Source organism: Pelophylax lessonae, assembly GCF_965119305.1.
Source record: "Pelophylax lessonae genome assembly, chromosome: 4".
NCBI classification, from domain to species: domain Eukaryota; kingdom Metazoa; phylum Chordata; class Amphibia; order Anura; family Ranidae; genus Pelophylax; species Pelophylax lessonae.
In genome coordinates, this window is record NC_138771.1 from 362,449,546 (window position 1) to 362,593,724 (window position 144,179).

The following is a 144,179-nucleotide window of genomic DNA, read 5'->3' on the forward strand; positions in this document are numbered from 1 at the left end:
TACGGAGGGAAATACAGTGTATAGAGTGATATACAGTGTACAGAGGGAAATACAGTGTATAGAGTGATATGCAGTGGGCAGCCCAACACGCGCCTCGTAAAAGTTCAAGTCTCCAACAACCCTAAAGCTGGTCCAACACACACCAAAAATATAAAAATACTTGCCTCCAACCTCCCCTATAGCCAGTCCACAGCATGCCTAAGAAAAGTACCAGCCTCCAACCTCCACCTATAGCTGGTCCAACAAATGCCTGAAAACAAGTAGCAGCCTGAAAACCTCTTCTTTAGCTTATCCAACACTAACCTAAAAAGAAAGATACTGGCCTCCAACCTCCCCTATAGCCAGTCCAGCACACGCCCAATAAAAATTCAAGCCTCCAACCTCCATATACTGTAGCAGGTCCAACACAAACCTACAATATAAAAAAATACTGGCCTCCAACCTCCCCTATTGCAAGTCCAACACACACCTTAGAAAAGAATCAGCCTCCAACCTCTTCTTTTGGCCAATTTTACACTGACCTAAAATTAAAAATACTGGCCTCCAACCACCCCTATAGCCAGTCCAACACACGGCACCAACCTCTTCTTTTAGCCGATCCAACACACACCTAGAAAGAAAAATATTGGCCCCCAACCTCCCCTATAGCCAGTCAAACAAACGCCTAATAACACGCCTAAACACTAATATTGTAGTGGTCAGTGTAGTGGTTAGATAGGACAGTGTAGTGTAGAGGTCAGTGTAGTGGTTAGATAGGACAGTGTAGTGTAGAGGTCAGTGTAGTGGCTAAGTAGGTCAGTATAGAGGCCAGGTAGGTCAGTGTAGTGGTCAGGTAGGTCAGTGTAGCAGTTAGATTAGTGTAGTGGTGGGGGAGGTTAGTGTAGTGGTCAGTGTAATGATTAGGTAGGTCAGTGCAGTGGTCAGTGCACTGGTTAAGTAGGTCAGTGTAGTGGTTAGGTAAGTCAGTGCAGTGGTCAGTGTAGTGGTTAGGCCCCTTTCACACATACGGTCCCATTCAGTTCATCAGTTCAGTCACGTCAAAATGTATCAGTTTTTCATCCGTTTTTCGTCAGTTGTCATCCGTTTTTCGTCAGTTGTCATCAGTTTTTTGTCAGTTGTTATCCGTTTTTTACCACTTTTTCATCCATTTTTCGTCAGTCGTCATCCTTTTTTCATCCGTTTTCATCCATTGTCATCCATTTTTCATCAGTTGTCATCTGTTTTTCGTCAGTTGTCATCCGTCTTTCAATTATTTTTCGTCAGTTGTCATCTGTTGTCATCCGTTGTCATCAGTTGTTATCCGTTTTCATCCATTTTTCGTCAGTTGTCATCCGTTTTTCGTCAGTTGTCATCCATTTTTCATCCATTTTTCATCCGTTTTTCCTCAGTTGTCATCTGTTGTCATCCGTTTTTAGTCAGTTTTTCATCTGTTGTCATCCGTTTTCATCAGTTGTCATCTGTTTTCATCCGTTTTTCGTCAGTTGTCATCCGTCTTTCGTCAGTTGTCATCAGTTTTTTGTCAGTTGTCATCCGTTTTTTACCCATTTTTCATCCGTTTTTCGTCAGTCGTCATCCTTTTATCATCCGTTGTCATCCATTGTCATCCATTTTTCATCAGTTGTCATCTGTTTTTCGTCAGTTGTCATCCGTCTTTCAATTATTTTTCGTCAGTTGTCATCCGTTTTCATCCATTTTTCGTCAGTTGTCATCCGTTTTCCGTCAGTTGTCATCCGTTTTCATCCTTTTTTCATCCGTTTTTCCTCAGTTGTCATCTGTTGTCATCCGTTTTTAGTCAGTTTTTCATCTGTTGTCATCCGTTTTCATCAGTTGTCATCCGTTTTCATCCATTTTTCGTCAGTTGTCATGCGTTTTTCGTCAGTTGTCATCCGTTTTTCGTCAGTTGTCATCCGTTTTCATCCTTTTTTCATCCGTTTTTCCTCAGTTGTCATCTGTTGTCATCCGTTTTTCATCCGTTTATAGTCAGTTTTTCATCTGTTGTCATCCGTTTTCATCAGTTGTCATCCTTTTTCATTCACTTTTTGTCAGTTGTCATCCGTTTTTCATCCATTTTTCCTCAGTTGTCATCTGTTGTCATCCGTTTTTCATCCATTTTTAGTCAGTTTTTCATCCGTTGTCATCCGTTTTTCATCCGTTTTTATCCGTTTTTCGTCCGATCCATTTTTTTGACGGATGAAAAATAGGGTATTTATCCATTCAAAAAAATGGACATTGACGGAAGCGGATGAAAACGGATGTTAACTGATGATCATCCTTTGTCATCTATTTTTACATAGAGATACATTGATGTCCATTTTTCATCCGTCAACGGATGGATGAAAAACGGACAGCATGTGTGAAAGGGGCCTAAAGTAGGTCAGTGTAGTGGTTAGTGTAATGGTTGGGTAGATCAGTGTAGTGGTTAGGTAGGTCAGTGTAGTGGTTAGGCTGGTCAGTGTAGTGGTTAGTTAGGTCAGTGTAGTGGTTAGGTAGATTACTAAAGTGGTTAGAGTATTGGTTAGGTAGGTCAGTGTAAAGGTTAGTGTAGGGGCTAAGTAGGTCAGTATAATGGTTAGGGTGGTTAAGTAGGTAACTGTAGTGGTTAGATTATTTTCTTTTGGCTGACCCAACACACACCTAAAAAGAGAGAGTGTATGGAAGGATATGCAATGTATGGAGGGATATGCAGTGTACGGAGGGAAATACAGTGTATAGAGTGATATGCAGTGGGCAGCCCAACACGCGCCTCGTAAAAGTTCAAGTCTCCAACAACCCTAAAGCTGGTCCAACACACACCAAAAATATAAAAATACTTGCCTCCAACCTCCCCTATAGCCAGTCCACAGCATGCCTAAGCAAAGTACCAGCCTCCAACCTCCACCTATAGCTGGTCCAACAAATGCCTGAAAACAAGTAGCAGCCTCCAACCTCTTCTTTAGCTTATCCAACACTAACCTAAAAAGAAAGATACTGGCCTCCAACCTCCCCTATAGCCAGTCCAGCACACGCCCAATAAAAATTCAAGCCTCCAACATCTATATACTGTAGCAGGTCCAACACAAACCTACAATATAAAAAAATACTGGCCTCCAACCTCCCCTATAGCAAGTCCAACACACACCTTAGAAAAGTATCAGCCTCCAACCTCTTCTTTTGGCCAATTTTACACTGACCTAAAATTAAAAATACTGGCCTCCAACCTCCCCTATGGCCAGTCCAACACACGGCACCAACCTCTTCTTTTGGCCAATCCAACACACACCTAGAAAGAAAAATATTGGCCTCCGACCTCCCCTAGAGCCAGTCCAACAAACGCCTAATAACACGCCTAAACACTAATATTGTAGTGGTCAGTGTAGTGGTTAGTATGCTCAGTGTAGTGGTCAGGTAGGTTAGTGTAGTGGTTAGGTAGGTCAGTGTAGTGGTTAGGTAGGTCAGTGTAGTGGTTAGGTAGGTCAGTGTAGCAGTTAGATTAGTGTAGTGGTGGGGGAGGTTAATGTAGTGGTCAGTTTAATGATTAGGTAGGTCAGTGCAGTGGTCAGTGCACTGGTTAAGTAGGTCAGTGTAGTGGTTAGATAAGTCAGTGCAGTGGTTAGATAAGTCAGTGCAGTGGTAAGTGTAATGGTTAGGCCCCTTTCAAACATACGGTCCGTTCAGTTCATCAGTTCAGTCACGTCAAAATGTATCCGTTTTTCATTTGTTTTTCATCCATTTTTCATCTGTTTTTCATCAGTTGTCATCCATGTTTCGTCAGTTGTCATCCGTTTTCGTCAGTTGTCATCCGTTTTTCGTCAGTTGTCATCCGTTTTTTGTCAGTTGTCATCCGCTTTTCATCTGTTTTTTACCCATTTTTCATCATCTGTCATCCGTTTTTCATCCATTTACCATCCATTTTTCGTCAGTTGTCATCAGTTTTCGTCAGTTGTCATCCATTTTCATCAGTTGTCATCCATTTTCCATCCATTTTTCGTCAGTTGTCATCCGATTTTCATCCGTTTTTATCCGTTTTTTTGTCGGATGAAAAATAGGGTATTTATCCATTAAAAAAATGGACATTGACGGAAGCGGATGAAAACGGATGTTAACAGATGATCATCCTTTGTCATCCATTTTTACATAGAGATACATTGATGTCCATTTTTCATATGTCAACGGATGGATGAAAAACGGACAGCATGTGTGAAAGGGGCCTAAAGTAGGTCAGTGTAGTGGTCAGTGTAATGGTTGGGTAGATCAGTGTAGTGGTTAGGTAGGTCAGTGTAGTGGTTAGGCTGGTCAGTGTAGTGGTTAGGCTGGTCAGTGTAGTGGTTAAGTAGCTCAGTGTAGTGGTTAGTTAGGTCAGTGTAGTGGTTAGGTAGGTTACTATAGTGGTTAGTGTATTGGTTAGGTAGGTCAGTATAATGGTTAGGGTGGTTAAGTAGGTAACTGTAGTGGTTAGATTATTTTCTTTTGGCTGATCCAACACACACCTAAAAAAGAGAGAGTGTATGCAAGGATATGCAGTGTATGGAGGGATATTCAGTGTATGGAGGGATATTCAGTGTATGGAGGGATATTCAGTGTATGGAGGGATATGCAATGTATGGAGGGATATGAAATGTATGGATTGATATGCAGTGTACAGAGGGAAATACAGTGTATAGTGTGATATGCAGTGGGCAGCCCAACACGCACCTCGTAAAAGTTCAAGTCTCCAACAACCCTAAAGCTGGTCCAACACACACCAAAAATATAAAAATACTTGCCCCCAACCTCCCCTATAGCCATTCCACAGCATGCCTAAGCAAAGTACTAGCCTCCAACCTCCACCTATAGCTGGTCCAACAAATGCCTGAAAACAAGTAGCAGCCTCCAACCTCTTCTTTAGCTTATCCAACACTAACCTAAAAAGAAAGATACTGGCCTCCAACCTCCCCTATAGCCAGTCCAACACATGCCTAATAAAAATTCAAGCCTCCAACCTCCATATACTGTAGCATGTCCAACACACACCTAAAATATAATAAAATACTGGCCTCCAACCTCCCCTATAGCCAGTCCAACACACGGCACCAACCTCTTCTTTTGGCCAATCCAACACACACCTAGAAAGAAAAATATTGGCCTCCGACCTCCCCTATAGCCAGTCCAACAAACGCCTAATAACACGCCTAAACACTAATATTGTAGTGGTCAGTGTAGTGGTTAGTATGCTCAGTGTAGTGGTCAGGTAGGTCAGTGTAGTGGTTAGGTAGGTCAGTGTAGTGGTTAGGTAGGTCAGTGTAATGGTTTGATAGGTCAGTGTAGTGGAAAGTGTAGTGTAGAGGTTAGTGTAGTGGTTAGGTAGGTGAGTGTAGTTGTTTGGGTGGTTAGTGTAGTGGTTAGGCAAGTCAGCGTAGTGGTAAGATTGGACAGTGTAGTGGTCAGGTAGGTCCGTGTAGTGGTTTGATAGATCGGTATAGTGGTTAGATAGGACAGTGTAGTGTAGAGGTCAGTGTAGTGGCTAAGTAGGTCAGTATAGAGGCCAGGTAGGTCAGTGTAGTGGTCAGGTAGGTCAGTGTAGCAGTTAGATTAGTGTAGTGGTGGGGGAGGTTAGTGTAGTGGTCAGTGTAATGATTAGGTAGGTCAGTGCAGTGGTCAGTGCACTGGTTAAGTAGGTCAGTGTAGTGGTTAGGTAAGTCAGTGCAGTGGTCAGTGTAGTGGTTAGGCCCCTTTCACACATACGGTCCATTCAGTTCATCAGCTCAGTCACGTCAAAATGTATCAGTTTTTCATCCGTTTTTCGTCAGTTGTCATCCGTTTTTCGTCAGTTGTCATCAGTTTTTTGTCAGTTGTCATCCGTTTTTTTACCCATTTTTCATCCATTTTTCGTCAGTTGTCATCCGTTTTTCGTCAGTTGTCATCCGTCTTTCAATTATTTTTCGTCGGTTGTCATCTGTTGTCATCCGTTTTCATCAGTTGTCATCCGTTTTCATCCATTTTTCATTAGTTGTCATCCGTTTTTCATCAGTTGTCATCCGTGTTTCATCCTTTTTTCATCCTTTTTTCCTCAGTTGTCATCTGTTGTCATCCGTTTTTCATCCGTTTTTAGTCAGTTTTTCATCTGATGTCATCCGTTTTTCATCAGTTGTCATCCGTTTTCATCCATTTTTCATCAGTTGTCATCCGTTTTTCGTCAGTTGTCATCCATTTTTCATCCGTTTTTCCTCAGTTGTCATCTGTTGTCATCCGTTTTTCATACGTTTTTAGTCAGTTTTTCATCCGTTGTCATCCGTTTTTCATCCGTTTTTCGTCAGTTGTCATCCGTTTTTCATCCTTTTTTCATCCGTTTTTCCTCAGTTGTCATCTGTTGTCATCCGTTTTTCATCCGTTTTTAGTCAGTTTTTCATCTGTTGTCATCCGTTTTCATCAGTTGTCATCCGTTTTCATCCATTTTTCGTCAGTTGTCATCCGTTTTTCGTCAGTTGTCATCCGTTTTTCATGCATTTTTCCTCAGTTGTCATCTGTTGTCATCCGTTTTTCATCCGTTTTTAGTCAGTTTTTCATCCGTTGTCATCCGTTTTTCATCCGTTTTTATCCGTTTTTCGTCCGATCCATTTTTTTGACGGATGAAAAATAGGGTATTTATCCATTCAAAAAAATGGACATTGACGGAAGCGGATGAAAACGGATGTTAACTGATGATCATCCTTTGTCATCTATTCTTACATAGAGATACATTGATGTCCATTTTTCATCCGTCAACGGATGGATGAAAAACGGACAGCATGTGTGAAAGGGGCCTAAAGTAGGTCAGTGTAGTGGTTAGTGTAATGGTTGGGTAGATCAGTGTAGTGGTTAGGTAGGTCAGTGTAGTGGTTAGGCTGGTCAGTGTAGTGGTTAGTTAGGTCAGTGTAGTGGTTAGGTAGGTTACTAAAGTGGTTAGTGTATTGGTTAGGTAGGTCAGTGTAAAGGTTAGTGTAGTGGTTAAGTAGGTCAGTATAATGGTTAGGGTGGTTAAGTAGGTAAGTGTAGTGGTTAGATTATTTTCTTTTGGCTGACCCAACACACACCTAAAAAGAGAGAGTGTATGGAAGGATATGCAATGTATGGAGGGATATGCAGTGTACGGAGGGAAATACAGTGTATAGAGTGATATACAGTGTACAGAGGGAAATACAGTGTATAGAGTGATATGCAGTGGGCAGCCCAACACGCACCTCGTAAAAGTTCAAGTCTCCAACAACCCTAAAGCTGGTCCAACACACACCAAAAATATAAAAATACTTGCCTCCAACCTCCCCTATAGCCATTCCACAGCATGCCTAAGCAAAGTACCAGCCTCCAACCTCCACCTATAGCTGGTCCAACAAATGCCTGAAAACAAGTAGCAGCCTCCAACCTCTTCTTTAGCTTATCCAACACTAACCTAAAAAGAAAGATACTGGCCTCCAACCTCCCCTATAGCCAGTCCAACACATGCCTAATAAAAATTCAAGCCTCCAACCTCCATATACTGTAGCATGTCCAACACACACCTAAAATATAATAAAATACTGGCCTCCAACCTCCCCTATAGCCAGTCCAACACACGGCACCAACCTCTTCTTCTGGCCAATCCAACACACACCTAGAAAGAAAAATATTGGCCTCCGACCTCCCCTAGAGCCAGTCCAACAAACGCCTAATAACACGCCTAAACACTAATATTGTAGTGGTCAGTGTAGTGGTTAGTATGCTCAGTGTAGTGGTCAGGTAGGTCAGTGTAGTGGTTAGGTAGGTCAGTGTAGTGGTTAGGTAGGTCAGTGTAATGGTTTGATAGGTCAGTGTAGTGGAAAGTGTAGTGTAGAGGTTAGTGTAGTGGTTAGGTAGGTGAGTGTAGTTGTTTGGGTGGTTAGTGTAGTGGTTAGGCAAGTCAGCGTAGTGGTAAGATTGGACAGTGTAGTGGTCAGGTAGGTCCGTGTAGTGGTTTGATAGATCGGTATAGTGGTTAGATAGGACAGTGTAGTGTAGAGGTCAGTGTAGTGGCTAAGTAGGTCAGTATAGAGGCCAGGTAGGTCAGTGTAGTGGTCAGGTAGGTCAGTGTAGCAGTTAGATTAGTGTAGTGGTGGGGGAGGTTAGTGTAGTGGTCAGTGTAATGATTAGGTAGGTCAGTGCAGTGGTCAGTGCACTGGTTAAGTAGGTCAGTGTAGTGGTTAGGTAAGTCAGTGCAGTGGTCAGTGTAGTGGTTAGGCCCCTTTCACACATACGGTCCATTCAGTTCATCAGCTCAGTCACGTCAAAATGTATCAGTTTTTCATCCGTTTTTCGTCAGTTGTCATCCGTTTTTCGTCAGTTGTCATCAGTTTTTTGTCAGTTGTCATCCGTTTTTTTACCCATTTTTCATCCATTTTTCGTCAGTTGTCATCCGTTTTTCGTCAGTTGTCATCCGTCTTTCAATTATTTTTCGTCGGTTGTCATCTGTTGTCATCCGTTTTCATCAGTTGTCATCCGTTTTCATCCATTTTTCATTAGTTGTCATCCGTTTTTCATCAGTTGTCATCCGTGTTTCATCCTTTTTTCATCCGTTTTTCCTCAGTTGTCATCTGTTGTCATCCGTTTTTCATCCGTTTTTAGTCAGTTTTTCATCTGATGTCATCCGTTTTTCATCAGTTGTCATCCGTTTTCATCCATTTTTCATCAGTTGTCATCCGTTTTTCGTCAGTTGTCATCCATTTTTCATCCGTTTTTCCTCAGTTGTCATCTGTTGTCATCCGTTTTTCATACGTTTTTAGTCAGTTTTTCATCCGTTGTCATCCGTTTTTCATCCGTTTTTCGTCAGTTGTCATCCGTTTTTCATCCTTTTTTCATCCGTTTTTCCTCAGTTGTCATCTGTTGTCATCCGTTTTTCATCCGTTTTTAGTCAGTTTTTCATCTGTTGTCATCCGTTTTCATCAGTTGTCATCCGTTTTCATCCATTTTTCGTCAGTTGTCATCCGTTTTTCGTCAGTTGTCATCCGTTTTTCATGCATTTTTCCTCAGTTGTCATCTGTTGTCATCCGTTTTTCATCCGTTTTTAGTCAGTTTTTCATCCGTTGTCATCCGTTTTTCATCCGTTTTTATCCGTTTTTCGTCCGATCCATTTTTTTGACGGATGAAAAATAGGGTATTTATCCATTCAAAAAAATGGACATTGACGGAAGCGGATGAAAACGGATGTTAACTGATGATCATCCTTTGTCATCTATTCTTACATAGAGATACATTGATGTCCATTTTTCATCCGTCAACGGATGGATGAAAAACGGACAGCATGTGTGAAAGGGGCCTAAAGTAGGTCAGTGTAGTGGTTAGTGTAATGGTTGGGTAGATCAGTGTAGTGGTTAGGTAGGTCAGTGTAGTGGTTAGGCTGGTCAGTGTAGTGGTTAGTTAGGTCAGTGTAGTGGTTAGGTAGGTTACTAAAGTGGTTAGTGTATTGGTTAGGTAGGTCAGTGTAAAGGTTAGTGTAGTGGTTAAGTAGGTCAGTATAATGGTTAGGGTGGTTAAGTAGGTAAGTGTAGTGGTTAGATTATTTTCTTTTGGCTGACCCAACACACACCTAAAAAGAGAGAGTGTATGGAAGGATATGCAATGTATGGAGGGATATGCAGTGTACGGAGGGAAATACAGTGTATAGAGTGATATACAGTGTACAGAGGGAAATACAGTGTATAGAGTGATATGCAGTGGGCAGCCCAACACGCACCTCGTAAAAGTTCAAGTCTCCAACAACCCTAAAGCTGGTCCAACACACACCAAAAATATAAAAATACTTGCCTCCAACCTCCCCTATAGCCATTCCACAGCATGCCTAAGCAAAGTACCAGCCTCCAACCTCCACCTATAGCTGGTCCAACAAATGCCTGAAAACAAGTAGCAGCCTCCAACCTCTTCTTTAGCTTATCCAACACTAACCTAAAAAGAAAGATACTGGCCTCCAACCTCCCCTATAGCCAGTCCAACACATGCCTAATAAAAATTCAAGCCTCCAACCTCCATATACTGTAGCATGTCCAACACACACCTAAAATATAATAAAATACTGGCCTCCAACCTCCCCTATAGCCAGTCCAACACACGGCACCAACCTCTTCTTCTGGCCAATCCAACACACACCTAGAAAGAAAAATATTGGCCTCCGACCTCCCCTAGAGCCAGTCCAACAAACGCCTAATAACACGCCTAAACACTAATATTGTAGTGGTCAGTGTAGTGGTTAGTATGCTCAGTGTAGTGGTCAGGTAGGTCAGTGTAGTGGTTAGGTAGGTCAGTGTAGTGGTTAGGTAGGTCAGTGTAATGGTTTGATAGGTCAGTGTAGTGGAAAGTGTAGTGTAGAGGTTAGTGTAGTGGTTAGGTAGGTGAGTGTAGTTGTTTGGGTGGTTAGTGTAGTGGTTAGGCAAGTCAGCGTAGTGGTAAGATTGGACAGTGTAGTGGTCAGGTAGGTCCGTGTAGTGGTTTGATAGATCGGTATAGTGGTTAGATAGGACAGTGTAGTGTAGAGGTCAGTGTAGTGGCTAAGTAGGTCAGTATAGAGGCCAGGTAGGTCAGTGTAGTGGTCAGGTAGGTCAGTGTAGCAGTTAGATTAGTGTAGTGGTGGGGGAGGTTAGTGTAGTGGTCAGTGTAATGATTAGGTAGGTCAGTGCAGTGGTCAGTGCACTGGTTAAGTAGGTCAGTGTAGTGGTTAGGTAAGTCAGTGCAGTGGTCAGTGTAGTGGTTAGGCCCCTTTCACACATACGGTCCATTCAGTTCATCAGCTCAGTCACGTCAAAATGTATCAGTTTTTCATCCGTTTTTCGTCAGTTGTCATCCGTTTTTCGTCAGTTGTCATCAGTTTTTTGTCAGTTGTCATCCGTTTTTTTTACCCATTTTTCATCCATTTTTCGTCAGTTGTCATCCGTTTTTCGTCAGTTGTCATCCGTCTTTCAATTATTTTTCGTCGGTTGTCATCTGTTGTCATCCGTTTTCATCAGTTGTCATCCGTTTTCATCCATTTTTCATTAGTTGTCATCCGTTTTTCATCAGTTGTCATCCGTTTTTCATCCTTTTTTCATCCGTTTTTCCTCAGTTGTCATCTGTTGTCATCCGTTTTTCATCCGTTTTTAGTCAGTTTTTCATCTGATGTCATCCGTTTTCATCAGTTGTCATCCGTTTTCATCCATTTTTCGTCAGTTGTCATCCGTTTTTCATCAGTTGTCATCCATTTTTCATCCGTTTTTCCTCAGTTGTCATCTGTTGTCATCCGTTTTCATACGTTTTTAGTCAGTTTTTCATCCGTTGTCATCCGTTTTTCATCCGTTTTTCGTCAGTTGTCATCCGTTTTTCATCCTTTTTTCATCCGTTTTTCCTCAGTTGTCATCTGTTGTCATCCGTTTTTCATCCGTTTTTAGTCAGTTTTTCATCTGTTGTCATCCGTTTTCATCAGTTGTCATCCGTTTTCATCCATTTTTCGTCAGTTGTCATCCGTTTTTCGTCAGTTGTCATCCGTTTTTCATGCATTTTTCCTCAGTTGTCATCTGTTGTCATCCGTTTTTCATCCGTTTTTAGTCAGTTTTTCATCCGTTGTCATCCGTTTTTCATCCGTTTTTATCCGTTTTTCGTCCGATCCATTTTTTTGACGGATGAAAAATAGGGTATTTATCCATTCAAAAAAATGGACATTGACGGAAGCGGATGAAAACGGATGTTAACTGATGATCATCCTTTGTCATCTATTCTTACATAGAGATACATTGATGTCCATTTTTCATCCGTCAACGGATGGATGAAAAACGGACAGCATGTGTGAAAGGGGCCTAAAGTAGGTCAGTGTAGTGGTTAGTGTAATGGTTGGGTAGATCAGTGTAGTGGTTAGGTAGGTCAGTGTAGTGGTTAGGCTGGTCAGTGTAGTGGTTAGTTAGGTCAGTGTAGTGGTTAGGTAGGTTACTAAAGTGGTTAGTGTATTGGTTAGGTAGGTCAGTGTAAAGGTTAGTGTAGTGGTTAAGTAGGTCAGTATAATGGTTAGGGTGGTTAAGTAGGTAAGTGTAGTGGTTAGATTATTTTCTTTTGGCTGACCCAACACACACCTAAAAAGAGAGAGTGTATGGAAGGATATGCAATGTATGGAGGGATATGCAGTGTACGGAGGGAAATACAGTGTATAGAGTGATATACAGTGTACAGAGGGAAATACAGTGTATAGAGTGATATGCAGTGGGCAGCCCAACACGCGCCTCGTAAAAGTTCAAGTCTCCAACAACCCTAAAGCTGGTCCAACACACACCAAAAATATAAAAATACTTGCCTCCAACCTCCCCTATAGCCAGTCCACAGCATGCCTAAGAAAAGTACCAGCCTCCAACCTCCACCTATAGCTGGTCCAACAAATGCCTGAAAACAAGTAGCAGCCTGAAAACCTCTTCTTTAGCTTATCCAACACTAACCTAAAAAGAAAGATACTGGCCTCCAACCTCCCCTATAGCCAGTCCAGCACACGCCCAATAAAAATTCAAGCGTCCAACCTCCATATACTGTAGCAGGTCCAACACAAACCTACAATATAAAAAAATACTGGCCTCCAACCTCCCCTATTGCAAGTCCAACACACACCTTAGAAAAGAATCAGCCTCCAAACTCTTCTTTTGGCCAATTTTACACTGACCTAAAATTAAAAATACTGGCCTCCAACCACCCCTATAGCCAGTCCAACACACGGCACCAACCTCTTCTTTTAGCCGATCCAACACACACCTAGAAAGAAAAATATTGGCCCCCAACCTCCCCTATAGCCAGTCAAACAAACGCCTAATAACACGCCTAAACACTAATATTGTAGTGGTCAGTGTAGTGGTTAGATAGGACAGTGTAGTGTAGAGGTCAGTGTAGTGGTTAGATAGGACAGTGTAGTGTAGAGGTCAGTGTAGTGGCTAAGTAGGTCAGTATAGAGGCCAGGTAGGTCAGTGTAGTGGTCAGGTAGGTCAGTGTAGCAGTTAGATTAGTGTAGTGGTGGGGGAGGTTAGTGTAGTGGTCAGTGTAATGATTAGGTAGGTCAGTGCAGTGGTCAGTGCACTGGTTAAGTAGGTCAGTGTAGTGGTTAGGTAAGTCAGTGCAGTGGTCAGTGTAGTGGTTAGGCCCCTTTCACACATACGGTCCCATTCAGTTCATCAGTTCAGTCACGTCAAAATGTATCAGTTTTTCATCCGTTTTTCGTCAGTTGTCATCCGTTTTTCGTCAGTTGTCATCAGTTTTTTGTCAGTTGTCATCCGTTTTTTACCACTTTTTCATCCGTTTTTCGTCAGTCGTCATCCTTTTTTCATCCGTTTTCATCCGTTGTCATCCATTTTTCGTCAGTTGTCATCTGTTTTTCGTCAGTTGTCATCCGTCTTTCAATTATTTTTCGTCAGTTGTCATCTGTTGTCATCCGCTGTCATCCGCTGTCATCAGTTGTCATCCGTTTTCATCCATTTTTCGTCAGTTGTCATCCGTTTTTCGTCAGTTGTCATCCATTTTTCATCCATTTTTCATCCGTTTTTCCTCAGTTGTCATCTGTTGTCATCCGTTTTTAGTCAGTTGTTCATCTGTTGTCATCCGTTTTCATCAGTTGTCATCCGTTTTCATCCGTTTTCCGTCAGTTGTCATCCGTTTTTCGTCAGTTGTCATCAGTTTTTTGTCAGTTGTCATCCGTTTTTTACCCATTTTTCATCCGTTTTTCGTCAGTCGTCATCCTTTTTTCATCCGTTGTCATCCGTTTTCATCCGTTGTCATCCATTTTTCGTCAGTTGTCATTCGTTTTTCGTCAGTTGTCATCCGTCTTTCAATTATTTTTCGTCAGTTGTCATCCGTTTTCATCCATTTTTCGTCAGTTGTCATCCGTTTTCCGTCAGTTGTCATCCGTTTTTCATCCTTTTTTCATCCGTTTTTCCTCAGTTGTCATCTGTTGTCATCCGTTTTTAGTCAGTTTTTCATCTGTTGTCATCCGTTTTCATCAGTTGTCATCCGTTTTCATCCATTTTTCGTCAGTTGTCTTGCGTATTTCGTCAGTTGTCATCCGTTTTTCGTCAGTTGTCATCCGTTTTTCATCCTTTTTTCATCCGTTTTTCCTCAGTTGTCATCTGTTGTCATCCGTTTTTCATCCGTTTATAGTCAGTTTTTCATCTGTTGTCATCCGTTTTCATCAGTTGTCATCCTTTTTCATCCACTTTTCGTCAGTTGTCATCCGTTTTTCGTCAGTTGTCATCCGTTTTTCATCCATTTTTCATCCGTTTTTCCTCAGTTGTCATCTGTTGTCATCCGTTTTTCATCCATTTTTAGTCAGTTTTTCATCCGTTGTCATCCGTTTTTCATCCGTTTTTATCCGTTTTTCGTCCGATCCATTTTTTTGACGGATGAAAAATAGGGTATTTATCCATTCAAAAAAATGGACATTGACGGAAGTGGATGAAAACGGATGTTAACTGATGATCATCCTTTGTCATCTATTTTTACATAGAGATACATTGATGTCCATTTTTCATCCGTCAACGGATGGATGAAAAACGGACAGCATGTGTGAAAGGGGCCTAAAGTAGGTCAGTGTAGTGGTTAGTGTAATGGTTGGGTAGATCAGTGTAGTGGTTAGGTAGGTCAGTGTAGTGGTTAGGCTGGTCAGTGTAGTGGTTAGTTAGGTCAGTGTAGTGGTTAGGTAGATTACTTAAGTGGTTAGTGTATTGGTTAGGTAGGTCAGTGTAAAGGTTAGTGTAGGGGCTAAGTAGGTCAGTATAATGGTTAGGGTGGTTAAGTAGGTAACTGTAGTGGTTAGATTATTTTCTTTTGGCTGACCCAACACACACCTAAAAAGAGAGAGTGTATGGAAGGATATGCAATGTATGGAGGGATATGCAGTGTACGGAGGGAAATACAGTGTATGCAGTGGGCAGCCCAACACGCGCCTCGTAAAAGTTCAAGTCTCCAACAACCCTAAAGCTGGTCCAACACACACCAAAAATATAAAAATACTTGCCTCCAACCTCCCCTATAGCCAGTCCACAGCATGCCTAAGAAAAGTACCAGCCTCCAACCTCCACCTATAGCTGGTCCAACAAATGCCTGAAAACAAGTAGCAGCCTCCAACCTCTTCTTTAACTTATCCAACACTAACCTAAAAAGAAAGATACTGGCCTCCAACCTCCCCTATAGCCAGTCCAGCACACGCCCAATAAAAATTCAAGCCTCCAACCTCCATATACTGTAGCAGGTCCAACACAAACCTACAATATAAAAAAATACTGGCCTCCAACCTCCCCTATAGCAAGTCCAACACACACCTTAGAAAAGTATCAGCCTCCAACCTCTTCTTTTGGCCAATTTTACACTGACCTAAAATTAAAAATACTGGCCTCCAACCTCCCCTATAGCCAGTCCAACACATGGCACCAACCTCTTCTTTTGGCCAATCCAACACACACCTAGAAAGGAAAATATTGGCCTCCGACCTCCCCTAGAGCCAGTCCAACAAACGCCTAATAACACGCCTAAACACTAATATTGTAGTGGTCAGTGTAGTGGTTAGTATGCTCAGTGTAGTGGTCAGGTAGATTAGTGTAGTGGTTAGGTAGGTCAGTGTAGTGGTTAGGTAGGTCAGTGTAGTGGTTAGGTAGGTCAGTGTAGCAGTTAGATTAGTGTAGTGTTGGGGGAGGTTAATGTAGTGGTCAGTTTAATGATTAGGTAGGTCAGTGCAGTGGTTAAGTAGGTCAGTGTAGTGGTTAGATAAGTCAGTGCAGTGGTTAGATAAGTCAGTGCAGTGGTAAGTGTAATGGTTAGGCCCCTTTCAAACATACGGTCCGTTCAGTTCATCAGTTCAATCACGTCAAAATGTATCCGTTTTTCATTTGTTTTTCATCCATTTTTCATCTGTTTTTCGTCAGTTGTCATCCATGTTTCGTCAGTTGTCATCCGTTTTCGTCAGTTGTCATCCGTTTTTCGTCAGTTGTCATCCGTTTTTTGTCAAATGTCATCCGCTTTTCATCTGTTTTTTACCCATTTTTCATCATCTGTCATCCGTTTTTCATCCATTTACCATCCATTTTTCGTCAGTTGTCATCAGTTTTCGTCAGTTGTCATCCATTTTCCATCCATTTTTCGTCAGTTGTCATCCGATTTTCATCCGTTTTTATCCGATTTTTGGCGGATGAAAAAAAGGGTATTTATCCATTAAAAAAATGGACATTGACGGAAGCGGATGAAAACGGATGTTAACAGATGATCATCCTTTGTCATCCATTTTTACATAGAGATACATTGATGTCCATTTTTCATCTGTCAACGGATGGATGAAAAATGGACAGCATGTGTGAAAGGGGCCTAAAGTAGGTCAGTGTAGTGGTCAGTGTAATGGTTGGGTAGATCAGTGTAGTGGTTAGGTAGGTCAGGGTAGTGGTTAGGCTGGTCAGTGTAGTGGTTAAGTAGCTCAGTGTAGTGGTTAGTTAGGTCAGTGTAGTGGTTAGGTAGGTTACTATAGTGGTTAGTGTATTGGTTAGGTAGGTCAGTATAATGGTTAGGGTGGTTAAGTAGGTAACTGTAGTGGTTAGATTATTTTCTTTTGGCTGATCCAACACACACCTAAAAAAGAGAGAGTGTATGGAAGGATATGCAGTGTATGGAGGGATATTCAGTGTATGGAGGGATATTCAGTGTATGGAGGGATATGCAATGTATGGAGGGATATGAAATGTATGGAGGGATATGCAGTGTACAGAGGGAAATACAGTGTATAGAGTGATATGCAGTGGGCAGCCCAACACGCGCCTCGTAAAAGTTCAAGTCTCCAACAACCCTAAAGCTGGTCCAACACACACCAAAAATATAAAAATACTTGCCTCCAACCTCCCCTATAGCCAGTCCACAGCATGCCTAAGCAAAGTACCAGCCTCCAACCTCCACCTATAGCTGGTCCAACAAATGCCTGAAAACAAGTAGCAGCCTCCAACCTCTTCTTTAGCTTATCCAACACTAACCTAAAAAGGAAGATACTGGCCTCCAACCTCCCCTATAGCCAGTCCAACACACGCCTAATAAAAATTCAAGCCTCCAACCTCCATATACTGTAGCATGTCCAACACACACCTAAAATATAATAAAATACTGGCCTCCAACCTCCCCTATAGCCAGTCCAACACACGGCACCAACCTCTTCTTTTGGCCAATCCAACACACACCTAGAAAGAAAAATATTGGCCTCCGACCTCCCCTAGAGCCAGTCCAACAAACGCCTAATAACACGCCTAAACACTAATATTGTAGTGGTCAGTGTAGTGGTTAGTATGCTCAGTGTAGTGGTCAGGTAGGTCAGTGTAGTGGTTAGGTAGGTCAGTGTAGTGGTTAGGTAGGTCAGTGTAATGGTTTGATAGGTCAGTGTAGTGGAAAGTGTAGTGTAGAGGTTAGTGTAGTGGTTAGGTAGGTGAGTGTAGTTGTTTGGGTGGTTAGTGTAGTGGTTAGGCAAGTCAGCGTAGTGGTAAGATTGGACAGTGTAGTGGTCAGGTAGGTCCGTGTAGTGGTTTGATAGATCGGTATAGTGGTTCGATAGGACAGTGTAGTGTAGAGGTCAGTGTAGCGGTTAGATGGGACAGTGTAGTGTAGAGGTCAGTGTAGTGGCTAAGTAGGTCAGTATAGAGGCAAGGTAGGTCAGTGTAGTGGTCAGGTAGGTCAGTGTAGCAGTTAGATTAGTGTAGTGGTGGGGGAGGTTAGTGTAGTGGTCAGTGTAATGATTAGGTAGGTCAGTGCAGTGGTCAGTGCACTGGTTAAGTAGGTCAGTGTAGTGGTTAGGTAAGTCAGTGCAGTGGTCAGTGTAGTGGTTAGGCCCCTTTCACACATACGGTCCATTCAGTTCATCAGCTCAGTCACGTCAAAATGTATCAGTTTTTCATCAGTTTTTCGTCAGTTGTCATCCGTTTTTCGTCAGTTGTCATCAGTTTTTTGTCAGTTGTCATCCGTTTTTTTACCAATTTTTCATCCGTTTTTCGTCAGTCGTCATCCTTTTTTCATCCGTTGTCATCAGTTGTCATCCATTTTTCGTCCGTTGTCATCCGTTTTTCATCAGTTGTCATCCGTCTTTCAATTATTTTTCGTCAGTTGTCATCTGTTGTCATCCGTTTTCATCAGTTGTCATCCGTTTTCATCCATTTTTCGTTAGTTGTCATCCGTTTTTCGTCAGTTGTCATCCGTTTTTCATCCTTTTTTCATCCGTTTTTCCTCAGTTGTCATCTGTTGTCATCCGTTTCTCATCCGTTTTTAGTCAGTTTTTCATCTGTTGTCATCCGTTTTCATCAGTTGTCATCCGTTTTCATCCATTTTTCATCAGTTGTCATCCGTTTTTCGTCAGTTGTCATCCATTTTTCATCCGTTTTTCCTCAGTTGTCATCTGTTGTCATCCGTTTTTCATACGTTTTTAGTCAGTTTTTCATCCGTTGTCATCCGTTCTTCATCCGTTTTTCGTCAGTTGTCATCCATTTTTCATCCTTTTTTCATCCGTTTTTCCTCAGTTGTCATCTGTTGTCATCCGTTTTTCATCCGTTTTTAGTCAGTTTTTCATCTGTTGTCATCCGTTTTCATCCGTTTTTCGTCAGTTGTCATCCGTTTTTCGTCAGTTGTCATCCGTTTTTCATCCATTTTTCCTCAGTTGTCATCTGTTGTCATCCGTTTTTCATCCGTTTTTAGTCAGTTTTTCATCCGTTGTCATCCGTTTTTCATCCGTTTTTATCCGTTTTTCGTCCGATCCATTTTTTTGACGGATGAAAAATAGGGTATTTATCCATTCAAAAAAATGGACATTGACGGAAGCGGATGAAAACGGATGTTAACTGATGATCATCCTTTGTCATCTATTTTTACATAGAGATACATTGATGTCCATTTTTTATCCGTCAACGGATGGATGAAAAACGGACAGCATGTGTGAAAGGGGCCTAAATTAGGTCAGTGTAGTGGTTAGTGTAATGGTTGGGTAGATCAGTGTAGTGGTTAGGTAGGTCAGTGTAGTGGTTAGGCTGGTCAGTGTAGTGGTTAGTTAGGTCAGTGTAGTGGTTAGGTAGGTTACTAAAGTGGTTAGTGTATTGGTTAGGTAGGTCAGTGTAAAGGTTAGTGTAGTGGTTAAGTAGGTCAGTATAATGGTTAGGGTGGTTAAGTAGGTAACTGTAGTGGTTAGATTATTTTCTTTTGGCTGACCCAACACACACCTAAAAAGAGAGAGTGTATGGAAGGATATGCAATGTATGGAGGGATATGCAGTGTACGGAGGGAAATACAGTGTATAGAGTGATATACAGTGTACAGAGGGAAATACAGTGTATAGAGTGATATGCAGTGGGCAGCCCAACACGCGCCTCGTAAAAGTTCAAGTCTCCAACAACCCTAAAGCTGGTCCAACACACACCAAAAATATAAAAATACTTGCCTCCAACCTCCCCTATAGCCAGTCCACAGCATGCCTAAGAAAAGTACCAGCCTCCAACCTCCACCTATAGCTGGTCCAACAAATGCCTGAAAACAAGTAGCAGCCTGAAAACCTCTTCTTTAGCTTATCCAACACTAACCTAAAAAGAAAGATACTGGCCTCCAACCTCCCCTATAGCCAGTCCAGCACACGCCCAATAAAAATTCAAGCCTCCAACCTCCATATACTGTAGCAGGTCCAACACAAACCTACAATATAAAAAAATACTGGCCTCCAAACTCCCCTATTGCAAGTCCAACACACACCTTAGAAAAGAATCAGCCTCCAACCTCTTCTTTTGGCCAATTTTACACTGACCTAAAATTAAAAATACTGGCCTCCAACCACCCCTATAGCCAGTCCAACACACGGCACCAACCTCTTCTTTTAGCCGATCCAACACACACCTAGAAAGAAAAATATTGGCCCCCAACCTCCCCTATAGCCAGTCAAACAAACGCCTAATAACACGCCTAAACACTAATATTGTAGTGGTCAGTGTAGTGGTTAGATAGGACAGTGTAGTGTAGAGGTCAGTGTAGTGGTTAGATAGGACAGTGTAGTGTAGAGGTCAGTGTAGTGGCTAAGTAGGTCAGTATAGAGGCCAGGTAGGTCAGTGTAGTGGTCAGGTAGGTCAGTGTAGCAGTTAGATTAGTGTAGTGGTGGGGGAGGTTAGTGTAGTGGTCAGTGTAATGATTAGGTAGGTCAGTGCAGTGGTCAGTGCACTGGTTAAGTAGGTCAGTGTAGTGGTTAGGTAAGTCAGTGCAGTGGTCAGTGTAGTGGTTAGGCCCCTTTCACACATACGGTCCCATTCAGTTCATCAGTTCAGTCACGTCAAAATGTATCAGTTTTTCATCCGTTTTTCGTCAGTTGTCATCCGTTTTTCGTCAGTTGTCATCCGTTTTTTGTCAAATGTCATCCGCTTTTCATCTGTTTTTTACCCATTTTTCATCATCTGTCATCCGTTTTTCATCCATTTACCATCCATTTTTCGTCAGTTGTCATCAGTTTTCGTCAGTTGTCATCCATTTTCCATCCATTTTTCGTCAGTTGTCATCCGATTTTCATCCGTTTTTATCCGTTTTTTTGTCGGATGAAAAAAAGGGTATTTATCCATTAAAAAATGGACATTGACGGAAGCGGATGAAAACGGATGTTAACAGATGATCATCCTTTGTCATCCATTTTTACATAGAGATACATTGATGTCCATTTTTCATCTGTCAACGGATGGATGAAAAATGGACAGCATGTGTGAAAGGGGCCTAAAGTAGGTCAGTGTAGTGGTCAGTGTAATGGTTGGGTAGATCAGTGTAGTGGTTAGGTAGGTCAGTGTAGTGGTTAGGCTGGTCAGTGTAGTGGTTAAGTAGCTCAGTGTAGTGGTTAGTTAGGTCAGTGTAGTGGTTAGGTAGGTTACTATAGTGGTTAGTGTATTGGTTAGGTAGGTCAGTATAATGGTTAGGGTGGTTAAGTAGGTAACTGTAGTGGTTAGATTATTTTCTTTTGGCTGATCCAACACACACCTAAAAAAGAGAGAGTGTATGGAAGGATATGCAGTGTATGGAGGGATATTCAGTGTATGGAGGGATATTCAGTGTATGGAGGGATATGAAATGTATGGAGGGATATGCAGTGTACAGAGGGAAATACAGTGTATAGAGTGATATGCAGTGGGCAGCCCAACATGCACCTCGTAAAAGTTCAAGTCTCCAACAACCCTAAAGCTGGTCCAACACACACCAAAAATATAAAAATACTTGCCTCCAACCTCCCCTATAGCCAGTCCACAGCATGCCTAAGCAAAGTACCAGCCTCCAACCTCCACCTATAGCTGGTCCAACAAATGCCTGAAAACAAGTAGCAGCCTCCAACCTCTTCTTTAGCTTATCCAACACTAACCTAAAAAGAAAGATACTGGCCTCCAACCTCCCCTATAGCCAGTCCAACACACGCCTAATAAAAATTCAAGCCTCCAACCTCCATATACTGTAGCATGTCCAACACACACCTAAAATATAATAAAATACTGGCCTCCAACCTCCCCTATAGCCAGTCCAACACACGGCACCAACCTCTTCTTTTGGCCAATCCAACACACACCTAGAAAGAAAAATATTGGCCTCCGACCTCCCCTAGAGCCAGTCCAACAAACGCCTAATAACACGCCTAAACACTAATATTGTAGTGGTCAGTGTAGTGGTTAGTATGCTCAGTGTAGTGGTCAGTTAGGTCAGTGTAGTGGTTAGGTAGGTCAGTGTAGTGGTTAGGTAGGTCAGTGTAATGGTTTGATAGGTCAGTGTAGTGGAAAGTGTAGTGTAGAGGTTAGTGTAGTGGTTAGGTAGGTGAGTGTAGTTGTTTGGGTGGATAGTGTAGTGGTTAGGCAAGTCAGCGTAGTGGTAAGATTGGACAGTGTAGTGGTCAGGTAGGTCCGTGTAGTGGTTTGATAGATCGGTATAGTGGTTAGATAGGACAGTGTAGTGTAGAGGTCAGTGTATCGGTTAGATAGGACAGTGTAGTGTAGAGGTCAGTGTAGTGGCTAAGTAGGTCAGTATAGAGGCCAGGTAGGTCAGTGTAGTGGTCAGGTAGGTCAGTGTAGCAGTTAGATTAGTGTAGTGGTGGGGGAGGTTAGTGTAGTGGTCAGTGTAATGATTAGGTAGGTCAGTGCAGTGGTCAGTGCACTGGTTAAGTAGGTCAGTGTAGTGGTTAGGTAAGTCAGTGCAGTGGTCAGTGTAGTGGTTAGGCCCCTTTCACACATACGGTCCATTCAGTTCATCAGCTCAGTCACGTCAAAATGTATCAGTTTTTCATCCGTTTTTCGTCAGTTGTCATCCGTTTTTCGTCAGTTGTCATCAGTTTTTTGTCAGTTGTCATCCGTTTTTTTACCAATTTTTCATCCGTTTTTCGTCAGTCGTCATCCTTTTTTCATCCGTTGTCATCAGTTGTCATCCATTTTTCGTCCGTTGTCATCCGTTTTTCATCAGTTGTCATCCGTCTTTCAATTATTTTTCGTCAGTTGTCATCTGTTGTCATCCGTTTTCATCAGTTGTCATCCGTTTTCATCCATTTTTCGTTAGTTGTCATCCGTTTTTCGTCAGTTGTCATCCGTTTTTCATCCTTTTTTCATCCGTTTTTCCTCAGTTGTCATCTGTTGTCATCCGTTTTTCATCCGTTTTTAGTCAGTTTTTCATCTGTTGTCATCCGTTTTCATCAGTTGTCATCCGTTTTCATCCATTTTTCGTCAGTTGTCATCCGTTTTTCGTCAGTTGTCATCCATTTTTCATCCGTTTTCCCTCAGTTGTCATCTGTTGTCATCCGTTTTTCATACGTTTTTAGTCAGTTTTTCATCCGTTGTCATCCGTTTTTCATCCGTTTTTCGTCAGTTGTCATCCGTTTTTCATCCTTTTTTCATCCGTTTTTCCTCAGTTGTCATCTGTTGTCATCCGTTTTTCATCCGTTTTTAGTCAGTTTTTCATCTGTTGTCATCCGTTTTCATCCGTTTTCATCCGTTTTTCATCAGTTGTCATCCGTTTTTCGTCAGTTGTCATCCGTTTTTCATCCATTTTTCCTCAGTTGTCATCTGTTGTCATCCGTTTTTCATCCGTTTTTATCCGTTTTTCTTCCGATCCATTTTTTTGACGGATGAAAAATAGGGTATTTATCCATTCAAAAAAATGGACATTGACGGAAGCGGATGAAAACGGATGTTAACTGATGATCATCCTTTGTCATCTATTTTTACATAGAGATACATTGATGTCAATTTTTCATCCGTCAACGGATGGATGAAAAACGGACAGCATGTGTGAAAGGGGCCTAAAGTAGGTCAGTGTAGTGGTTAGTGTAATGGTTGGGTAGATCAGTGTAGTGGTTAGGTAGGTCAGTGTAGTGGTTAGGCTGGTCAGTGTAGTGGTTAGTTAGGTCAGTGTAGTGGTTAGGTAGGTTACTAAAGTGGTTAGTGTATTGGTTAGGTAGGTCAGTGTAAAGGTTAGTGTAGTGGTTAAGTAGGTCAGTATAATGGTTAGGGTGGTTAAGTAGGTAACTGTAGTGGTTAGATTATTTTCTTTTGGCTGACCCAACACACACCTAAAAAGAGAGAGTGTATGGAAGGATATGCAATGTATGGAGGGATATGCAGTGTACGGAGGGAAATACAGTGTATAGAGTGATATACAGTGTACAGAGGGAAATACAGTGTATAGAGTGATATGCAGTGGGCAGCCCAACACGCGCCTCATAAAAGTTCAAGTCTCCAACAACCCTAAAGCTGGTCCAACACACACCAAAAATATAAAAATACTTGCCTCCAACCTCCCCTATAGCCAGTCCACAGCATGCCTAAGAAAAGTACCAGCCTCCAACCTCCACCTATAGCTGGTCCAACAAATGCCTGAAAACAAGTAGCAGCCTGAAAACCTCTTCTTTAGCTTATCCAACACTAACCTAAAAAGAAAGATACTGGCCTCCAACCTCCCCTATAGCCAGTCCAGCACACGCCCAATAAAAATTCAAGCCTCCAACCTCCATATACTGTAGCAGGTCCAACACAAACCTACAATATAAAAAAATACTGGCCTCCAACCTCCCCTATTGCAAGTCCAACACACACCTTAGAAAAGTATCAGCCTCCAACCTCTTCTTTTGGCCAATTTTACACTGACCTAAAATTAAAAATACTGGCCTCCAACCACCCCTATAGCCAGTCCAACACACGGCACCAACCTCTTCTTTTAGCCGATCCAACACACACCTAGAAAGAAAAATATTGGCCCCCAACAAACCCTATAGCCAGTCAAACAAACGCCTAATAACACGCCTAAACACTAATATTGTAGTGGTCAGTGTAGTGGTTAGATAGGACAGTGCAGTGTAGAGGTCAGTGTAGCGGTTAGATAGGACAGTGTAGTGTAGAGGTCAGTGTAGTGGCTAAGTAGGTCAGTATAGAGGCCAGGTAGGTCAGTGTAGTGGTCAGGTAGGTCAGTGTAGCAGTTAGATTAGTGTAGTGGTGGGGGAGGTTAGTGTAGTGGTCAGTGTAATGATTAGGTAGGTCAGTGCAGTGGTCAGTGCACTGGTTAAGTAGGTCAGTGTAGTGGTTAGGTAAGTCAGTGCAGTGGTCAGTGTAGTGGTTAGGCCCCTTTCACACATACGGTCCATTCAGTTCATCAGTTCAGTCACGTCAAAATGTATCAGTTTTTCATCCGTTTTTCGTCAGTTGTCATCCGTTTTTCGTCAGTTGTCATCAGTTTTTTGTCCGTTGTCATCCGTTTTTTTACCCATTTTTCATCCGTTTTTCGTCAGTCGTCATCCGTTTTTCATCCATTTTTCATCCGTTTTTCCTCAGTTGTCATCTGTTGTCATCCGTTTTTAGTCAGTTTTTCATCTGTTGTCATCCGTTTTCATCAGTTGTCATCCGTTTTCATCCATTTTGCGTCAGTTGTCATGCGTTTTTCGTCAGTTGTCATGCGTTTTTCGTCAGTTGTCATCCGTTTTTCATCCTTTTTTCACCCGTTTTTCCTCAGTTGTCATCTGTTGTCATCCGTTTTTAGTCAGTTTTGCATCTGTCGTCATCCGTTTTCATCAGTTGTCATCCGTTTTCATCCATTTTTCGTCAGTTGTCATCCGTTTTTCGTCAGTTGTCATCCGTTTTTCATCCATTTTTCATCCGTTTTTCCTCAGTTGTCATCTGTTGTCATCCGTTTTTCATCCATTTTTAGTCAGTTTTTCATCCGTTTTTATCCGTTTTTCGTCCGATCCATTTTTTTGACGGATGAAAAATAGGGTATTTATCCATTCAAAAAAATGGACATTGACGGAAGCGGATGAAAACAGATGTTAACTGATGATCATCCTTTGTCATCTATTTTTACATAGAGATACATTGATGTCCATTTTTCATCCGTCAACGGATGGATGAAAAACGGACAGCATGTGTGAAAGGGGCCTAAAGTAGGTCAGTGTAGTGGTTAGTGTAATGGTTGGGTAGATCAGTGTAGTGGTTAGGTAGGTCAGTGTAGTGGTTAGGCTGGTCAGTGTAGTGGTTAGTTAGGTCAGTGTAGTGGTTAGGTAGGTTACTAAAGTGGTTAGTGTATTGGTTAGGTAGGTCAGTGTAAAGGTTAGTGTAGGGGTTAAGTAGGTCAGTATAATGGTTAGGGTGGTTAAGTAGGTAACTGTAGTGGTTAGATTATTTTCTTTTGGCTGACCCAACACACACCTAAAAAGAGAGAGTGTATGGAAGGATATGCAATGTATGGAGGGATATGCAGTGTACGGAGGGAAATACAGTGTATAGAGTGATATGCAGTGGGCAGCCCAACACGCGCCTCGTAAAAGTTCAAGTCTCCAACAACCCTAAAGCTGGTCCAACACACACCAAAAATATAAAAATACTTGCCTCCAACCTCCCCTATAGCCAGTCCACAGCATGCCTAAGAAAAGTACCAGCCTCCAACCTCCACCTATAGCTGGTCCAACAAATGCCTGAAAACAAGTAGCAGCCTCCAACCTCTTCTTTAGCTTATCCAACACTAACCTAAAAAGAAAGATACTGGCCTCCAACCTCCCCTATAGCCAGTCCAGCACACGCCCAATAAAAATTCAAGCCTCCAACCTCCATATACTGTAGCAGGTCCAACACAAACCTACAATATAAAAAAATACTGGCCTCCAACCTCCCCTATAGCAAGTCCAACACACACCTTAGAAAAGTATCAGCCTCCAACCTCTTCTTTTGGCCAATTTTACACTGACCTAAAATTAAAAATACTGGCCTCCAACCTCCCCTATAGCCAGTCCAACACACGGCACCAACCTCTTCTTTTGGCCAATCCAACACACACCTAGAAAGAAAAATATTGGCCTCCGACCTCCCCTAGAGCCAGTCCAACAAACGCCTAATAACACGCCTAAACACTAATATTGTAGTGTGTAGTGGTCAGTGTAGTGGTTAGTATGCTCAGTGTAGTGGTCAGGTAGGTTAGTGTAGTGGTTAGGTAGGTCAGTGTAGTGGTTAGGTAGGTCAGTGTAGTGGTTAGGTAGGTCATTGTAGTGGTTAGGTAGGTCAGTGTAGCAGTTAGATTAGTGTAGTGGTGGGGGAGGTTAATGTAGTGGTCAGTTTAATGATTAGGTAGGTCAGTGCAGTGGTCAGTGCACTGGTTAAGTAGGTCAGTGTAGTGGTTAGATAAGTCAGTGCAGTGGTTAGATAAGTCAGTGCAGTGGTAAGTGTAATGGTTAGGCCCCTTTCAAACATACGGTCCGTTCAGTTCATCAGTTCAGTCATGTCAAAATGTATCCGTTTTTCATTTGTTTTTCATCCATTTTTCATCTGTTTTTCGTCAGTTGTCATCCATGTTTCGTCAGTTGTCATCCGTTTTCGTCAGTTGTCATCCGTTTTTCGTCAGTTGTCATCCGTTTTTTGTCAGTTGTCATCCGCTTTTCATCTGTTTTTTACCCATTTTTCATCATCTGTCATCCGTTTTTCATCCATTTACCATCCATTTTTCGTCAGTTGTCATCAGTTTTCGTCAGTTGTCATCCATTTTCATCAGTTGTCATCCATTTTCCATCCATTTTTCGTCAGTTGTCATCCGATTTTCATCCGTTTTTATCCGTTTTTTTGTCGGATGAAAAATAGGGTATTTATCCATTAAAAAAATGGACATTGACGGAAGCGGATGAAAACGGATGTTAACAGATGATCATCCTTTGTCATTCATTTTTACATAGAGATACATTGATGTCCATTTTTCATCTGTCAATGGATGGATGAAAAACGGACAGCATGTGTGAAAGGGGCCTAAAGTAGGTCAGTGTAGTGGTCAGTGTAATGGTTGGGTAGATCAGTGTAGTGGTTAGGTAGGTCAGTGTAGTGGTTAGGCTGGTCAGTGTAGTGGTTAAGTAGCTCAGTGTAGTGGTTAGTTAGGTCAGTGTAGTGGTTAGGTAGGTTACTATAGTGGTTAGTGTATTGGTTAGGTAGGTCAGTATAATGGTTAGGGTGGTTAAGTAGGTAACTGTAGTGGTTAGATTATTTTCTTTTGGCTGATCCAACACACACCTAAAAAAGAGAGAGTGTATGGAAGGATATGCAGTGTATGGAGGGATATTCAGTGTATGGAGGGATATTCAGTGTATGGAGGGATATTCAGTGTATGGAGGGATATGCAATGTATGGAGGGATATGAAATGTATGGAGGGATATGCAGTGTACAGAGGGAAATACAGTGTATAGAGTGATATGCAGTGGGCAGCCCAACACGCACCTCGTAAAAGTTCAAGTCTCCAACAACCCTAAAGCTGGTCCAACACACACCAAAAATATAAAAATACTTGCCTCCAACCTCCCCTATAGCCATTCCACAGCATGCCTAAGCAAAGTACCAGCCTCCAACCTCCACCTATAGCTGGTCCAACAAATGCCTGAAAACAAGTAGCAGCCTCCAACCTCTTCTTTAGCTTATCCAACACTAACCTAAAAAGAAAGATACTGGCCTCCAACCTCCCCTATAGCCAGTCCAACACACGCCTAATAAAAATTCAAGCCTCCAACCTCCATATACTGTAGCATGTCCAACACACACCTAAAATATAATAAAATACTGGCCTCCAACCTCCCCTATAGCCAGTCCAACACACGGCACCAACCTCTTCTTTTGGCCAATCCAACACACACCTAGAAAGAAAAATATTGGCCTCCGACCTCCCCTAGAGCCAGTCCAACAAACGCCTAATAACACGCCTAAACACTAATATTGTAGTGGTCAGTGTAGTGGTTAGTATGCTCAGTGTAGTGGTCAGGTAGGTCAGTGTAGTGGTTAGGTAGGTCAGTGTAGTGGTTAGGTAGGTCAGTGTAATGGTTTGATAGGTCAGTGTAGTGGAAAGTGTAGTGTAGAGGTTAGTGTAGTGGTTAGGTAGGTGAGTGTAGTTGTTTGGGTGGTTAGTGTAGTGGTTAGGCAAGTCAGCGTAGTGGTAAGATTGGACAGTGTAGTGGTCAGGTAGGTCCGTGTAGTGGTTTGATAGATCGGTATAGTGGTTAGATAGGACAGTGTAGTGTAGAGGTCAGTGTAGTGGTTAGATAGGACAGTGTAGTGTAGAGGTCAGTGTAGTGGCTAAGTAGGTCAGTATAGAGGCCAGGTAGGTCAGTGTAGTGGTCAGGTAGGTCAGTGTAGCAGTTAGATTAGTGTAGTGGTGGGGGAGGTTAGTGTAGTGGTCAGTGTAATGATTAGGTAGGTCAGTGCAGTGGTCAGTGCACTGGTTAAGTAGGTCAGTGTAGTGGTTAGGTAAGTCAGTGCAGTGGTCAGTGTAGTGGTTAGGCCCCTTTCACACATACGGTCCATTCAGTTCATCAGCTCAGTCACGTCAAAATGTATCAGTTTTTCATCCGTTTTTCGTCAGTTGTCATCCGTTTTTCGTCAGTTGTCATCAGTTTTTTGTCAGTTGTCATCCGTTTTTTTACCCATTTTTCATCCGTTTTTCGTCAGTCGTCATCCTTTTTCATCCGTTGTCATCAATTTTTCGTCAGTTGTCATCCGTTTTTCGTCAGTTGTCATCCGTCTTTCAATTATTTTTCGTCAGTTGTCATCCGTTTTCATCCATTTTTCGTCAGTTGTCATCCGTTTTCCGTCAGTTGTCATCCGTTTTCATCCTTTTTTCATCCGTTTTTCCTCAGTTGTCATCTGTTGTCATCCGTTTTTAGTCAGTTTTTCATCTGTTGTCATCCGTTTTCATCAGTTGTCATCCGTTTTCATCCATTTTTCGTCAGTTGTCATGCGTTTTTCGTCAGTTGTCATCCGTTTTTCGTCAGTTGTCATCCGTTTTTCATCCTTTTTTCATCCGTTTTTCCTCAGTTGTCATCTGTTGTCATCCGTTTTTCATCCGTTTATAGTCAGTTTTTCATCTGTTGTCATCCGTTTTCATCAGTTGTCATCCTTTTTCATCCACTTTTTGTCAGTTGTCATCCGTTTTTCATCCGTTTTTCCTCAGTTGTCATCTGTTGTCATCCGTTTTTCATCCATTTTTAGTCAGTTTTTCATCCGTTGTCATCCGTTTTTCATCCGTTTATATCCGTTTTTCGTCCGATCCATTTTTTTGACGGATGAAAAATAGGGTATTTATCCATTCAAAAAAATGGACATTGACGGAAGCGGATGAAAACGGATGTTAACTGATGATCATCCTTTGTCATCTATTTTTACATAGAGATACATTTATGTCCATTTTTCATCCGTCAACGGATGGATGAAAAACGGACAGCATGTGTGAAAGGGGCCTAAAGTAGGTCAGTGTAGTGGTTAGTGTAATGGTTGGGTAGATCAGTGTAGTGGTTAGGTAGGTCAGTGTAGTGGTTAGGCTGGTCAGTGTAGTGGTTAGTTAGGTCAGTGTAGTGGTTAGGTAGATTACTAAAGTGGTTAGAGTATTGGTTAGGTAGGTCAGTGTAAAGGTTAGTGTAGGGGCTAAGTAGATCAGTATAATGGTTAGGGTGGTTAAGTAGGTAACTGTAGTGGTTAGATTATTTTCTTTTGGCTGACCCAACACACACCTAAAAAGAGAGAGTGTATGGAAGGATATGCAATGTATGGAGGGATATGCAGTGTACGGAGGGAAATACAGTGTATAGAGTGATATGCAGTGGGCAGCCCAACACGCGCCTCGTAAAAGTTCAAGTCTCCAACAACCCTAAAGCTGGTCCAACACACACCAAAAATATAAAAATACTTGCCTCCAACCTCCCCTATAGCCAGTCCACAGCATGCCTAAGAAAAGTACCAGCCTCCAACCTCCACCTATAGCTGGTCCAACAAATGCCTGAAAACAAGTAGCAGCCTCCAACCTCTTCTTTAACTTATCCAACACTAACCTAAAAAGAAAGATACTGGCCTCCAACCTCCCCTATAGCCAGTCCAGCACACGCCCAATAAAAATTCAAGCCTCCAACCTCCATATACTGTAGCAGGTCCAACACAAACCTACAATATAAAAAAATACTGGCCTCCAACCTCCCCTATAGCAAGTCCAACACACACCTTAGAAAAGTATCAGCCTCCAACCTCTTCTTTTGGCCAATTTTACACTGACCTAAAATTAAAAATACTGGCCTCCAACCTCCCCTATGGCCAGTCCAACACACGGCACCAACCTCTTCTTTTGGCCAATCCAACACACACCTAGAAAGAAAAATATTGGCCTCCGACCTCCCCTAGAGCCAGTCCAACAAACGCCAAATAACACGCGTAAACACTAATAATGTAGTGGTCAGTGTAGTGGTTAGTATGCTCAGTGTAGTGGTCAGGTAGGTTAGTGTAGTGGTTAGGTAGGTCAGTGTAGTGGTTAGGTAGGTCAGTGTAGTGGTTAGGTAGGTCATTGTAGTGGTTAGGTAGGTCAGTGTAGCAGTTAGATTAGTGTAGTGGTGGGGGAGGTTAATGTAGTGGTCAGTTTAATGATTAGGTAGGTCAGTGCAGTGGTCAGTGCACTGGTTAAGTAGGTCAGTGTAGTGGTTAGATAAGTCAGTGCAGTGGTTAGATAAGTCAGTGCAGTGGTAAGTGTAATGGTTAGGCCCCTTTCAAACATACGGTCCGTTCAGTTCATCAGTTCAGTCACGTCAAAATGTATCCGTTTTTCATTTGTTTTTCATCCATTTTTCATCTGTTTTTCATCAGTTGTCATCCATGTTTCGTCAGTTGTCATCAGTTTTCGTCAGTTGTCATCCATTTTCATCAGTTGTCATCCATTTTCCATCCATTTTTCGTCAGTTGTCATCCGATTTTCATCCGTTTTTATCCGTTTTTTTGTCGGATGAAAAATAGGGTATTTATCCATTAAAAAAATGGACATTGACGGAAGCGGATGAAAACGGATGTTAACAGATGATCATCCTTTGTCATCCATTTTTACATAGAGATACATTGATGTCCATTTTTCATATGTCAACGGATGGATGAAAAACGGACAGCATGTGTGAAAGGGGCCTAAAGTAGGTCAGTGTAGTGGTCAGTGTAATGGTTGGGTAGATCAGTGTAGTGGTTAGGTAGGTCAGTGTAGTGGTTAGGCTGGTCAGTGTAGTGGTTAAGTAGCTCAGTGTAGTGGTTAGTTAGGTCAGTGTAGTGGTTAGGTAGGTTACTATAGTGGTTAGTGTATTGGTTAGGTAGGTCAGTATAATGGTTAGGGTGGTTAAGTAGGTAACTGTAGTGGTTAGATTATTTTCTTTTGGCTGATCCAACACACACCTAAAAAAGAGAGAGTGTATGGAAGGATATGCAGTGTATGGAGGGATATTCAATGTATGGAGGGATATTCAGTGTATGGAGGGATATTCAGTGTATGGAGGGATATGCAATGTATGGAGGGATATGAAATGTATGGAGTGATATGCAGTGTACAGAGGGAAATACAGTGTATAGAGTGATATGCAGTGGGCAGCCCAACACGCACCTCGTAAAAGTTCAAGTCTCCAACAACCCTAAAGCTGGTCCAACACACACCAAAAATATAAAAATACTGGCCTCCAACCTCCCCTATAGCCATTCCACAGCATGCCTAAGCAAAGTACCAGCCTCCAACCTCCACCTATAGCTGGTCCAACAAATGCCTGAAAACAAGTAGCAGCCTCCAACCTCTTCTTTAGCTTATCCAACACTAACCTAAAAAGAAAGATACTGGCCTCCAACCTCCCCTATAGCCAGTCCAACACATGCCTAATAAAAATTCAAGCCTCCAACCTCCATATACTGTAGCATGTCCAACACACACCTAAAATATAATAAAATACTGGCCTCCAACCTCCCCTATAGCCAGTCCAACACACGGCACCAACCTCTTCTTTTGGCCAATCCAACACACACCTAGAAAGAAAAATATTGGCCTCCGACCTCCCCTAGAGCCAGTCCAACAAACGCCTAATAACACGCCTAAACACTAATATTGTAGTGGTCAGTGTAGTGGTTAGTATGCTCAGTGTAGTGGTCAGGTAGGTCAGTGTAGTGGTTAGGTAGGTCAGTGTAGTGGTTAGGTAGGTCAGTGTAATGGTTTGATAGGTCAGTGTAGTGGAAAGTGTAGTGTAGAGGTTAGTGTAGTGGTTAGGTAGGTGAGTGTAGTTGTTTGGGTGGTTAGTGTAGTGGTTAGGCAAGTCAGCGTAGTGGTAAGATTGGACAGTGTAGTGGTCAGGTAGGTCCGTGTAGTGGTTTGATAGATCGGTATAGTGGTTAGATAGGACAGTGTAGTGTAGAGGTCAGTGTAGTGGCTAAGTAGGTCAGTATAGAGGCCAGGTAGGTCAGTGTAGTGGTCAGGTAGGTCAGTGTAGCAGTTAGATTAGTGTAGTGGTGGGGGAGGTTAGTGTAGTGGTCAGTGTAATGATTAGGTAGGTCAGTGCAGTGGTCAGTGCACTGGTTAAGTAGGTCAGTGTAGTGGTTAGGTAAGTCAGTGCAGTGGTCAGTGTAGTGGTTAGGCCCCTTTCACACATACGGTCCATTCAGTTCATCAGCTCAGTCACGTCAAAATGTATCAGTTTTTCATCCGTTTTTCGTCAGTTGTCATCCGTTTTTCGTCAGTTGTCATCAGTTTTTTGTCAGTTGTCATCCGTTTTTTTACCCATTTTTCATCCATTTTTCGTCAGTTGTCATCCGTTTTTCGTCAGTTGTCATCCGTCTTTCAATTATTTTTCGTCGGTTGTCATCTGTTGTCATCCGTTTTCATCAGTTGTCATCCGTTTTTCATCCTTTTTTCATCCGTTTTTCCTCAGTTGTCATCTGTTGTCATCCGTTTTTCATCCGTTTTTAGTCAGTTTTTCATCTGATGTCATCCGTTTTCATCAGTTGTCATCCGTTTTCATCCATTTTTCGTCAGTTGTCATCCGTTTTTCGTCAGTTGTCATCCATTTTTCATCCGTTTTTCCTCAGTTGTCATCTGTTGTCATCCTTTTTTCATACGTTTTTAGTCAGTTTTTCATCCGTTGTCATCCGTTTTTCATCCGTTTTTCGTCAGTTGTCATCCGTTTTTCATCCTTTTTTCATCCGTTTTTCCTCAGTTGTCATCTGTTGTCATCCGTTTTTCATCCGTTTTTAGTCAGTTTTTCATCTGTTGTCATCCGTTTTCATCAGTTGTCATCCGTTTTCATCCATTTTTCGTCAGTTGTCATCCGTTTTTCGTCAGTTGTCATCCGTTTTTCATGCATTTTTCCTCAGTTGTCATCTGTAGTGTTGAGCGAACACGGACTGTATTATTCGTGTTCGTACCGAATAATTGGATTTTTTGTACCCGAACACGGACACGGACACTTTACTGTATGTTCGGGTAAAAATCCGTGTTCGGTCGTTTTATTTCCGGGTTTTGCATGCTTTGGCGCTCTTTTCATGGCGGGCTTTCAACAGCCAATCAACAATCGTTTAACTGGTGTGCCTTAAGCCATCCCAGCCATGCCTGCAAATGTCTCAGTAGCTGTGATTGGCCGTCTGAAGCATGTGACCAAGTCTTTATAAGTTCGAGGCAGCCGCAGCGGCGTCATTATGCTGCTTAGATTCAGGGACAGAGCACACATCAACGTGCTGGCTGCTGATTAGGGAAAGATAGGCAGGAAAAAACCATTTGTGTCCGGATAGAATTGAGGGACAGGTCGGAGTGTTTAGGCAGGGCGAGTTGTAGGCATTTTAGGGATAGAGTCTGCTGAATTATAGGGTCAGTGTCTTCTACAAACTACAATCGATATTGCTGTGTGGGGGGTGGGGTCTGCACTCAATCCTGATCTACGATCTCTTCTCAATCCTGTTAGGGACAGAGTCTGCTGAATTTTAGGGAAACTGTGTTCTACAAACTACAATCGATATTGCTGTGTGGTGTGGGATTGGAGATAGGCAGGTGTCAGTGATCCACATCCATTTTTCTGTGTGTGAGCTGCAGTGAACACAATCTTTTTGGGCTGCAGTGAACACAATCTTTTTGGGCTGCAGTGAACACAATCTTTTTGGGCTGCAGTGAACACAATCTTTTTGGGGTGCAGTGAACAAAATCTTTTTGGGGTGCAGTGAACACAATCCTTTTTGGTGTGCAGTGAACACAATCTTTGTGGGGTGCAGTGAACAAAATCCTTTGTGGGGTGCAGTGAACACAATCTTTTTGGGGTGCAGTGAACAAAATCCTTTTTGGGGTGCAGTGAACAACATCCTTTTTGGGGTGCAGTGAACACAATCTTTTTGGGGTGCAGTGAACAAAATCCTTTGTGGGGTGCAGTGAACACAATCTTTTTGGGGTGCAGTGAACACAATCTTTTTGGGGTGGAGTGAACAACATCCTTTTTGGGGTGCAGTGAACAAAATCCTTTTTGGGGTGCAGTGAACAAAATCATTTTTGGGGTGCAGTGAACACAATCTTTTTGGGGTGCAGTGAACACAATCTTTGTGGGGTGCAGTGAACACAATCTTTTTGGGGTGGAGTGAACAACATCCTTTTTGGGGTGCAGTGAACAACATCCTTTTTGGGGTGCAGTGAACACAATCTTTTTGGGGTGCAATGAACACAATCTTTGTGGGGTACAGTGAACAGAATCTTTGTGGGGTGCAGTGAACACAATCTTTGGGGGGTACAGTGAACACAATCTTTGTGAGGTGCAGTGAACACAATCTTTGTGGGGTGCAGTGAACACAATCATTGTGGGGTGCAGTGAACTCAATCTTTGTGGGGTACAGTGAACACAATCTCATACTTCTGAAGGTTTGAGGGTGCTGCCTGTTCCATACTCCCCCTACTCCTCATCTAGCCTTTTAGGGGTACAAACAATAGTAATTGGGGCCTAGTGTGGTTGTGTACGTGTGATATACATACACTTTTTTGGGATCATATTTTCTATTCCGCTATTTAATCAAAAACCTTTGGGGATCAGTTAAATTGGGGGATAGTCTGTGTTGGTACGTGTGAGAGAGATCCACCTTTCCAAGTTGTTGGGGTTCATCTCATACTTCTGAAGGTTTGAGGGTGCTGCCTGTTCCATACTCCCCCTACTCCTAGCCTTTTAGGGGTACAAACAATAGTAATTGGGGCCTAGTGTGGTTGTGTACGTGTGATATACATACACTTTTTTGGGATCATATTTTCTATTCCGCTATTTAATCAAAAACCTTTGGGGATCAGTTAAATTGGGGGATAGTCTGTGTTGGTACGTGTGAGAGAGATCCACCTTTCCAAGTTGTTGGGGTTCATCTCATACTTCTGAAGGTTTGAGGGTGCTGCCTGTTCCATACTCCCCCTACTCCTAGCCTTTTAGGGGTACAAACAATAGTAATTGGGGCCTAGTGTGGTTGTGTACGTGTGATATACATACACTTTTTTGGGATCATATTTTCTATTCCGCTATTTAATCAAAAACCTTTGGGGATCAGTTAAATTGGGGGATAGTCTGTGTTGGTACGTGTGAGAGAGATCCACCTTTCCAAGTTGTTGGGGTTCATCTCATACTTCTGAAGGTTTGAGGGTGCTGCCTGTTCCATACTCCCCCTACTCCTAGCCTTTTAGGGGTACAAACAATAGTAATTGGGGCCTAGTGTGGTTGTGTACGTGTGATATACATACACTTTTTTGGGATCATATTTTCTATTCCGCTATTTAATCAAAAACCTTTGGGGATCAGTTAAATTGGGGGATAGTCTGTGTTGGTACGTGTGAGAGAGATCCACCTTTCCAAGTTGTTGGGGTTCATCTCATACTTCTGAAGGTTTGAGGGTGCTGCCTGTTCCATACTCCCCCTACTCCTAGCCTTTTAGGGGTACAAACAATAGTAATTGGGGCCTAGTGTGGTTGTGTACGTGTGATATACATACACTTTTTTGGGATCATATTTTCTATTCCGCTATTTAATCAAAAACCTTTGGGGATCAGTTAAATTGGGGGATAGTCTGTGTTGGTACGTGTGAGAGAGATCCACCTTTCCAAGTTGTTGGGGTTCATCTCATACTTCTGAAGGTTTGAGGGTGCTGCCTGTTCCATACTCCCCCTACTCCTAGCCTTTTAGGGGTACAAACAATAGTAATTGGGGCCTAGTGTGGTTGTGTACGTGTGATATACATACACTTTTTTGGGATCATATTTTCTATTCCGCTATTTAATCAAAAACCTTTGGGGATCAGTTAAATTGGGGGATAGTCTGTGTTGGTACGTGTGAGAGAGATCCACCTTTCCAAGTTGTTGGGGTTCATCTCATACTTCTGAAGGTTTGAGGGTGCTGCCTGTTCCATACTCCCCCTACTCCTAGCCTTTTAGGGGTACAAACAATAGTAATTGGGGCCTAGTGTGGTTGTGTACGTGTGATATACATACACTTTTTTGGGATCATATTTTCTATTCCGCTATTTAATCAAAAACCTTTGGGGATCAGTTAAATTGGGGGATAGTCTGTGTTGGTACGTGTGAGAGAGATCCACCTTTCCAAGTTGTTGGGGTTCATCTCATACTTCTGAAGGTTTGAGGGTGCTGCCTGTTCCATACTCCCCCTACTCCTAGCCTTTTAGGGGTACAAACAATAGTAATTGGGGCCTAGTGTGGTTGTGTACGTGTGATATACATACACTTTTTTGGGATCATATTTTCTATTCCGCTATTTAATCAAAAACCTTTGGGGATCAGTTAAATTGGGGGATAGTCTGTGTTGGTACGTGTGAGAGAGATCCACCTTTCCAAGTTGTTGGGGTTCATCTCATACTTCTGAAGGTTTGAGGGTGCTGCCTGTTCCATACTCCCCCTACTCCTAGCCTTTTAGGGGTACAAACAATAGTAATTGGGGCCTAGTGTGGTTGTGTACGTGTGATATACATACACTTTTTTGGGATCATATTTTCTATTCCGCTATTTAATCAAAAACCTTTGGGGATCAGTTAAATTGGGGGATAGTCTGTGTTGGTACGTGTGAGAGAGATCCACCTTTCCAAGTTGTTGGGGTTCATCTCATACTTCTGAAGGTTTGAGGGTGCTGCCTGTTCCATACTCCCCCTACTCCTAGCCTTTTAGGGGTACAAACAATAGTAATTGGGGCCTAGTGTGGTTGTGTACGTGTGATATACATACACTTTTTTGGGATCATATTTTCTATTCCGCTATTTAATCAAAAACCTTTGGGGATCAGTTAAATTGGGGGATAGTCTGTGTTGGTACGTGTGAGAGAGATCCACCTTTCCAAGTTGTTGGGGTTCATCTCATACTTCTGAAGGTTTGAGGGTGCTGCCTGTTCCATACTCCCCCTACTCCTAGCCTTTTAGGGGTACAAACAATAGTAATTGGGGCCTAGTGTGGTTGTGTACGTGTGATATACATACACTTTTTTGGGATCATATTTTCTATTCCGCTATTTAATCAAAAACCTTTGGGGATCAGTTAAATTGGGGGATAGTCTGTGTTGGTACGTGTGAGAGAGATCCACCTTTCCAAGTTGTTGGGGTTCATCTCATACTTCTGAAGGTTTGAGGGTGCTGCCTGTTCCATACTCCCCCTACTCCTAGCCTTTTAGGGGTACAAACAATAGTAATTGGGGCCTAGTGTGGTTGTGTACGTGTGATATACATACACTTTTTTGGGATCATATTTTCTATTCCGCTATTTAATCAAAAACCTTTGGGGATCAGTTAAATTGGGGGATAGTCTGTGTTGGTACGTGTGAGAGAGATCCACCTTTCCAAGTTGTTGGGGTTCATCTCATACTTCTGAAGGTTTGAGGGTGCTGCCTGTTCCATACTCCCCCTACTCCTAGCCTTTTAGGGGTACAAACAATAGTAATTGGGGCCTAGTGTGGTTGTGTACGTGTGATATACATACACTTTTTTGGGATCATATTTTCTATTCCGCTATTTAATCAAAAACCTTTGGGGATCAGTTAAATTGGGGGATAGTCTGTGTTGGTACGTGTGAGAGAGATCCACCTTTCCAAGTTGTTGGGGTTCATCTCATACTTCTGAAGGTTTGAGGGTGCTGCCTGTTCCATACTCCCCCTACTCCTCATCTAGCCTTTTAGGGGTACAAACAATAGTAATTGGGGCCCAGTGTGGTTGTGTACGTGTGATATACATACACTTTTTTTGGATCATATTTTCTATTCCGCTATTTAATCAAAAACCTTTGGGGATCAGTTAAATTGGGGGATAGTCTGTGTCGGTACGTGTGAGAGAGATCCACCTTTCCAAGTTGTTGGGGTTCATCTCATACTTCTGAAGGTTTGAGGGTGCTGCCTGTTCCATACCCCCCCTACTCCTTATCTAGCCTTTTAGGGGTACAAACAATAGTAATTGGGGCCTAGTGTGGTTGTGTACGTGCGAGATACATACACTTTTTTTGATCATATTTCCTATTCCGCTATTCAATAAAAACCTTTGAGGATCAATTGAATTGCGGGATAGTCTGTGTCGGTACGTGTGAGAGAGATCCACCTTTCCAAGTTGTTGGGGTTCATCTCATACTTCTGAAGGTTTGAGGGTGCTGCCTGTTCCATACTCCCCCTACTCCTCATCTAGCCTTTTAGGGGTACAAACAATAGTAATTGGGGCCTAGTGTGGTTGTGTACGTGTGATATACATACACTTTTTTTGGATCATATTTTCTATTCCGCTATTTAATCAAAAACCTTTGGGGATCAGTTAAATTGGGGGATAGTCTGTGTTGGTACGTGTGAGAGAGATCCACCTTTCCAAGTTTTTGGGGTTCATCTCATACTTCTGAAGGTTTGAGGGTGCTGCCTGTTCCATACCCCCCCTACTCCTCATCTAGCCTTTTAGGGGTACAAACAATAGTAATTGGGGCCTAGTGTGGTTGTGTACGTGCGAGATACATACACTTTTTTTGATCATATTTCCTATTCCGCTATTCAATAAAAACCTTTGAGGATCAATTGAATTGCGGGATAGTCTGTGTCGGTACGTGTGAGAGAGATCCACCTTTCCAAGTTGTTGGGGTTCATCTCATACTTCTGAAGGTTTGAGGGTGCTGCCTGTTCCATACTCCCCCTACTCCTCATCTAGCCTTTTAGGGGTACAAACAATAGTAATTGGGGCCCAGTGTGGTTGTGTACGTGTGATATACATACACTTTTTTTGGATCATATTTTTTATTCCGCTATTTAATTTAACTGGGCCTCCATGCGAGACCTGTGTGCCTTGTTGCGCTGTTTTGAGTACTCCACCAACATGGCCAGTGGCAATGACGCCGTTCTCAGCTTAACTATCCCACTTCTATGCCTCCTTGAAAAAACAATTCGGGCGATGATGGAAGAGGATGTGGCACAGGATGAGGAGGAGGAGGAGGATGAAGAGGTAACATTTCCAAGGCTTTCAGGGCAGTCATTCGCAAGGGGCTCCGAGGGTGGGTTCCTGCACACGCAAACGCCAGGGACGCAATTGTCCAGCAGGGGCACAGTTCTGGAGGATGAGGAGGATGAGGAGGAGGAGGAGCTGGAGGAGGAGATGGAACCATGTTCACAGCAGGGTGGCACCCAGGCCAGCTCATGGCCATCACTGGTGCTTGGCTGGGGGGATACAGAGGACACGGACGATACACCTCCCACAGAGGACAGCCTTTCGTTGCCTCTGGGCAGCCTGGCACACATGAGCGATTACATGCTGCAGTGTCTCCACAACGACCGCCGAGTTGCCCACATTCTAACTTGTGCTGATTACTGGGTGGCCACGCTGCTGGATCCCCGTTACAAGGACAACGTACCGTCCTTAATTCACTCACTGGAGCGCGATCGCAAGATGCGCGAGTACAAGCGCACGCTGGTAGACGCCATGCTGCTGGCATTCCCATCTGACAGCGGGGCCACAGTGGAAGCACAAGGCAGAGGAGGAGGAGGAGGAGGTCGCCAACGCAACCAGGGCACCGCCAGCACCTCAGAAGGCAGGGTTAGCATGGCCGAAATGTGGAAAAGCTTTGTCAGCACGCCACAACAAACAGCAGCACCAGCAGCTCAGATGGAACGTCTTAGCAGGAGGCAGCATTTTACCAACATGGTGGAGCAGTATGTGTGCACACGCCTACATGTAGTGAATGACGGGTCTGCCCCCTTCAACTTCTGGGTCTCCAAATTGGGCACATGGCTTGAGCTTGCCCTTTACGCCTTGGAGGTGCTGGCGTGCCCTGCAGCCAGTGTATTATCTGAACGGGTATTTAGCACGGCTGGGGGCGTTATAACAGACAAGCGCAGCCGCCTGTCCAGAGACAATGTGGACAAGCTCACGTTCATTAAAATGAACCAGACATGGATCCCACGGGACTTTTCCGTACCTTATGCAGAATAGCAATGGATACCGACCTTACCCACCCATTGTTCCATTTTTGCTCTTTCTCACTCTTTTGGGGTGTACCCTCATTTAAAATTTTTGAAAAGAAGCAGTGTTGGCTACCTCGTCCTCCTCCTCAGGGCCAGATTAATGTAGGGGCTATTGGAGCTGCAGCTCCAGGCCCCTACCTTTTATATAGGCCCCGGGTTGGCCATATTCACTGTTACCGCTCTTCTGTCACTTGTAAACACAGAAGTCTGGCTTCTATGCTCGCTTCCCCAGGCAGCACCCTCAGAACCTCCCCACACAGCGTGAAGGCCGGACAAGGAGGGACAGTTGGCGATGCATGGATGTGTTTATGGGCTTCAGAGACAGCATCCCATGTTGAATTAGGCATGCATGGCTGCACCCTTCCTCCTCTGGGTGCATGGCAAGGCACGGCCCTTAAGGCCCTTCAAAATCCTCAGCACCAAGCCCATGATGCTGTTAATCCGGCCCTGGTCCTCCTCCACCGCCGCTTCCACCTACACCGCCCATAGGTGTGCGCAGCCTATTGCATTAAGGTGTGCACCCCAAAGTTGAAATACACATGCATGTGTTTGCCAGCAGGGAGAGTAATGTATCGGGGCCATGTACCTGTAGGCAAGGAGAAATAGAGCAGAGCAGGTCCCAGGGAGATCTTTCCCATCTCCTCACTGGCAATGCTATGTGCCCTAGGTGATTAGGGTGTGCCCAGGCACACCCAGCACACCCTGTGCGCACGCCTATGTCACCGCCACATCCACCACCACCTCAACCTCCCTCCTACTCCATATGGGCCTCGTCCTTCAGAGATGAAGAAGAACATTGTTTTATTTTTCTGTTTTTTTTTTGTTGTTTTAAGTTATTTCCCTATCCACATTTGTTTGCAGAGCACTTGCCATGCTCTTAATTATGTTTTGCTGCCATTTGCAGCACTCTAGCCCTTTCCTTTGGTGTTTTAGAGCCATTTTAGTGCCTTAAAGTTCGGGTCCCCATTGACTTCAATGGGGTTCGGTGTCCGGGAAAAGTTCGGTAAAAGTCCGGGACACGGACCCGGACTTTTTTTTAAAGTTCGGCCGAACCCGTCGAACACGGACATCTAGGTGTTCGCTCAACCCTAGTCATCTGTTGTCATCCGTTTTTCATCCGTTTTTAGTCAGTTTTTCATCCGTTGTCATCCGTTTTTCATCCGTTTTTATCCGTTTTTCGTCCGATCCATTTTTTTGACGGATGAAAAATAGGGTATTTATCCATTCAAAAAAATGGACATTGACGGAAGCGGATGAAAACGGATGTTAACTGATGATCATCCTTTGTCATCTATTCTTACATAGAGATACATTGATGTCCATTTTTCATCCGTCAACGGATGGATGAAAAACGGACAGCATGTGTGAAAGGGGCCTAAAGTAGGTCAGTGTAGTGGTTAGTGTAATGGTTGGGTAGATCAGTGTAGTGGTTAGGTAGGTCAGTATAGTGGTTAGGCTGGTCAGTGTAGTGGTTAGTTAGGTCAGTGTAGTGGTTAGGTAGGTTACTAAAGTGGTTAGTGTATTGGTTAGGTAGGTCAGTGTAAAGGTTAGTGTAGTGGTTAAGTAGGTCAGTATAATGGTTAGGGTGGTTAAGTAGGTAAGTGTAGTGGTTAGATTATTTTCTTTTGGCTGACCCAACACACACCTAAAAAGAGAGAGTGTATGGAAGGATATGCAATGTATGGAGGGATATGCAGTGTACGGAGGGAAATACAGTGTATAGAGTGATATACAGTGTACAGAGGGAAATACAGTGTATAGAGTGATATGCAGTGGGCAGCCCAACACACGCCTCGTAAAAGTTCAAGTCTCCAACAACCCTAAAGCTGGTCCAACACACACCAAAAATATAAAAATACTTGCCTCCAACCTCCCCTATAGCCAGTCCACAGCATGCCTAAGAAAAGTACCAGCCTCCAACCTCCACCTATAGCTGGTCCAACAAATGCCTGAAAACAAGTAGCAGCCTGAAAACCTCTTCTTTAGCTTATCCAACACTAACCTAAAAAGAAAGATACTGGCCTCCAACCTCCCCTATAGCCAGTCCAGCACACGCCCAATAAAAATTCAAGCCTCCAACCTCCATATACTGTAGCAGGTCCAACACAAACCTACAATATAAAAAAATACTGGCCTCCAACCTCCCCTATTGCAAGTCCAACACACACCTTAGAAAAGAATCAGCCTCCAAACTCTTCTTTTGGCCAATTTTACACTGACCTAAAATTAAAAATACTGGCCTCCAACCACCCCTATAGCCAGTCCAACACACGGCACCAACCTCTTCTTTTAGCCGATCCAACACACACCTAGAAAGAAAAATATTGGCCCCCAACCTCCCCTATAGCCAGTCAAACAAACGCCTAATAACACGCCTAAACACTAATATTGTAGTGGTCAGTGTAGTGGTTAGATAGGACAGTGTAGTGTAGAGGTCAGTGTAGTGGTTAGATAGGACAGTGTAGTGTAGAGGTCAGTGTAGTGGCTAAGTAGGTCAGTATAGAGGCCAGGTAGGTCAGTGTAGTGGTCAGGTAGGTCAGTGTAGCAGTTAGATTAGTGTAGTGGTGGGGGAGGTTAGTGTAGTGGTCAGTGTAATGATTAGGTAGGTCAGTGCAGTGGTCAGTACACTGGTTAAGTAGGTCAGTGTAGTGGTTAGGTAAGTCAGTGCAGTGGTCAGTGTAGTGGTTAGGCCCCTTTCACACATACGGTCCCATTCAGTTCATCAGTTCAGTCACGTCAAAATGTATCAGTTTTTCGTCCGTTTTTTGTCAGTTGTCATCCGTTTTTCGTCAGTTGTCATCAGTTTTTTGTCAGTTGTCATCCGTTGTCATCCATTTTTCGTCAGTTGTCATCTGTTTTTCGTCAGTTGTCATCCGTCTTTCAATTATTTTTCGTCAGTTGTCATCTGTTGTCATCCGCTGTCATCAGTTGTCATCCGTTTTCATCCATTTTTCATCAGTTGTCATCCGTTTTTCGTCAGTTGTCATCCATTTTTCATCCATTTTTCATCCGTTTTTTCCTCAGTTGTAATCTGTTGTCATCCGTTTTTAGTCAGTTTTCATCTGTTGTCATCCGTTTTCATCAGTTGTCATCCGTTTTCATCCGTTTTCCATCAGTTGTCATCCGTTTTTCGTCAGTTGTCATCAGTTTTTTGTCAGTTGTCATCCGTTTTTTACCCATTTTTAATCCGTTTTTCGTCAGTCGTCATCCTTTTTTCATCCATTGTCATCCGTTTTCATCCGTTGTCATCCATTTTTCGTCAGTTGTCATCCGTTTTTCGTCAGTTGTCATCCGCCTTTCAATTATTTTTCGTCAGTTGTCATCCGTTTTCATCCATTTTTCGTCAGTTGTCATCCGTTTTCCGTCAGTTGTCATCCGTTTTTCATCCTTTTTACATCCGTTTTTCCTCAGTTGTCATCTGTTGTCATCCGTTTTTAGTCAGTTTTTCATCTGTTGTCATCCGTTTTCATCAGTTGTCATCCGTTTTCATTCATTTTTCGTCAGTTGTCATCCATTTTTCTTCAGTTGTCATCCGTTTTTCATGCATTTTTCCTCAGTTGTCATCTGTTGTCATCCGTTTTTCATCCGTTTTTAGTCAGTTTTTCATCCGTTGTCATCCGTTTTTCATCCGTTTTTATCCATTTTTCGTCCGATCCATTTTTTTGACGGATGAAAAATAGGGTATTTATCCATTCAAAAAAATGGACATTGACGGAAGTGGATGAAAACGGATGTTAACTGATGATCATCCTTTGTCATCTATTTTTACATAGAGATACATTGATGTCCATTTTTTATCCGTCAACGGATGGATGAAAAACGGACAGCATGTGTGAAAGGGGCCTAAATTAGGTCAGTGTAGTGGTTAGTGTAATGGTTGGGTAGATCAGTGTAGTGGTTAGGTAGGTCAGTGTAGTGGTTAGGCTGGTCAGTGTAGTGGTTAGTTAGGTCAGTGTAGTGGTTAGGTAGGTTACTAAAGTGGTTAGTGTATTGGTTAGGTAGGTCAGTGTAAAGGTTAGTGTAGTGGTTAAGTAGGTCAGTATAATGGTTAGGGTGGTTAAGTAGGTAACTGTAGTGGTTAGATTATTTTCTTTTGGCTGACCCAACACACACCTAAAAAGAGAGAGTGTATGGAAGGATATGCAATGTATGGAGGGATATGCAGTGTACGGAGGGAAATACAGTGTATAGAGTGATATACAGTGTACAGAGGGAAATACAGTGTATAGAGTGATATGCAGTGGGCAGCCCAACACGCGCCTCGTAAAAGTTCAAGTCTCCAACAATCCTAAAGCTGGTCCAACACACACCAAAAATATAAAAATACTTGCCTCCAACCTCCCCTATAGCCAGTCCACAGCATGCCTAAGAAAAGTACCAGCTTCCAACCTCCACCTATAGCTGGTCCAACAAATGCCTGAAAACAAGTAGCAGCCTGAAAACCTCTTCTTTAGCTTATCCAACACTAACCTAAAAAGAAAGATACTGGCCTCCAACCTCCCCTATAGCAAGTCCAGCACACGCCCAATAAAAATTCAAGCCTCCAACCTCCATATACTGTAGCAGGTCCAACACAAACCTACAATATAAAAAAATACTGGCCTCCAACCTCCCCTATTGCAAGTCCAACACACACCTTAGAAAAGTATCAGCCTCCAACCTCTTCTTTTGGCCAATTTTACACTGACCTAAAATTAAAAATACTGGCCTCCAACCACCCCTATAGCCAGTCCAACACACGGCACCAACCTCTTCTTTTAGCCGATCCAACACACACCTAGAAAGAAAAATATTGGCCCCCAACAAACCCTATAGCCAGTCAAACAAACGCCTAATAACACGCCTAAACACTAATATTGTAGTGGTCAGTGTAGTGGTTAGATAGGACAGTGTAGTGTAGAGGTCAGTGTAGCGGTTAGATAGGACAGTGTAGTGTAGAGGTCAGTGTAGTGGCTAAGTAGGTCAGTATAGAGGCCAGGTAGGTCAGTGTAGTGGTCAGGTAGGTCAGTGTAGCAGTTAGATTAGTGTAGTGGTGGGGGAGGTTAGTGTAGTGGTCAGTGTAATGATTAGGTAGGTCAGTGCAGTGGTCAGTGCACTGGTTAAGTAGGTCAGTGTAGTGGTTAGGTAAGTCAGTGCAGTGGTCAGTGTAGTGGTTAGGCCCCTTTCACACATACGGTCCATTCAGTTCATCAGTTCAGTCACGTCAAAATGTATCAGTTTTTCATCCGTTTTTCGTCAGTTGTCATCCGTTTTTCGTCAGTTGTCATCAGTTTTTTGTCCGTTGTCATCCGTTTTTTTACCCATTTTTCATCCGTTTTTCGTCAGTCGTCATCCGTTTTTCATCCATTTTTCATCCGTTTTTCCTCAGTTGTCATCTGTTGTCATCCGTTTTTAGTCAGTTTTTCATCTGTTGTCATCCGTTTTCATCAGTTGTCATCCGTTTTCATCCATTTTGCGTCAGTTGTCATGCGGTTTTCGTCAGTTGTCATGCGTTTTTCATCTGTTTTTTACCCATTTTTCATCATCTGTCATCCGTTTTTCATCCATTTACCATCCATTTTTCGTCAGTTGTCATCAGTTTTCGTCAGTTGTCATCCATTTTCCATCCATTTTTCGTCAGTTGTCATCCGATTTTCATCCGTTTTTATCCGTTTTTTGTCGGATGAAAAAAAGGGTATTTATCCATTAAAAAAATGGACATTGACGGAAGCGGATGAAAACGGATGTTAACAGATGATCATCCTTTGTCATCCATTTTTACATAGAGATACATTGATGTCCATTTTTCATCTGTCAACGGATGGATGAAAAATGGACAGCATGTGTGAAAGGGGCCTAAAGTAGGTCAGTGTAGTGGTCAGTGTAATGGTTGGGTAGATCAGTGTAGTGGTTAGGTAGGTCAGTGTAGTGGTTAGGCTGGTCAGTGTAGTGGTTAAGTAGCTCAGTGTAGTGGTTAGTTAGGTCAGTGTAGTGGTTAGGTAGGTTACTATAGTGGTTAGTGTATTGGTTAGGTAGGTCAGTATAATGGTTAGGGTGGTTAAGTAGGTAACTGTAGTGGTTAGATTATTTTCTTTTGGCTGATCCAACACACACCTAAAAAAGAGAGTGTATGGAAGGATATGCAGTGTATGGAGGGATATTCAGTGTATGGAGGGATATTCAGTGTATGGAGGGATATTCAGTGTATGGAGGGATATGCAATGTATGGAGGGATATGAAATGTATGGAGGGATATGCAGTGTACAGAGGGAAATACAGTGTATAGAGTGATATGCAGTGGGCAGCCCAACACGCACCTCGTAAAAGTTCAAGTCTCCAACAACCCTAAAGCTGGTCCAACACACACCAAAAATATAAAAATACTTGCCTCCAACCTCCCCTATAGCCAGTCCACAGCATGCATAAGCAAAGTACCAGCCTCCAACCTCCACCTATAGCTGGTCCAACAAATGCCTGAAAACAAGTAGCAGCCTCCAACCTCTTCTTTAGCTTATCCAACACTAACCTAAAAAGAAAGATACTGGCCTCCAACCTCCCCTATAGCCAGTCCAACACACGCCTAATAAAAATTCAAGCCTCCAACCTCCATATACTGTAGCATGTCCAACACACACCTAAAATATAATAAAATACTGGCCTCCAACCTCCCCTATAGCCAGTCCAACACATGGCACCAACCTCTTCTTTTGGCCAATCCAACACACACCTAGAAAGAAAAATATTGGCCTCCGACCTCCCCTAGAGCCAGTCCAACAAACGCCTAATAACACGCCTAAACACTAATATTGTAGTGGTCAGTGTAGTGGTTAGTATGCTCAGTGTAGTGGTCAGGTAGGTCAGTGTAGTGGTTAGGTAGGTCAGTGTAGTGGTTAGGTAGGTCAGTGTAATGGTTTGATAGGTCAGTGTAGTGGTAAGTGTAGTGTAGAGGTTAGTGTAGTGGTTAGGTAGGTGAGTGTAGTTGTTTGGGTGGTTAGTGTAGTGGTTAGGCAGGTCAGCGTAGTGGTAAGATTGGACAGTGTAGTGGTCAGGTAGGTCCGTGTAGTGGTTTGATAGATCGGTATAGTGGTTAGATAGGACAGTGTAGTGTAGAGGTCAGTGTAGCGGTTAGATAGGACAGTGTAGTGCAGAGGTCAGTGTAGTGGCTAAGTAGGTCAGTATAGAGGCCAGGTAGGTCAGTGTAGTGGTCAGGTAGGTCAGTGTAGCAGTTAGATTAGTGTAGTGGTGGGGGAGGTTAGTGTAGTGGTCAGTGTAATGATTAGGTAGGTCAGTGCAGTGGTCAGTGCACTGGTTAAGTAGGTCAGTGTAGTGGTTAGGTAAGTCAGTGCAGTGGTCAGTGTAGTGGTTAGGCCCCTTTCACACATACGGTCCATTCAGTTCATCAGCTCAGTCACGTCAAAATGTATCAGTTTTTCATCCGTTTTTCGTCAGTTGTCATCCGTTTTTCGTCAGTTGTCATCAGTTTTTTGTCAGTTGTCATCCGTTTTTTTACCCATTTTTCATCCGTTTTTCGTCAGTCGTCATCCTTTTTTCATCCGTTGTCATCCATTTTTCGTCAGTTGTCATCTGTTTTTCGTCAGCTGTCATCCGTCTTTCAATTATTTTTCGTCAGTTGTCATCTGTTGTCATCCGTTTTCATCAGTTGTCATCCGTTTTCATCCATTTTTCTTTAGTTGTCATCCGTTTTTCATCAGTTGTCATCCGTTTTTCATCCTTTTTTCATCCGTTTTTCCTCAGTTGTCATCTGTTGTCATCCGTTTTTCATCAGTTTTTAGTCAGTTTTTCATCTGTTGTCATCCGTTTTCATCCGTTTTTCGTCAGTTGTCATCCGTTTTTCATGCATTTTTCCTCAGTTGTCATCTGTTGTCATCCGTTTTTCATCCGTTTTTCATCCGTTTTTAATCAGTTTTTCATCCGTTGTCATCCGTTTTTCATCCGTTTTTATCCGTTTTTCGTCCGATCCATTTTTTTGACGGATGAAAAATAGGGTATTTATCCATTCAAAAAAATGGACATTGACGGAAGCGGATGAAAACGGATGTTAACTGATGATCATCCTTTGTCATCTATTTTTACATAGAGATACATTGATGTCCATTTTTTATCCGTCAACGGATGGATGAAAAACGGACAGCATGTGTGAAAGGGGCCTAAATTAGGTCAGTGTAGTGGTTAGTGTAATGGTTGGGTAGATCAGTGTAGTGGTTAGGTAGGTCAGTGTAGTGGTTAGGCTGGTCAGTGTAGTGGTTAGTTAGGTCAGTGTAGTGGTTAGGTAGGTTACTAAAGTGGTTAGTGTATTGGTTAGGTAGGTCAGTGTAAAGGTTAGTGTAGTGGTTAAGTAGGTCAGTATAATGGTTAGGGTGGTTAAGTAGGTAACTGTAGTGGTTAGATTATTTTCTTTTGGCTGACCCAACACACACCTAAAAAGAGAGAGTGTATGGAAGGATATGCAATGTATGGAGGGATATGCAGTGTACGGAGGGAAATACAGTGTATAGAGTGATATACAGTGTACAGAGGGAAATACAGTGTATAGAGTGATATGCAGTGGGCAGCCCAACACGCGCCTCGTAAAAGTTCAAGTCTCCAACAACCCTAAAGCTGGTCCAACACACACCAAAAATATAAAAATACTTGCCTCCAACCTCCCCTATAGCCAGTCCACAGCATGCCTAAGAAAAGTACCAGCCTCCAACCTCCACCTATAGCTGGTCCAACAAATGCCTGAAAACAAGTAGCAGCCTGAAAACCTCTTCTTTAGCTTATCCAACACTAACCTAAAAAGAAAGATACTGGCCTCCAACCTCCCCTATAGCCAGTCCAGCACACGCCCAATAAAAATTCAAGCCTCCAACCTCCATATACTGTAGCAGGTCCAACACAAACCTACAATATAAAAAAATACTGGCCTCCAACCTCCCCTATTGCAAGTCCAACACACACCTTAGAAAAGTATCAGCCTCCAACCTCTTCTTTTGGCCAATTTTACACTGACCTAAAATTAAAAATACTGGCCTCCAACCACCCCTATAGCCAGTCCAACACACGGCACCAACCTCTTCTTTTAGCCGATCCAACACACACCTAGAAAGAAAAATATTGGCCCCCAACCTCCCCTATAGCCAGTCAAACAAACGCCTAATAACACGCCTAAACACTAATATTGTAGTGGTCAGTGTAGTGGTTAGATAGGACAGTGTAGTGTAGAGGTCAGTGTAGTGGTTAGATAGGACAGTGTAGTGTAGAGGTCAGTGTAGTGGCTAAGTAGGTCAGTATAGAGGCCAGGTAGGTCAGTGTAGTGGTCAGGTAGGTCAGTGTAGCAGTTAGATTATTGTAGTGGTGGGGGAGGTTAGTGTAGTGGTCAGTGTAATGATTAGGTAGGTCAGTGCAGTGGTCAGTGCACTGGTTAAGTAGGTCAGTGTAGTGGTTAGGTAAGTCAGTGCAGTGGTCAGTGTAGTGGTTAGGCCCCTTTCACACATACGGTCCATTCAGTTCATCAGTTCAGTCACGTCAAAATGTATCAGTTTTTCATCCGTTTTTCATCAGTTGTCATCCGTTTTTTGTCAGTTGTCATCAGTTTTTTGTCCGTTGTCATCCGTTTTTTTACCCATTTTTCATCCGTTTTTCGTCAGTCGTCATCCTTTTTTCATCCGTTTTCATCCGTTGTCATCCATTTTTCGTCAGTTGTCATCTGTTTTTCGTCAGTTGTCATCCGTCTTTCAATTATTTTTCGTCAGTTGTCATCTGTTGTCAACCGTTGTCATCAGTTGTCATCCGTTTTCATCCATTTTTCGTCAGTTGTCATCCGTTTTTCGTCAGTTGTCATCCGTTTTTCATCCATTTTTCATCCGTTTTTCCTCAGTTGTTATCTGTTGTCATCCGTTTTTAGTCAGTTTTTCATCTGTTGTCATCCGTTTTCATCAGTTGTCACCCGTTTTCATCCGTTTTTCGTCAGCTGTCATCCGTTTTTCGTCAGTTGTCATCAGTTTTTTTTGTCAGTTGTCATCCATTTTTTACCCATTTTTCATCCGTTTTTCGTCAGTCGTCATCCTTTTTTCATCCGTTGTCATCCGTTTTCATCCGTTGTCATCCATTTTTCGTCAGTTGTCATCCGTTTTTCGTCAGTTGTCATCCGTTTTTCGTCAGTTGTCATCCGTTTTTCATCCTTTTTTCATCCGGTTTTCCTCAGTTGTCATCTGTTGTCATCCGTTTTTCATCCGTTTTTAGTCAGTTTTTCATCTGTTGTCATCCGTTTTCATCAGTTGTCATCCGTTTTCATCCATTTTTCGTTAGTTGTCATCCGTTTTTCGTCAGTTGTCAATCCGTTTTTCATCCTTTTTTCATCCGTTTTTCCTCAGTTGTCATCTGTTGTCATCCGTTTTTCATCCGTTTTTAGTCAGTTTTTCATCTGTTGTCATCCGTTTTCATCAGTTGTCATCCGTTTTCATCCATTTTTCGTCAGTTGTCATCCGTTTTTCATCAGTTGTCATCCATTTTTCATCTGTTGTCATCCGTTTTTCATCCGTTTTTCGTCAGTTGTCATCCGTTTTTCATCCTTTTTCATCCGTTTTTCCTCAGTTGTCATCTGTTGTCATCCGTTTTTCATCCGTTTTTAGTCAGTTTTTCATCTGTTGTCATCCGTTTTCATCCGTTTTCATCCATTTTTCGTCAGTTGTCATCCTTTTTTCATGCATTTTTCCTCAGTTGTCATCTGTTGTCATCCGTTTTTCATCCGTTTTTAGTCAGTTTTTCATCCGTTGTCATCCGTTTTTCATCCGTTTTTACCGGTTTTTCGTCCGATCCATTTTTTTGACGGATGAAAAATAGGGTATTTATCCATTCAAAAAAATGGACATTGATGGAAGCGGATGAAAACGGATGTTAACTGATGATCATCCTTTGTCATCTATCTTTACATAGAGATACATTGATGTCCATTTTTCATCCGTTTTTCCTCAGTTGTTATCTCTTGTCATCCGTTTTTAGTCAGTTTTTCATCTGTTGTCATCCGTTTTCATCAGTTGTCATCCGTTTTCATCCGTTTTTCGTCAGTTGTCATCCATTTTTCGTCAGTTGTCATCAGTTTTTGTCAGTTTTCATCCGTTTTTTACCCATTTTTCATCCGTTTTTCGTCAGTCGTCATCCTTTTTTCATCCGTTGTCATCCGTTTTCATCCGTTGTCATCCATTTTTCGTCAGTTGTCATCCGTTTTTCGTCAGTTGTCATCCGTCTTTCAATTATTTTTCGTCAGTTGTCATCCGTTTTCATCCATTTTTCGTCAGTTGTCATCCGTTTTCCGTCAGTTGTCATCCGTTTTTCCTCAGTTGTCATCTGTTGTCATCGGTTTTCATCCGTTTTTAGTCAGTTTTTCATCTGTTGTCATCCGTTTTCATCAGTTGTCATCCGTTTTCATCCATTTTTCGTCAGTTGTCATGCGTTTTTCGTCAGTTGTCATCCGTTTTTCGTCAGTTGTCATCCGTTTTTCATCCGTTTTTCCTCAGTTGTCATCTGTTGTCATCCGTTTTTCATCCGTTTTTAGTCAGTTTTTCATCTGTTGTCATCCGTTTTCATCCACTTTTCGTCAGTTGTCATCCGTTTTTCATCCGTTTTTCATCCGTTTTTCCTCAGTTGTCATCTGTTGTCATCCGTTTTTCATCCATTTTTAGTCAGTTTTTCATCCGTTGTCATCCGTTTTTCATCCGTTTTTATCCGTTTTTCGTCCGATCCATTTTTTTGACGGATGAAAAATAGGCTATTTATGCATTCAAAAAAATGGACATTGACGGAAGCGGATGAAAACGGATGTTAACTGATGATCATCCTTTGTCATCTATTTTTACATAGAGATACATTGATGTCCATTTTTCATCCGTCAACGGATGGATGAAAAACGGACAGCATGTGTGAAAGGGGCCTAAAGTAGGTCAGTGTAGTGGTTAGTGTAATGGTTGGGTAGATCAGTGTAGTGGTTAGGTAGGTCAGTGTAGTGGTTAGGCTGGTCAGTGTAGTGGTTAGTTAGGTCAGTGTAGTGGTTCGGTAGATTACTAAAGTGGTTAGTGTATTGGTTAGGTAGGTCAGTGTAAAGGTTAGTGTAGGGGCTAAGTAGGTCAGTATAATGGTTAGGGTGGTTAAGTAGGTAACTGTAGTGGTTAGATTATTTTCTTTTGGCTGACCCAACACACACCTAAAAAGAGAGAGTGTATGGAAGGATATGCAATGTATGGAGGGATATGCAGTGTACGGAGGGAAATACAGTGTATAGAGTGATATGCAGTGGGCAGCCCAACACGCGCCTCGTAAAAGTTCAAGTCTCCAACAACTCTAAAGCTGGTCCAACACACACCAAAAATATAAAAATACTTGCCTCCAACCTCCCCTATAGCCAGTCCACAGCATGCCTAAGAAAAGTACCAGCCTCCAACCTCCACCTATAGCTGGTCCAACAAATGCCTGAAAACAAGTAGCAGCCTCCAACCTCTTCTTTAGCTTATCCAACACTAACCTAAAAAGAAAGATACTGGCCTCCAACCTCCCCTATAGCCAGTCCAGCACACGCCCAATAAAAATTCAAGCCTCCAACCTCCATATACTGTAGCAGGTCCAACACAAACCTACAATATAAAAAATACTGGCCTCCAACCTCCCCTATAGCAAGTCCAACACACACCTTAGAAAAGTATCAGCCTCCAACCTCTTCTTTTGGCCAATTTTACACTGACCTAAAATTAAAAATACTGGCCTCCAACCTCCCCTATAGCCAGTCCAACACACGGCACCAACCTCTTCTTTTGGCCAATCCAACACACACCTAGAAAGAAAAATATTGGCCTCCGACCTCCCCTAGAGCCAGTCCAACAAACGCCTAATAACACGCCTAAACACTAATATTGTAGTGGTCAGTGTAGTGGTTAGTATGCTCAGTGTAGTGGTCAGGTAGGTTAGTGTAGTGGTTAGGTAGGTCAGTGTAGTGGTTAGGTAGGTCAGTGTAGCAGTTAGATTAGTGTAGTGGTGGGGGAGGTTAATGTAGTGGTCAGTTTAATGATTAGGTAGGTCAGTGCAGTGGTCAGTGCACTGGTTAAGTAGGTCAGTGTAGTGGTTAGATAAGTCAGTGCAGTGGTTAGATAAGTCAGTGCAGTGGTAAGTGTAATGGTTAGGCCCCTTTCAAACATACGGTCCGTTCAGTTCATCAGTTCAGTCACGTCAAAATGTATCCGTTTTTCATTTGTTTTTCATCCATTTTTCATCTGTTTTTCGTCAGTTGTCATCCATGTTTCGTCAGTTGTCATCCGTTTTCGTCAGTTGTCATCCATTTTTTCGTCAGTTGTCATCCGTTTTTTTGTCAGTTGTCATCCGCTTTTCATCTGTTTTTTACCCATTTTTCATCATCTGTCATCCGTTTTTTATCCATTTACCATCCATTTTTCGTCAGTTGTCATCAGTTTTCGTCAGTTGTCATCCATTTTCATCAGTTGTCATCCATTTTCCATCCATTTTTCGTCAGTTGTCATCCGATTTTCATCCGTTTATATCCGTTTTTTTGTCGGATGAAAAATAGGGTATTTATCCATTAAAAAAATGGACGTTGACGGAAGCGGATGAAAACGGATGTTAACAGATGATCATCCTTTGTCATCTATTTTTACATAGAGATACATTGATGTCCATTTTTCATCTGTCAACGGATGGATGAAAAACGGACAGCATGTGTGAAAGGGGCCTAAAGTAGGTCAGTGTAGTGGTCAGTGTAATGGTTGGGTAGATCAGTGTAGTGGTTAGGTAGGTCAGTGTAGGGGTTAGGCTGGTCAGTGCAGTGGTTAGTTAGGTCAGTGTAGTGGTTAGGTAGGTTACTAAAGTGGTTAGTGTATTGGTTAGGTAGGTCAGTGTAAAGGTTAGTGTAGTGGTTAAGTAGGTCAGTATAATGGTTAGGGTGGTTAAGTAGCTAAGTGTAGTGGTTAGATTATTTTCTTTTGGCTGACCCAACACACACCTAAAAAGAGAGAGTGTATGGAAGGATATGCAATGTATGGAGGGATATGCAGTGTACGGAGGGAAATACAGTGTATAGAGTGATATACAGTGTACAGAGGGAAATACAGTGTATAGAGTGATATGCAGTGGGCAGCCCAACACGCGCCTCGTAAAAGTTCAAGTCTCCAACAACCCTAAAGCTGGTCCAACACACACCAAAAATATAAAAATACTTGCCTCCAACCTCCCCTATAGCCAGTCCACAGCATGCCTAAGAAAAGTACCAGCCTCCAACCTCCACCTATAGCTGGTCCAACAAATGCCTGAAAACAAGTAGCAGCCTGAAAACCTCTTCTTTAGCTTACCCAACACTAACCTAAAAAGAAAGATACTGGCCTCCAACCTCCCCTATAGCCAGTCCAGCACACGCCCAATAAAAATTCAAGCCTCCAACCTCCATATACTGTAGCAGGTCCAACACAAACCTACAATATAAAAAAATACTGGCCTCCAACCTCCCCTATTGCAAGTCCAACACACACCTTAGAAAAGAATCAGCCTCCAAACTCTTCTTTTGGCCAATTTTACACTGACCTAAAATTAAAAATACTGGCCTCCAACCACCCCTATAGCCAGTCCAACACACGGCACCAACCTCTTCTTTTAGCCGATCCAACACACACCTAGAAAGAAAAATATTGGCCCCCAACCTCCCCTATAGCCAGTCAAACAAACGCCTAATAACACGCCTAAACACTAATATTGTAGTGGTCAGTGTAGTGGTTAGATAGGACAGTGTAGTGTAGAGGTCAGTGTAGTGGTTAGATAGGACAGTGTAGTGTAGAGGTCAGTGTAGTGGCTAAGTAGGTCAGTATAGAGGCCAGGTAGGTCAGTGTAGTGGTCAGGTAGGTCAGTGTAGCAGTTAGATTAGTGTAGTGGTGGGGGAGGTTAGTGTAGTGGTCAGTGTAATGATTAGGTAGGTCAGTGCAGTGGTCAGTGCACTGGTTAAGTAGGTCAGTGTAGTGGTTAGGTAAGTCAGTGCAGTGGTCAGTGTAGTGGTTAGGCCCCTTTCACACATACGGTCCCATTCAGTTCATCAGTTCAGTCACGTCAAAATGTATCAGTTTTTCATCCGTTTTTCGTCAGTTGTCATCCGTTTTTCGTCAGTTGTCATCAGTTTTTCGTCAGTTGTCATCCGTCTTTCAATTATTTTTCGTCAGTTGTCATCTGTTGTCATCTGCTGTCATCAGTTGTCATCCGTTTTCATCCATTTTTCATCAGTTGTCATCCGTTTTTCGTCAGTTGTCATCCATTTTTCATCCGTTTTTTCCTCAGTTGTCATCTGTTGTCATCCGTTTTTAGTCAGTTTTTCATCTGTTGTCATCCGTTTTCATCAGTTGTCATCCGTTTTCATCCGTTTTCCATCAGTTGTCATCCGTTTTTCGTCAGTTGTCATCAGTTTTTTGTCAGTTGTCATCAGTTTTTTGTCAGTTGTCATCCGTTTTTTACCCATTTTTCATCCGTTTTTCGTCAGTCGTCATCCTTTTTTCATCCGTTGTCATCCGTTTTCATCCGTTGTCATCCATTTTTCGTCAGTTGTCATCCGTTTTTCGTCAGTTGTCATCCGCCTTTCAATTATTTTTCGTCAGTTGTCATCCGTTTTCATCCATTTTTCGTCAGTTGTCATCCGTTTTCCGTCAGTTGTCATCCGTTTTTCATCCTTTTTTCATCCGTTTTTCCTCAGTTGTCATCTGTTGTCATCCGTTTTTAGTCAGTTTTTCATCTGTTGTCATCCGTTTTCATCAGTTGTCATCCGTTTTCATTCATTTTTCGTCAGTTGTCATCCATTTTTCTTCAGTTGTCATCCGTTTTTCATGCATTTTTCCTCAGTTGTCATCTGTTGTCATCCGTTTTTCATCCGTTTTTAGTCAGTTTTTCATCCGTTGTCATCCGTTTTTCATCCGTTTTTATCCATTTTTCGTCCGATCCATTTTTTTGACGGATGAAAAATAGGGTATTTATCCATTCAAAAAAATGGACATTGACGGAAGTGGATGAAAACGGATGTTAACTGATGATCATCCTTTGTCATCTATTTTTACATAGAGATACATTGATGTCCATTTTTTATCCGTCAACGGATGGATGAAAAACGGACAGCATGTGTGAAAGGGGCCTAAATTAGGTCAGTGTAGTGGTTAGTGTAATGGTTGGGTAGATCAATGTAGTGGTTAGGTAGGTCAGTGTAGTGGTTAGGCTGGTCAGTGTAGTGGTTAGTTAGGTCAGTGTAGTGGTTAGGTAGGTTACTAAAGTGGTTAGTGTATTGGTTAGGTAGGTCAGTGTAAAGGTTAGTGTAGTGGTTAAGTAGGTCAGTATAATGGTTAGGGTGGTTAAGTAGGTAACTGTAGTGGTTAGATTATTTTCTTTTGGCTGACCCAACACACACCTAAAAAGAGAGAGTGTATGGAAGGATATGCAATGTATGGAGGGATATGCAGTGTACGGAGGGAAATACAGTGTATAGAGTGATATACAGTGTACAGAGGGAAATACAGTGTATAGAGTGATATGCAGTGGGCAGCCCAACACGCGCCTCGTAAAAGTTCAAGTCTCCAACAACCCTAAAGCTGGTCCAACACACACCAAAAATATAAAAATACTTGCCTCCAACCTCCCCTATAGCCAGTCCACAGCATGCCTAAGAAAAGTACCAGCCTCCAACCTCCACCTATAGCTGGTCCAACAAATGCCTGAAAACAAGTAGCAGCCTGAAAACCTCTTCTTTAGCTTATCCAACACTAACCTAAAAAGAAAGATACTGGCCTCCAACCTCCCCTATAGCCAGTCCAGCACACGCCCAATAAAAATTCAAGCCTCCAACCTCCATATACTGTAGCAGGTCCAACACAAACCTACAATATAAAAAAATACTGGCCTCCAACCTCCCCTATTGCAAGTCCAACACACACCTTAGAAAAGAATCAGCCTCCAACCTCTTCTGTTGGCCAATTTTACACTGACCTAAAATTAAAAATACTGGCCTCCAACCACCCCTATAGCCAGTCCAACACACGGCACCAACCTCTTCTTTTAGCCGATCCAACACACACCTAGAAAGAAAAATATTGGCCCCCAACCTCCCCTATAGCCAGTCAAACAAACTCCTAATAACACGCCTAAACACTAATATTGTAGTGGTCAGTGTAGTGGTTAGATAGGACAGTGTAGTGTAGAGGTCAGTGTAGTGGTTAGATAGGACAGTGTAGTGTAGAGGTCAGTGTAGTGGCTAAGTAGGTCAGTATAGAGGCCAGGTAGGTCAGTGTAGTGGTCAGGTAGGTCAGTGTAGCAGTTAGATTAGTGTAGTGGTGGGGGAGGTTAGTGTAGTGGTCAGTGTAATGATTAGGTAGGTCAGTGCAGTGGTCAGTGCACTGGTTAAGTAGGTCAGTGTAGTGGTTAGGTAAGTCAGTGCAGTGGTCAGTGTAGTGGTTAGGCCCCTTTCACACATACGGTCCCATTCAGTTCATCAGTTCAGTCACGTCAAAATGTATCAGTTTTTCATCCGTTTTTCGTCAGTTGTCATCCGTTTTTCGTCAGTTGTCATCCGTTTTTTGTCAGTTGTCATCCGCTTTTCATCTGTTTTTTACCCATTTTTCATCATCTGTCATCCGTTTTTCATCCATTTACCATCCATTTTTCGTCAGTTGTCATCAGTTTTCGTCAGTTGTCATCCATTTTCCATCCATTTTTCGTCAGTTGTCATCCGATTTTCATCCGTTTTTATCCGTTTTTTTGTCGGATGAAAAAAAGGGTATTTATCCATTAAAAAATGGACATTGACGGAAGCGGATGAAAACAGATGTTAACAGATGATCATCCTTTGTCATCCATTTTTACATAGAGATACATTGATGTCCATTTTTCATCTGTCAACGGATGGATGAAAAATGGACAGCATGTGTGAAAGGGGCCTAAAGTAGGTCAGTGTAGTGGTCAGTGTAATGGTTGGGTAGATCAGTGTAGTGGTTAGGTAGGTCAGTGTAGTGGTTAGGCTGGTCAGTGTAGTGGTTAAGTAGCTCAGTGTAGTGGTTAGTTAGGTCAGTGTAGTGGTTAGGTAGGTTACTATAGTGGTTAGTGTATTGGTTAGGTAGGTCAGTATAATGGTTAGGGTGGTTAAGTAGGTAACTGTAGTGGTTAGATTATTTTCTTTTGGCTGATCCAACACACACCTAAAAAAGAGAGAGTGTATGGAAGGATATGCAGTGTATGGAGGGATATTCAGTGTATGGAGGGATATTCAGTGTATGGAGGGATATTCAGTGTATGGAGGGATATGAAATGTATGGAGGGATATGCAGTGTACAGAGGGAAATACAGTGTATAGAGTAATATGTAGTGGGCAGCCCAACACGCACCTCGTAAAAGTTCAAGTCTCCAACAACCCTAAAGCTGGTCCAACACACACCAAAAATATAAAAATACTTGCCTCCAACCTCCCCTATAGCCAGTCCACAGCATGCCTAAGCAAAGTACCAGCCTCCAACCTCCACCTATAGCTGGTCCAACAAATGCCTGAAAACAAGTTGCAGCCTCCAACCTCTTCTTTAGCTTATCCAACACTAACCTAAAAAGAAAGATACTGGCCTCCAACCTCCCCTATAGCCAGTCCAACACACGCCTAATAAAAATTCAAGCCTCCAACCTCCATATACTGTAGCATGTCCAACACACACCTAAAATATAATAAAATACTGGCCTCCAACCTCCCCTATAGCCAGTCCAACACACGGCACCAACCTCTTCTTTTGGCCAATCCAACACACACCTAGAAAGAAAAATATTGGCCTCCGACCTCCCCTAGAGCCAGTCCAACAAACGCCTAATAACACGCCTAAACACTAATATTGTAGTGGTCAGTGTAGTGGCTAGTATGCTCAGTGTAGTGGTCAGGTAGGTCAGTGTAGTGGTTAGGTAGGTCAGTGTAGTGGTTAGGTAGGTCAGTGTAATGGTTTGATAGGTCAGTGTAGTGGAAAGTGTAGTGTAGAGGTTAGTGTAGTGGTTAGGTAGGTGAGTGTAGTTGTTTGGGTGGTTAGTGTAGTGGTTAGGCAAGTCAGCGTAGTGGTAAGATTGGACAGTGTAGTGGTCAGGTAGGTCCGTGTAGTGGTTTGATAGATCGGTATAGTGGTTAGATAGGACAGTGTAGTGTAGAGGTCAGTGTAGCGGTTAGATAGGACAGTGTAGTGTAGAGGTCAGTGTAGTGGCTAAGTAGGTCAGTATAGAGGCCAGGTAGGTCAGTGTAGTGGTCAGGTAGGTCAGTGTAGCAGTTAGATTAGTGTAGTGGTGGGGGAGGTTAGTGTAGTGGTCAGTGTAATGATTAGGTAGGTCAGTGCAGTGGTCAGTGCACTGGTTAAGTAGGTCAGTGTAGTGGTTAGGTAAGTCAGTGCAGTGGTCAGTGTAGTGGTTAGGCCCCTTTCACACATACGGTCCATTCAGTTCATCAGCTCAGTCACGTCAAAATGTATCAGTTTTTCATCCGTTTTTCGTCAGTTGTCATCCGTTTTTCGTCAGTTGTCATCAGTTTTTTGTCAGTTGTCATCCGTTTTTTTACCAATTTTTCATCCGTTTTTCGTCAGTCGTCATCCTTTTTTCATCCGTTGTCATCAGTTGTCATCCATTTTTCGTCCGTTGTCATCCGTTTTTCATCAGTTGTCATCCGTCTTTCAATTATTTTTCGTCAGTTGTCATCTGTTGTCATCCGTTTTCATCAGTTGTCATCCGTTTTCATCCATTTTTCGTTAGTTGTCATCCGTTTTTCGTCAGTTGTCATCCGTTTTTCATCCTTTTTTCATCCGTTTTTCCTCAGTTGTCATCTGTTGTCATCCGTTTTCATCCGTTTTTAGTCAGTTTTTCATCTGTTGTCATCCGTTTTCATCAGTTGTCATCCGTTTTCATCCATTTTTCGTCAGTTGTCATCCGTTTTTCGTCAGTTGTCATCCATTTTTCATCCGTTTTTCCTCAGTTGTCATCTGTTGTCATCCGTTTTTCATACGTTTTTAGTCAGTTTTTCATCCGTTGTCATCCGTTTTTCATCCGTTTTTCGTCAGTTGTCATCCGTTTTTCGTCAGTTGTCATCCGTTTTTCATCCTTTTTTCATCCGTTTTTCCTCAGTTGTCATCTGTTGTCATCCGTTTTTCATCCGTTTTTAGTCAGTTTTTCATCTGTTGTCATCCGTTTTCATCCGTTTTTCATCAGTTGTCATCCGTTTTTCGTCAGTTGTCATCCGTTTTTCATCCATTTTTCCTCAGTTGTCATCTGTTGTCATCCGTTTTTCATCCGTTTTTATCCGTTTTTCTTCCGATCCATTTTTTTGACGGATGAAAAATAGGGTATTTATCCATTCAAAAAAATGGACATTGACAGAAGCGGATGAAAACGGATGTTAACTGATGATCATCCTTTGTCATCTATTTTTACATAGAGATACATTGATGTCCATTTTTCATCCGTCAACGGATGGATGAAAAACGGACAGCATGTGTGAAAGGGGCCTAAAGTAGGTCAGTGTAGTGGTTAGTGTAATGGTTGGGTAGATCAGTGTAGTGGTTAGGTAGGTCAGTGTAGTGGTTAGGCTGGTCAGTGTAGTGGTTAGTTAGGTCAGTGTAGTGGTTAGGTAGGTTACTAAAGTGGTTAGTGTATTGGTTAGGTAGGTCAGTGTAAAGGTTAGTGTAGTGGTTAAGTAGGTCAGTATAATGGTTAGGGTGGTTAAGTAGGTAACTGTAGTGGTTAGATTATTTTCTTTTGGCTGACCCAACACACACCTAAAAAGAGAGAGTGTATGGAAGGATATGCAATGTATGGAGGGATATGCAGTGTACGGAGGGAAATACAGTGTATAGAGTGATATGCAGTGGGCAGCCCAACACGCGCCTCATAAAAGTTCAAGTCTCCAACAACCCTAAAGCTGGTCCAACACACACCAAAAATATAAAAATACTTGCCTCCAACCTCCCCTATAGCCAGTCCACAGCATGCCTAAGAAAAGTACCAGCCTCCAACCTCCACCTATAGCTGGTCCAACAAATGCCTGAAAACAAGTAGCAGCCTCCAACCTCTTCTTTAGCTTATCCAACACTAACCTAAAAAGAAAGATACTGGCCTCCAACCTCCCCTATAGCCAGTCCAGCACACGCCCAATAAAAATTCAAGCCTCCAACCTCCATATACTGTAGCAGGTCCAACACAAACCTACAATATAAAAAAATACTGGCCTCCAACCTCCCCTATAGCAAGTCCAACACACACCTTAGAAAAGTATCAGCCTCCAACCTCTTCTTTGGCCAATTTTACACTGACCTAAAATTAAAAATACTGGCCTCCAACCTCCCCTATAGCCAGTCCAACACACGGCACCAACCTCTTCTTTTGGCCAATCCAACACACACCTAGAAAGAAAAATATTGGCCTCCGACCTCCCCTAGAGCCAGTCCAACAAACGCCTAATAACACGCCTAAACACTAATATGAAGTTGTCATCCGTTTTTCGTCAGTTGTCATCAGTTTTTTTGTCAGTTGTCATCCGTTTTTTACCCATTTTTCATCCGTTTTTCGTCAGTAGTCATCCTTTTTTCATCCGTTGTCATCCGTTTTCATCCATTGTCATCCATTTTTCGTCAGTTGTCATCCGTTTTTCGTCAGTTGTCATCCGTCTTTCAATTATTTTTCATCAGTTGTCATCCGTTTTCATCCATTTTTCGTCAGTTGTCATCCGTTTTCCGTCAGTTGTCATCCGTTTTTCATCCTTTTTTCATCCGTTTTTCCTCAGTTGTCATCTGTTGTCATCCGTTTTCATCCGTTTTTAGTCAGTTTTTCATCTGTTGTCATCCATTTTCATCAGTTGTCATCCGTTTTCATCCATTTTTCGTCAGTTGTCATGCGTTTTTCGTCAGTTGTCATCCGTTTTTCATCAGTTGTCATCCGTTTTTCATCCTTTTTTCATCCGTTTTTCCTCAGTTGTCATCTGTTGTCATCCGTTTTTCATCCGTGTATAGTCAGTTTTTCATCTGTTGTCATCCGTTTTCATCAGTTGTCATCCGTTTTCATCCATTTTTCGTCAGTTGTCATCCGTTTTTCGTCAGTTGTCATCCGTTTTTCATCCATTTTTCATCCGTTTTTCCTCCGTTGTCATCTGTTGTCATCCGTTTTTCATCCATTTTTAGTCAGTTTTTCATCAGTTGTCATCCGTTTTTCATCCGTTTTTATCCGTTTTTCGTCCGATCCATTTTTTTGACGGATGAAAAATAGGGTATTTATCCATTCAAAAAAATGGACATTTACGGAAGCGGATGAAAACGGATGTTAACTGATGATCATCCTTTGTCATCTATTTTTACATAGAGATACATTGATGTCCATTTTTCATCCGTCAACGGATGGATGAAAAACGGACAGCATGTGTGAAAGGGGCCTAAAGTAGGTCAGTGTAGTGGTTAGTGCAATGGTTGGGTAGATCAGTGTAGTGGTTAGGTAGGTCAGTGTAGTGGTTAGGCTGGTCAGTGTAGTGGTTAGTTAGGTCAGTGTAGTGGTTAGGTAGGTTACTAAAGTTGTTAGTGTATTGGTTAGGTAGGTCAGTGTAAAGGTTAGTGTAGGGGTTAAGTAGGTCAGTATAATGGTTAGGGTGGTTAAGTAGGTAACTGTAGTGGTTAGATTATTTTCTTTTGGCTGACCCAACACACACCTAAAAAGAGAGAGTGTATGGAAGGATATGCAATGTATGGAGGGATATGCAGTGTACGGAGGGAAATACAGTGTATAGAGTTATATGCAGTGGGCAGCCCAACACGCGCCTCGTAAAAGTTCAAGTCTCCAACAACCCTAAAGCTGGTCCAACACACACCAAAAATATAAAAATACTTGCCTCCAACCTCCCCTATAGCCAGTCCAGCACACGCCCAATAAAAATTCAAGCCTCCAACCTCCATATACTGTAGCAGGTCCAACACAAACCTACAATATAAAAAAATACTGGCCTCCAACCTCCCCTATAGCAAGTCCAACACACACCTTAGAAAAGTATCAGCCTCCAACCTCTTCTTTTGGCCAATTTTACACTGACCTAAAATTAAAAATACTGGCCTCCAACCTCCCCTATAGCCAGTCCAACACACGGCACCAACCTCTTCTTTTGGCCAATCCAACACACACCTAGAAAGAAAAATATTGGCCTCCGACCTCCCCTAGAGCCAGTCCAACAAACGCCTAATAACACGCCTAAACACTAATATTGTAGTGGTCAGTGTAGTGGTTAGTATGCTCAGTGTAGTGGTCAGGTAGATTAGTGTAGTGGTTAGGTAGGTCAGTGTAGTGGTTAGGTAGGTCAGTGTAGTGGTTAGGTAGGTCAGTGTAGCAGTTAGATTAGTGTAGTGGTGGGGGAGGTTAATGTAGTGGTCAGTTTAATGATTAGGTAGGTCAGTGCAGTGGTTAAGTAGGTCAGTGTAGTGGTTAGATAAGTCAGTGCAGTGGTTAGATAAGTCAGTGCAGTGGTAAGTGTAATGGTTAGGCCCCTTTCAAACATACGGTCCGTTCAGTTCATCAGTTCAATCACGTCAAAATGTATCCGTTTTTCATTTGTTTTTCATCCATTTTTCATCTGTTTTTCGTCAGTTGTCATCCATGTTTCGTCAGTTGTCATCCGTTTTCGTCAGTTGTCATCCGTTTTTCGTCAGTTGTCATCCGTTTTTTGTCAGTTGTCACCCGCTTTTCATCTGTTTTTTACCCATTTTTCATCATCTGTCATCCGTTTTTCATCCATTTACCATCCATTTTTCGTCAGTTGTCATCAGTTTTCGTCAGTTGTCATCCATTTTCCATCCATTTTTCGTCAGTTGTCATCCGATTTTCATCAGTTTTTATCCGTTTTTGTCGGATGAAAAAAAGGGTATTTATCCATTAAAAAAATGGACATTGACGGAAGCGGATGAAAACGGATGTTAACAGATGATCATCCTTTGTCATCCATTTTTACATAGAGATACATTGATGTCCATTTTTCATCTGTCAACGGATGGATGAAAAATGGACAGCATGTGTGAAAGGGGCCTAAAGTAGGTCAGTGTAGTGGTCAGTGTAATGGTTGGGTAGATCAGTGTAGTGGTTAGGTAGGTCAGTGTAGTGGTTAGGCTGGTCAGTGTAGTGGTTAAGTAGCTCAGTGTAGTGGTTAGTTAGGTCAGTGTAGTGGTTAGGTAGGTTACTATAGTGGTTAGTTTATTGGTTAGGTAGGTCAGTATAATGGTTAGGGTGGTTAAGTAGGTAACTGTAGTGGTTAGATTATTTTCTTTTGGCTGATCCAACACACACCTAAAAAGAGAGAGTGTATGGAAGGATATGCAGTGTATGGAGGGATATTCAGTGTATGGAGGGATATTCAGTGTATGGAGGGATATTCAGTGTATGGAGGGATATGCAATGTATGGAGGGATATGAAATGTATGGAGGGATATGCAGTGTACAGAGGGAAATACAGTGTATAGAGTGATATGCAGTGGGCAGCCCAACACGCACCTCGTAAAAGTTCAAGTCTCCAACAACCCTAAAGCTGGTCCAACACACACCAAAAATATAAAAATACTTGCCTCCAACCTCCCCTATAGCCATTCCACAGCATGCCTAAGCAAAGTACCAGCCTCCAACCTCCACCTATAGCTGGTCCAACAAATGCCTGAAAACAAGTAGCAGCCTCCAACCTCTTCTTTAGCTTATCCAACACTAACCTAAAAAGAAAGATACTGGCCTCCAACCTCCCCTATAGCCAGTCCAACACACGCCTAATAAAAATTCAAGCCTCCAACCTCCATATACTGTAGCATGTCCAACACACACCTAAAATATAATAAAATACTGGCCTCCAACCTCCCCTATAGCCAGTCCAACACACGGCACAAACCTCTTCTTTTGGCAAATCCAACACACACCTAGAAAGAAAAATATTGGCCTCCGACCTCCCCTAGAGCCAGTCCAACAAACGCCTAATAACACGCCTAAACACTTATATTGTAGTGGTCAGTGTAGTGGTTAGTATGCTCAGTGTAGTGGTCAGGTAGGTCAGTGTAGTGGTTAGGTAGGTCAGTGTAATGGTTTGATAGGTCAGTGTAGTGGAAAGTGTAGTGTAGAGGTTAGTGTAGTGGTTAGGTAGGTGAGTGTAGTTGTTTGGGCGGTTAGTGTAGTGGTTAGGCAAGTCAGCGTAGTGGTAAGATTGGACAGTGTAGTGGTCAGGTAGGTCCGTGTAGTGGTTTGATAGATCGGTATAGTGGTTAGATAGGACAGTGTAGTGTAGAGGTCAGTGTAGCGGTTAGATAGGACAGTGTAGTGTAGAGGTCAGTGTAGTGGCTAAGTAGGTCAGTATAGAGGCCAGGTAGGTCAGTGTAGTGGTCAGGTAGGTCAGTGTAGCAGTTAGATTAGTGTAGTGGTGGGGGAGGTTAGTGTAGTGGTCAGTGTAATGATTAGGTAGGTCAGTGCAGTGGTCAGTGCACTGGTTAAGTAGGTCAGTGTAGTGGTTAGGTAAGTCAGTGCAGTGGTCAGTGTAGTGGTTAGGCCCCTTTCACACATACGGTCCATTCAGTTCATCAGCTCAGTCACGTCAAAATGTATCAGTTTTTCATCCGTTTTTCGTCAGTTGTCATCCGTTTTTCGTCAGTTGTCATCAGTTTTTTGTCAGTTGTCATCCGTTTTTTTACCCATTTTTCATCCGTTTTTCGTCAGTCGTCATCCTTTTTTCATCCGTTGTCATCCATTTTTCGTCAGTTGTCATCCGTTTTTCGTCAGTTGTCATCCGCCTTTCAATTATTTTTCGTCAGTTGTCATCCGTTTTCATCAGTTGTCATCCGTTTTTCATCCTTTTTTCATCCGTTTTTCCACAGTTGTCATCTGTTGTCATCCGTTTTTCATCCGTTTTTAGTCAGTTTTTCATCTGTTGTCATCCGTTTTCATCAGTTGTCATCCGTTTTCATCCATTTTTCGTCAGTTGTCATCCGTTTTTCGTCAGTTGTCATCCGTTTTTCATGCATTTTTCCTCAGTTGTCATCTGTTGTCATCCGTTTTTCATCCGTTTTTAGTCAGTTTTTCATCCGTTGTCATCCGTTTTTCATCCGTTTTTATCCGTTTTTCGTCCGATCCATTTTTTTGACGGATGAAAAATAGGGTATTTATCCATTCAAAAAAATGGACATTGACGGAAGCGGATGAAAACGGATGTTAACTGATGATCATCCTTTGTCATCTATTCTTACATAGAGATACATTGATGTCCATTTTTCATCCATCAACGGATGGATGAAAAACGGACAGCATGTGTGAAAGGGGCCTAAAGTAGGTCAGTGTAGTGGTTAGTGTAATGGTTGGGTAGATCAGTGTAGTGGTTAGGTAGGTCAGTGTAGTGGTTAGGCTGGTCAGTGTAGTGGTTAGTTAGGTCAGTGTAGTGGTTAGGTAGGTTACTAAAGTGGTTAGTGTATTGGTTAGGTAGGTCAGTGTAAAGGTTAGTGTAGTGGTTAAGTAGGTCAGTATAATGGTTAGGGTGGTTAAGTAGGTAACTGTAGTGGTTAGATTATTTTCTTTTGGCTGACCCAACACACACCTAAAAAGAGAGAGTGTATGGAAGGATATGCAATGTATGGAGGGATATGCAGTGTACGGAGGGAAATACAGTGTATAGAGTGATATACAGTGTACAGAGGGAAATACAGTGTATAGAGTGATATGCAGTGGGCAGCCCAACACGCGCCTCGTAAAAGTTCAAGTCTCCAACAACCCTAAAGCTGGTCCAACACACACCAAAAATATAAAAATACTTGCCTCCAACCTCCCCTATAGCCAGTCCACAGCATGCCTAAGAAAAGTACCAGCCTCCAACCTCCACCTATAGCTGGTCCAACAAATGCCTGAAAACAAGTAGCAGCCTGAAAACCTCTTCTTTAGCTTATCCAACACTAACCTAAAAAGAAAGATACTGGCCTCCAACCTCCCCTATAGCCAGTCCAGCACACGCCCAATAAAAATTCAAGCCTCCAACCTCCATATACTGTAGCAGGTCCAACACAAACCTACAATATAAAAAAATACTGGCCTCCAACCTCCCCTATTGCAAGTCCAACACACACCTTAGAAAAGAATCAGCCTCCAACCTCTTCTTTTGGCCAATTTTACACTGACCTAAAATTAAAAATACTGGCCTCCAACCACCCCTATAGCCAGTCCAACACACGGCACCAACCTCTTCTTTTAGCCGATCCAACACACACCTAGAAAGAAAAATATTGGCCCCCAACCTCCCCTATAGCCAGTCAAACAAACGCCTAATAACACGCCTAAACACTAATATTGTAGTGGTCAGTGTAGTGGTTAGATAGGACAGTGTAGTGTAGAGGTCAGTGTAGTGGTTAGATAGGACAGTGTAGTGTAGAGGTCAGTGTAGTGGCTAAGTAGGTCAGTATAGAGGCCAGGTAGGTCAGTGTAGTGGTCAGGTAGGTCAGTGTAGCAGTTAGATTAGTGCAGTGGTGGGGGAGGTTAGTGTAGTGGTCAGTGTAATGATTAGGTAGGTCAGTGCAGTGGTCAGTGCACTGGTTAAGTAGGTCAGTGTAGTGGTTAGGTAAGTCAGTGCAGTGGTCAGTGTAGTGGTTAGGCCCCTTTCACACATACGGTCCCATTCAGTTCATCAGTTCAGTCACGTCAAAATGTATCAGTTTGTCATCCGTTTTTCGTCAGTTGTCATCCGTTTTTCGTCAGTTGTCATCCGTTTTTTTACCACTTTTTCATCCGTTTTTCGTCAGTCGTCATCCTTTTTTCATCCGTTTTCATCCGTTGTCATCCATTTTTCGTCAGTTGTCATCCGTCTTTCAATTATTTTTCGTCAGTTGTCATCTGTTGTCATCCGCTGTCATCAGTTGTCATCCATTTTCATCCATTTTTCGTCAGTTGTCATCCGTTTTTCGTCAGTTGTCATCCATTTTTCATCCGTTTTTCCTCAGTTGTCATCTGTTGTCATCCGTTTTTAGTCAGTTTTTCATCTGTTGTCATCCGTTTTCATCAGTTGTCATCCGTTTTCATCCGTTTTTCGTCAGTTGTCATCCGTTTTTCGTCAGCTGTCATCAGTTTTTTGTCAGTTGTCATCCGTTTTTTGTCAGTTGTCATCCGTTTTTTACCCATTTTTCATCCGTTTTTCGTCAGTCGTCATCCTTTTTTCATCCGTTGTCATCCGTTTTCATCCGTTGTCATCCATTTTTCGTCAGTTGTCATCCGTTTTTCGTCAGTTGTCATCCGTCTTTCAATTATTTATCGTCAGTTGTCATCCGTTTTCATCCATTTTTCGTCAGTTGTCATCCGTTTTCCGTCAGTTGTCATCCGTTTTTCATCCTTTTTTCATCCGTTTTTCCTCAGTTGTCATCTGTTGTCATCCGTTTTTAGTCAGTTTTTCATCTGTTGTCATCCGTTTTCATCAGTTGTCATCCGTTTTCATCCATTTTTCGTCAGTTGTCATGCGTATTTCGTCAGTTGTCATCCGTTTTTCATCCTTTTTTCATCCGTTTTTCCTCAGTTGTCATCTGTTGTCATCCGTTTTTCATCCGTTATAGTAAGTTTTTCATCTGTTGTCATCTGTTTTCATCAGTTGTCATCCTTTTTCATCCACTTTTCGTCAGTTGTTATCCGTTTTTCGTCAGTTGTCATCCGTTTTTCATCCATTTTTCATCCGTTTTTCCTCAGTTGTCATCTGTTGTCATCCGTTTTTCATCCATTTTAGTCAGTTTTTCATCCGTTGTCATCCGTTTTTCATCCGTTTTTATCCGTTTTTCGTCCGATCCATTTTTTTGACGGATGAAAAATAGGGTATTTATCCATTCAAAAAAATGGACATTGACGGAAGCGGATGAAAACGGATGTTAACTGATGATCATCCTTTGTCATCTATTTTTACATAGAGATACATTGATGTCCATTTTTCATCCGTCAACGGATGGATGAAAAACGGACAGCATGTGTGAAAGGGGCCTAAAGTAGGTCAGTGTAGTGGTTAGTGTAATGGTTGGGTAGATCAGTGTAGTGGTTAGGTAGGTCAGTGTAGTGGTTAGGCTGGTCAGTGTAGTGGTTAGTTAGGTCAGTGTAGTGGTTAGGTAGATTACTAAAGTGGTTAGTGTATTGGTTAGGTAGGTCAGTGTAAAGGTTAGTGTAGGGGCTAAGTAGGTCAGTATAACGGTTAGGGTGGTTAAGTAGGTAACTGTAGTGGTTAGATTATTTTCTTTTGGCTGACCCAACACACACCTAAAAAGAGAGAGTGTATGGAAGGATATGCAATGTATGGAGGGATATGCAGTGTACGGAGGGAAATACAGTGTATAGAGTGATATGCAGTGGGCAGCCCAACACGCGCCTCGTAAAAGTTCAAGTCTCCAACAACCCTAAAGCTGGTCCAACACACACCAAAAATATAAAAATACTTGCCTCCAACCTCCCCTATAGCCAGTCCACAGCATGCCTAAGAAAAGTACCAGCCTCCAACCTCCACCTATAGCTGGTCCAACAAATGCCTGAAAACAAGTAGCAGCCTCCAACCTCTTCTTTAACTTATCCAACACTAACCTAAAAAGAAAGATACTGGCTTCCAACCTCCCCTATAGCCAGTCCAGCACACGCCCAATAAAAATTCAAGCCTCCAACCTCCATATACTGTAGCAGGTCCAACACAAACCTACAATATAAAAAAATACTGGCCTCCAACCTCCCCTATAGCAAGTCCAACACACACCTTAGAAAAGTATCAGCCTCCAACCTCTTCTTTTGGCCAATTTTACACTGACCTAAAATTAAAAATACTGGCCTCCAACCTCCCCTATAGCCAGTCCAACACACGGCACCAACCTCTTCTTTTGGCCAATCCAACACACACCTAGAAAGAAAAATATTGGCCTCCGACCTCCCCTAGAGCCAGTCCAACAAACACCTAATAACACGCCTAAACACTAATATTGTAGTGGTCAGTGTAGTGGTTAGTATGCTCAGTGTAGTGGTCAGGTAGATTAGTGTAGTGGTTAGGTAGGTCAGTGTAGTGGTTAGGTAGGTCAGTGTAGTGGTTAGGTAGGTCAGTGTAGCAGTTAGATTAGTGTAGTGGTGGGGGAGGTTAATGTAGTGGTCAGTTTAATGATTAGGTAGGTCAGTGCAGTGGTTAAGTAGGTCAGTGTAGTGGTTAGATAAGTCAGTGCAGTGGTTAGATAAGTCAGTGCAGTGGTAAGTGTAATGGTTAGGCCCCTTTCAAACATACGGTCCGTTCAGTTCATCAGTTCAATCACGTCAAAATGTATCCGTTTTTCATTTGTTTTTCATCCATTTTCATCTGTTTTTCGTCAGTTGTCATCCATGTTTCGTCAGTTGTCATCCGTTTTCTTCAGTTGTCATCCGTTTTTCGTCAGTTGTCATCCGTTTTTTGTCAGTTGTCATCCGCTTTTCATCTGTTTTTTACCCATTTTTCATCATCTGTCATCCGTTTTTCATCCATTTACCATCCATTTTTCGTCAGTTGTCATCAGTTTTCGTCAGTTGTCATCCATTTTCCATCCATTTTTCGTCAGTTGTCATCCGATTTTCATCCGTTTTTATCCGTTTTTTTGTCGGATGAAAAAAAGGGTATTTATCCATTAAAAAATGGACATTGACGGAAGCGGATGAAAACGGATGTTAACAGATGATCATCCTTTGTCATCCATTTTTACATAGAGATACATTGATGTCCATTTTTCATCTGTCAACGGATGGATGAAAAATGGACAGCACGTGTGAAAGGGGCCTAAAGTAGGTCAGTGTAGTGGTCAGTGTAATGGTTGGGTAGATCAGTGTAGTGGTTAGGTAGGTCAGTGTAGTGGTTAGGCTGGTCAGTGTAGTGGTTAAGTAGCTCAGTGTAGTGGTTAGTTAGGTCAGTGTAGTGGTTAGGTAGGTTACTATAGTGGTTAGTGTATTGGTTAGGTAGGTCAGTATAATGGTTAGGGTGGTTAAGTAGGTAACTGTAGTGGTTAGATTATTTTCTTTTGGCTGATCCAACACACACCTAAAAAAGAGAGAGTGTATGGAAGGATTTGCAGTGTATGGAGGGATATTCAGTGTATGGAGGGATATTCAGTGTATGGAGGGATATTCAGTGTATGGAGGGATATGCAATGTATGGAGGGATATGAAATGTATGGAGGGATATGCAGTGTACAGAGGGAAATACAGTGTATAGAGTGATATGCAGTGGGCAGCCCAACACGCACCTCGTAAAAGTTCAAGTCTCCAACAACCCTAAAGCTGGTCCAACACACACCAAAAATATAAAAATACTTGCCTCCAACCTCCCCTATAGCCAGTCCACAACATGCCTAAGAAAAGTACCAGCCTCCAACCTCCACCTATAGCTGGTCCAACAAATGCCTGAAAACAAGTAGCAGCCTCCAACCTCTTCTTTAGCTTATCCAACACTAACCTAAAAAGAAAGATACTGGCCTCCAACCTCCCCTATAGCAAGTCCAACACACACCTTAGAAAAGTATCAGCCTCCAACCTCTTCTTTTGGCCAATTTTACACTGACCTAAAATTAAAAATACTGGCCTCCAACCTCCCCCATAGCCAGTCCAACACACGGCACCAACCTCTTCTTTTGGCCAATCCAACACACACCTAGAAAGAAAAATATTGGCCTCCGACCTCCCCTAGAGCCAGTCCAACAAACGCCTAATAACACGCCTAAACACTAATATTGTAGTGGTCAGTGTAGTGGTTAGTATGCTCAGTGTAGTGGTCAGGTAGGTCAGTGTAGTGGTTAGGTAGGTCAGTGTAGTGGTTAGGTAGGTCAGTGTAATGGTTTGATAGGTCAGTGTAGTGGAAAGTGTAGTGTAGAGGTTAGTGTAGTGGTTAGGTAGGTGAGTGTAGTTGTTTGGGTGGTTAGTGTAGTGGTTAGGCAAGTCAGCGTAGTGGTAAGATTGGACAGTGTAGTGGTCAGGTAGGTCCGTGTAGTGGTTTGATAGATCGGTATAGTGGTTAGATAGGACAGTGTAGTGTAGAGGTCAGTGTAGCGGTTAGATAGGACAGTGTAGTGTAGAGGTCAGTGTAGTGGCTAAGTAGGTCAGTATAGAGGCCAGGTAGGTCAGTGTAGTGGTCAGGTAGGTCAGTGTAGCAGTTAGATTAGTGTAGTGGTGGGGGAGGTTAGTGTAGTGGTCAGTGTAATGATTAGGTAGGTCAGTGCAGTGGTCAGTGCACTGGTTAAGTAGGTCAGTGTAGTGGTTAGGTAAGTCAGTGCAGTGGTCAGTGTAGTGGTTAGGCCCCTTTCACACATACGGTCCATTCAGTTCATCAGCTCAGTCACGTCAAAATGTATCAGTTTTTCATCCGTTTTTCGTCAGTTGTCATCCGTTTTTCGTCAGTTGTCATCAGTTTTTTGTCAGTTGTCATCCGTTTTTTTACCCATTTTTCATCCGTTTTTCGTCAGTCGTCATCCTTTTTTCATCCGTTGTCATCCATTTTTCGTCAGTTGTCATCTGTTTTTCGTCAGTTGTCATCCGTCTTTCAATTATTTTTCGTCAGTTGTCATCTGTTGTCATCCGTTTTCATCAGTTGTCATCCGTTTTCATCCATTTTTCGTTAGTTGTCATCCGTTTTTCATCAGTTGTCATCCGTTTTTCATCCTTTTTTCATCCGTTTTTCCTCAGTTGTCATCTGTTGTCATCCGTTTTTCATCCGTTTTTAGTCAGTTTTTCATCTGATGTCATCCGTTTTCATCAGTTGTCATCCGTTTTCATCCATTTTTCGTCAGTTGTCATCCGTTTTTCGTCAGTTGTCATCCGTTTTTCATCTGTTTTTCCTCAGTTGTCATCTGTTGTCATCCGTTTTTCATACGTTTTTAGTCAGTTTTTCATCCGTTGTCATCCGTTTTTCATCCGTTTTTATCCGTTTTTCGTCCGATCCATTATTTTGACGGATGTAAAATAGGGTATTTATCCATTCAAAAAAATGGACATTGACGGAAGCGGATGAAAACGGATGTTAACTGATGATCATCCTTTGTCATCTATTCTTACATAGAGATACATTGATGTCCATTTTTCATCCATCAACGGATGGATGAAAAACGGACAGCATGTGTGAAAGGGGCCTAAAGTAGGTCAGTGTAGTGGTTAGTGTAATGGTTGGGTAGATCAGTGTAGTGGTTAGGTAGGTCAGTGTAGTGGTTAGGCTGGTCAGTGTAGTGGTTAGTTAGGTCAGTGTAGTGGTTAGGTAGGTTACTAAAGTGGTTAGTGTATTGGTTAGGTAGGTCAGTGTAAAGGTTAGTGTAGTGGTTAAGTAGGTCAGTATAATGGTTAGGGTGGTTAAGTAGGTAACTGTAGTGGTTAGATTATTTTCTTTTGGCTGACCCAACACACACCTAAAAAGAGAGAGTGTATGGAAGGATATGCAATGTATGGAGGGATATGCAGTGTATGGAGGGAAATACAGTGTATAGAGTGATATGCAGTGGGCAGCCCAACACGCGCCTCGTAAAAGTTCAAGTCTCCAACAACCCTAAAGTTGGTCCAACACACACCAAAAATATAAAAATACTTGCCTCCAACCTCCCCTATAGCCAGTCCACAGCATGCCTAAGAAAAGTACCAGCCTCCAACCTCCACCTATAGCTGGTCCAACAAATGCCTGAAAACAAGTAGCAGCCTCCAACCTCTTCTTTAACTTATCCAACACTAACCTAAAAAGAAAGATACTGGCCTCCAACCTCCCCTATAGCCAGTCCAGCACACGCCCAATAAAAATTCAAGCCTCCAACCTCCATATACTGTAGCAGGTCCAACACAAACCTACAATATAAAAAAATACTGGCCTCCAACCTCCCCTATAGCAAGTCCAACACACACCTTAGAAAAGTATCAGCCTCCAACCTCTTCTTTTGGCCAATTTTACACTGACCTAAAATTAAAAATACTGGCCTCCAACCTCCCCTATAGCCAGTCCAACACACGGCACCAACCTCTTCTTTTGGCCAATCCAACACACACCTAGAAAGAAAAATATTGGCCTCCGACCTCCCCTAGAGCCAGTCCAACAAACGCCTAATAACACGCCTAAACACTAATATTGTAGTGGTCAGTGTAGTGGTTAGTATGCTCAGTGTAGTGGTCAGGTAGGTCAGTGTAGTGGTTAGGTAGGTCAGTGTAGTGGTTAGGTAGGTCAGTGTAATGGTTTGATAGGTCAATGTAGTGGAAAGTGTAGTGTAGAGGTTAGTGTAGTGGTTAGGTAGGTGAGTGTAGTTGTTTGGGTGGTTAGTGTAGTGGTTAGGCAAGTCAGCGTAGTGGTAAGATTGGACAGTGTAGTGGTCAGGTAGGTCCGTGTAGTGGTTTGATAGATCGGTATAGTGGTTAGATAGGACAGTGTAGTGTAGAGGTCAGTGTAGCGGTTAGATAGGACAGTGTAGTGTAGAGGTCAGTGTAGTGGCTAAGTAGGTCAGTATAGAGGCCAGGTAGGTCAGTGTAGTGGTCAGGTAGGTCAGTGTAGCAGTTAGATTAGTGTAGTGGTGGGGGAGGTTAGTGTAGTGGTCAGTGTAATGATTAGGTAGGTCAGTGCAGTGGTCAGTGCACTGGTTAAGTAGGTCAGTGTAGTGGTTAGGTAAGTCAGTGCAGTGGTCAGTGTAGTGGTTAGGCCCCTTTCACACATACGGTCCATTCAGTTCATCAGCTCAGTCACGTCAAAATGTATCAGTTTTTCATCCGTTTTTCGTCAGTTGTCATCCGTTTTTCGTCAGTTGTCATCAGTTTTTTGTCAGTTGTCATCCGTTTTTTTACCCATTTTTCATCCGTTTTTCGTCAGTCGTCATCCGTTTTTCATCCGTTGTCATCCGTTGTCATCCATTTTTCGTCAGTTGTCATCCGTTTTTCGTCAGTTGTCATCTGTCTTTCAATTATTTTTCGTCAGTTGTCATCTGTTGTCATCCGTTTTCATCAGTTGTCATCCGTTTTCATCCATTTTTCGTTAGTTGTCATCCGTTTTTCATCAGTTGTCATCCGTTTTTCATCCTTTTTTCATCCGTTTTTCCTCAGTTGTCATCTGTTGTCATCCGTTTTTCATCAGTTGTCATCTGTTTTCATCCATTTTTCGTCAGTTGTCATCCGTTTTTCGTCAGTTGTCATCCATTTTTCATCCGTTTTTCCTCAGTTGTCATCTGTTGTCATCCGTTTTTCATACGTTTTTAGTCAGTTTTTCATCCATTGTCATCCGTTTTTCATCCGTTTTTCGTCAGTTGTCATCCGTTTTTCATCCTTTTTTCATCTGTTTTTCCTCAGTTGTCATCTGTTGTCATCCATTTTTCATCCATTTTTAGTCAGTTTTTCATCTGTTGTCATCAGTTTTCATCAGTTGTCATCCGTTTTCATTCATTTTTCGTCAGTTGTCATCCGTTTTTCGTCAGTTGTCATCCGTTTTTCATGCATTTTTCCTCAGTTGTCATCCGTTTTTCATCCGTTTTTAGTCAGTTTTTCATCCGTTGTCATCCGTTTTTCATCCGTTTTTATCCATTTTTCGTCCGATCCATTTTTTTGACGGATGAAAAATAGGGTATTTATCCATTCAAAAAAATGGACATTGACGGAAGCGGATGAAAACGGATGTTAACTGATGATCATCCTTTGTCATCTATTTTTACATAGAGATACATTGATGTCCATTTTTTATCCGTCAACGGATGGATGAAAAACGGACAGCATGTGTGAAAGGGGCCTAAAGTAGGTCAGTGTAGTGGTTAGTGTAATGGTTGGGTAGATCAGTGTAGTGGTTAGGTAGGTCAGTGTAGTGGTTAGGCTGGTCAGTGTAGTGGTTAGTTAGGTCAGTGTAGTGGTTAGGTAGATTACTAAAGTGGTTAGTGTATTGGTTAGGTAGGTCAGTGTAAAGGTTAGTGTAGGGGCTAAGTAGGTCAGTATAATGGTTAGGGTGGTTAAGTAGGTAACTGTAGTGGTTAGATTATTTTCTTTTGGCTGACCCAACACACACCTAAAAAGAGAGAGTGTATGGAAGGATATGCAATGTATGGAGGGATATGCAGTGTACGGAGGGAAATACAGTGTATAGAGTGATATGCAGTGGGCAGCCCAACACGCGCCTCGTAAAAGTTCAAGTCTCCAACAACCCTAAAGCTGGTCCAACACACACCAAAAATATAAAAATACTTGCCTCCAACCTCCCCTATAGCCAGTCCACAGCATGCCTAAGAAAAGTACCAGCCTCCAACCTCCACCTATAGCTGGTCCAACAAATGCCTGAAAACAAGTAGCAGCCTCCAACCTCTTCTTTAACTTATCCAACACTAACCTAAAAAGAAAGATACTGGCCTCCAACCTCCCCTATAGCCAGTCCAGCACACGCCCAATAAAAATTCAAGCCTCCAACCTCCATATACTGTAGCAGGTCCAACACAAACCTACAATATAAAAAAATACTGGCCTCCAACCTCCCCTATAGCAAGTCCAACACACACCTTAGAAAAGTATCAGCCTCCAACCTCTTCTTTTGGCCAATTTTACACTGACCTAAAATTAAAAATACTGGCCTCCAACCTCCCCTATAGCCAGTCCAACACACGGCACCAACCTCTTCTTTTGGCCAATCCAACACACACCTAGAAAGAAAAATATTGGCCTCCGACCTCCCCTAGAGCCAGTCCAACAAACGCCTAATAACACGCCTAAACACTAATATTGTAGTGGTCAGTGTAGTGGTTAGTATGCTCAGTGTAGTGGTCAGGTAGATTAGTGTAGTGGTTAGGTAGGTCAGTGTAGTGGTTAGGTAGGTCAGTGTAGCAGTTAGATTAGTGTAGTGGTGGGGGAGGTTAATGTAGTGGTCAGTTTAATGATTAGGTAGGTCAGTGCAGTGGTTAAGTAGGTCAGTGTAGTTGTTAGATAAGTCAGTGCAGTGGTTAGATAAGTCAGTGCAGTGGTAAGTGTAATGGTTAGGCCCCTTTCAAACATACGGTCCGTTCAGTTCATCAGTTCAATCACGTCAAAATGTATCCGTTTTTCATTTGTTTTTCATCCATTTTTCATCTGTTTTTCGTCAGTTGTCATCCATGTTTCGTCAGTTGTCATCCGTTTTCGTCAGTTGTCATCCGTTTTTTGTCAGTTGTCATCCGTTTTTGTCAGTTGTCATCCGTTTTTTGTCAGTTGTCATCCGTTTTTTGTCAGTTGTCATCCGCTTTTCATCTGTTTTTTACCCATTTTTCATCATCTGTCATCCGTTTTTCATCCATTTACCATCCATTTTTCGTCAGTTGTCATCAGTTTTAGTCAGTTGTCATCCATTTTCCATCCATTTTTCGTCAGTTGTCATCCGATTTTCATCCGTTTTTATCCGTTTTTTTGTCGGATGAAAAAAAGGGTATTTATCCATTAAAAAAATGGACATTGACGGAAGCGGATGAAAACGGATGTTAACAGATGATCATCCTTTGTCATCCATTTTTACATAGAGATACATTGATGTCCATTTTTCATCTGTCAACGGATGGATGAAAAATGGACAGCATGTGTGAAAGGGGCCTAAAGTAGGTCAGTGTAGTGGTCAGTGTAATGGTTGGGTAGATCAGTGTAGTGGTTAGGTAGGTCAGTGTAGTGGTTAGGCTGGTCAGTGTAGTGGTTAAGTAGCTCAGTGTAGTGGTTAGTTAGGTCAGTGTAGTGGTTAGGTAGGTTACTATAGTGGTTAGTGTATTGGTTAGGTAGGTCAGTATAAGGGTTAGGGTGGTTAAGTAGGTAACTGTAGTGGTTAGATTATTTTCTTTTGGCTGATCCAACACACACCTAAAAAAGAGAGAGTGTATGGAAGGATATGCAGTGTATGGAGGGATATTCAGTGTATGGAGGGATATTCAGTGTATAGAGGGATATTCAGTGTATGGAGGGATATGCAATGTATGGAGGGATATGAAATGTATGGAGGGATATGCAGTGTACAGAGGGAAATACAGTGTATAGAGTGATATGCAGTGGGCAGCCCAACACGCACCTCGTAAAAGTTCAAGTCTCCAACAACCCTAAAGCTGGTCCAACACACACCAAAAATATAAAAATACTTGCCTCCAACCTCCCCTATAGCCATTCCACAGCATGCCTAAGCAAAGTACCAGCCTCCAACCTCCACCTATAGCTGGTCCAACAAATGCCTGAAAACAAGTAGCAGCCTCCAACCTCTTCTTTAGCTTATCCAACACTAACCTAAAAAGAAAGATACTGGCCTCCAACCTCCCCTATAGCCAGTCCAACACACGCCTAATAAAAATTCAAGCCTCCAACCTCCATATACTGTAGCATGTCCAACACACACCTAAAATATAATAAAATACTGGCCTCCAACCTCCCCTATAGCCAGTCCAACACATGGCACCAACCTCTTCTTTTGGCCAATCCAACACACACCTAGAAAGAAAAATATTGGCCTCCAACCTCCCCTAGAGCCAGTCCAACAAACGCCTAATAACACGCCTAAACACTAATATTGTAGTGGTCAGTGTAGTGGTTAGTATGCTCAGTGTAGTGGTCAGGTAGGTCAGTGTAGTGGTTAGGTAGGTCAGTGTAGTGGTTAGGTAGGTCAGTGTAATGGTTTGATAGGTCAATGTAGTGGAAAGTGTAGTGTAGAGGTTAGTGTAGTGGTTAGGTAGGTGAGTGTAGTTGTTTGGGTGGTTAGTGTAGTGGTTAGGCAAGTCAGCGTAGTGGTAAGATTGGACAGTGTAGTGGTCAGGTAGGTCCGTGTAGTGGTTTGATAGATCGGTATAGTGGTTAGCTAGGACAGTGTAGTGTAGAGGTCAGTGTAGCGGTTAGATAGGACAGTGTAGTGTAGAGGTCAGTGTAGTGGCTAAGTAGGTCAGTATAGAGGCCAGGTAGGTCAGTGTAGTGGTCAGGTAGGTCAGTGTAGCAGTTAGATTAGTGTAGTGGTGGGGGAGGTTAGTGTAGTGGTCAGTGTAATGATTAGGTAGGTCAGTGCAGTGGTCAGTGCACTGGTTAAGTAGGTCAGTGTAGTGGTTAGGTAAGTCAGTGCAGTGGTCAGTGTAGTGGTTAGGCCCCTTTCACACATACGGTCCATTCAGTTCATCAGCTCAGTCACGTCAAAATGTATCAGTTTTTCATCCGTTTTTCGTCAGTTGTCATCCGTTTTTCGTCAGTTGTCATCAGTTTTTTGTCAGTTGTCATCCGTTTTTTTACCCATTTTTCATCCGTTTTTCGTCAGTCGTCATCCTTTTTTCATCCGTTGTCATCCGTTGTCATCCATTTTTCGTCAGTTGTCATCCGTTTTTCGTCAGTTGTCATCTGTCTTTCAATTATTTTTCGTCAGTTGTCATCTGTTGTCATCCGTTTTCATCAGTTGTCATCCGTTTTCATCCATTTTTCGTTAGTTGTCATCCGTTTTTCATCAGTTGTCATCCGTTTTTCATCCTTTTTTCATCCGTTTTTCCTCAGTTGTCATCTGTTGTCATCCGTTTTTCATCAGTTGTCATCTGTTTTCATCCATTTTTCGTCAGTTGTCATCCGTTTTTCGTCAGTTGTCATCCATTTTTCATCCGTTTTTCCTCAGTTGTCATCTGTTGTCATCCGTTTTTCATACGTTTTTAGTCAGTTTTTCATCCATTGTCATCCGTTTTTCATCCGTTTTTCGTCAGTTGTCATCCGTTTTTCATCCTTTTTTCATCCGTTTTTCCTCAGTTGTCATCTGTTGTCATCCATTTTTCATCCATTTTTAGTCAGTTTTTCATCTGTTGTCATCCGTTTTCATCAGTTGTCATCCGTTTTCATTCATTTTTCGTCAGTTGTCATCCGTTTTTCGTCAGTTGTCACCCGTTTTTCATGCATTTTTCCTCAGTTGTCATCTGTTGTCATCCGTTTTTCATCCGTTTTTAGTCAGTTTTTCATCCGTTGTCATCCGTTTTTCATCCGTTTTTATCCATTTTTCGTCCGATCCATTTTTTTGACGGATGAAAAATAGGGTATTTATCCATTCAAAAAAATGGACATTGACGGAAGCGGATGAAAACGGATGTTAACTGATGATCATCCTTTGTCATCTATTTTTACATAGAGATACATTGATGTCCATTTTTTATCCGTCAACGGATGGATGAAAAACGGACAGCATGTGTGAAAGGGGCCTAAAGTAGGTCAGTGTAGTGGTTAGTGTAATGGTTGGGTAGATCAGTGTAGTGGTTAGGTAGGTCAGTGTAGTGGTTAGGCTGGTCAGTGTAGTGGTTAGTTAGGTCAGTGTAGTGGTTAGGTAGATTACTAAAGTGGTTAGTGTATTGGTTAGGTAGGTCAGTGTAAAGGTTAGTGTAGGGGCTAAGTAGGTCAGTATAATGGTTAGGGTGGTTAAGTAGGTAACTGTAGTGGTTAGATTATTTTCTTTTGGCTGACCCAACACACACCTAAAAAGAGAGAGTGTATGGAAGGATATGCAATGTATGGAGGGATATGCAGTGTACGGAGGGAAATACAGTGTATAGAGTGATATGCAGTGGGCAGCCCAACACGCGCCTCGTAAAAGTTCAAGTCTCCAACAACCCTAAAGCTGGTCCAACACACACCAAAAATATAAAAATACTTGCCTCCAACCTCCCCTATAGCCAGTCCACAGCATGCCTAAGAAAAGTACCAGCCTCCAACCTCCACCTATAGCTGGTCCAACAAATGCCTGAAAACAAGTAGCAGCCTCCAACCTCTTCTTTAACTTATCCAACACTAACCTAAAAAGAAAGATACTGGCCTCCAACCTCCCCTATAGCCAGTCCAGCACACGCCCAATAAAAATTCAAGCCTCCAACCTCCATATACTGTAGCAGGTCCAACACAAACCTACAATATAAAAAAATACTGGCCTCCAACCTCCCCTATAGCAAGTCCAACACACACCTTAGAAAAGTATCAGCCTCCAACCTCTTCTTTTGGCCAATTTTACACTGACCTAAAATTAAAAATACTGGCCTCCAACCTCCCCTATAGCCAGTCCAACACACGGCACCAACCTCTTCTTTTGGCCAATCCAACACACACCTAGAAAGAAAAATATTGGCCTCTGACCTCCCCTAGAGCCAGTCCAACAAACGCCTAATAACACGCCTAAACACTAATATTGTAGTGGTCAGTGTAGTGGTTAGTATGCTCAGTGTAGTGGTCAGGTAGATTAGTGTAGTGGTTAGGTAGGTCAGTGTAGTGGTTAGGTAGGTCAGTGTAGTGGTTAGGTAGGTCAGTGTAGCAGTTAGATTAGTGTAGTGGTGGGGGAGGTTAATGTAGTGGTCAGTTTAATGATTAGGTAGGTCAGTGCAGTGGTTAAGTAGGTCAGTGTAGTGGTTAGATAAGTCAGTGCAGTGGTTAGATAAGTCAGTGCAGTGGTAAGTGTAATGGTTAGGCCCCTTTCAAACATACGGTCCGTTCAGTTCATCAGTTCAATCACGTCAAAATGTATCCGTTTTTCATTTGTTTTTCATCCATTTTTCATCTGTTTTTCGTCAGTTGTCATCCATGTTTCGTCAGTTGTCATCCGTTTTTGTCAGTTGTCATCCGTTTTTTGTCAGTTGTCATCCGTTTTTGTCAGTTGTCATCCGTTTTTGTCAGTTGTCATCCGCTTTTCATCTGTTTTTTACCCATTTTTCATCATCTGTCATCCGTTTTTCATCCATTTACCATCCATTTTTCGTCAGTTGTCATCAGTTTTCGTCAGTTGTCATCCATTTTCCATCCATTTTTCGTCAGTTGTCATCCGATTTTCATCCGTTTTTATCCGTTTTTTTGTCGGATGAAAAAAAATGGATTTTTGTAAAATCTTACCGTAAAATCCTTTTCTCTTAGCTCATCGACAGACGTAGTCCTCGGTGATACACCACCTTCGGGTTATGTTACCTCCGCAGGAGCAGGACTAGACAGGAAATTAAAAAGCTCTGGCCACACCCTAGGGGCAGTCCCAGAGGGTATATCCTCTCTCTCTCTGCCTCAGCAAATCAGTTATGTGAAAAAGCAGTGCTTAGAGAATTTAACCCAACCCAACTCCAAAACAGAGGGGCGGGGACTACGTCTGTTGATGAGCTAAGAGAAAAGGATTTTACGGTAAGATTTTACAAAAATCCATTTTTCTCTAGCGCTCATCGACAGACGTAGTCCTCGGTGATACACCACCTTCGGGACGTCCCAGAGCAGTATCACAACTGAGGGGTGGGAAAATGGAAATCAAATCCCAATCTAGAAGGCCCAACCGGTGCCAACTAGAAGTTTACAATGCTCATCCTTAATGATGAGACTCAACCAAAAAAAGAGAAAACAATTTTTTTTTTTTTTTTTTTTCAAACAGAAAAAAACCCTCGAGGTAGACCACCGGTCTCCTCAAATTGCGGCCTGCAAAACCTTGCGGCCAAATGAGGCATCCGCCGATGCCGTCACATCAATTTTATAGAATTTTGTAAAGGTATGTACCGACGACCAGGTGGCCGCCTTACATACCTGGACCACTGACGCCTGATGGCGAAAGGCCCAGGAAGTACTGAGCGCTCGAGTGGAGTGCGCCCTAACAGGGAACGGAGGACTCTGACCCTTAATAGAATAAGCCTGTACCACCGTTTGTCTAATCCATTTGGCAATGGTCACGGCAGATGAAGGCAAACCCTTTCTGGGGCCATCCGTGATCACAAAAAGTGAATCCGTCTTACGGAATGATTCCGTAGCTTTCAGGTATACCCTGATTGCCCGAACCACATCTAAGGAATGCAACGCATGTTCCCGATGATGCTTGGGCTGAGGACACAAGGAAGGTAGTACAATATCTTCATTCAGATGAAAATCTGAAACCACCTTGGGAAGAAAAGATGGCTTAGGATGAAGTACTACCTTATCCCTATGAATCACTAGGTATGGTGACTGGCATGATAATGCAGCCAGTTCTGACACCCTGCGAGCAGAAGTAATGGCCACCAAGAAGGCCACCTTCTGGGATAGAGTAAGCAAGGGAATCTCCCTGATGTTTTCAAAGGGAGGTTTCTGTAGAACCGACAAAACCAAATTAAGATCCCAGGGCGGTAAGGGCGCGCGGACTGGAGGAGCCAGGTGCCGCACCCCCTGGATGAAATTCCGCACCAAGGATTTGGTAGCTAAAGGCTTCTGAAAGAAGATTGCTAATGCTGAAACTTGACCCTTGATGGTGCTCAAGGCTAGCTTCTGCTCAACCCCTTGTTGCAAAAAGGCCAATATTCGAGTCACCGAATAGGTACGTGGAGGAAATCCTAAAGATTCGCACCACGCAATATAAGTCTTCCATGTGTGATAATAGACTTTGCTGGAAGTCGCTTTCCTTGCTTTAATAAGGGTAGGAATGACTGAAGTTGACAAACCTCTGTCCTTCAGTACTTGGGTCTCAATGGCCAGGCCATTAAAACCAGCGACTGTAAAGCACGAAGGTAAATTGGTCCTTGAGACCACAGACACTCCCTGAGACGAAGTTCCCATGGAACGTCTGCGACTAACATGTCCAAGTCGGCCAGGCCGGCTTGAGGAGGCCAGCCTAGAATTTCTAGGACCACTGGCGCTGATTGGATCTGAACCAGGCGTCCCTAGAGCTATCTGGCCCCGACCATCCGAGAAAGTCTGGTCGTTTTCTGTTCCCACACATTTATCAGATACCTGATAGTTATCAGGAAAGGTGATCTTTTCTGGTTGAACCTCAGGGACCGAAGTCACCCGACTAGAGGCTACTTGGCCTATCTGGTCAACCAGATCCGATTCCTGTGAGGTATCGGGACTAATCTTAGGAAAAGGTAAAGGAAAAGATCTTTTCAGGGAACGGTAACTACCGCTTCCTGTGGTACTTAAATGTTGGAAGGGAAGAATCGCACCGGTAGTAGTGGTTGATGCTCGATCTAATGTCCTGAATACCGGTGAAAACGTCCCCCCACCCTGAAACCGGGTGGAGGCGCACCTTCAGGCTGTGTACTCCTTTGCTTCGGGTTTGGCTGGGTTGGTCCCCTTCTTGAACCCTCCTGGAGGAGTCTTGCCTTTCCCGCTAGTACCAGCCGGGCGCCCTTTATGGGCGGTAAAGAAAGGTCCTCGCTTGTTGCGAGGTCCCTTAGCTTTTGCAGCCTGTGGCAAAAAAGTGCTCTTGCCCCCAGTGGCATCCTTAATGATTTCATCTAGGTTGGCTCCAAATAGACGATTCCCCTGAAAAGGGAGATTGGTCAAGGTCTTTTTGGAACCTAGGTCAGCTGACCAGCATTTTAACCACAGCACACGTCTGAGGATCACTGCTAACTTAGATGCATGCCCTAATAGGGGAGTAGTGTCCAAGGCTGCGTCACAGATAAACCGTAGCCCTTGTATGATCTGTTCCATCAAATCAGATGTCTCCTGGGGAATATCTTTTCCCCTAAGATCTTGGCGTACCATTTTCGCCCATTCCGTAAGTGTCTGGGAAACTAGACCAATAACGATTACTGGTCTAAATGCTGACCCTATCAGAGAAAAGATAGTGCGGGACTCTGCTTCTATCTTTCGATCCACCGGATCCTTAAAGGACGAAGTGTCCTCCACTGGAATAACCGTGGCTTTATTCAGCCTGGAAATAGGCGGATCCACGACTGGTGGTACCGTCCATTTCTTAATGATGGATTCCTCAAACGGATAGCGTCTAGCAATACGCTTGGAAATAGTAAAGGTACGTTTAGAATGCTCCCATTCTCCTTTAATCTGATTACCAAAACATTTAGGTACAGGAAAAGCCTTCGCCGTCTTGATGGGCTTATTAGTCCCAAAAGGCCTCTCTGTTTCAGTTGCCTCTGCCGGTAAAGCCTCAAGTTTTAAGGTTTCTTGCACTGCCACAACTAGTGCGTCCACCAATGCTTCTTCCTGAATTATAGCAAGAGAAGAAGCGTCCTCCTCACTGTCTGAGGGGGCTTTACCTGGGATAACAGCCCTTGCAGAGGAACCTGCAACTGCCGTGACCATCTCTGAATCTGAGTCAGAGGTGTCAGATGGTATAGGGGTAGGCGGGGGTCGCTTCCTTGACCCCCGTCCCTGACAGGCCGCCTCCACCCGAGCCACCATAGACTCCAAAATTGCTGTAAATGACTCTATACTCTGTGCACCGGCGAGTCCCGAGGCCCCCTCGAGGGAAACAGGTGGGGGAATATGTGTGGCAGGGTCCATAATAACTCCAGTTACTTCCTGGATAATATAATTCAAAAGTAAAGAAAAAAAAAAACTTTTTTTTTTTTTTTTTTTCTTTTCTGACCCCCAGCGCCACAAAAAAACCCCTTAGTGTTACCTGCTTAGGGATCCCTATCGATCGAGAGAGAGAGAGATAGACCCCCAGGCTCACCACTTGATGCTCAGAGTTAAACTGCAACAGCTTACAGCGCTGTCTTGACAAACAGGAAGTCTTTTGGCTGGCTGCCCAGGAAGAAAGGAGGCGGCTCCGCCCCTCTGCACGCCTTCCGGCGCCTCCCCCAAGCTCCACGAGGTGTAGGATCACCTCAAACATGGCCGCCCCCATGCTGGAGACACGAGGCTACGCCAAAATGGCGGCTCGTGCGATCCAGCAAAAAAAATGGCGGCGGCCTAAACTGAATAGCGGTGTGCTGCAGGGCACACAACACTCTCTCTGCATGGGGATATGGCGTGGTTGGCGGTACCGGCCCTGGCGGACCGCGTGGCCGTTCGGGAGGCCTGCTAAATAGCTGGAGATCTGATTTGGAAGGCAGTCTACATGTCCGTGGCTTCTGACTGGTAGGTAGCTTATACTTAACCCATAAGATTCCCAGAATGCCACAGATTACATCTTTAAAACATGTATACAATAGATTGTTAGCTCCCAAGCCAAGCCTCCTGGCTTTTGCACACATAAATCACACTCAAAGTAGGAGGATTTGTGACATGTTATAGGATAGAAAGGACTCTTTCTTACCATACAGAGAGGGGCCCGCGTTCACCACAAAACCCGTCAGGGAAAAAGGGGGAACATACTACTCACCATACCGGAACCAGGCGGGCACCAACTCCTGACAGTACCCCTCTCCACCGGGGCAGGAGGGCTGTCGACCGATACGGACGCCGTGACTCATGGTCTTTGGCGTTTCGGCGAGACGTTTAACTCGCGTGGACAGTCCTTTAATGGGACTTTGTCGCGGCCGACCCAGCGTGGAGCTATGGCCTGCACGCGCTCGTAGGCTGAACTGGGGTGACCACCGGATCTCAACATCCAGCCCGTCGCCCAGTTCAGCTTTCTTGCTTGAAGATCTCACAGGAACACTGGAGAAAAAAGCTGTCTAAAAAAATCCTTTAAGAAAAAATTCTTGCCAGGACCTAAGATCCCAGCAAGGTGTCTAGGTCCTTACTCCTAACTAGACAGAAAATAACTGATTTGCTGAGGCAGAGAGAGAGAGGATATACCCTCTGGGACTGCCCCTAGGGTGTGGCCAGAGCTTTTTAATTTCCTGTCTAGTCCTGCTCCTGCGGAGGTAACATAACCCGAAGGTGGTGTATCACCGAGGACTACGTCTGTCGATGAGCGCTAGAGAAAAGGGTATTTATCCATTAAAAAAATGGACATTGACGGAAGCGGATGAAAACGGATGTTAACAGATGATCATCCTTTGTCATCCATTTTTACATAGAGATACATTGATGTCCATTTTTCATCTGTCAACGGATGGATGAAAAATGGACAGCATGTGTGAAAGGGGCCTAAAGTAGGTCAGTGTAGTGGTCAGTGTAATGGTTGGGTAGATCAGTGTAGTGGTTAGGTAGGTCAGTGTAATGGTTTGATAGGTCAATGTAGTGGAAAGTGTAGTGTAGAGGTTAGTGTAGTGGTTAGGTAGGTGAGTGTAGTTGTTTGGGTGGTTAGTGTAGTGGTTAGGCAAGTCAGCGTAGTGGTAAGATTGGACAGTGTAGTGGTCAGGTAGGTCCGTGTAGTGGTTTGATAGATCGGTATAGTGGTTAGATAGGACAGTGTAGTGTAGAGGTCAGTGTAGCGGTTAGATAGGACAGTGTAGTGTAGAGGTCAGTGTAGTGGCTAAGTAGGTCAGTATAGAGGCCAGGTAGGTCAGTGTAGTGGTCAGGTAGGTCAGTGTAGCAGTTAGATTAGTGTAGTGGTGGGGGAGGTTAGTGTAGTGGTCAGTGTAATGATTAGGTAGGTCAGTGCAGTGGTCAGTGCACTGGTTAAGTAGGTCAGTGTAGTGGTTAGGTAAGTCAGTGCAGTGGTCAGTGTAGTGGTTAGGCCCCTTTCACACATACGGTCCATTCAGTTCATCAGCTCAGTCACGTCAAAATGTATCAGTTTTTCATCCGTTTTTCATCAGTTGTCATCCGTTTTTCGTCAGTTGTCATCAGTTTTTTGTCAGTAGTCATCCGTTTTTTTACCCATTTTTCATCCGTTTTTCATCAGTCGTCATCCTTTTTTCATCCGTTGTCATCCGTTGTCATCCATTTGTCGTCAGTTGTCATCCGTTTTTCGTCAGTTGTCATCTGTCTTTCAAGTATTTTTCGTCAGTTGTCATCTGTTGTCATCCGTTTTCATCAGTTGTCATCCGTTTTCATCCATTTTTCGTTAGTTGTCATCCGTTTTTCATCAGTTGTCATCCGTTTTTCATCCTTTTTTCATCCGTTTTTCCTCAGTTGTCATCTGTTGTCATCCGTTTTTCATACGTTTTTAGTCAGTTTTTCATCCATTGTCATCCGTTTTTCATCCGTTTTTCGTCAGTTGTCATCCGTTTTTCATCCTTTTTTCATCCGTTTTTCCTCAGTTGTCATCTGTTGTCATCCATTTTTCATCCATTTTTAGTCAGTTTTTCATCTGTTGTCATCCATTTTCATCAGTTGTCATCCGTTTTCATTCATTTTTCGTCAGTTGTCATCCGTTTTTCGTCAGTTGTCATCCGTTTTTCATGCATTTTTCCTCAGTTGTCATCTGTTGTCATCCGTTTTTCATCCGTTTTTAGTCAGTTTTTCATCCGTTGTCATCCGTTTTTCATCCGTTTTTATCCATTTTTCGTCCGATCCATTTTTTTGACGGATGAAAAATAGGGTATTTATCCATTCAAAAAAATGGACATTGACGGAAGCGGATGAAAACGGATGTTAACTGATGATCATCCTTTGTCATCTATTTTTACATAGAGATACATTGATGTCCATTTTTTATCCGTCAACGGATGGATGAAAAACGGACAGCATGTGTGAAAGGGGCCTAAAGTAGGTCAGTGTAGTGGTTAGTGTAATGGTTGGGTAGATCAGTGTAGTGGTTAGGTAGGTCAGTGTAGTGGTTAGGCTGGTCAGTGTAGTGGTTAGGCTGGTCAGTGTAGTGGTTAGGTAGATTACTAAAGTGGTTAGTGTATTGGTTAGGTAGGTCAGTGTAAAGGTTAGTGTAGGGGCTAAGTAGGTCAGTATAATGGTTAGGGTGGTTAAGTAGGTAACTGTAGTGGTTAGATTATTTTCTTTTGGCTGACCCAACACACACCTAAAAAGAGAGAGTGTATGGAAGGATATGCAATGTATGGAGGGATATGCAGTGTACGGAGGGAAATACAGTGTATAAAGTGATATGCAGTGGGCAGCCCAACACGCGCCTCGTAAAAGTTCAAGTCTCCAACAACCCTAAAGCTGGTCCAACACACACCAAAAATATAAAAATACTTGCCTCCAACCTCCCCTATAGCCAGTCCACAGCATGCCTAAGAAAAGTACCAGCCTCCAACCTCCACCTATAGCTGGTCCAACAAATGCCTGAAAACAAGTAGCAGCCTCCAACCTCTTCTTTAACTTATCCAACACTAACCTAAAAAGAAAGATACTGGCCTCCAACCTCCCCTATAGCCAGTCCAGCACACGCCCAATAAAAATTCAAGCCTCCAACCTCCATATACTGTAGCAGGTCCAACACAAACCTACAATATAAAAAATACTGGCCTCCAACCTACCCTATAGCAAGTCCAACACACACCTTAGAAAAGTATCAGCCTCCAACCTCTTCTTTTGGCCAATTTTACACTGACCTAAAATTAAAAATACTGGCCTCCAACCTCCCCTATAGCCAGTCCAACACACGGCACCAACCTCTTCTTTTGGCCAATCCAACACACACCTAGAAAGAAAAATATTGGCCTCCGACCTCCCCTAGAGCCAGTCCAACAAACGCCTAATAACACGCCTAAACACTAATATTGTAGTGGTCAGTGTAGTGGTTAGTATGCTCAGTGTAGTGGTCAGGTAGGTCAGTGTAGTGGTTAGGTAGGTCAGTGTAGTGGTTAGGTAGGTCAGTGTAATGGTTTGATAGGTCAGTGTAGTGGAAAGTGTAGTGTAGAGGTTAGTGTAGTGGTTAGGTAGGTGAGTGTAGTTGTTTGGGTGGTTAGTGTAGTGGTTAGGCAAGTCAGCGTAGTGGTAAGATTGGACAGTGTAGTGGTCAGGTAGGTCCGTGTAGTGGTTTGATAGATCGGTATAGTGGTTAGATAGGACAGTGTAGTGTAGAGGTCAGTGTAGCGGTTAGATAGGACAGTGTAGTGTAGAGGTCAGTGTAGTGGCTAAGTAGGTCAGTATAGAGGCCAGGTAGGTCAGTGTAGTGGTCAGGTAGGTCAGTGTAGCAGTTAGATTAGTGTAGTGGTGGGGGAGGTTAGTGTAGTGGTCAGTGTAATGATTAGGTAGGTCAGTGCAGTGGTCAGTGCACTGGTTAAGTAGGTCAGTGTAGTGGTTAGGTAAGTCAGTGCAGTGGTCAGTGTAGTGGTTAGGCCCCTTTCACACATACGGTCCATTCAGTTCATCAGCTCAGTCACGTCAAAATGTATCAGTTTTTCATCCGTTTTTCGTCAGTTATCATCCGTTTTTCGTCAGTTGTCATCAGTTTTTTGTCAGTTGTCATCCGTTTTTTTACCAATTTTTCATCCGTTTTTCGTCAGTCGTCATCCTTTTTTCATCCGTTGTCATCAGTTGTCATCCATTTTTCGTCCGTTGTCATCCGTTTTTCATCAGTTGTTATCCGTCTTTCAATTAGTTTTCGTCAGTTGTCATCTGTTGTCATCCGTTTTCATCAGTTGTCATCCGTTTTCATCCATTTTTCGTTAGTTGTCATCCGTTTTTCGTCAGTTGTCATCCGTTTTTCGTCCTTTTTTCATCCGTTTTCCTCAGTTGTCATCTGTTGTCATCCGTTTTTCATCCGTTTTTAGTCAGTTTTTCATCTGTTGTCATCCGTTTTCATCAGTTGTCATCAGTTTTCATCCATTTTTCGTCAGTTGTCATCCGTTTTTCATCAGTTGTCATCCATTTTTCATCCGTTTTTCCTCAGTTGTCATCTGTTGTCATCCGTTTTTCATCCGTTTTTCGTCAGCTGTCATCCGTTTTTCATCCGTTTTTCCTCAGTTGTCATCTGTTGTCATCCGTTTTTCATCCGTTTTTAGTCAGTTTTTCATCTGTTGTCATCCGTTTTCATCCGTTTTCATCCGTTTTTCGTCAGTTGTCATCCGTTTTCGTCAGTTGTCATCCGTTTTTCATCCATTTTTCCTCAGTTGTCATCTGTTGTCATCCGTTTTTCATCCGTTTTTAGTCAGTTTTTCATCCGTTGTCATCCGTTTTTCATCCGTTTTTATCCGTTTTTCGTCCGATCCATTTTTTTGACGGATGAAAAATAGGGTATTTATCCATTCAAAAAAATGGACATTGACGGAAGCGGATGAAAACGGATGTTAACTGATGATCATCCTTTGTCATCTATTTTTACATAGAGATACATTGATGTCCATTTTTCATCCGTCAACGGATGGATGAAAAACGGACAGCATGTGTGAAAGGGGCCTAAAGTAGGTCAGTGTAGTGGTTAGTGTAATGGTTGGGTAGATCAGTGTAGTGGTTAGGTAGGTCAGTGTAGTGGTTAGGCTGGTCAGTGTAGTGGTTAGTTAGGTCAGTGTAGTGGTTAGGTAGGTTACTAAAGTGGTTAGTGTATTGGTTAGGTAGGTCAGTGTAAAGGTTAGTGTAGTGGTTAAGTAGGTCAGTATAATGGTTAGGGTGGTTAAGTAGGTAACTGTAGTGGTTAGATTATTTTATTTTGGCTGACCCAACACACACCTAAAAAGAGAGAGTGTATGGAAGGATATGCAATGTATGGAGGGATATGCAGTGTACGGAGGGAAATACAGTGTATAGAGTGATATACAGTGTACAGAGGGAAATACAGTGTATAGAGTGATATGAAGTGGGCAGCCCAACACGCGCCTCATAAAAGTTCAAGTCTCCAACAACCCTAAAGCTGGTCCAACACACACCAAAAATATAAAAATACTTGCCTCCAACCTCCCCTATAGCCAGTCCACAGCATGCCTAAGAAAAGTACCAGCCTCCAACCTCCACCTATAGCTGGTCCAACAAATGCCGGAAAACAAGTAGCAGCCTGAAAACCTCTTCTTTAGCTTATCCAACACTAACCTAAAAAGAAAGATACTGGCCTCCAACCTCCCCTATAGCCAGTCCAGCACACGCCCAATAAAAATTCAAGCCTCCAACCTCCATATACTGTAGCAGGTCCAACACAAACCTACAATATAAAAAAATACTGGCCTCCAACCTCCCCTATTGCAAGTCCAACACACACCTTAGAAAAGTATCAGCCTCCAACCTCTTCTTTTGGCCAATTTCACACTGACCTAAAATTAAAAATACTGGCCTCCAACCACCCCTATAGCCAGTCCAACACACGGCACCAACCTCTTCTTTTAGCCGATCCAACACACACCTAGAAAGAAAAATATTGGCCCCCAACAAACCCTATAGCCAGTCAAACAAACGCCTAATAACACGCCTAAACACTAATATTGTAGTGGTCAGTGTAGTGGTTAGATAGGACAGTGTAGTGTAGAGGTCAGTGTAGCGGTTAGATAGGACAGTGTACTGTAGAGGTCAGTGTAGTGGCTAAGTAGGTCAGTATAGAGGCCAGGTAGGTCAGTGTAGTGGTCAGGTAGGTCAGTGTAGCAGTTAGATTAGTGTAGTGGTGGGGGAGGTTAGTGTAGTGGTCAGTGTAATGATTAGGTAGGTCAGTGCAGTGGTCAGTGCACTGGTTAAGTAGGTCAGTGTAGTGGTTAGGTAAGTCAGTGCAGTGGTCAGTGTAGTGGTTAGGCCCCTTTCACACATACGGTCCATTCAGTTCATCAGTTCAGTCACGTCAAAATGTATCAGTTTTTCATCCGTTTTTCGTCAGTTGTCATCGGCTTTTCGTCAGTTGTCATCAGTTTTTTGTCAGTTGTCATCCGTTTTTTTACCCATTTTTCATCCATTTTTCGTCAGTCGTCATCCTTTTTTCATCCGTTTTCATCCGTTGTCATCCATTTTTCGTCAGTTGTCATCTGTTGTCATCCGTTGTCATCCGTTTTTCATCCATTTTTCATCCGTTTTTCCTCAGTTGTTATCTGTTGTCATCCGTTTTTAGTCAGTTTTTCATCTGTTGTCATCCGTTTTCATCAGTTGTCATCCATTTTCATCCGTTTTTTCGTCAGCTGTCATCCGTTTTTCGTCAGTTGTCATCAGTTTTTTGTCAGTTGTCATCCGTTTTTTACCCATTTTTCATCCGTTTTTCGTCAGTCGTCATCCTTTTTTCATCCGTTGTCATCCGTTTTCATCCGTTTTCATCCATTTTTCGTCAGTTGTCATCCGTCTTTCAATTATTTTTCGTCAGTTGTCATCCGTTTTCATCCATTTTTCGTCAGTTGTCATCCGTTTTCCGTCAGTTGTCATCCGTTTTTCATCCTTTTTCATCCGTTTTTCCTCAGTCATCATCTGTTGTCATCCGTTTTTCATCCGTTTTTAGTCAGTTTTTCATCTGTTGTCATCCGTTTTCATCAGTTGTCATCAGTTTTCATCTATTTTTTGTCAGTTGTCATGCGTTTTTCGTCAGTTGTCATCCGTTTTTCATCCTTTTTTCATCCGTTTTTCCTCAGTTGTCATCTGTTGTCATCCGTTTTTAGTCAGTTTTTCATCTGTTGTCATCCGTTTTCATCAGTTGTCATCCGTTTTCATCCACTTTCGTCAGTTGTCATCCGTTTTTCGTCAGTTGTCATCCGTTTTTCGTCAGTTGTCATCCGTTTTTCATCCTTTTTTCATCCGTTTTTCCTCAGTTGTCATCTGTTGTCATCCGTTTTTCATCCATTTTTAGTCAGTTTTTCATCCGTTGTCATCCATTTTTCATCCGTTTTTATCCGTTTTTCGTCCGATCCATTTTTTTGACGGATGAAAAATAGGGTATTTATCCATTCAAAAAAATGGACATTGACGGAAGCGGATGAAAACAAATGTTAACTGATGATCATCCTTTGTCATCTATTTTTACATAGAGATACATTGATGTCCATTTTTCATCCGTCAACGGATGGATGAAAAACGGACAGCATGTGTGAAAGGGGCCTAAAGTAGGTCAGTGTAGTGGTTAGTGTAATGGTTGGGTAGATCAGTGTAGTGGTTAGGTAGGTCAGTGTAGTGGTTAGGCTGGTCAGTGTAGTGGTTAGTTAGGTCAGTGTAGTGGTTAGGTAGGTTACTAAAGTGGTTAGTGTATTGGTTAGGTAGGTCAGTGTAAAGGTTAGTGTAGGGGCTAAGTAGGTCAGTATAATGGTTAGGGTGGTTAAGTAGGTAACTGTAGTGGTTAGATTATTTTCTTTTGGCTGACCCAACACACACCTAAAAAGAGAGAGTGTATGGAAGGATATGCAATGTATGGAGGGATATGCAGTGTACGGAGGGAAATACAGTGTATAGAGTGATATGCAGTGGGCAGCCCAACACGCGCCTCGTAAAAGTTCAAGTCTCCAACAACCCTAAAGCTGGTCCAACACACACCAAAAATATAAAAATACTTGCCTCCAACCTCCCCTATAGCCAGTCCACAGCATGCCTAAGAAAAGTACCAGCCTCCAACCTCCACCTATAGCTGGTCCAACAAATGCCTGAAAACAAGTAGCAGCCTCCAACCTCTTCTTTAACTTATCCAACACTAACCTAAAAAGAAAGATACTGGCCTCCAACCTCCCCTATAGCCAGTCCAGCACACGCCCAATAAAAATTCAAGCCTCCAACCTCCATATACTGTAGCAGGTCCAACACAAACCTACAATATAAAAAAATACTGGCCTCCAACCTCCCCTATAGCAAGTCCAACACACACCTTAGAAAAGTATCAGCCTCCAACCTCTTCTTTTGGCCAATTTTACACTGACCTAAAATTAAAAATACTGGCCTCCAACCTCCCCTATAGCCAGTCCAACACACGGCACCAACCTCTTCTTTTGGCCAATCCAACACACACCTAGAAAGAAAAATATTGGCCTCCGACCTCCCCTAGAGCCAGTCCAACAAACGCCTAATAACACGCCTAAACACTAATATTGTAGTGGTCAGTGTAGTGGTTAGTATGCTCAGTGTAGTGGTCAGGTAGATTAGTGTAGTGGTTAGGTAGGTCAGTGTAGTGGTTAGGTAGGTCAGTGTAGTGGTTAGGTAGGTCAGTGTAGCAGTTAGATTAGTGTAGTGGTGGGGGAGGTTAATGTAGTGGTCAGTTTAATGATTAGGTAGGTCAGTGCAGTGGTTAAGTAGGTCAGTGTAGTTGTTAGATAAGTCAGTGCAGTGGTTAGATAAGTCAGTGCAGTGGTAAGTGTAATGGTTAGGCCCCTTTCAAACATACGGTCCGTTCAGTTCATCAGTTCAATCACGTCAAAATGTATCCGTTTTTCATTTGTTTTTCATCCATTTTTCATCTGTTTTTCGTCAGTTGTCATCCATGTTTCGTCAGTTGTCATCCGTTTTCGTCAGTTGTCATCCGTTTTTTGTCAGTTGTCATCCGTTTTTGTCAGTTGTCATCCGTTTTTTGTCAGTTGTCATCCGTTTTTTGTCAGTTGTCATCCGCTTTTCATCTGTTTTTTACCCATTTTTCATCATCTGTCATCCGTTTTTCATCCATTTACCATCCATTTTTCGTCAGTTGTCATCAGTTTTCGTCAGTTGTCATCCATTTTCCATCCATTTTTCGTCAGTTGTCATCCGATTTTCATCCGTTTTTATCCGTTTTTTTGTCGGATGAAAAAAAGGGTATTTATCCATTAAAAAAATGGACATTGACGGAAGCGGATGAAAACGGATGTTAACAGATGATCATCCTTTGTCATCCATTTTTACATAGAGATACATTGATGTCCATTTTTCATCTGTCAACGGATGGATGAAAAATGGACAGCATGTGTGAAAGGGGCCTAAAGTAGGTCAGTGTAGTGGTCAGTGTAATGGTTGGGTAGATCAGTGTAGTGGTTAGGTAGGTCAGTGTAGTGGTTAGGCTGGTCAGTGTAGTGGTTAAGTAGCTCAGTGTAGTGGTTAGTTAGGTCAGTGTAGTGGTTAGGTAGGTTACTATAGTGGTTAGTGTATTGGTTAGGTAGGTCAGTATAAGGGTTAGGGTGGTTAAGTAGGTAACTGTAGTGGTTAGATTATTTTCTTTTGGCTGATCCAACACACACCTAAAAAAGAGAGAGTGTATGGAAGGATATGCAGTGTATGGAGGGATATTCAGTGTATGGAGGGATATTCAGTGTATAGAGGGATATTCAGTGTATGGAGGGATATGCAATGTATGGAGGGATATGAAATGTATGGAGGGATATGCAGTGTACAGAGGGAAATACAGTGTATAGAGTGATATGCAGTGGGCAGCCCAACACGCACCTCGTAAAAGTTCAAGTCTCCAACAACCCTAAAGCTGGTCCAACACACACCAAAAATATAAAAATACTTGCCTCCAACCTCCCCTATAGCCATTCCACAGCATGCCTAAGCAAAGTACCAGCCTCCAACCTCCACCTATAGCTGGTCCAACAAATGCCTGAAAACAAGTAGCAGCCTCCAACCTCTTCTTTAGCTTATCCAACACTAACCTAAAAAGAAAGATACTGGCCTCCAACCTCCCCTATAGCCAGTCCAACACACGCCTAATAAAAATTCAAGCCTCCAACCTCCATATACTGTAGCATGTCCAACACACACCTAAAATATAATAAAATACTGGCCTCCAACCTCCCCTATAGCCAGTCCAACACATGGCACCAACCTCTTCTTTTGGCCAATCCAACACACACCTAGAAAGAAAAATATTGGCCTCCAACCTCCCCTAGAGCCAGTCCAACAAACGCCTAATAACACGCCTAAACACTAATATTGTAGTGGTCAGTGTAGTGGTTAGTATGCTCAGTGTAGTGGTCAGGTAGGTCAGTGTAGTGGTTAGGTAGGTCAGTGTAGTGGTTAGGTAGGTCAGTGTAATGGTTTGATAGGTCAATGTAGTGGAAAGTGTAGTGTAGAGGTTAGTGTAGTGGTTAGGTAGGTGAGTGTAGTTGTTTGGGTGGTTAGTGTAGTGGTTAGGCAAGTCAGCGTAGTGGTAAGATTGGACAGTGTAGTGGTCAGGTAGGTCCGTGTAGTGGTTTGATAGATCGGTATAGTGGTTAGCTAGGACAGTGTAGTGTAGAGGTCAGTGTAGCGGTTAGATAGGACAGTGTAGTGTAGAGGTCAGTGTAGTGGCTAAGTAGGTCAGTATAGAGGCCAGGTAGGTCAGTGTAGTGGTCAGGTAGGTCAGTGTAGCAGTTAGATTAGTGTAGTGGTGGGGGAGGTTAGTGTAGTGGTCAGTGTAATGATTAGGTAGGTCAGTGCAGTGGTCAGTGCACTGGTTAAGTAGGTCAGTGTAGTGGTTAGGTAAGTCAGTGCAGTGGTCAGTGTAGTGGTTAGGCCCCTTTCACACATACGGTCCATTCAGTTCATCAGCTCAGTCACGTCAAAATGTATCAGTTTTTCATCCGTTTTTCGTCAGTTGTCATCCGTTTTTCGTCAGTTGTCATCAGTTTTTTGTCAGTTGTCATCCGTTTTTTTACCCATTTTTCATCCGTTTTTCGTCAGTCGTCATCCTTTTTTCATCCGTTGTCATCCGTTGTCATCCATTTTTCGTCAGTTGTCATCCGTTTTTCGTCAGTTGTCATCTGTCTTTCAATTATTTTTCGTCAGTTGTCATCTGTTGTCATCCGTTTTCATCAGTTGTCATCCGTTTTCATCCATTTTTCGTTAGTTGTCATCCGTTTTTCATCAGTTGTCATCCGTTTTTCATCCTTTTTTCATCCGTTTTTCCTCAGTTGTCATCTGTTGTCATCCGTTTTTCATCAGTTGTCATCTGTTTTCATCCATTTTTCGTCAGTTGTCATCCGTTTTTCGTCAGTTGTCATCCATTTTTCATCCGTTTTTCCTCAGTTGTCATCTGTTGTCATCCGTTTTTCATACGTTTTTAGTCAGTTTTTCATCCATTGTCATCCGTTTTTCATCCGTTTTTCGTCAGTTGTCATCCGTTTTTCATCCTTTTTTCATCCGTTTTTCCTCAGTTGTCATCTGTTGTCATCCATTTTTCATCCATTTTTAGTCAGTTTTTCATCTGTTGTCATCCGTTTTCATCAGTTGTCATCCGTTTTCATTCATTTTTCGTCAGTTGTCATCCGTTTTTCGTCAGTTGTCATCCGTTTTTCATGCATTTTTCCTCAGTTGTCATCTGTTGTCATCCGTTTTTCATCCGTTTTTAGTCAGTTTTTCATCCGTTGTCATCCGTTTTTCATCCGTTTTTATCCATTTTTCGTCCGATCCATTTTTTTGACGGATGAAAAATAGGGTATTTATCCATTCAAAAAAATGGACATTGACGGAAGCGGATGAAAACGGATGTTAACTGATGATCATCCTTTGTCATCTATTTTTACATAGAGATACATTGATGTCCATTTTTTATCCGTCAACGGATGGATGAAAAACGGACAGCATGTGTGAAAGGGGCCTAAAGTAGGTCAGTGTAGTGGTTAGTGTAATGGTTGGGTAGATCAGTGTAGTGGTTAGGTAGGTCAGTGTAGTGGTTAGGCTGGTCAGTGTAGTGGTTAGTTAGGTCAGTGTAGTGGTTAGGTAGATTACTAAAGTGGTTAGTGTATTGGTTAGGTAGGTCAGTGTAAAGGTTAGTGTAGGGGCTAAGTAGGTCAGTATAATGGTTAGGGTGGTTAAGTAGGTAACTGTAGTGGTTAGATTATTTTCTTTTGGCTGACCCAACACACACCTAAAAAGAGAGAGTGTATGGAAGGATATGCAATGTATGGAGGGATATGCAGTGTACGGAGGGAAATACAGTGTATAGAGTGATATGCAGTGGGCAGCCCAACACGCGCCTCGTAAAAGTTCAAGTCTCCAACAACCCTAAAGCTGGTCCAACACACACCAAAAATATAAAAATACTTGCCTCCAACCTCCCCTATAGCCAGTCCACAGCATGCCTAAGAAAAGTACCAGCCTCCAACCTCCACCTATAGCTGGTCCAACAAATGCCTGAAAACAAGTAGCAGCCTCCAACCTCTTCTTTAACTTATCCAACACTAACCTAAAAAGAAAGATACTGGCCTCCAACCTCCCCTATAGCCAGTCCAGCACACGCCCAATAAAAATTCAAGCCTCCAACCTCCATATACTGTAGCAGGTCCAACACAAACCTACAATATAAAAAAATACTGGCCTCCAACCTCCCCTATAGCAAGTCCAACACACACCTTAGAAAAGTATCAGCCTCCAACCTCTTCTTTTGGCCAATTTTACACTGACCTAAAATTAAAAATACTGGCCTCCAACCTCCCCTATAGCCAGTCCAACACACGGCACCAACCTCTTCTTTTGGCCAATCCAACACACACCTAGAAAGAAAAATATTGGCCTCTGACCTCCCCTAGAGCCAGTCCAACAAACGCCTAATAACACGCCTAAACACTAATATTGTAGTGGTCAGTGTAGTGGTTAGTATGCTCAGTGTAGTGGTCAGGTAGATTAGTGTAGTGGTTAGGTAGGTCAGTGTAGTGGTTAGGTAGGTCAGTGTAGTGGTTAGGTAGGTCAGTGTAGCAGTTAGATTAGTGTAGTGGTGGGGGAGGTTAATGTAGTGGTCAGTTTAATGATTAGGTAGGTCAGTGCAGTGGTTAAGTAGGTCAGTGTAGTGGTTAGATAAGTCAGTGCAGTGGTTAGATAAGTCAGTGCAGTGGTAAGTGTAATGGTTAGGCCCCTTTCAAACATACGGTCCGTTCAGTTCATCAGTTCAATCACGTCAAAATGTATCCGTTTTTCATTTGTTTTTCATCCATTTTTCATCTGTTTTTCGTCAGTTGTCATCCATGTTTCGTCAGTTGTCATCCGTTTTTGTCAGTTGTCATCCGTTTTTTGTCAGTTGTCATCCGTTTTTGTCAGTTGTCATCCGTTTTTGTCAGTTGTCATCCGCTTTTCATCTGTTTTTTACCCATTTTTCATCATCTGTCATCCGTTTTTCATCCATTTACCATCCATTTTTCGTCAGTTGTCATCAGTTTTCGTCAGTTGTCATCCATTTTCCATCCATTTTTCGTCAGTTGTCATCCGATTTTCATCCGTTTTTATCCGTTTTTTTGTCGGATGAAAAAAAATGGATTTTTGTAAAATCTTACCGTAAAATCCTTTTCTCTTAGCTCATCGACAGACGTAGTCCTCGGTGATACACCACCTTCGGGTTATGTTACCTCCGCAGGAGCAGGACTAGACAGGAAATTAAAAAGCTCTGGCCACACCCTAGGGGCAGTCCCAGAGGGTATATCCTCTCTCTCTCTGCCTCAGCAAATCAGTTATGTGAAAAAGCAGTGCTTAGAGAATTTAACCCAACCCAACTCCAAAACAGAGGGGCGGGGACTACGTCTGTCGATGAGCTAAGAGAAAAGGATTTTACGGTAAGATTTTACAAAAATCCATTTTTCTCTAGCGCTCATCGACAGACGTAGTCCTCGGTGATACACCACCTTCGGGACGTCCCAGAGCAGTATCACAACTGAGGGGTGGGAAAATGGAAATCAAATCCCAATCTAGAAGGCCCAACCGGTGCCAACTAGAAGTTTACAATGCTCATCCTTAATGATGAGACTCAACCAAAAAAAGAGAAAACAATTTTTTTTTTTTTTTTTTTTCAAACAGAAAAAAACCCTCGAGGTAGACCACCGGTCTCCTCAAATTGCGGCCTGCAAAACCTTGCGGCCAAATGAGGCATCCGCCGATGCCGTCACATCAATTTTATAGAATTTTGTAAAGGTATGTACCGACGACCAGGTGGCCGCCTTACATACCTGGACCACTGACGCCTGATGGCGAAAGGCCCAGGAAGTACTGAGCGCTCGAGTGGAGTGCGCCCTAACAGGGAACGGAGGACTCTGACCCTTAATAGAATAAGCCTGTACCACCGTTTGTCTAATCCATTTGGCAATGGTCACGGCAGATGAAGGCAAACCCTTTCTGGGGCCATCCGTGATCACAAAAAGTGAATCCGTCTTACGGAATGATTCCGTAGCTTTCAGGTATACCCTGATTGCCCGAACCACATCTAAGGAATGCAACGCATGTTCCCGATGATGCTTGGGCTGAGGACACAAGGAAGGTAGTACAATATCTTCATTCAGATGAAAATCTGAAACCACCTTGGGAAGAAAAGATGGCTTAGGATGAAGTACTACCTTATCCCTATGAATCACTAGGTATGGTGACTGGCATGATAATGCAGCCAGTTCTGACACCCTGCGAGCAGAAGTAATGGCCACCAAGAAGGCCACCTTCTGGGATAGAGTAAGCAAGGGAATCTCCCTGATGTTTTCAAAGGGAGGTTTCTGTAGAACCGACAAAACCAAATTAAGATCCCAGGGCGGTAAGGGCGCGCGGACTGGAGGAGCCAGGTGCCGCACCCCCTGGATGAAATTCCGCACCAAGGATTTGGTAGCTAAAGGCTTCTGAAAGAAGATTGCTAATGCTGAAACTTGACCCTTGATGGTGCTCAAGGCTAGCTTCTGCTCAACCCCTTGTTGCAAAAAGGCCAATATTCGAGTCACCGAATAGGTACGTGGAGGAAATCCTAAAGATTCGCACCACGCAATATAAGTCTTCCATGTGTGATAATAGACTTTGCTGGAAGTCGCTTTCCTTGCTTTAATAAGGGTAGGAATGACTGAAGTTGACAAACCTCTGTCCTTCAGTACTTGGGTCTCAATGGCCAGGCCATTAAAACCAGCGACTGTAAAGCACGAAGGTAAATTGGTCCTTGAGACCACAGACACTCCCTGAGACGAAGTTCCCATGGAACGTCTGCGACTAACATGTCCAAGTCGGCCAGGCCGGCTTGAGGAGGCCAGCCTAGAATTTCTAGGACCACTGGCGCTGATTGGATCTGAACCAGGCGTCCCTAGAGCTATCTGGCCCCGACCATCCGAGAAAGTCTGGTCGTTTTCTGTTCCCACACATTTATCAGATACCTGATAGTTATCAGGAAAGGTGATCTTTTCTGGTTGAACCTCAGGGACCGAAGTCACCCGACTAGAGGCTACTTGGCCTATCTGGTCAACCAGATCCGATTCCTGTGAGGTATCGGGACTAATCTTAGGAAAAGGTAAAGGAAAAGATCTTTTCAGGGAACGGTAACTACCGCTTCCTGTGGTACTTAAATGTTGGAAGGGAAGAATCGCACCGGTAGTAGTGGTTGATGCTCGATCTAATGTCCTGAATACCGGTGAAAACGTCCCCCCACCCTGAAACCGGGTGGAGGCGCACCTTCAGGCTGTGTACTCCTTTGCTTCGGGTTTGGCTGGGTTGGTCCCCTTCTTGAACCCTCCTGGAGGAGTCTTGCCTTTCCCGCTAGTACCAGCCGGGCGCCCTTTATGGGCGGTAAAGAAAGGTCCTCGCTTGTTGCGAGGTCCCTTAGCTTTTGCAGCCTGTGGCAAAAAAGTGCTCTTGCCCCCAGTGGCATCCTTAATGATTTCATCTAGGTTGGCTCCAAATAGACGATTCCCCTGAAAAGGGAGATTGGTCAAGGTCTTTTTGGAACCTAGGTCAGCTGACCAGCATTTTAACCACAGCACACGTCTGAGGATCACTGCTAACTTAGATGCATGCCCTAATAGGGGAGTAGTGTCCAAGGCTGCGTCACAGATAAACCGTAGCCCTTGTATGATCTGTTCCATCAAATCAGATGTCTCCTGGGGAATATCTTTTCCCCTAAGATCTTGGCGTACCATTTTCGCCCATTCCGTAAGTGTCTGGGAAACTAGACCAATAACGATTACTGGTCTAAATGCTGACCCTATCAGAGAAAAGATAGTGCGGGACTCTGCTTCTATCTTTCGATCCACCGGATCCTTAAAGGACGAAGTGTCCTCCACTGGAATAACCGTGGCTTTATTCAGCCTGGAAATAGGCGGATCCACGACTGGTGGTACCGTCCATTTCTTAATGATGGATTCCTCAAACGGATAGCGTCTAGCAATACGCTTGGAAATAGTAAAGGTACGTTTAGAATGCTCCCATTCTCCTTTAATCTGATTACCAAAACATTTAGGTACAGGAAAAGCCTTCGCCGTCTTGATGGGCTTATTAGTCCCAAAAGGCCTCTCTGTTTCAGTTGCCTCTGCCGGTAAAGCCTCAAGTTTTAAGGTTTCTTGCACTGCCACAACTAGTGCGTCCACCAATGCTTCTTCCTGAATTATAGCAAGAGAAGAAGCGTCCTCCTCACTGTCTGAGGGGGCTTTACCTGGGATAACAGCCCTTGCAGAGGAACCTGCAACTGCCGTGACCATCTCTGAATCTGAGTCAGAGGTGTCAGATGGTATAGGGGTAGGCGGGGGTCGCTTCCTTGACCCCCGTCCCTGACAGGCCGCCTCCACCCGAGCCACCATAGACTCCAAAATTGCTGTAAATGACTCTATACTCTGTGCACCGGCGGGTCCCGAGGCCCCCTCGAGGGAAACAGGTGGGGGAATATGTGTGGCAGGGTCCATAATAACTCCAGTTACTTCCTGGATAATATAATTCAAAAGTAAAGAAAAAAAAAAACTTTTTTTTTTTTTTTTTTTCTTTTCTGACCCCCAGCGCCACAAAAAAACCCCTTAGTGTTACCTGCTTAGGGATCCCTATCGATCGAGAGAGAGAGAGATAGACCCCCAGGCTCACCACTTGATGCTCAGAGTTAAACTGCAACAGCTTACAGCGCTGTCTTGACAAACAGGAAGTCTTTTGGCTGGCTGCCCAGGAAGAAAGGAGGCGGCTCCGCCCCTCTGCACGCCTTCCGGCGCCTCCCCCAAGCTCCACGAGGTGTAGGATCACCTCAAACATGGCCGCCCCCATGCTGGAGACACGAGGCTACGCCAAAATGGCGGCTCGTGCGATCCAGCAAAAAAAATGGCGGCGGCCTAAACTGAATAGCGGTGTGCTGCAGGGCACACAACACTCTCTCTGCATGGGGATATGGCGTGGTTGGCGGTACCGGCCCTGGCGGACCGCGTGGCCGTTCGGGAGGCCTGCTAAATAGCTGGAGATCTGATTTGGAAGGCAGTCTACATGTCCGTGGCTTCTGACTGGTAGGTAGCTTATACTTAACCCATAAGATTCCCAGAATGCCACAGATTACATCTTTAAAACATGTATACAATAGATTGTTAGCTCCCAAGCCAAGCCTCCTGGCTTTTGCACACATAAATCACACTCAAAGTAGGAGGATTTGTGACATGTTATAGGATAGAAAGGACTCTTTCTTACCATACAGAGAGGGGCCCGCGTTCACCACAAAACCCGTCAGGGAAAAAGGGGGAACATACTACTCACCATACCGGAACCAGGCGGGCACCAACTCCTGACAGTACCCCTCTCCACCGGGGCAGGAGGGCTGTCGACCGATACGGACGCCGTGACTCATGGTCTTTGGCGTTTCGGCGAGACGTTTAACTCGCGTGGACAGTCCTTTAATGGGACTTTGTCGCGGCCGACCCAGCGTGGAGCTATGGCCTGCACGCGCTCGTAGGCTGAACTGGGGTGACCACCGGATCTCAACATCCAGCCCGTCGCCCAGTTCAGCTTTCTTGCTTGAAGATCTCACAGGAACACTGGAGAAAAAAGCTGTCTAAAAAAATCCTTTAAGAAAAAATTCTTGCCAGGACCTAAGATCCCAGCAAGGTGTCTAGGTCCTTACTCCTAACTAGACAGAAAATAACTGATTTGCTGAGGCAGAGAGAGAGAGGATATACCCTCTGGGACTGCCCCTAGGGTGTGGCCAGAGCTTTTTAATTTCCTGTCTAGTCCTGCTCCTGCGGAGGTAACATAACCCGAAGGTGGTGTATCACCGAGGACTACGTCTGTCGATGAGCGCTAGAGAAAAGGGTATTTATCCATTAAAAAAATGGACATTGACGGAAGCGGATGAAAACGGATGTTAACAGATGATCATCCTTTGTCATCCATTTTTACATAGAGATACATTGATGTCCATTTTTCATCTGTCAACGGATGGATGAAAAATGGACAGCATGTGTGAAAGGGGCCTAAAGTAGGTCAGTGTAGTGGTCAGTGTAATGGTTGGGTAGATCAGTGTAGTGGTTAGGTAGGTCAGTGTAATGGTTTGATAGGTCAATGTAGTGGAAAGTGTAGTGTAGAGGTTAGTGTAGTGGTTAGGTAGGTGAGTGTAGTTGTTTGGGTGGTTAGTGTAGTGGTTAGGCAAGTCAGCGTAGTGGTAAGATTGGACAGTGTAGTGGTCAGGTAGGTCCGTGTAGTGGTTTGATAGATCGGTATAGTGGTTAGATAGGACAGTGTAGTGTAGAGGTCAGTGTAGCGGTTAGATAGGACAGTGTAGTGTAGAGGTCAGTGTAGTGGCTAAGTAGGTCAGTATAGAGGCCAGGTAGGTCAGTGTAGTGGTCAGGTAGGTCAGTGTAGCAGTTAGATTATTGTAGTGGTGGGGGAGGTTAGTGTAGTGGTCAGTGTAATGATTAGGTAGGTCAGTGCAGTGGTCAGTGCACTGGTTAAGTAGGTCAGTGTAGTGGTTAGGTAAGTCAGTGCAGTGGTCAGTGTAGTGGTTAGGCCCCTTTCACACATACGGTCCATTCAGTTCATCAGCTCAGTCACGTCAAAATGTATCAGTTTTTCATCCGTTTTTCATCAGTTGTCATCCGTTTTTCGTCAGTTGTCATCAGTTTTTTGTCAGTAGTCATCCGTTTTTTTACCCATTTTTCATCCGTTTTTCATCAGTCGTCATCCTTTTTTCATCCGTTGTCATCCGTTGTCATCCATTTGTCGTCAGTTGTCATCCGTTTTTCGTCAGTTGTCATCTGTCTTTCAATTATTTTTCGTCAGTTGTCATCTGTTGTCATCCGTTTTCATCAGTTGTCATCCGTTTTCATCCATTTTTCGTTAGTTGTCATCCGTTTTTCATCAGTTGTCATCCGTTTTTCATCCTTTTTTCATCCGTTTTTCCTCAGTTGTCATCTGTTGTCATCCGTTTTTCATCAGTTGTCATCTGTTTTCATCCATTTTTCGTCAGTTGTCATCCGTTTTTCGTCAGTTGTCATCCATTTTTCATCTGTTTTTCCTCAGTTGTCATCTGTTGTCATCCGTTTTTCATACGTTTTTAGTCAGTTTTTCATCCATTGTCATCCGTTTTTCATCCGTTTTTCGTCAGTTGTCATCCGTTTTTCATCCTTTTTTCATCCGTTTTTCCTCAGTTGTCATCTGTTGTCATCCATTTTTCATCCATTTTTAGTCAGTTTTTCATCTGTTGTCATCCATTTTCATCAGTTGTCATCCGTTTTCATTCATTTTTCGTCAGTTGTCATCCGTTTTTCGTCAGTTGTCATCCGTTTTTCATGCATTTTTCCTCAGTTGTCATCTGTTGTCATCCGTTTTTCATCCGTTTTTAGTCAGTTTTTCATCTGTTGTCATCCGTTTTTCATCCGTTTTTATCCATTTTTCGTCCGATCCATTTTTTTGACGGATGAAAAATAGGGTATTTATCCATTCAAAAAAATGGACATTGACGGAAGCGGATGAAAATGGATGTTAACTGATGATCATCCTTTGTCATCTATTTTTACATAGAGATACATTGATGTCCATTTTTTATCCGTCAACGGATGGATGAAAAACGGACAGCATGTGTGAAAGGGGCCTAAAGTAGGTCAGTGTAGTGGTTAGTGTAATGGTTGGGTAGATCAGTGTAGTGGTTAGGTAGGTCAGTGTAGTGGTTAGGCTGGTCAGTGTAGTGGTTAGGCTGGTCAGTGTAGTGGTTAGGTAGATTACTAAAGTGGTTAGTGTATTGGTTAGGTAGGTCAGTGTAAAGGTTAGTGTAGGGGCTAAGTAGGTCAGTATAATGGTTAGGGTGGTTAAGTAGGTAACTGTAGTGGTTAGATTATTTTCTTTTGGCTGACCCAACACACACCTAAAAAGAGAGAGTGTATGGAAGGATATGCAATGTATGGAGGGATATGCAGTGTACGGAGGGAAATACAGTGTATAAAGTGATATGCAGTGGGCAGCCCAACACGCGCCTCGTAAAAGTTCAAGTCTCCAACAACCCTAAAGCTGGTCCAACACACACCAAAAATATAAAAATACTTGCCTCCAACCTCCCCTATAGCCAGTCCACAGCATGCCTAAGAAAAGTACCAGCCTCCAACCTCCACCTATAGCTGGTCCAACAAATGCCTGAAAACAAGTAGCAGCCTCCAACCTCTTCTTTAACTTATCCAACACTAACCTAAAAAGAAAGATACTGGCCTCCAACCTCCCCTATAGCCAGTCCAGCACACGCCCAATAAAAATTCAAGCCTCCAACCTCCATATACTGTAGCAGGTCCAACACAAACCTACAATATAAAAAATACTGGCCTCCAACCTACCCTATAGCAAGTCCAACACACACCTTAGAAAAGTATCAGCCTCCAACCTCTTCTTTTGGCCAATTTTACACTGACCTAAAATTAAAAATACTGGCCTCCAACCTCCCCTATAGCCAGTCCAACACAAGGCACCAACCTCTTCTTTTGGCCAATCCAACACACACCTAGAAAGAAAAATATTGGCCTCCGACCTCCCCTAGAGCCAGTCCAACAAACGCCTAATAACACGCCTAAACACTAATATTGTAGTGGTCAGTGTAGTGGTTAGTATGCTCAGTGTAGTGGTCAGGTAGGTCAGTGTAGTGGTTAGGTAGGTCAGTGTAGTGGTTAGGTAGGTCAGTGTAATGGTTTGATAGGTCAGTGTAGTGGAAAGTGTAGTGTAGAGGTTAGTGTAGTGGTTAGGTAGGTGAGTGTAGTTGTTTGGGTGGTTAGTGTAGTGGTTAGGCAAGTCAGCGTAGTGGTAAGATTGGACAGTGTAGTGGTCAGGTAGGTCCGTGTAGTGGTTTGATAGATCGGTATAGTGGTTAGATAGGACAGTGTAGTGTAGAGGTCAGTGTAGCGGTTAGATAGGACAGTGTAGTGTAGAGGTCAGTGTAGTGGCTAAGTAGGTCAGTATAGAGGCCAGGTAGGTCAGTGTAGTGGTCAGGTAGGTCAGTGTAGCAGTTAGATTAGTGTAGTGGTGGGGGAGGTTAGTGTAGTGGTCAGTGTAATGATTAGGTAGGTCAGTGCAGTGGTCAGTGCACTGGTTAAGTAGGTCAGTGTAGTGGTTAGGTAAGTCAGTGCAGTGGTCAGTGTAGTGGTTAGGCCCCTTTCACACATACGGTCCATTCAGTTCATCAGCTCAGTCACGTCAAAATGTATCAGTTTTTCATCCGTTTTTCGTCAGTTATCATCCGTTTTTCGTCAGTTGTCATCAGTTTTTTGTCAGTTGTCATCCGTTTTTTTTACCAATTTTTCATCCGTTTTTCGTCAGTCGTCATCCTTTTTTCATCCGTTGTCATCAGTTGTCATCCATTTTTCGTCCGTTGTCATCCGTTTTTCATCAGTTGTTATCCGTCTTTCAATTAGTTTTCGTCAGTTGTCATCTGTTGTCATCCGTTTTCATCAGTTGTCATCCGTTTTCATCCATTTTTCGTTAGTTGTCATCCGTTTTTCGTCAGTTGTCATCCGTTTTTCATCCTTTTTTCATCCGTTTTCCTCAGTTGTCATCTGTTGTCATCCGTTTTTCATCCGTTTTTAGTCAGTTTTTCATCTGTTGTCATCCGTTTTCATCAGTTGTCATCAGTTTTCATCCATTTTTCGTCAGTTGTCATCCGTTTTTCATCAGTTGTCATCCATTTTTCATCCGTTTTTCCTCAGTTGTCATCTGTTGTCATCCGTTTTTCATCCGTTTTTCGTCAGCTGTCATCCGTTTTTCATCCGTTTTTCCTCAGTTGTCATCTGTTGTCATCCGTTTTTCATCCGTTTTTAGTCAGTTTTTCATCTGTTGTCATCCGTTTTCATCCGTTTTTCGTCAGTTGTCATCCGTTTTTCGTCAGTTGTCATCCGTTTTTCATCCATTTTTCCTCAGTTGTCATCTGTTGTCATCCGTTTTTCATCCGTTTTTAGTCAGTTTTTCATCCGTTGTCATCCGTTTTTCATCCGTTTTTATCCGTTTTTCGTCCGATCCATTTTTTTGACGGATGAAAAATAGGGTATTTATCCATTCAAAAAAATGGACATTGACGGAAGCGGATGAAAACGGATGTTAACTGATGATCATCCTTTGTCATCTATTTTTACATAGAGATACATTGATGTCCATTTTTCATCCGTCAACGGATGGATGAAAAACGGACAGCATGTGTGAAAGGGGCCTAAAGTAGGTCAGTGTAGTGGTTAGTGTAATGGTTGGGTAGATCAGTGTAGTGGTTAGGTAGGTCAGTGTAGTGGTTAGGCTGGTCAGTGTAGTGGTTAGTTAGGTCAGTGTAGTGGTTAGGTAGGTTACTAAAGTGGTTAGTGTATTGGTTAGGTAGGTCAGTGTAAAGGTTAGTGTAGTGGTTAAGTAGGTCAGTATAATGGTTAGGGTGGTTAAGTAGGTAACTGTAGTGGTTAGATTATTTTATTTTGGCTGACCCAACACACACCTAAAAAGAGAGAGTGTATGGAAGGATATGCAATGTATGGAGGGATATGCAGTGTACGGAGGGAAATACAGTGTATAGAGTGATATACAGTGTACAGAGGGAAATACAGTGTATAGAGTGATATGAAGTGGGCAGCCCAACACGCGCCTCATAAAAGTTCAAGTCTCCAACAACCCTAAAGCTGGTCCAACACACACCAAAAATATAAAAATACTTGCCTCCAACCTCCCCTATAGCCAGTCCACAGCATGCCTAAGAAAAGTACCAGCCTCCAACCTCCACCTATAGCTGGTCCAACAAATGCCGGAAAACAAGTAGCAGCCTGAAAACCTCTTCTTTAGCTTATCCAACACTAACCTAAAAAGAAAGATACTGGCCTCCAACCTCCCCTATAGCCAGTCCAGCACACGCCCAATAAAAATTCAAGCCTCCAACCTCCATATACTGTAGCAGGTCCAACACAAACCTACAATATAAAAAAATACTGGCCTCCAACCTCCCCTATTGCAAGTCCAACACACACCTTAGAAAAGTATCAGCCTCCAACCTCTTCTTTTGGCCAATTTCACACTGACCTAAAATTAAAAATACTGGCCTCCAACCACCCCTATAGCCAGTCCAACACACGGCACCAACCTCTTCTTTTAGCCGATCCAACACACACCTAGAAAGAAAAATATTGGCCCCCAACAAACCCTATAGCCAGTCAAACAAACGCCTAATAACACGCCTAAACACTAATATTGTAGTGGTCAGTGTAGTGGTTAGATAGGACAGTGTAGTGTAGAGGTCAGTGTAGCGGTTAGATAGGACAGTGTACCGTAGAGGTCAGTGTAGTGGCTAAGTAGGTCAGTATAGAGGCCAGGTAGGTCAGTGTAGTGGTCAGGTAGGTCAGTGTAGCAGTTAGATTAGTGTAGTGGTGGGGGAGGTTAGTGTAGTGGTCAGTGTAATGATTAGGTAGGTCAGTGCAGTGGTCAGTGCACTGGTTAAGTAGGTCAGTGTAGTGGTTAGGTAAGTCAGTGCAGTGGTCAGTGTAGTGGTTAGGCCCCTTTCACACATACGGTCCATTCAGTTCATCAGTTCAGTCACGTCAAAATGTATCAGTTTTTCATCCGTTTTTCGTCAGTTGTCATCGGCTTTTCGTCAGTTGTCATCAGTTTTTTGTCAGTTGTCATCCGTTTTTTTACCCATTTTTCATCCATTTTTCGTCAGTCGTCATCCTTTTTTCATCCGTTTTCATCCGTTGTCATCCATTTTTCGTCAGTTGTCATCTGTTGTCATCCGTTGTCATCCGTTTTTCATCCATTTTTCATCCGTTTTTCCTCAGTTGTTATCTGTTGTCATCCGTTTTTAGTCAGTTTTTCATCTGTTGTCATCCGTTTTCATCAGTTGTCATCCATTTTCATCCGTTTTTTCGTCAGCTGTCATCCGTTTTTCGTCAGTTGTCATCAGTTTTTTGTCAGTTGTCATCCGTTTTTTACCCATTTTTCATCCGTTTTTCGTCAGTCGTCATCCTTTTTTCATCCGTTGTCATCCGTTTTCATCCATTTTTCGTCAGTTGTCATCCGTCTTTCAATTATTTTTCGTCAGTTGTCATCCGTTTTCATCCATTTTTCGTCAGTTGTCATCCGTTTTCCGTCAGTTGTCATCCGTTTTTCATCCTTTTTCATCCGTTTTTCCTCAGTCATCATCTGTTGTCATCCGTTTTTCATCCGTTTTTAGTCAGTTTTTCATCTGTTGTCATCCGTTTTCATCAGTTGTCATCAGTTTTCATCTATTTTTTGTCAGTTGTCATGCGTTTTTCGTCAGTTGTCATCCGTTTTTCATCCTTTTTTCATCCGTTTTTCCTCAGTTGTCATCTGTTGTCATCCGTTTTTAGTCAGTTTTTCATCTGTTGTCATCCGTTTTCATCAGTTGTCATCCGTTTTCATCCACTTTCGTCAGTTGTCATCCGTTTTTCGTCAGTTGTCATCCGTTTTTCGTCAGTTGTCATCCGTTTTTCATCCTTTTTTCATCCGTTTTTCCTCAGTTGTCATCTGTTGTCATCCGTTTTTCATCCATTTTTAGTCAGTTTTTCATCCGTTGTCATCCATTTTTCATCCGTTTTTATCCGTTTTTCGTCCGATCCATTTTTTTGACGGATGAAAAATAGGGTATTTATCCATTCAAAAAAATGGACATTGACGGAAGCGGATGAAAACAAATGTTAACTGATGATCATCCTTTGTCATCTATTTTTACATAGAGATACATTGATGTCCATTTTTCATCCGTCAACGGATGGATGAAAAACGGACAGCATGTGTGAAAGGGGCCTAAAGTAGGTCAGTGTAGTGGTTAGTGTAATGGTTGGGTAGATCAGTGTAGTGGTTAGGTAGGTCAGTGTAGTGGTTAGTTAGGTCAGTGTAGTGGTTAGGTAGGTTACTAAAGTGGTTAGTGTATTGGTTAGGTAGGTCAGTGTAAAGGTTAGTGTAGGGGCTAAGTAGGTCAGTATAATGGTTAGGGTGGTTAAGTAGGTAACTGTAGTGGTTAGATTATTTTCTTTTGGCTGACCCAACACACACCTAAAAAGAGAGAGTGTATGGAAGGATATGCAATGTATGGAGGGATATGCAGTGTACGGAGGGAAATACAGTGTATAGAGTGATATGCAGTGGGCAGCCCAACACGCGCCTCATAAAAGTTCAAGTCTCCAACAACCCTAAAGCTGGTCCAACACACACCAAAAATATAAAAATACTTGCCTCCAACCTCCCCTATAGCCAGTCCACAGCATGCCTAAGAAAAGTACCAGCCTCCAACCTCCACCTATAGCTGGTCCAACAAATGCCTGAAAACAAGTAGCAGCCTCCAACCTCTTCTTTAGCTTATCCAACACTAACCTAAAAAGAAAGATACTGGCCTCCAACCTCCCCTATAGCCAGTCCAGCACACACCCAATAAAAATTCAAGCCTCCAACCTCCATATACTGTAGCAGGTCCAACACAAACCTACAATATAAAAAAATACTGGCCTCCAACCTCCCCTATAGCAAGTCCAACACACACCTTAGAAAAGTATCAGCCTCCAACCTCTTCTTTTGGCCAATTTTACACTGACCTAAAATTAAAAATACTGGCCTCCAACCTCCCCTATAGCCAGTCCAACACACAGCACCAACCTCTTCTTTTGGCCAATCCAACACACACCTAGAATGAAAAATATTGGCCTCCGACCTCCCCTAGAGCCAGTCCAACAAACGCCTAATAACACGCCTAAACACTAATATTGTAGTGGTCAGTGTAGTGGTTAGTATGCTCAGTGTAGTGGTCAGGTAGGTTAGTGTAGTGGTTAGGTAGGTCAGTGTAGTGGTTAGGTAGGTCAGTGTAGTGGTTAGGTAGGTCAGTGTAGTGGTTAGGTAGGTCAGTGTAGCAGTTAGATTAGTGTAGTGGTGGGGGAGGTTAATGTAGTGGTCAGCTTAATGATTAGGTAGGTCAGTGCAGTGGTCAGTGCACTGGTTAAGTAGGTCAGTGTAGTGGTTAGATAAGTCAGTGCAGTGGTTAGATAAGTCAGTGCAGTGGTAAGTGTAATGGTTAGGCCCCTTTCAAACATACAGTCCGTTCAGTTCATCAGTTCAGTCACGTCAAAATGTATCCGTTTTTCATTTGTTTTTCATCCATTTTTCATCTGTTTTTCGTCAGTTGTCATCCGTTTTTCGTCAGTTGTCATCCGTTTTTTGTCAGTTGTCATCCGCTTTTCATCTGTTTTTTTACCCATTTTTCATCATCTGTCATCCGTTTTTCATCCATTTACCATCCATTTTTCGTCAGTTGTCATCAGTTTTCGTCAGTTGTCATCCATTTTCATCAGTTGTCATCCATTTTCCATCCATTTTTCGTCAGTTGTCATCCGATTTTCATCCGTTTTTATGTCGGATGAAAAATAGGGTATTTATCCATTTAAAAAATGGACATTGACGGAAGCGGATGAAAACGGATGTTAACAGATGATCATCCTTTGTCATCCATTTTTACATAGAGATACATTGATGTCCATTTTTCATCTGTCAACAGGTGGATGAAAAACGGACAGCATGTGTGAAAGGGGCCTAAAGTAGGTCAGTGTAGTGGTCAGTGTAATGGTTGGGTAGATCAGTGTAGTGGTTAGGTAGGTCAGTGTAGGGGTTAGGCTGGTCAGTGCAGTGGTTAAGTAGCTCAGTGTAGTGGTTAGTTAGGTCAGTGTAGTGGTTAGGTAGGTTACTATAGTGGTTAGTGTATTGGTTAGGTAGGTCAGTATAATGGTTAGGTTGGTTAAGTAGGTAACTGTAGTGGTTAGATTATTTTCTTTTGGCTGATCCAACACACACCTAAAAAAGAGAGAGTGTATGGAAGGATATGCAGTGTATGGAGGGATATGCAGTGTATGGAGGGATATTCAGTGTATGGAGGGATATTCAGTGTATGGAGGGATATTCAGTGTATGGAGGGATATGCAATGTATGGAGGGATATGAAATGTATGGAGGGATATGCAGTGTACAGAGGGAAATACAGTGTATAGAGTGATATGCAGTGGGCAGCCCAACACGCACCTCGTAAAAGTTCAAGTCTCCAACAACCCTAAAGCTGGTCCAACACACACCAAAAATATAAAAATACTTGCCTCCAACCTCCCCTATAGCCAGTCCACAGCATGCCTAAGCAAAGTACCAGCCTCCAACCTCCACCTATAGCTGGTCCAACAAATGCCTGAAAACAAGTAGCAGCCTCCAACCTCTTCTTTAGCTTATCCAACACTAACCTAAAAAGAAAGATACTGGCCTCCAACCTCCCCTATAGCCAGTCCAACACACGCCTAATAAAAATTCAAGCCTCCAACCTCCATATACTGTAGCATGTCCAACACACACCTAAAATATAATAAAATACTGGCCTCACACCTCCCCTATAGCCAGTCCAACACACGGCACCAACCTCTTCTTTTGGCCAATCCAACACACACCTAGAAAGAAAAATATTGGCCTCCGACCTCCCCTAGAGCCAGTCCAACAAACGCCTAATAACACGCCTAAACACTAATATTGTAGTGGTCAGTGTAGTGGTTATTATGCTCAGTGTAGTGGTCAGGTAGGTCAGTGTAGTGGTTAGGTAGGTCAGTGTAGTGGTTAGGTAGGTCAGTGTAATGGTTTGATAGGTCAGTGTAGTGGTAAGTGTAGTGTAGAGGTTAGTGTAGTGGTTAGGTAGGTGAGTGTAGTTGTTTGGGTGGTTAGTGTAGTGGTTAGGCAAGTCAGCGTAGTGGTAAGATTGGACAGTGTAGTGGTCAGGTAGGTCCGTGTAGTGGTTTGATAGATCGGTATAGTGGTTAGATAGGACAGTGTAGTGTAGAGGTCAGTGTAGCGGTTATATAGGACAGTGTAGTGTAGAGGTCAGTGTAGTGGCTAAGTAGGTCAGTATAGAGGCCAGGTAGGTCAGTGTAGTGGTCAGGTAGGTCAGTGTAGCAGTTAGATTAGTGTAGTGGTGGGGGAGGTTAGTGTAGTGGTCAGTGTAATGATTAGGTAGGTCAGTGCAGTGGTCAGTGCACTGGTTAAGTAGGTCAGTGTAGTGGTTAGGTAAGTCAGTGCAGTGGTCAGTGTAGTGGTTAGGCCCCTTTCACACATACGGTCCATTCAGTTCATCAGCTCAGTCACGTCAAAATGTATCAGTTTTTCATCCGTTTTTCGTCAGTTGTCATCAGTTTTTTGTCAGTTGTCATCCGTTTTTTTACCCATTTTTCATCCGTTTTTCGTCAGTCGTCATCCTTTTTTCATCCGTCTTTCAATTATTTTTCGTCAGTTGTCATCCGTCTTTCAATTATTTTTCGTCAGTTGTCATCTGTTGTCATCCGTTTTCATCAGTTGTCATCCGTTTTCATCCATTTTTTGTTAGTTGTCATCCGTTTTTCGTCAGTTGTCATCCGTTTTTCATCCTTTTTCATCCGTTTTTCCTCAGTTGTCATCTGTTGTCATCCGTTTTCATCCGTTTTTAGTCAGTTTTTCATCTGTTGTCATCCGTTTTCATCAGTTGTCATCCGTTTTCATCCATTTTTCGTCAGTTGTCATCCGTTTTTCGTCAGTTGCCATGCATTTTTCATCCGTTTTTCCTCAGTTGTCATCTGTTGTCATCTGTTTTTCATACATTTTTAGTCAGTTTTTCATCCGTTGTCATCCGTTTTTCGTCAGTTGTCATCCGTTTTTCATCCTTTTTTCATCCATTTTTCCTCAGTTGTCATCTGTTGTCATCCGTTTTTAGTCAGTTTTTCATCTGTTGTCATCCGTTTTCATCCGTTTTTCGTCAGTTGTCATCCGTTTTTCATGCATTTTTCCTCAGTTGTCATCCGTTTTTCATCCGTTTTTAGTCAGTTTTTCATCCGTTGTCATCCGTTTTTCGTCCGATCCATTTGTTTGACGGATGAAAAATAGGGTATTTATCCATTCAAAAAAATGGACATTGACGGAAGCGGATGAAAACGGATGTTAACTGATGATCATCCTTTGTCATCTATTTTTACATAGAGATACATTGATGTCCATTTTTTATCCGTCAACGGATGGATGAAAAACGGACAGCATGTGTGAAAGGGGCCTAAATTAGGTCAGTGTAGTGGTTAGTGTAATGGTTGGGTAGATCAGTGTAGTGGTTAGGTAGGTCAGTGTACTGGTTAGGCTGGTCAGTGTAGTGGTTAGGTAGGTTACTAAAGTGGTTAGTGTATTGGTTAGGTAGGTCAGTGTAAAGGTTAGTGTAGTGGTTAAGTAGGTCAGTATAATGGTTAGGGTGGTTAAGTAGGTAACTGTAGTGGTTAGATTATTTTCTTTTGGCTGACCCAACACACACCTAAAAAGAGAGAGTGTATGGAAGGATATGCAATGTATGGAGGGATATGCAGTGTACGGAGGGAAATACAGTGTATAGAGTGATATACAGTGTACAGAGGGAAATACAGTGTATAGAGTGATATGCAGTGGGCAGCCCAACACGCGCCTCATAAAAGTTCAAGTCTCCAACAACCCTAAAGCTGGTCCAACACACACCAAAAATATAAAAATACTTGCCTCCAACCTCCCCTATAGCCAGTCCACAGCATGCCTAAGAAAAGTACCAGCCTCCAACCTCCACCTATAGCTGGTCCAACAAATGCCTGAAAACAAGTAGCAGCCTGAAAACCTCTTCTTTAGCTTATCCAACACTAACCTAAAAAGAAAGATACTGGCCTCCAACCTCCCCTATAGCCAGTCCAGCACACGCCCAATAAAAATTCAAGCCTCCAACCTCCATATACTGTAGCAGGTCCAACACAAACCTACAATATAAAAAATACTGGCCTCCAACCTCCCCTATTGCAAGTCCAACACACACCTTAGAAAAGTATCAGCCTCCAACCTCTTCTTTTGGCCAATTTTACACTGACCTAAAATAAAAATACTGGCCTCCAACCACCCCTATAGCCAGTCCAACACACGGCACCAACCTCTTCTTTTAGCCGATCTAACACACACCTAGAAAGAAAAATATTGGCCCCCAACCTCCCCTATAGCCAGTCAAACAAACGCCTAATAACACGCCTAAACACTAATATTGTAGTGGTCAGTGTAGTGGTTAGATAGGACAGTGTAGTGTAGAGGTCAGTGTAGTGGTTAGATAGGACAAGGTAGTGTAGAGGTCAGTGTAGTGGCTAAGTAGGTCAGTATAGAGGCCAGGTAGGTCAGTGTAGTGGTCAGGTAGGTCAGTGTAGCAGTTAGATTAGTGTAGTGGTGGGGGAGGTTAGTGTAGTGGTCAGTGTAATGATTAGGTAGGTCAGTGCAGTGGTCAGTGCACTGGTTAAGTAGGTCAGTGTAGTGGTTAGGTAAGTCAGTGCAGTGGTCAGTGTAGTGGTTAGGCCCCTTTCACACATACGGTCCATTCAGTTCATCAGTTCAGTCACGTCAAAATGTATCAGTTTTTCATCCGTTTTTCGTTAGTTGTCATCCGTTTTTCGTCAGTTGTCATCAGTTTTTTGTCAGTTGTCATCCGTTTTTTACCACTTTTTCATCCGTTTTTCGTCAGTCGTCATCCTTTTTTCATCCGTTTTCATCCATTTTTCGTCAGTTGTCATCTGTTTTTCATCAGTTGTCATCCGTCTTTCAATTATTTTTCGTCAGTTGTCATCTGTTGTCATCCGTTGTCATCAGTTGTCATCTGTTTTCATCCATTTTTCGTCAGTTGTCATCCATTTTTCGTCAGTTGTCATCCATTTTTCATCCATTTTTCATCCGTTTTCCTCAGTTGTCATCTGTTGTCATCCGTTCTTAGTCAGTTTTTCATCTGTTGTCATCCGTTTTCATCAGTTGTCATCCGTTTTCATCCGTTTTTCGACAGTTGTCATCCGTTTTTCGTCAGTTGTCATTAGTTTTTTGTCAGTTGTCATCCGTTTTTTACCCATTTTTCATCCGTTTTTCGTCAGTCGTCATCCTTTTTTCACCTGTTTTCATCCGTTGTCATCCATTTTTCGTCAGTTGTCATCCGTTTTTCGTCAGTTGTCATCCGTCTTTCAATTATTTTTCGTCAGTTGTCATCCGTTTTCATCCATTTTTCGTCAGTTGTCATCCGTTTTTCATCCTTTTTTCATCCGTTTTTCCTCAGTTGTCATCTGTTGTCATCCGTTTTTCATCCGTTTTTAGTCAGTTTTTCATCTGTTGTCATCCGTTTTCATCAGTTGTCATCCATTTTTCGTCAGTTGTCATGCGTTTTTCGTCAGTTGTCATCTGTTTTTCGTCAGTTGTCATCCGTTTTTCATCCTTTTTTCATCCGTTTTTCCTCAGTTGTCATCTGTTGTCATCCGTTTTTCATCCGTTTATAGTCAGTTTTTCATCTGTTGTCATCCGTTTTCATCAGTTGTCATCCTTTTTCATCCACTTTTCGTCAGTTGTCATCCGTTTTTCGTCAGTTTTCATCCCTTTTTCATCCATTTTTCATGCATTTTTCCTCAGTTGTCATCTGTTGTCATCCATTTTTCATCAATTTTTAGTCAGTTTTTCATCCGTTGTCATCTGTTTTTCATCCGTTTTTATCCGTTTTTCGTCCGATCCATTTTTTTGACAGATGAAAAATAGGGTATTTATCCATTCAAAAAAATGGACATTGACGGAAGCGGATGAAAACGGATGTTAACTGATGATCATCCTTTGTCATCTATTTTTACATAGAGATACATTGATGTCCATTTTTTATCCGTCAACGGATGGATGAAAAACGGACAGCATGTGTGAAAGGGGCCTAAATTAGGTCAGTGTAGTGGTTAGTGTAATGGTTGGGTAGATCAGTGTAGTGGTTAGGTAGGTCAGTGTAGTGGTTAGGCTGGTCAGTGTAGTGGTTAGTTAGGTCAGTGTAGTGGTTAGGTAGGTTACTAAAGTGGTTAGTGTATTGGTTAGGTAGGTCAGTGTAAAGGTTAGTGTAGTGGTTAAGTAGGTCAGTATAATGGTTAGGGTGGTTAAGTAGGTAACTGTAGTGGTTAGATTATTTTCTTTTGGCTGACCCAACACACACCTAAAAAGAGAGAGTGTATGGAAGGATATGCAATGTATGGAGGGATATGCAGTGTACGGAGGGAAATACAGTGTATAGAGTGATATACAGTGTACAGAGGGAAATACAGTGTATAGAGTGATATGCAGTGGGCAGCCCAACACGCGCCTCGTAAAAGTTCAAGTCTCCAACAACCCTAAAGCTGGTCCAACACACACCAAAAATATAAAAATACTTGCCTCCAACCTCCCCTATAGCCAGTCCACAGCATGCCTAAGAAAAGTACCAGCCTCCAACCTCCACCTATAGCTGGTCCAACAAATGCCTGAAAACAAGTAGCAGCCTGAAAACCTCTTCTTTAGCTTATCCAACACTAACCTAAAAAGAAAGATACTGGCCTCCAACCTCCCCTATAGCCAGTCCAGCACACGCCCAATAAAAATTCAAGCCTCCAACCTCCATATACTGTAGCAGGTCCAACACAAACCTACAATATAAAAAAATACTGGCCTCCAACCTCCCCTATTGCAAGTCCAACACACACCTTAGAAAAGTATCAGCCTCCAACCTCTTCTTTTGGCCAATTTTACACTGACCTAAAATTAAAAATACTGGCCTCCAACCACCCCTATAGCCAGTCCAACACACGGCACCAACCTCTTCTTTTAGCCGATCCAACACACACCTAGAAAGAAAAATATTGCCCCCCAACCTCCCCTATAGCCAGTCAAACAAACGCCTAATAACACGCCTAAACACTAATATTGTAATGGTCAGTGTAGTGGTTAGATAGGACAGTGTAGTGTAGAGGTCAGTGTAGTGGTTAGATAGGACAGTGTAGTGTAGAGGTCAGTGTAGTGGCTAAGTAGGTCAGTATAGAGGCCAGGTAGGTCAGTGTAGTGGTCAGGTAGGTCAGTGTAGCAGTTAGATTAGTGTAGTGGTGGGGGAGGTTAGTGTAGTGGTCAGTGTAATGATTAGGTAGGTCAGTGCAGTGGTCAGTGCACTGGTTAAGTAGGTCAGTGTAGTGGTTAGGTAAGTCAGTGCAGTGGTCAGTGTAGTGGTTAGGCCCCTTTCACACATACGGTCCATTCAGTTTATCAGTTCAGTCACGTCAAAATGTATCAGTTTTTCATCCGTTTTTCGTCAGTTGTCATCCGTTTTTCGTCAGTTGTCATCAGTTTTTTGTCAGTTGTCATCCGTTTTTTTTACCACTTTTTCATCCGTTTTTCGTCAGTCGTCATCCTTTTTTCATCCGTTTTCATCAGTTGTCATCCATTTTTCGTCAGTTGTCATCTGTTTTTCGTCAGTTGTCATCCGTCTTTCAATTATTTTTCGTCAGTCGTCATCTGTTGTCATCCGTTGTCATCAGTTGTCATCCATTTTTCATCCGTTTTTCGTCAGTTGTCATCCGTTTTTCGTCAGTTGTCATCTGTTTTTCATCCATTTTTCATCCGTTTTTCCTCAGTTTTCATCTGTTGTCATCCGTTTTTAGTCAGTTTTTCATCTGTTGTCATCCGTTTTCATCAGTTGTCATCCGTTTTCATCCGTTTTTCGTCAGTTGTCATCCGTTTTTCGTCAGTTGACATCAGTTTTTTGTCAGTTGTCATCCGTTTTTTACCCATTTTTCATCCATTTTTCGTCAGTCGTCATCCTTTTTTCATCCGTTGTCATCCGTTTTCATCCGTTGTCATCCATTTTTCGTCAGTTGTCATCCGTTTTTCATCAGTTGTCATCCGTCTTTCAATTATTTTTCGTCAGTTGTCATCCGTTTTCATCCATTTTCCGTCAATTGTCATCCATTTTCCGTCAGTTGTCATCCGTTTTTCATCCTTTTTTCATCCGTTTTTCCTCAGTTGTCATCCGTTTTTAGCCAGTTTTTCATCTGTTGTCATCCGTTTTCATCAGTTGTCATCCGTTTTCATCCATTTTTCGTCAGTTGTCATGCGTTTTTCGTCAGTTGTCATCCGTTTTTCGTCAGTTGTCATCCGTTTTTCATCCTTTTTTCATCCGTTTTTCCTCAGTTGTCATCTGTTGTCATCCGTTTTTCATCCGTTTATAGTCAGTTTTTCATCTGTTGTCATCCGTTTTCATCAGTTGTCATCCTTTTTCATCCACTTTTCGTCAGTTGTCATCCGTTTTTCGTCAGTTGTCATCCGTTTTTCATCCATTTTTCATCCGTTTTTCCTCAGTTGTCATCTGTTGTCATCCGTTTTTCATCCATTTTTAGTCAGTTTTTCATCCGTTGTCATCCGTTTTTCATCCGTTTTTATCCGTTTTTCGTCCGATCCATTTTTTTGACGGATGAAAAATAGGGTATTTATCCATTCAAAAAAATGGACATTGACGGAAGTGGATGAAAACGGATGTTAACTGATGATCATCCTTTGTCATCTATTTTTACATAGAGATACATTGATGTCCATTTTTCATCCGTCAACGGATGGATGAAAAACAGACAGCATGTGTGAAAGGGGCCTAAAGTAGGTCAGTGTAGTGGTTAGTGTAATGGTTGGGTAGATCAGTGTAGTGGTTAGGTAGGTCAGTGTAGTGGTTAGGCTGGTCAGTGTAGTGGTTAGTTAGGTCAGTTTAGTGGTTAGGTAGATTACTAAAGTGGTTAGTGTATTGGTTAGGTAGGTCAGTGTAAAGGTTAGTGTAGGGGCTAAGTAGGTCAGTATAATGGTTAGGGTGGTTAAGTAGGTAACTGTAGTGGTTAGATTATTTTCTTTTGGCTGACCCAACACACACCTAAAAAGAGAGAGTGTATGGAAGGATATGCAATGTATGGAGGGATATGCAGTGTACGGAGGGAAATACAGTGTATAGAGTGATATGCAGTGGGCAGCCCAACACGCGCCTCGTAAAAGTTCAAGTCTCCAACAACCCTAAAGCTGGTCCAACACACACCAAAAATATAAAAATACTTGCCTCCAACCTCCCCTATAGCCAGTCCACAGCATGCCTAAGAAAAGTACCAGCCTCCAACCTCCACCTATAGCTGGTCCAACAAATGCCTGAAAACAAGTAGCAGCCTCCAACCTCTTCTTTAACTTATCCAACACTAACCTAAAAAGAAAGATACTGGCCTCCAACCTCCCCTATAGCCAGTCCAGCACACGCCCAATAAAAATTCAAGCCTCCAACCTCCATATACTGTAGCAGGTCCAACACAAACCTACAATATAAAAAAATACTGGCCTCCAACCTCCCCTATAGCAAGTCCAACACACACCTTAGAAAAGTATCAGCCTCCAACCTCTTCTTTTGGCCAATTTTACACTGACCTAAAATTAAAAATACTGGCCTCCAACCTCCCCTATAGCCAGTCCAACACACGGCACCAACCTCTTCTTTTGGCCAATCCAACACACACCTAGAAAGAAAAATATTGGCCTCCGACCTCCCCTAGAGCCAGTCCAACAAACGCCTAATAACACGCCTAAACACTAATATTGTAGTGGTCAGTGTAGTGGTTAGTATGCTAAGTGTAGTGGTCAGGTAGGTTAGTGTAGTGGTTAGGTAGATCAGTGTAGTGGTTAGGTAGGTCAGTGTAGTGGTTAGGTAGGTCAGTGTAGCGGTTAGGTAGGTCAGTGTAGCAGTTAGATTAGTGTAGTGGTGGGGGAGGTTAATGTAGTGGTCAGTTTAATGATTAGGTAGGTCAGTGCAGTGGTCAGTGCACTGGTTAAGTAGGTCAGTGTAGTGGTTAGATAAGTCAGTGCAGTGGTTAGATAAGTCAGTGCAGTGGTAAGTGTAATGGTTAGGCCCCTTTCAAACATACGGTCCGTTCAGTTCATCAGTTCAGTCACGTCAAAATGTATACATTTTTCATTTGTTTTTCATCCATTTTTCATCTGTTTTTCGTCAGTTGTCATCCATGTTTCGTCAGTTGTCATCCGTTTTCGTCAGTTGTCATCCGTTTTTCGTCAGTTGTCATCCGTTTTTCGTCAGTTGTCATCCGTTTTTTGTCAGTTGTCATCCGCTTTTCATCTGTTTTTTACCCATTTTTCATCATCTGTCATCCGTTTTTCATCCATTTACCATCCATTTTTCGTCAGTTGTCATCAGTTTTCGTCAGTTGTCATCAATTTTCATCAGTTGTCATCCATTTTCCATCCATTTTTCGTCAGTTGTCATCCGATTTTCATCCGTTTTTATCCGTTTTTTTGTCGGATGAAAAATAGGGTATTTATCCATTAAAAAAATGGACATTGACGGAAGCGGATGAAAACGGATGTTAACAGATGATCATCCTTTGTCATCCATTTTTACATAGAGATACATTGATGTCCATTTTTCATCTGTCAACGGATGGATGAAAAAAGAACAGCATGTGTGAAAGGGGCCTAAAGTAGGTCAGTGTAGTGGTCAGTGTAATGGTTGGGTAGATCAGTGTAGTGGTTAGGTAGGTCAGTGTAGTGGTTAGGCTGGTCAGTGTAGTGGTTAAGTAGCTCAGTGTAGTGGTTAGTTAGGTCAGTGTAGTGGTTAGGTAGGTTACTATAGTGGTTAGTGTATTGGTTAGGTAGGTCAGTATAATGGTTAGGGTGGTTAAGTAGGTAACTGTAGTGGTTAGATTATTTTCTTTTGGCTGATCCAACACACACCTAAAAAAGAGAGAGTGTATGGAAGGATATGCAGTGTATGGAGGGATATTCAGTGTATGGAGGGATATTCAGTGTATGGAGGGATATTCAGTGTATGGAGGGATATTCAGTGTATGGAGGGATATGAAATGTATGGAGGGATATGCAGTGTACAGAGGGAAATACAGTGTATAGAGTGATATGCAGTGGGCAGCCCAACACGCACCTCGTAAAAGTTCAAGTCTCCAACAACCCTAAAGCTGGTCCAACACACACCAAAAATATAAAAATACTTGCCTCCAACCTCCCCTATAGCCAGTCCACAGCATGCCTAAGCAAAGTACCAGCCTCCAACCTCCACCTATAGCTGGTCCAACAAATGCCTGAAAACAAGTAGCAGCCTCCAACCTCTTCTTTAGCTTATCCAACACTAACCTAAAAAGAAAGATACTGGCCTCCAACCTCCCCTATAGCCAGTCCAACACACGCCTAATAAAAATTCAAGCCTACAACCTCCATATACTGTAGCATGTCCAACACACACCTAAAATATAATAAAATACTGGCCTCCAACCTCCCCTATAGCCAGTCCAACACACGGCACCAACCTCTTTTTTTGGCCAATCCAACACACACCTAGAAAGAAAAATATTGGCCTCCGACCTCCCCTAGAGCCAGTCCAACAAACGCCTAATAACACGCCTAAACACTAATATTGTAGTGGTCAGTGTAGTGGTTAGTATGCTCAGTGTAGTGGTCAGGTAGGTCAGTGTAGTGGTTAGGTAGGTCAGTGTAATGGTTTGATAGGTCAGTGTAGTGGAAAGTGTAGTGTAGAGGTTAGTGTAGTGGTTAGGTAGGTGAGTGTAGTTGTTTGGGTGGTTAGTGTAGTGGTTAGGCAAGTCAGCGTAGTGGTAAGATTGGACAGTGTAGTGGTCAGGTAGGTCCGTGTAGTGGTTTGATAGATCGGTATAGTGGTTAGATAGGACAGTGTAGTGTAGAGGTCAGTGTAGCGGTTAGATAGGACAGTGTAGTGTAGAGGTCAGTGTAGTGGCTAAGTAGGTCAGTATAGAGGCCAGGTAGGTCAGTGTAGTGGTCAGGTAGGTCAGTGTAGCAGTTAGATTAGTGTAGTGGTGGGGGAGGTTAGTGTAGTGGTCAGTGTAATGATTAGGTAGGTCAGTGCAGTGGTCAGTGCACTGGTTAAGTAGGTCAGTGTAGTGGTTAGTTAAGTCAGTGCAGTGGTCAGTGTAGTGGTTAGGCCCCTTTCACACATACGGTCCATTCAGTTCATCAGCTCAGTCACGTCAAAATGTATCAGTTTTTCATCCGTTTTTCGTCAGTTGTCATCCGTTTTTCGTCAGTTGTCATCAGTTTTTTTACCCATTTTTCATCCGTTTTTCGTCAGTCGTCATCCTTTTTTCATCCGTTGTCATCCGTTTTTCGTCAGTTGTCATCCGTTTTTCGTCAGTTGTCATCCATTTTTCATCTGTTTTTCCACAGTTGTCATCCGTTTTTCATACGTTTTTCATCCGTTGTCATCCGTTTTTCGTCAGTTGTCATCCGTTTTTCATCCTTTTTTCATCAGTTTTTCCTCAGTTGTCATCCGTTTTTAGTCAGTTTTTCATCTGTTGTCATCCGTTTTCATCAGTTGTCATCCGTTTTCATCCATTTTTCATCAGTTGTCATCCGTTTTTCGTCAGTTGTCATCCGTTTTTCATGCATTTTTCCTCAGTTGTCATCTGTTGTCCGTTTTTCATCCGTTTTTAGTCAGTTTTTCATCCGTTGTCATCCGTTTTTCATCCGTTTTTATCCGTTTTTCGTCCGATCCATTTTTTTGACGGATGAAAAATAGGGTATTTATCCATTCAAAAAAATGAACATTGACGGAAGCGGATGAAAACGGATGTTAACTGATGATCATCCTTTGTCATCTATTTTTACATAGAGATACATTGATGTCCATTTTTCATCCGTCAACGGATGGATGAAAAACGGACAGCATGTGTGAAAGGGGCCTAAAGTAGGTCAGTGTAGTGGTTAGTGTAATGGTTGGGTAGATCAGTGTAGTGGTTAGGTAGGTCAGTGTAGTGGTTAGGCTGGTCAGTGTAGTGGTTAAGTAGCTCAGTTTAGTGGTTAGTTAGGTCAGTGTAGTGGTTAGGTAGGTTACTATAGTGGTTAGTGTATTGGTTAGGTAGGTCAGTTTAATGGTTAGGGTGGTTAAGTAGGTAACTGTAGTGGTTCGATTATTTTCTTTTGGCTGATCCAACACACACCTAAAAAAGAGAGTGTGTATGGAAGGATATGCAGTGTATGGAGGGATATTCAGTGTATGGAGGGATATTCAGTGTATGGAGGGATATGCAATGTATGGAGGGATATGCAATTTATGGAGGGATATGCAGTGTACAGAGGGAAATACAGTGTATAAAGTTCAAGTCTCCAACAACCCTAAAGCTGGTCAAACACACACCAAAAACATAAAAATACTTGCCTCCAACCTCCCCTATAGCCAGTCCACAGCATGCCTAAGAAAAGTACCAGCCTCCAACCTCCACCTATAGCTGGTCCAACAAATGCCTGAAAACAAGTAGCAGCCTCCAACCTCTTCTTTAACTTATCCAACACTAACCTAAAAAGAAAGATACTGGCCTCCAACCTTCCCTATAGCCAGTCCAACACACGCCCAATAAAAATTCAAGCCTCCAACCTCCATATACTGTAGCAGGTCCAACACAAACCTACAATATAATAAAATACTGGCCTCCAACCTCCCCTATAGCAAGTCTAACACACGGCACCAACCTCTTTTGGCCGATCCAACACACACCTAGAAAGAAAAATATTGGCCTCCGACCTCCCCTATAGCCAGTCAAACAAACGCCTAATAACACGCCTAAACACTAATATTGTAGTGGTCAGTGTAGTGGTTAGTACGCTCAGTGTAGTGGTCAGGTAGGTCAGTGTAGTGGTCAGGTAGATCAGTGTAGTGGTTAGGAAGGTCAGTGTAGTGTGCAGTGTTGGGGTTAGGTAGGTCAGTGTAATGGTTTGATAGATAAGTGTAGTGGAAAGTTTAGTGTAGAGGTTAGTGTATTGGTTAGGTAGGTGAGTGTAGTTGTTTGGGTGGTTAGGCAAGTCAGCGTAGTGGTTAGATTGGACAGTGTAGTGGTCAGGTAGGTCAGTGTAGTGTAGAGGTCAGTGTAGTGGTTAGATAGGACAGTGTAGTGTAGAGGTCAGTGTAGTGGTTAGATAGGACAGTGTAGTGTAGAGGTCAGTGTAGTGGTTAGATAGGACAGTGTAGTGTAGAGGTCAGTGTAGTGGCTAAGTAGGTCAGTATAGAGGCCAGGTAGGTCAGTGTAGTGGTCAGGTAGGTCAGTGTAGGAGTTAGATTAGTGTAGTGGTGGGGGAGGTTAGTGTAGTGGTCAGTGCACTGGTTAAGTAGGTCAGTGTAGTGGTTAGGTAAGTCAGTGCAGTGGTCAGTGTAGTGGTTAGGCCCCTTTAACACATACGGTTCAATCAGTTCATCAGTTCAGTCACGTCAAAATGTATCAGTTTTTCATCCGTTTTTCGTCAGTTGTCATCAGTTTTTCGTCAGTTGTCATCAGTTTTTCGTCAGTTGTCATCCGTTTTTCATCCGTTTTTTACCCATTTTCATCCGTTTTTCGTCAGTTGTCATCCGTTTTTCATCAGTTGTCATCCGTTTTCATCCATTTTTCGTCAGTTGTCATCCGTTTTTCATCCATTTTTCATCCGTTTTTCGTCAGTTGTCATCTGTTGTCATCCGTTTTTCGTCAGTTTTTCATCCGTTGTCATCCGTTTTTAATCCGTTGTTATCTGTTTTTATCTGTTTTTCGTCCGATCCCCTTTTTTTGACGGATGAAAAATAGGGCATTTTTCCGTTCAAAAAAACGGACATTGACGGAAGCGGAAGAAAACGGATGTTAACTGATGATCATCCTTTGTCATCCATTTTTACATAGAGATACATTGATGTCCATTTTTCATCTGTCAACGGATGGATGAAAAATGGACAGCATGTGTGAAAGAGGCCTAAAGTAGGTCAGTATAGTGGTCAGTGTAATGGTTGGGTAGATCAGTGTAGTGGTTAGGTAGGTCAGTGTAGTGGTTAGGCTGGTCAGTGTAGTGGTTAAGTAGCTCAGTGTAGTGGTTAGGTAGGTCACTATAGTGGTTAGTGTATTGGTTAGGTAAGTCAGTGTAAAGGTTAGTGTAGTGGTTAAGTAGGTCAGTATAATGGTTAGGGTGGTTAAGTAGGTAAGTGTAGTGGTTAGATTATTTTCTTTTGGCTGATCCAATACACACACCTACAAAAGAGAGAGTGTATGGAAGGATATGCAGTGTATGGAGGGATATTCAGTGTATGGAGGGATATTCAGTGTATTGAGGGATATTCAGTGTATGGAGGGATATTCAGTGTATGGAGGGATATGCAATGTATGGAGGGATATGCAATGTATGGAGGGATATGCAGTGTACAGAGGGAAATGCAGTGTACAGAGGGAAATGCAGTGTACAGAGGGAAATACAGTGTATAGGGTGATATGCAGTAAACAGCCCAACACGCGCCTCGTAAAAGTTCAAGTCTCCAACAACCCTAAAGCTGGTCCAACACACACCAAAAATATAAAAATACTTTCCTCCAACCTCCCCTATAGCCAGTCCACAGCATGCCTAAGAAAAGTACCAGCCTCCAACCTCCACCTATAGCTGGTCCAAAAAATGCCTGAAAACAAGTAGCAGCCTCCAACCTCTTCTTTAGCTTATCCAACACTAACCTAAAAAGAAAGATACTGGCCTCCATCCTCCCCTATAGCCAGTCCAACACACGCCCAATAAAAATTCAAGCCTCCAACCTCCATATACTGTAGCAGGTCCAACACAAACCTACAATATAATAAAATACTGGCCTCCAACCTCCCCTATAGCAAGTCCAACACACGGCACCAACCTCTTTTGGCCGATCCAACACACACCTAGAAAGAAAAATATTGGCCTCCGACCTCCCCTATAGCCAGTCAAACAAACGCCTAATAACACGCCTAAACACTAATATTGTAGTGGTCAGTGTAGTGGTTAGTACGCTCAGTGTAGTGGTCAGGTAGGTCAGTGTAGTGGTCAGGTAGATCAGTGTAGTGGTTAGGAAGGTCAGTGTAGTGTGCAGTGTTGGGGTTAGGTAGGTCAGTGTAATGGTTTGATAGATAAGTGTAGTGGAAAGTTTAGTGTAGAGGTTAGTGTATTGGTTAGGTAGGTGAGTGTAGTTGTTTGGGTGGTTAGGCAAGTCAGCGTAGTGGTTAGATTGGACAGTGTAGTGGTCAGGTAGGTCAGTGTAGTGTAGAGGTCAGTGTAGTGGTTAGATAGGACAGTGTAGTGTAGAGGTCAGTGTAGTGGTTAGATAGGACAGTGTAGTGTAGAGGTCAGTGTAGTGGTTAGATAGGACAGTGTAGTGTAGAGGTCAGTGTAGTGGTTAGATAGGACAGTGTAGTGTAGAGGTCAGTGTAGTGGCTAAGTAGGTCAGTATAGAGGCCAGGTAGGTCAGTGTAGTGGTCAGGTAGGTCAGTGTAGCAGTTAGATTAGTGTAGTGGTGGGGGAGGTTAGTGTAGTGGTCAGTGCACTGGTTAAGGAGGTCTGTGTAGTGGTTAGGTAAGTCAGTGCAGTGGTCAGTGTAATGGTTAGGCCCCTTTCACACATACGGTCCATTCAGTTCAGTCACGTCAAAATGTATCAGTTTTTCATCCGTTTTTCATCCGTTGTCATCCGTTTTTCATCCGTTGTCATCCGTTTTTTACCCATTTTTCATCTGTTTTTCGTCAGTTGTCATCCGTTTTTCGTCAGTTGTCATCCGTTTTTCATCCATTTTTCATCCGTTTTTTGTCAGTTGTCATCTGTTGTCATCCGTTTTTAGTCCGTATCAGCCTCCAACCTCTTCTTTTGGCCAATTTTACAATGACCTAAAATTAAAAATACTGGCCTCCAACCTCCCCTATAGCCAGCCTCCAACCTACGCCTAATAACACGCTTAAACACTAATATTGTAGTGGTCAGTGTAGTGGTTATTATGCTCAGTGTAGTGGTCAGGTAGGTCAGTGTAGTGGTTAGGTAGGTCAGTGTAGTGGTTAGGTAGGTCAGTGTAATGGTTTGATAGGTCAGTGTAGTGGAAAGTGTAGTGTAGAGGTTAGGTAGGTGAGTGTAGTTGTTTGGGTGGTCAGTGTAGTGGTTAGGCAAGTCAGCATAGTGGTTAGATTGGACAGTGTAGTGGTCAGGTAGGTCAGTGTAGTGGTTTGATAGATCGGTGTAGTGATTAGATAGGACAGTGTAGTGTAGAGGTCAGTGTAGTGGTTAGATAGGACAGTGTAGTGTAGAGGTCAGTGTAGCGGTTAGATAGGACAGTGTAGTGTAGAGGTCAGTGTAGTGGCTAAGTAGGTCAGTATAGAGGCCAGGTAGGTCAGTGTAGTGGTCAGGTAGGTCAGTGTAGCAGTTAGATTAGTGTAGTGGTGGGGGAGGTTAGTGTAGTGGTCAGTGTAATGATTAGGTAGGTCAGTGCAGTGGTCAGTGCACTGGTTAAATAGGTCAGTGTAGTGGTTAGGTAAGTCAGTGCAGTGGTCAGTGTAATGGTTAGGCCCCTTTCACACATACGGTCCATTCAGTTCATCAGTTCAGTCACGTCAAAATGTATCAGTTTTTCATCCATTTTTCGTCAGTTGTCATCCGTTTTTTTCCCCCTTTTTTCATCCGTTTTTCGTCAGTTGTCATCCGTTTTTCATCCGTTGTCATCCATTTTTCGTCAGTTGTCATCCATTTTTCGTCAGTTGTCATCCATTTTTCAATTATTTTTCGTCAGTTGTCATCCGTTTTTCATCAGTTGTCATCCGTTTTCATCCATTTTTCATCATTTTTCGTCAGTTGTCATCCGTTTTTCGTCAGTTGTCATCCATTTTTCGTCAGTTGTCATCCGTTTTTTGTCAGTTTTTCATCCGTTGTCATCCGTTTTTCATCCGTTTTTAACCGTTTTTCGTCCGATCCCTTTTTTTGACGGATGAAAAATAGGGCATTTATCCGTTCAAAAAAACGGACATTGATGGAAGTGGATGAAAACGGATGTTAACTGATGATCATCCTTTGTCATCCATTTTTACATAGAGATACATTGATGTCCATTTTTCATCTGTCAACGGATGGATGAAAAATGGACAGCATGTGTGAAAGGGGCCTAAAGTAGGTCAGTGAAGTGGTCAGTGTAGTGGTCAGTGTAATGGTTGGGTCGATCAGTGTAGTGGTTAGGTAGGTCAGTGTAGTGGTTAGGCTGGTCAGTGTAGTGGTTAGTTAGGTCAGTGTAGTGGTTAGGTAGGTCACTATAGTGGTTAGTGTATTGGTTAGGTAGGTCAGTGTAAAGGTTAGTGTAGTGGTTAAGTAGATCAGTATAATGGTTAGGGTGGTTAGGTAGGTAAGTGTAGTGGTTAGATTATTTTCTTTTGGCTGATCCAACACACACCTACAAAAGAGAGAGTGTATGGAAGGATATGCAGTGTATGGAGGGATATTCAGTGTATGGAGGGATATTCAGTGTATGGAGGGATATTCAGTGTATGGAGGGATATGCAGTCTATGGAGGGATATGCAATGTATGGAGGGATATGCAATGTATGGAGGGATATGCAATGTATGGAGGGATATGCAATGTATGGAGGGATATGCAGTGTGCAGAGGGAAATACAGTGTATAGGATGATATGCAGTAAACAGCCCAACACGTGCCTCGTAAAAGTTCAAGTCTCCAACAACCCTAAAGCTGGTCCAACACACACCAAAAATTTAAAAATACTTGCCTCCAACCTCCCCTATAGCCAGTCCACAGCATGCCTAAGAAAAGTACCAGCCTCCAACCTCCACCTATAGCTGGTCCAACAAATGCCTGAAAACAAGTAGCAGCCTCCAACCTCTTTTTTAGCTTATCCAACACTAACCTAAAAAGAAAGATACTGGCCTCCAACCTCCCCTATAGCCAGTCCAACACACGCCCAATAAAAATTCAAGCCTCCAACCTCCATATACTGTAGCAGGTCCAACACAAACCTACAATATAATAAAATACTGGCCTCCAACCTCCCCTATAGCAAGTCTAACACACGGCACCAACCTCTTCTTTTGGCCGATCCAACACACACCTAGAAAGAAAAATATTGGCCTCCGACCTCCCCTATAGCCAGTCAAACAAACGCCTAATAACACGCCTAAACACTAATATTGTAGTGGTCAGTGTAGTGGTTAGTACGCTCAGTGTAGTGGTCAGGTAGGTCAGTGTAGTGGTCAGGTAGATCCGTGTAGTGGTTAGGTAGGTCAGTGTAGTGTGCAGTGTTGGGGTTAGGTAGGTCAGTGTAATGGTTTGATAGGTAAGTGTAGTGGAAAGTGTAGTGTAGAGGTTAGTGTAGTGGTTAGGTAGGTGAGTGTAGTTGTTTGGGTGGTTAGGCAAGTCAGCGTAGTGGTTAGATTGGACAGTGTAGTGGTCAGGTAGGTCAGTGTAGTGTAGAGGTCAGTGTAGTGGTTAGATAGGACAGTGTAGGGGTTAGGTAGGACAGTGTAATGGTTTGATAGGCAAGTGTAGTGTAGAGGTTAGTGTAGTAGTTAGGTAGGTGAGTGTAGTTTGAGTGGTCAGTGTAGTGGTTAGGAAAGTAAGCGTAGTGGTTAGATTGGAGAGTGTAGTGGTCAGGTAGGTCAGTGTAGTGGTTTGATAGATCGGTGTAGTGGTTAGATAGGACAGTGTAGTGTAGAGGTCAGTGTAGTGGTTAGATAGGACAGTGTAGTGTAGAGGTCAGTGTAGTGGTTAGATAGGACAGTGTAGTGTAGAGGTCAGTGTAGTGGCTAAGTAGGTCTGTATAGAGGCCAGGTAGGTCAATGTAGTGGTCAGGTAGGTCAGTGTAGCAGTTAGATTAGTGTAGTGGTGGGGGAGGTTAGTGTAGTGGTCAGTGTAATGATTAGGTAGGTCAGTGCAGTGGTCAGTGCACTGGTTAAGTAGGTCAGTGTAGTGGTTAGGTAAGTCAGTGCAGTGGTCAGTGTAATGGTTAGGCCCCTTTCACACATACGGTCCGTTCAGTTCATCAGTTCAGTCACGTCAAAATGTATCTGTTTTTCATCTGTTTGTCGTCAGTTGTTATCCGTTTTTCGTCAGTTGTCATCCATTTTCATCCGTTTTTTTACCCATTTTTCATCCGTTTTTCGTCAGTTGTCATCCGTTTTAATCAATTTTTCATCCATTTTTCGTGAGTTGTCATCCGTTTTTCATTCATTTTTTATCCGTTTTTCGTCAGTTGTCATCTGTTGTCATCCGTTTTTCATCTGTTGTCATCCGTTTTTCGTCCGATCCGTTTTTTTGACGGATGAAAAATAGGGCATTTATCCGTTCAAAAAAACAGACATTGACGGAAGCGGATGAAAACAGATGTTAACTGATGATCATCCTTTGTCATCCATTTTTACATAGAGATACTTTGATGTCCATTTTTCATCTGTCAACGGATGGATAAAAAACGGGCAGCATGTGTGAAAGGGGCCTAAAGTAGGTCAGTGTAGTGGTCAGTGTAATGGTTGGGTAGATCAGTGTAGTGGTTAGGTAGGTCAGTGTAGTGGTTAGGCTGGTCAGTGTAGTGGTTAAGTAGCTCAGTGTAGTGGTTAGTTAGGTCAGTGTAGTGGTTAGGTAGGTCACTATAGTGGTTAGTGTATTGGTTAGGTAGGTCAGTGTAAAGGTTAGTGTAGTGGTTAACCGCTTGCCGACCGCCGCAAGTAAATTTACTGCGGCAGTCAGCCCCTGCCAGGCAGAGTGACGTTAATTAACGTCACTAGCCTGGGAGGGTCTGGGGAGCGAACGCGCGCCACTGGAGGCGCGCTCCCGCGCGGTCATGAACACCCCCGCGCGTGTGACTGGCGGACCCGATGTCCGCCAGTCACTCGGCGATCGTCGGGGGAGAGGGAGAAAGTCAGGCGGCTTGTGTAAACAAGCCACCTGTCATTCTCCTCGGTGTAAAAACACTGATCAGACGTCCTTTCACCTCAAGCCACAGCCAATCACAGTAGAAAGCACGCCCCTAGGGACACACACAGCCCCTCCCTCCCAAATAAAGTTAACCCCTTCACTACCAGTGTATTTTTACAGTAACAGTGCATATATATAGCACTGATTACTGTAGAAATGTCACTGGTAACCCCAAAAGTGTCAAAAATTTCAGTCAAGGGTCCGATCTGTCTGCCGCAATGTCGCAGTACCGCAAAAAAAAAAATCGCAGATCGCTGCCATTACGCGTTAAAAAAAACAACAAAAATTACAAAAATCTTTCCCTTTGTTAGTAAACGCGATAACTTTTGCGCAAACCAATTAAAATACGCTTTTTGCGATTTTTTTACCAAACATAGGTAGCATAAAACAAATTGGCCGAAAATGTTAAAAAATTTTATTTTTACATTTTTTTTGGGGAATTTCATATAAAAAAAATGTGAAAAATATTGTTATTTTTGCAAAATTTACGCTCTTTTTTTGTTTATAGCGCAAAAAGTAAAAATCGCACAGGTGATCAAATATCACCAAAAGAATGCTCTGTTTGTGGGAAAAAAGGACGTCAAATTAATTTAGGTACAGCGTTGCACGACCGCGCAATTGTCCAATAAAGTCACGCAGTGCCGAATCGCAAAATACCCCCTGGTCGTTTAGCAGGAAAATCCTCCGGGGCTTAAGTGGTTAAGTAGGTCAGTATAATGGTTAGGGTGGTTAGGTAAGTGTAGTTATTAGATTATTTTCTTTTGGCTGATCCAACACACACCTACAAAAGAGAGAGTGTATGGAAGGATATGCAGTGTATGGAGGGATATTCAGTGTATGGAGGGATATTCAGTGTATTGAGGGATATTCAGTGTATTGAGGGATATTCAGTGTATGGAGGGATATGCAATGTATGGAGGGATATGCAATGTATGGAGGGATATGCAGTGTACAGAGGGAAATACAGTGTATAGAGTGATATGCAGTGGGCAGCCCAACACGCGCCTCGTAAAAGTTCAAGTCTCCAACAACCCTAAAGCTGGTCCAACACACACCAAAAATATAAAAATACTTGCCTCCAACCTCCCCTATAGCCAGTCCACAGCATGCCTAAGAAAAATACCAGCTTTCAACCTCCACCTATAGCTGGTCCAACAAATGCCTGAAAACAAGTAGCAGCCTCCAACCTGTTCTTTAGCTTATCCAACACTAACCTAAAAAGAAAGATACTGGCCTCCAACCTCCCCTATAGCCAGTCCAACACACGCCTAATAAAAATTCAAGCCTCCAACCTCCATATACTCTAGCAGGTCCAACACACACCTAAAATATAATAAAATACTGGCCTCCAACCTCCCCCTATAAAAAGTCCAAAACACACCTTAGAAAAGTATCAGCCTCCAAACTCTTCTTTTGGCCAATTTTACACTGACCTAAAATTAAAAATACTGGCCTCCAACCTCCCCTATAGCCAGTCCAACACACGGCACCAACCTTTTCTTTTGGCCAATCCAACACACACCTAGAAAGAAAAATATTGGCCTCCGACCTCCCCTATAGCCAGTCCAACAAACGCCTAATAACACGCCTAAACACTAATATTGTAGTGGTCAGTGTAGTGGTTAGGTAGGTCAGTGTAGTGGTTAGGTAGGTCAGTGTAATGGTTTGATAGGTCAGTGTAGTGGAAAGTGTAGTGTAGAGGTTAGTGTAGTGGTTAGGTAGGTGAGTGTAGTTGTTTGGGTGGTCAGTGTAGTGGTTAGGCAAGTCAGCGTAGTGGTTAGATTGGACAGTGTAGTGGTCAGGTAGGTCAGTGTAGTGGTTTGATAGATCGGTGTAGTGGTTTTTATAGGACAGTGTAGTGTAGAGGTCAGTATAGTGGTTAGATAGGGCAGTGTAGTGTAGAGGTCAGTGTAGTGGTTAGATAGGACAGTGTAGTGTAGAGGTCAGTGTAGTGGCTAAGTAGGTCAGTATAGAGGCCAGGTAGGTCAGTGTAGTGGTCAGGTAGGTCAGTGTAGCAGTTAGATTAGTGTAGTGGTGGGGGAGGTTAGTGTAGTGGTCAGTGTAATGATTAGGTAGGTCAGTGTAGTGGATAGGTAAGTCAGTGCAGTGGTCAGTGTAATGGTTAGGCCCCTTTCAAACATTTCAACGGTCCGTTCAGTTCATCAGTTCAGTCACGTCAAAATGTATCAGTTTTTCATCTGTTTTTCGTCAGTTGTCATCCATGTTTCGTCAGTTGTCATCTGTTTTTTACCAATTTTTCATCCTTTCTTTCGTCAGTTGTCATCCGTTTTTCATCAGTTGTCATCCGTTTTCATCAGTTGTCATCCGTTTTTCATCCCTTTTTCGTCAGTTGTCATCTGTTGTTATCCGTTTTTCATCCGTTTTTAGTCAGTTTTTCATCCGTTGTCATCCGTTTTTCATCCGTTTTTCGTTCCGATCCATTTTTTTGGCGGATGAAAAATAGGGCATTTATCCATTCAAAAAAACCGACATTGACGGAAGCGGATGAAAATGGATGTTAACTGATGATCATCCTTTGTCATCCATTTTTACATAGAGATACATTGATGTCCATTTTTCATCCGTCAACGGATGGATAAAAAACGGACAGCATGTGTGAAAGGGGCCTAAAGTAGGTCAGTGTAGTGGTCAGTGTAATGGTTGGGTAGATCAGTGTAGTGGTTAGGTAGATCAGTGTAGTGGTTAGGCTGGTCAGTGTAGTGGTTAAGTAGCTCAGTATAGTGGTTAGTTAGGTCAGTGTAGTGGTTAGGTAGGTTACTATAGTGGTAAGTGTATTGGTTAGGTAGGTCAGTGTAAAGGTTAGTGTAGTGGTTAAGTAGGTCAGTATAATGGTTAGGGTGGTTAAGTAGGTAAGTGTAGTGGTTAGATTATTTTCTTTTGGCTGATCCAACACACCTACAAAAGAGAGAGTGTGTGGAAGGATAAGCAGTGTATGGAGGGATATTCAGTGTATGGAGGGATATGCAATGTATGGAGGGATATGCAGTGTACAGAGGGAAATACAGTGTATAGGGTGATATGCAGTGGACAGCCCAACACGCTCCTCATAAAAGTTCAAGTCTCCAACAACCCTAAAGCTGGTCCAACACACACCAAAAATATAAAAATACTTGTCTCCAACCTCCCCTATAGCCAGTCAACAGCATGCCTAAGAAAAGTACCAGCCTCCAACCAACACCTATAGCTGGTCCAACAAATGCCTGAAAACAAGTAGCAGCCTCCAACCTCTTCTTTAGCTTATCCAACACTAACCTAAAAAGAAAGATACTGGCCTCCAACCTCCCCTATAGCCAGTCCAACACACGCCTAATAAAAATTCAAGCCTCTAACCTCCATATACTGTAGCAGGTCCAACACACACCTAAAATATAATAAAATACTGGCCTCCAACCTCCCCTATAGCAAGTCCAACACACACCTTAGAAAAGTATCAGCCTCCAACCTCTTCTTTTGGTCAATTTTACACTGACCTAAAATTAAAAATACTGGCCTCCAACCTCCCCTATAGCCAGTCCAACACACGGCACCAACCTCTTCTTTTGGAAGATCCAACACACACCTAAAAAGAAAAATATTGGCCTCCGACCTCCCCTATAGCCAGTCCAACAAATGCCTAATAACACGCCTAAACACTAATATTGTAGTGGTCAGTGTAGTGGTTAGTACGCTCAGTGTAGTGGTCAGGTAGGTCAGTGTAGGGATTAGGTAGGTCAGTGTAATGGTTTGATAGGTCAGTGTAGTGGAAAGTGTAGTTTAGAGGTTAGTTAGGTAGGTGAGTGTAGTTGTTTGGGTGGTCAGTGAAGTGGTTAGGCAAGTCAGCGTAGTGGTTAGATTGGACAGTGTAGTGGTCAGGTAGGTCAGTGTAGTGGTTTGATAGATCGGTGTAGTGGTTAGATAGGACAGTGTAGTGTAGAGGTCAGTGTAGTGGTTAGATAGGACAGTGTAGTGTAGAGGTCAGTGTAATGGTTAGATAGGACAGTGTAGTGTAGAGGTCAATGTAGTGGCTAAGTAGGTCAGTATAGAGGCCAGGTAGGTCAGTGTAGTGGTCAGGTAGGTCATGCAGCTTACCAAAGCCCACCAAATGCAGTTTACCAGTGCCCGCCAAATGCAGCCTACCAGTGCCCGCCAAATGCAGCCTACCAGAGCCCACCAAATGCAGCTTACCAGTGCCCACCAAATGCAGTTTACCAGTGCCCACCAAATGCTGCCTACCAGTGCCCACCAAGTTCAGCCTACCAGTGCCCACCAAATGCAGCCTACCAGTGCCCACCAAATGCAGCCTATCAATGCACACAAAATGCAGCCTACCAGTGCCCACCAAATGCAGCTTACCAAAGCCCACCAAATGCAGCTTACCAAAGCCCACCAAATGCAGCTTACCAAAGCCCACCAAATGCAGCTTACCAGAGCCCACCAAATGCAGCCTACCAGTGCCCACCAAATGCAGCCAACCAGTGCCCGCCAAATGCAGCCTACCAGTTCCTGCCAAATGCAGCCTACCAGTGCCCACCAAATGCAGCATACCAGAGCCCACCAAATGCAGCATACCAGAGCCCACCAAATGCAGATTACGAGTGCACACCAAATGCAGCCTACCAGTGCCCGCCCTATGCAGCTAACCAGTGCCTGCCAAATGCAGCCTAACAGTGCCCACCAAATGCAGCCTATCAATGCACACAAAATGCAGCCTACCAGTGCAGCTTACCAGTGCCCACCAAATGCAGCTTACCAAAGCCCACCAAATGCAGCTTACCAGAGCCCACCAAATGCAGCTTACCAGAGCCCACCAAATGCAGCTTACCAGAGCCCACCAAATGTAGCTTACCAGAGCCCACCAACTGCAGCTTACCAGAGACCACCAAATGCAGCTTACCAGTGCCCACCAAATGCAGCTGACTAGTGCCCACCAAATGCAGCTTACCAAAGCCCACCAAAAGCAGCTTACCTGAGCCCACTAAAATGCAGCAAACCAGTGCCCGCCAAACGCAGCCAACCAGTGCCCGCCAAATGCAGCCAACCAGTGCCCGCCATATGCAGCTTTATCAGTGCCTACCAAAATACAGCATAAAAATGCCCACCCAATGCAGCTAACCAAAGCCCACCAAATACGGCCTACCAGTGCCCACCAAATTCAGCCTACCAGTGCTCACCAAATGCAGCTTACCAGTGATCACCAAATACAGCCTACCAGTGCCCACCAAATGCAGGTTATGAGGGCCCACCAAGTGCAGCCTACCAGTGCCAACCAAATGTCAGTGCCAAGAAATGTCAGTGCCCACCAAATGCAGCCTACCAGTGCCCACAAAGTGCCCACCAAATGCAGCCTACCAGTGCCCGCCAAATGCAGCCTACCAGTGCCCGCCAAATGCAGCCTACCAGTGCCCGCCAAATACAGCTTACCAGAGCCCACCAAATACAGCTTACCAGAGCCCACCAAATGCAGCTTATGAGGGCCCACCAAATGAAGCCCACCAGTGCCAACCAAATGCCAGTGCCCACCAAATGCCGCATACCAGAGCCCACCAAATGCCGCATACCAGAGCCCACCAAATGCAGATTACGAGTGCACACCAAATGCAGCCTACCAGTGCCCACCAAATGCAGCTTACCAGAGCCAACCAAAACAGCTTACCAGAGCCAACCAAATGCAGCCAACCAGTGCCCACCACATGCAGCTTACCAGTGCCCACCACATGCAGCCAACCAGTGCCCAACACATGCAGCCAACCAGTGCCCACCACATATAACTTACCAGTGCCCACCAAATGCAGTTTACCAGTGTAAACCAAATGCAGCCTACCAGTGCCCGCCCTATGCAGCTAACCAGTGCCTGCCAAATGCAGCCTAACAGTGCCCACCAAATGCAGCCTACCAAAGCCCATCAAATGCAGCTTACCAGAGCCCACCAAACGCAGATTACCAGTGCTTACCAAATTCAGCTTACCAGAGCCCACCAAATGCAGCCTACCAGTGCCCACCAAATGCAGACAACCAGTGCCCGCCAAATGCAGCCTACCAGTTCCTGCCAAATGCAGCCTACCAGTGCCCGCCAAATGCAGCCTACCAGAGCCCGCCAAATGCAGCCTACCAGTGGCCGCCAAATGCAGCTTACCAAAGCCCACAAAATACAGCTTACCAGAGCCCACCAAATGTAGCTTATGAGGGCCCACCAAATGCAGCCTACCAGTGCCAACCAAATGTCAGTGCCAACAAATGTCAGTGCCCACCAAATGCAGCCTACCAGTGCCCACAAAGTGCCCACCAAATGCAGCCTACCAGTGCCCGCCAAATGCAGCCTACCAGTGCCCGCCAAATGCAGCTTACCAAAGCCCACCAAATACAGCTTACCAGAGCCCACCAAATGCAGCTTATGAGGGCCCACCAAATGAAGCCTGCCAGTGCCCACCAAATGCCGCATACCAGAGCCCACCAAATGCAGATTACGAGTGCACACCAAATGCAGCCTACCAGTACCCACCAAATGCAGCTTACCAGAGCCAACCAAAACAGCTTACCAGAGCCAACCAAATGCAGCCAACCAGTGCCCACCACATGCAGCCAACCAGTGCCCACCACATGCAGCCAACCAGTGCCCACCACATATAACTTACCAGTGCCCACCAAATGCAGTTTACCAGTGCAAACCAAATGCAGCCTACCAGTGCCCGCCCTATGCAGCTAACCAGTGCCTGCCAAATGCAGCCTAACAGTGCCCACCAAATGCAGCCTACCAAAGCCCATAAAATGCAGCTTACCAGAGCCCACCAAACGCAGCTTACCAGAGCCCACCAAATTCAGCTTACCAGTGCCCACCAAATGCAGCCTACCAGTGCCCACCAAATGCAGCCAACCAGTGCCCGCCAAATGCAGCCTACCAGTTCCTGCCAAATGCAGCCTACCAGTGCCCGCCAAATGCAGCCTACCAGTGCCCGCAAAATGCAGCCTACCAGTGCCCGCCAAATGCAGCCTACCAAAGCCCACAAAATACAGCTTACCAGAGCCCACCAAATGTAGCTTATGAGGGCCCACCAAATGCCGCTTATGAGGGCCCACAGAATGCCAGTGCCAACCAAATGCCGGTGCCCAGCAAATGCCGCCTACCAGTGCCCAACAAATGCAGCCTAGCAGTGCCCACCAAATGCCGATTATCAGAGCATACCAAATGCAGATTACCAGTGCCTACCAAATTCAGCTTACCAGAGCCCACCAAATTCAGATTACCAGTGCCTACCAAATTCAGCTTACCAGAGCCCACCAAATTCAGCTTACCAGAGCCCACCAAATGCAGCTTACCAGAGCCCACCAAATGCAGCTTACCAGTGCCAACCAAATGCAGCATACCAGTGCCCACCAAATGAAGCTTACCAGTGCCCACCAAATGAAGCTTACCAGAGCCCACCAAATGCAGCCTATCAGAGCCCACCAAATGCAGATTACCAGTGCCCACCAAATGCAGATTACCAGTGTCTACCAAAATTCAGCTCACCAGAGACCACCAAAAGCAGCTTACGAGTGCCCACCAAATGCAGCCTACCAACAAATGCAGCCTACCAGTGCCCACCAAATGCCGATTACCAGACCCCACCAAATGCCGATTACCAGAGCCCACCAAATGCCGATTACCAGAGCCCACCAAATGCAGATTACCAGTGCCCACCAAATGCAGATTACCAGTGCCTACCAAATTCAGCTTACCAGAGCCCACCAAATCCAGCTTACGAGTGCACACCAAATGCAGCTTACGAGTGCACACCAAATGCAGCTTACCAGTAGTGCCCACCAAATGAAGCTTACCAGAGCCCACCAAATGTAGCCTACCAGAGCCCACCAAATGCAGCCTATCAGAGCCCACCAAATGCAGATTACCAGTGCCCACCAAATGCAGATTACCAGTGCCTACCAAAATTCAGCTCACCAGAGACCACCAAAAGCAGCTTACGAGTGCCCACCAAATGCAGCCTTCCAGTGCCCACCAAATACAGCCTACCAAAAAAATGCAGCCTACCAGTGCCCACCAAATGCCGATTACCAGACCCCACCAAATGCCGATTACCAGAGCCCACCAAATGCCGATTACCAGAGCCCACCAAATGCCGATTACCAGAGCCCACCAAATGCCGATTACCAGAGCCCACCAAATGCAGATTACCAGTGCCTACCAAATTCAGCTTACCAGAGCCCACCAAATGCAGCTTACGAGTGCACACCAAATGCAGCTTACGAGTGCACACCAAATGCAGCTTACGAGTGCACACCAAATGCAGCTTACGAGTGCCCACCAAATGCAGCCAAGCCGTGCCCACCAAATGCAGCTTTATCAATGCCTACCAAATGCAGCCTACCAGTGCCCACCAAATGCAGCTTACCAGAGCCCACCAAAATACAGCCTAACAGTGCCCACCAAATGCAGCCTACCAGTGCCCACCAAATGTAGCTTTATGAATGCCTACCAAATGCAGCTTTCCCGAGCCCACCAAATGCAGCTTACAAATGCCCAGCAAAGGCAGCTTACCAGATCCCACCAAATGCAGCCTACCAGTGCCCACCAAATGCAGCCTACCAGTGCCCACCAAAAGTAGCTTACCATTTCCCAACAAATGCAGCCTACCATGGCCCACCAAATGCCGATTACCAGTGCCTACCAAATTCAGCTTACCAGAGCCAACCAAATGCAGATTACGAGTGCACACCAAATGCAGTCTACTAGTGCCCACCAAATGCAGCTTACCAGTGCCCACCAAATGCAGCTTACCAGAGCCCACCAAAATACAGCCTAACAGTGCCCACCAAATGCAGCCTACCAGTGCCCACCAAATGTAGCTTTATGAATGCCTACCAAATGCAGCTTTCCCGAGCCCACCAAATGCAGCTTACAAATGCCCAGCAAAGGCAGCTTACCAGATCCCACCAAATGCAGCCTACCAGTGCCCACCAAATGCAGCCTACCAGTGCCCACCAAAAGTAGCTTACCATTTCCCAACAAATGCAGCCTACCATGGCCCACCAAATGCCGATTACCAGTGCCTACCAAATTCAGCTTACCAGAGCCAACCAAATGCAGATTACGAGTGCACACCAAATGCAGTCTACTAGTGCCCACCAAATGCAGCTTACCAGAGCCAACCAAATGCAGCTTACCAGAGCCAACCAAATGCAGCTTACCAGAGCCAACCAAATGCAGCTTACCAGAGCCAACCAAATGCAGCTTACCAGAGCCAACCAAATGCAGCTTACCAGTGCCCACCAAATGCAGCTTACTAGTGCCCACCAAATGCAGCTTATCAAAGTCCACCAAATGTAGTTTACATGTGCAAACCAAATGCAGCCAATCAGTGCCCGCCAAATGCAGCCAACCAGTGCCCGCCAAATGTAGCTTTATCAGTGCCTACCAAATGCAGCCTACCAGAGCCCACCAAATGCAGCCTACCAGAGCCCACCAAATGCAGCCTACCAGTGCCCACCAAGTGCAGCCTACCAGTGCCCACCAAATGAAGCTTACCAGTGATCACCAAATACAGCCTACCAGAGCCCAACAAATGCAGCCTACCAGTGCCCAGCAAATGCAGCCTACCAGTGCCCAGCAAATGCAGCCTACCAGTGCCCACCAAATGCAGTCTTCTAGTGCCCACCAAATGCAGCCTACCAATGCTCTCAAAATGCAGCCTACCAATGCCCTCAAAATGCAGCTTACCAGTTCCCACCAAATACATCTTACCAGTGCCCGCCAAATGCAGCCAACCAGTGCCCACCAAATGCAGCCAACCAATGCCCACCAAATGCAGCCTACCAATGCCCACCAAATAAAGCCTACCAGTGCCCTCAAAATGCAGCCTACCAGTGCAGCTTACCAGTTCCCACCAAATGCATCTTACCAGTGCCCACCAAATGCAGCCAACCAGTGCCCACCAAATGCAGCTTACCAAAGCCCACCAAATGCAGCTTACTAGTGCCCACCAAATGCAGCTTACCAAAGCCCACCAAATGGAATTTACCAGTGCCCACCAAATGCAGCTTACCAAAGCCAACCAAATGCAGCTTACCAGTGCAAACAAAATGCACCCAACCAGTGACCGCCAAATGCAGCCAACCAGTGCCTTCCAAATCCCACCAAAATGCAGCCTAACCGTGCCCACCAAATGCAGCTTACCAAAGCCCACCAAATGCAGCCTAGCAGTGCCCACCAAATGTAGCCTACCAGTGCCCACCAAATGTAGCCTACCAGTGCCCACCAAATGCAGCTTACCAAAGCCCACCAAATGCAGCTTACCAAAGCCCACCAAATGCAGCTTACCAGAGCCCACCAAATGCAGCTTACCAGTGCCCGCCAAATGCAGCCTACCAGTGCCCCCCAAATGCAGCCTACCAGTGCCCGCCAAATGCAGATTACCAGTGCCCGCCAAATGCAGCCTACCAGTGCCCGCCAAATGCAGCCTACCAGTGCCCGCCAAATGCAGCCTACCAGTGCCCAACAAATGAAGCCTACTAG